Below are 143,583 nucleotides of genomic sequence, written 5' to 3'. Positions count from 1 at the left end.
ATTGATGTTCTAAAATCCTCTCTTGATAAAGCTTTCACCATCAAGGATTTGGGTTCTATGAAGTACTTCATAGGCATTGAAGTTTCTAGAAATTCCCATGGTACCTTCCTTAGTCAAAGGAAGTACATTTCAGATATTATTCATGACTTTCAGTTGCCCAATAATAAACCTGTTACTACTCCTTTGCCTAAGGGTCTAGGTTTATCTACTGAAGTTGGTGAAATTCTTGCTCAACCTGAAGAATATAGGCAGCTTATAGGTAGGCTGTTATATCTCAATATTACAAGGCCAGACTTGTCTTACACAACTCAACACTTGAGTCAGTTTCTTAGTTGCCCAAGGGAACCTCATATGCAAGCTGCTCTTCATGTTGTGAAATATCTTAAACACACTGTGGATTTGGGTCTCTACTATTCTGCTAAGTGTGACTTACATCTTCAAGGTTACAGTGATGCTGATTGGAGTTCTTGTGTGTTTAGTTGCAAGTCCTTAAGTGCTTATTGCATGTTTTTGGGCTCTCACTTGGTTTCTTGGAAAACCAAGAAGCAAAAGACTGTGAGCAAGTCTTCTGCAGAAGCTGAGTATAGGAGTATGTCTAGTGCTGCTTCTGAAATAGTGTGGCTAGAAGGCTTAATGCAAGATTTAAATCATCAAGTGCAGTTACCTATTAAGTTATTTTGTGATAATTCTGCTGCTGAACACATTGCGCAGAATCCTGTATTCCACGAGAGGACTAAGCATTTGAATCGAGACTGCCACTATGTGAGAGAACAGGTTGTTTCAGGTTTCATTCAGACTTCTCATGTCTCCAGTGCTCTTCAGCTTGCAGATATTCTTACAAAGCCTCTTTCAGGCCCTCAACATCAGCAACTCTCTTCCAAGCTTGGTTTGGTTCATTCTTCCCATATCCAGCTTGCGGGGGAATATGAGCTTATGTAATAATTAGCTGATGTATCTTTTATTTTCTGTTATTAGTAATAACTACCTGAGTTAGTTAGTTGTAACTAACTTCTCTATAAATACATTGTAAGAAGGCACTGCTGTAATAACAGAATAGAGGAGAATAATTTTCTCTCTCTTTCCTCTCTAACTTCTCTCTATTTCACATTACAATTCTGTCATCACACTATGGTTGAGTCAGTTTGCCCTCCTTCTTCTTTGATGGCACAATAGTTGATGTAATTGCTCCATTGTCTCCAATTGGTGTTGGTTCCAGTATTTTGGGTTGTTGTGAAGTTGCCCCACCCTTGTTGTTCTTGCTTTGCTTCATTTTACCTTTTTAAGAGACCAAGGAATTTGTTCAGATGCTTGATGTTGTGCATGTAATATGTTATGTTTTGATGATGAAAATTAATATAATATGTCATAGTATGAAAGTATGTAACAGTTGAAACAGATGCATGAAGAAAGGAATTAATAAATGAAGACTTTGAAGAAAAGAAGAATCAAGATTGAAGTCAAGTTTATATGTTCCTTTAGAATATTTACTTTGTGTAAAAATGTAATAGGCTTGAATTAGGTGATATACTATGTGCTAAATATAGAAATATAAAATTAGTATAATTATTATTTTCTTAGAGTTAAGAAAATAAATAATTGTATTAATATTATATGTCTATATAAAAAGGAAATTAGTTTATAAAATAAGATAAAAGATTTTCATAAAAAATGTTTTAGAAAAAGATTTTATAAAAAACGTGGTTTTAGAAAAATATTTTTAAAACGTGTTTTATGAAAATAATTTTATGAAAACGTGTTTTAGAAAAGAATTTTAGTAAACAACGTAATTTGGTTTTCAAAAAGGATTTGGAAAATATTTTTTGATAAAAACAGAATTTTAGTTGAAAAGAAAATCTAATAAGAAAAAACTTATCTTTTTGAGATTAAAGATAAAGATAGAAAAAGATAAAGTTTGTTTTTCTAAAAAGAGAGTTTTATCCCTTAAATTAAGGATTAAAAGATAAAGATATTTTTGAAGGATTTTCGTCCAAACCAAGTCTTATAAAAGGGATTCATAATTCACTTTTAGATCTCACGTTTTCAGAGAGAAAAATCGGAGATATTAAGAGCTGAAAACTATTTCCTTCGCACAGAGTATAGCACTGTTTGAGTCAGATTCAAGTAACGAATATACGAGTGTAATTGTCCTCTAAATTGCTTGACTAAGAAGCACACAATTGAGGGTCGTTTTCTTTCTGTAATTTCACCATTATAGAGAGTGTCAACACTTAGAGTTAAGTGTGGGGGTCGCTACTAGAGTTAGTAGTGAGGGAAATCTTATTGTATCAAGAGGTTGATATTTTAGGATTTAAAGAAATAAAAGAGTTTTTGTTTCTTGTGGACGTAGATCTCAGAGGTGAGATTGAACCACGTTAAATCTTGAGTTTGAGTATTGATTAATATAGTTTTAGTTTTAATTTTCGCAAAAACTCAAAACATAAATTTTCGAGTGTTTCACACAGTGTCTGGCACTGTGCGATAACAAAAGTTTTGCGAAAATCGATCAAATTTCGTCACTCAATTCAACCCCCCCTTCTTGAGTGTCACCTTGGGTTCTAACACTTGATGTGAACGTTGGGATTTAGAAAGACGAAGAGTTGACATGGGAGGGTGTTGAAATTTTGATGGTTGAAGTGTTGGTACTTAAGAATTACTCCTTCCGTCTCAAAATATAGTTCTAATTTCCATATTTGTTGTTCCAAAATATAGTTGCCATTTCCATATTTAGTTCCACATTTTCTCGTAATTTGTCTAGAAAAATCGTGTCCCATCATTTATTTGCTTCTTGAATTTTGTTTTTTCATTTGTTTATTCAACCAAAATATTACAATCTTTCACCAATCATATCCATTCTCTCACCTAAAATCATCTTTTTCCATACAACATTTATTTAAATAAACAATTTTTTTTACTATCCCTACTTGCATAAATTACCATGAAAAAAGGGAAATGAGAACTAAGGCTCTGTTTGGGGAAGCATTTAAGGCGACTTAAATGATAAGGTGCTACAATTTTAAGTCACCTTATATGATTAGTGGTGTTTGGTGGAGGAACTTAAATAAAATTTAAGTCCAAAATTTGACTGAAATTGAGTTGGAGAAAAATATAGCGTCTAAGATCAGGTGCTGAAATTTTTTTATTTTTTTATTTTCTTTTTATCTTTTTAAGCCTAAAAAGATATTTTCTTTTTATCTTTTTAATCCTAAAAAGATATTTCAGCTACAGCTATAAATAATTTTACCAAACAGGTTATGCAATCAGCTAACTTATCAGTTTCAGTACCTTAACAGTTTCAGCTACTACCTAATCAATTTCAATCACCTTATCAGTTTCAGCTTCATTTCAGCCAGTGTTGCCAAACATAGCCTAAATGTTTTTCTTGTAGATGCGGAGAGAGTTTTTCTTTTCTTTTACGGGGTAGTGGGATTTAGAAAACAAATTACTAAGTGCTACCATAGAGAACAAACAATAGTCGAGGGCTACTAGGGAGAATTTCTCTTTAATTTTCTATAATTTTCATGATTAGTAGAAGTCCATTGTATTTAAATGACAAAAATCTAACCAATATACCATCTAAACTGTCTCACATCCATAACAATACTACCTCCATTTTATATTAGATGCTATACTTTTTATAATAAGGTGTTACACATTAGATGCTACACTTTTTTTTTGGGAAATAAAAATTTAATTATTACCTAGAATTTTTTTCTCCATGATATACTTTCATCTAATTAATACTCCATCTGTCACATAACATAGTTATCCCTTCTCATTTTTCACGGAAATTAAGGAAAATGGAACGAGTAGTAAAATATCCAAAAAAAAATGTATTTAATAAAGTGCTTTTTGATACTTTTGTATTGAAACTAGTTCTTTATTTTCTTTTTCCTTTGAACAAAATCAAAAGATAACAAATATTTCTTGGAATGGTGTAAAGCAATAAATGAGATCATATGTTTTGAGAGAAAGTAGAGGTATTTTGAAAAGTTTATATAGAAATTAAGGGAAAATTTAGATAATTTAGTCCAAACAAATTGATAAAAGAGAAAATAGACACAATCTGTTGGACACCAAAAAAGAAATATAAGCACTATATTATGAGACTGAGGGAGTACCTTTGTTAGAAAGATGATACATATATACAAGGTGTATCATATATGTGAGGTGGTGTCAAAACAGGTTCTCAAACAGGTTTTGGATATACCCATAGTGAACCAGGTCAGAATTATGATAGTCAATACCCCATGTCATGATTGGTCAAGTTTTGTTCATCTGGGTCAATCACATTTGAATCATAGGATTGTCGGGTGCTAGACAGGTCTGAGCGTTACATTTACAAGTCGATCCATTCTCGGGTATGATCGCCCATGGATATTTTTAAACCGGGTTTGCAGTTGTCGTATTTGGATTTCATGTACACTTTGGTGAGTCAAGAGTACTCGGATCGAATCACTAATGACCTTTGTTCAATCATTATGAAACATCGGGTCCATTTGCTATTGACCGTCAATTCAACTTCGGTTAACTCTTGCTCGGGCCAATTTCATTTTGTTATGTGTTTTGTAAACAAATCATATTATTTAAAGTATTACAATCGACATATATTTACATATGTGTGTGTGCGATAAATATATAGATGATAACGAAAAACTAATAAAAATTTATATTGTTCACCGTGATGTTTAGTGCATTCTCTTAGTCAACTCTTATTTCGACTAATCATCTGCGTAAAACCACGCACTCAGATGACTAAAGTAGTAGAACGACTCTTCATATGTTCTAATATTATATATTGTAACGAACGACAGTAATAACGAGTTATACTATCAATTCCAAGGTTTATATAAATGATTTTTTTTATTATTATAAGCATTATGATTGATACTCCCTCCGTTTTCTAAAGATCTTCCTTGTTACTGTTCCTACAGATACCAAGGAGGATCCACTTGTGTTGGGTGTGGGGTGGGTAAACTAGGAGAGAGAAAGAGGTTAAGATAAATAAATAAATAAATAAAATAGGGTTAAAGTAGGAGAGAGAAAGGGAGTAAAATTGAATTAATAATGTAATGGTGGACCATATGATAGGGACATGAGAGGGTAAAAAGGGGAAAACAAATTCCAAATAAGGAATAAAGTAAAAGAGAGAAGATCTTTTGGAAACGCACTTAAACGGAAAGAGAGAATATCTTTAGGAAACGGAGGGAGTATATAAGTTTATAAATATATATTTATGATAATAATGAGAATAATAATAATAATAAACATAAAAGCGATGACGATGATGATGATGATGATGATAATAATAATAATAATAATAATAATAATAATACAAATAATAACAGTAATAGTAGCAATGCTAACAATAGCAATAGTAACACAAATAAGATCAGGAATACTAACGATAACAATAGCAATATAAATACTAATATACAGTAATACTAGCAACAATGCTAATAATAGCAATAACATAACAAACATAATGCGGTATATATGTATTATGTTGTGACTATATATGATAAAGTATAAACACACATTTTATCAATATGTTTAATCATTTTAGTAGAAAAGTTTTATGAAAATAATTGTTGATATATTATAATAGCGACTCTTGATATATTATAATATTACAACTAATGACAATCATACATTCATATGTTTATAATGACGGTCCATATGAGGCCTAAGTGATTATAACGAGGGTTCGTATGTGGCACAATAATAATAATAATAAATTATACCTCTAAATCATTCTCTCCTATACAAGCTAACCATAAATTATTAAAAAGTAAAATCAATAAGTTAACTATTAATAAGCTAGTAACAACTATAAGTAAATAAGTTAACAAATACTTACTAGTTACTATAGATAGTACTTGTTAACAACCATATGGTAGATTAATACTTAGTCAGTTACTCTTCTCTTTATAAGTTATAAGATTATCTAAGTTAATCGTCTTTATGTTATACTATAGTTTGATACTAGTATAATGTTTATGATATATTTTGTCAAAATTTTTATTACTACTATAATTAATTATAATTACTATTTGAAAATGGGATTATGGGGTATGAGATTTTTGATTTAGGGATATGGAGCATGAGATTTAGTTGCTTTGGATAATAATTTGGTAGGATTAGTTTTTAAGGCAAAATCCAAAATCATCTAATAAACAATATCTAAACCGTCAGATCATTATAATCAAAGGCACACAAGAAAATAACACAAAGCACACGGATCATAAATATTAGCTGTTGGTAGAAGCCACAAAATAAACTGAACCGTTAGATCGTCCTTAATCTATCACCTTCTTCCTTCTCTCTCTCCTCCAAACCCATCTTGTGAGCAACCTTGATTTATATTCACCGGAAATCTCACTCGTTGGAAATTTTCTACTCCTCGGAAAATTATTATCATCTCTACTTTTTTTCCATGGGAAAAACTATTTTTAGTTCTCCCCAACTTATTTTCAGTTTAGTTCAGTTCAATTCAGTTTAGTTCAATACTTTACTCTCACATATCACTATTCACTTCAGTTCAATTCAGTTCAGTCGGTTCAATTGAGTTCAATTCAAACTGTTTTATACAGAGAGAAACCAGCAAGAATTGGTTCAAGTCATAAGCAGCTTGATGTCACTTACAATGTGTTTGGTATTTTTTTTTAGTAAAGGAAGAGAATGGAAAGGAAGGGAAGAGATGAGAAAGGAAGGAAAAGGAAAAAAACTAAACTTTCTGATGTTTGGTTAATAAGTAGGTGTGAGCAGAAATTCCGGGTACCCAGACCCAGACCCAGACCCGGACCCGATATGGACCCGCCGGACTCGGTCCCGGACCAACTGGGTCCGGGTCTGGGTCCAAAAAAGTTGGACCCAGTTGCATCCGGTTCCAATTCTGGGTAGAATTTTTTCGGACCCAGTACCTGGTGGGTACCCAGTTTGATCGGTTCCAGCTCTGGGTACTCGGTTGAGCGGGTGTAGGTCCGGGTACCCGGTACTAAGAATTGGTTTTTTTTTCATATACTCATATAGAATTGGTAATAGGATAATAGTTGTTAAATAAAAAGTTAGTACTTAGTAGGCCTTTAGGCCCATTTAATTTTTTTTAAAAATGTTATAGCTCAATTTGCCCATCTTAGTATGTTGTTAAACTTACAACTGGATATTACCCAGTTTTGGACCTGGTACCCACCGGGTCCGGGTCCAAAAATTTAGGACCCGGTTTGACCAATTCCAGATTTTTAATACCCACTAGGTCTGGGTCTATGAAATTCTACTGGGTAACCGGTTGTGCTCACCCCTATTAATAAGAAGGAAAGGAAAGAAATCTTATGTTTGGAAGAACAGGAAGGAAAAGAACAACAATTTATATACTGATTTATATACTCGGTAAAGACATGAAAGAAAAGAAGGTGGCATTACTCAAACCAAGAAAGCCAAAGGCACCAGTCCAGTTCTCATTTATGTTGTATGACAACAAAAATAGAGTGAGAGTATTACAACCTCTATATCTTAACTAAAATAAAATTATTGAAAGCGAAATGTGCGACCCCGAGTTGGACTCGAATGTAGTCGGAGCAAAGCTTCGGTAAACCGATGGGCGACGACAAAAATATACAGAGAGAAATCTACATGACTGCAGATAGTATATTGCTGTCCATAATAACGACTACAAAGGGACAAAATAGGAACTTGAAATGGTTAAATATTTTCTCAAGAACACATCAGTTTTGGAAGAAATTAGTTGTTGACCCGGGAGATTTTTCAGATCATCTATCACTATGAATTTAAAGTGTTAAATCAAACACTTGACGTAATTGAAAAAAAATATAGGATTTGGATAGTGCTCGTAAAATGATCTTCCGGTTCCTTTTAAATATCTACATAGTAAAGTATAATATGAATTATTGATCAGCATAACTCTCAAGTTCAAGAGAGTACGTATATTAAATATAAAATGAATTACAAAGACTATAATACAACCTCATTTTGAAATTTAGGTTAATGTGTAAGAATATAATCAGATCCAATAAAATAATATAATGGGGTTAATTAGGAAGGTTATAAAATTTTTAAGAGTTTAATTACCATTAGATTAATGAGTGTTGATATATACATTTGTACTTAATTGTTTTAAAAAGAGAATTATTATGTTGTCTTTAAACAATTTCGTTTCCTACAAAGTCCATGTAGCCTGTAGGTAGCAAATTCAAAAGAAATTTAAACTGTCCATATATGCGATTTTAAGAAAGAAAAAGAACGTAAAAAAATATGTCCTTCCCCTCTATGAAGGGAAGAGTAGCACTTGTATTTGTACTTCTTACTTCTATGAGAATGTTGAGTTTTATGAGTCACCTGAATGTGTATTAGATGTTTGGTCTGGATCTTTGATGTCTATGGAGCAAACAAATGAAGGAGGGACTATTAGCAGTAGCAATATTGCACTTTCGATGTTGGTAGGCCACATGAGCTACCAAGTATATGGGCCATAACTTTTGAGATAATTGGATGTAAATGATGGGTCTCCTTAATGATTGTGGGAATATTGTGGGATGTAAGTAATTATATGTTAAAATGTTTTTCTTAGATGTATGTTATATATATATATTTCCCCCCTATAAAAACCAAATAGTGATGGTAAAATAGTTGGTTAGAGTGTTCATATTTCAAATGGGAGGTTGCATGTTAGAGTTTTCGCATATAATTTTTGTTGATTACTTTCTATCATTTATTTGTGAGGGGGAGGGGTACATTGGGTTTTAAAATATATATATATATATATATTGGCTGTAAGTATGTAACTTGTCAATAATATTGGGTCCAAAATCTTTGTAATAAAGGTATTAGTTAGCGGAGAAAGTCTTTTTTGTCTAGGTAATGATTCAATTGACTTCTGCATGGTTGCTTCATTAATATTTTGAGCAAGGTTTAGGAGACTCCTAAACTTCTACTTCCTTGGAAGTTGGAAACACAAGAAAACTTTGTTCTTGGAAACGAGAGACGGTTAAAAATCCAACAATAATGTTTAGTACACTGTATTCACTATATTTAGCAGCGCTTGACTTTCACACTTTTTATTATACCAATCATTTCTCCCTATAAAAATCCAACAATGTTTAATTTCTCGTCTCAGTACAAAGCATAGTTGCAATACGCTCAACATCAAAACTTTTTGTCAATCAGTAAGGCTTTAACATTGTACCCATCTGTTCTTACTTCCTTGTTTATTGCCTTTAATCATGTTTGCTAATTCTTTGAACATTAGTACTAGTTATTTAATGTGCTAATTTTGTTTGTGTTGTTTCATAGAAGATCCACAATGACGGAGATTGAAGATGTAGACAGGATTAGTAGCTTACCGGATGAGATTCTCACTCATATCCTCTCTTTCATGCATACGAAAGAAGCTGTTGCAACAAGTGTATTGTCCAAAAGATGGGAGTTTATTTGGACAAGAGTCCCTGTTATCGACTTGTTTGAATATAAAATAATGCAATCGTCATTAAGTTTCAAAGCTTTTGTTGACAGGGTTCTGATCCTTAATGATGCACCTTTCTTACGACTCTTTCGACTTCACTTCAGGAATGATATTGATATCTTGCATTTCTGTTCATGGATGAGGAATGTTATGAGACGTAACATCTTTGAAATTGAGGTTGGGTGCATGCCATTACCAAAAAAGATTACAAGACCATTAAAGGGGAATCTTGTGAGTGAGAATCTCAAGGTGCTAAAGTTGTATGGCTAAGTTGCACGGACACGGGACACTGACACGGACACGGGGACACGTAGATACGGGGAAACGTAAATTCTAAAAGTGAAAAAACGCGGGGGAAACATTAGAGAACACGATATTTTGCAGTTTTGATAGTAGATTAGGCTATATTTTGCAAGATTTAGAGATATTGAAAGGAAAAAGTAAGGTTGAGAGGGAAAACATTTCTTCTAGTAACAAAAAACTACGTCGGTCTCGTTTCAATTCACTAGTTATCTTCAAAAGAAAATTTAGAGTGTCTGAAAGTGTCCTAAAGTGTCGGAAACGTTTAAAGTGTCGGAAACGCGACACGTTGACCTGTAGAGAGTGTCCGTGCATCAGAGTTGTATGGCTATGGAATATGTCTAGCTCCAGCTCCCTGCTGGTTTTCCTTATCAAATCTCTTCCTACCAAAGCTCCTGATTCTCCATCTTGTAAATTTTAAATTCATTGATGACGATGTTTGTTTAGATGACATCTTCTGGTCGGGTTTACCATGTCTTGAAGAATTTGTTATTAATTATTGTCAGAATTTGGGGAGTGTTTGTTTCCGTTCTTCTTCATTAAGGAGATTGGAGATGCAAGATATTGTGACCCGATTGCAGAACCCAACTGTAATAATTGATGCTCCAAGTCTTGAATATCTGTTTAATTATAATCATGTTTCAGACATTAAGGCTCTGTTTGGAGAACCATTTCAGGTGACTTAAATGATAAGGTGCTATAATTTGAAGTCACCTTATATGACTAGTGGTGTTTGGTGAAGGAACTTAAATAAAATTTAAGTCCAAAATTTGGCTGAAATTGAGTTGGAGTAAAATATAGCTTCTGAGATCAGGTGCTAAAATTTAATTTTTTATTATTTCTTTTTATCTTTTTGAGTCTAATAAGATATTTTCTTTGTTTTTTTTAAGGCTAAAAAGATATTTCAGCTACCGTCATAAATAATATTACCAAACAGGTTATGCAATCAGCCAGCTTATCAGTTTCAGTACCTTAACAGTTTCAGCTGCTACCTAATCAGTTTCAGTTACCTTATCAGTTTTAGCTCCATTTCAGTCGGTGTTGCCAAACATAGCCTAAGTTGAAGATTAACGCCCCGTCATTAGCTGAAGCTCAGTTTCGTATACGGGGTTATGGACTGGTGGAAATGTTGAAGCAAATTCCCAGCTTGAAAACTTTAGATATAGTCACTACAGAATGGGTAAAAAGCATGCTCTCTCATGCACATAATAATTTCTATGTATTATGTTGATTTTACGTCTTACTATCTTTCCCCTCTTTTTGCAGTTCCATGATTTTGCTGGGGAACTACGAGCTGTGAATCAACTTCCCATATTTCCTAAATTAACATGTTTAGATGTCGGTTCTTGGTTGTCTAATAAGCATCCTTCACATTTAATGATGCTCGTTCTGCTATGTGAACATGCACCCAACCTTGTGTCACTTAAATATGGGGTAAGTACCAATGGATTGCCTATCTTTCTCTGATCTTCAGAGTTTCTTTTGAGCAAAAGAATGATATTAAGTAGACGGATTCATGTGTTGTTCCATAATATTATTAGTTGCAACTTTATTTAATTATGCTTAGTCTGTTAGTCATAGCTCTAAAGCTACATATGATGTTTTTTTTTTGAAAATGAATGTGAACCATGTTTCTTTTTTATTTGGGGTGTAATGTTAGGTTAAGCGTCTGATGTTAGATCGTAAAAGGGAGGAGCCGTCTGATCTGCCTCCAACTGTGGTGCCCAAGTGTTTGTCATCAACGCTTAAAGTCATTGACATTTACAGCTATCAAATGATTGATCATGTTGTGACAAGGTACTTGTTACAATATGCAACGGTATTACAAATCATCAGGATCCATTTGAAGAGGTCCTCAATGAAGGAGATCGATGCAATTTCAAAGTTAATGGAGATTCCTATTGCTTCATCTGTTTGCAAAATTGTAATTTGTAGAGATCCTTCAAACCTCTAGACTATGTTGTGTTGAGTTAGCCTATCTGTTGTTTAAAGGGTATGCGTTAAGCGTTATGACTTGAAAAACTAAATCTAAAATGCTGAATTTGCTCATGTTCTGCAATGTTGATCAACGGTGCAATTCCATCCTTAGCAAATTTGAGTTGTACCTTATTCATTTATTTCTAAGTTGTTGAACATATCACATATCACATATCACATATCACATATCACAATCTGCTCTACTTGCTGCCATATTTACGATTCTTGAAATATCTAACCTATATAATTGAATGAAATTTTGAAGAGTGAATGCACAAACAACAATATTCAATTGATATGGGATGTCCATGTTCGGCATTGTTCGACAATATTTTCCATCTCTTTTTAAATATTCCAAAACATCTTCCCATTGTAGTACAAAGAGATGAGTAATGATAATTAAGTTTCAAACATGTCTTCTGATGGAGGCATCACTTTCAAATTTTCTCTACAAGGAATTTCAACTTACCTTTAAAAAAAAGTTTATATAAAACATGAGAATCATATAACAATTTATCCAAGATCATAGACTCTATATTGTTTATAGCTTTATTTATAATTAAAAAAGAATAATTGATTGATATAAAAAAAGGACATGTTGCTAGTTAAATCCGAACATGTCATCAACATAAAAGTAACATCTATATGTTATTTTGTTGTTGTTATTATTATTATTATTATTATTATTATTATTATTATTATTATCTTATTATTATTATTATCTTATTATTATTATTATTATTATTATTATTATTATTATTATTATTATTATTATTTTCATTACTACCTAAGTTCTTATTATAAATGGACCTTAAACATAAATAATATGTTTTGTTTCATGAACAATGTTATTATTACCTAATATACGTGTTTTTTAATTTTTTAATTATATGTTCATAACTATGTGTTCCTTTAAAAAAAAGTGCTATTATAATAATAATACTTTCTCGTTATTTTACTTGCTACACTTTTTTTCCATCAATTCCAATGAAAAATTTGGGTAGGAGAGAGGTAGAGAGGAAAAAAGTAGAGGGCCCCCATGTGATTGGAGAGAGTTAGAGATAAAGGTAAAGGTAGGTAAAGGTAAAGGTAAAGGAAAAGCAAAAGTAGAAAGTGTTGCAAGTAAAAAAAAAAAAGGAGGAAGTAATAGCTATTATTATTATTATTATTTTATTACTAACTGTTGTGATAGTAATAAAATGATAGTAGTAATAGTAATACTAGTAACGATATACATTGTATTAATATGTTTTGTAAAATACAAGTTTAGATCAGATCAGAAAAAATAAGTTCAAATCATACCATATCAGTGAAAATCAGGTAAAATAAGTATAGCTTAGTTAAAACTTTAGTAATGAAAAAAAGGTTGTGTTTGGTAATTGGTAGATAATGTAATAGCTTCTGATTTTTGCCTATTGAATAAAGATCTCTAGTAGTCAGGGTTTTTCGTATAAGAAAAAAAAACAATAAGGAGGTCTATTGTTTGTTAAAATTAGGATTCAGACCACCACCTCGCCATTTTCTCCCTCCTCTACTAGAAACTACCCCCTCCCTACCACTACACATCGGAAACCACCCATCGGCCCTCCCTCTTCCTCTCAAACAACCTAAGAATCCCATGCTGGAAGTGCTTCCGAAATTATAGGAGCATTTCTTAGTTAAGAGTAGTTGAGTAGTTCGCAAGATTTAGTAATATGTTAGTGGGTTGTTTATTAAACAATTTCGCATGTGTTAGTTTAATCTTGTTATATAGTATAGGAGTGGGTCTTATCCATTAGGTCACTACCTAGTCATGTGCCTATATTTTAGATTTGTTGGTTTATTCCTAAGCCTATTTAAGGACTCATGTAGTTTCATTAGTTGAAATATAATGAGCAAGCAGTAATACTTAACTCTCTCATTTTTAACTCTACTTTTAAGTTTTACATGGTATCAGAGTATCAAGTTAGATCTAATGAAGAAGAAAAGGAACAAGAAAGGAGAGAAAGAGAGATAAAAAAAAAGTTTTGAGAGAAAATTATAGAAACAAAAAAAAAATTGTGAGTGTCAGTGATCAACCATGGCAAGTAATGGTTTTTTTTTTCGATGTGTGCATTTAGTCTATGAAATTATTTTTGGTTACTATAAAAAAGAGGGAGACAATATTTAGGGTGATGGGGCAGCCTTTACAAGAAAATCAGATAATTGACAATCTGGTCATGGTGGAAGTCAAAGTCAACGCAGACACAATTTTCGAAATTTTAGTAGTAGATGTGGTCAAATTCGGAAGACTATATCGAATAGACTTATAGAGAGAAGTGCTCCATTCATTGAAGGTTGATGAGAAGTTCACCAACAAATTTGAAGATGGTAGTGAGAAGTGCATTACATTAGGAAGAGAAGTGCTTCCATGTTAATGAAAAGAAAAGTTTCGTGAAGATTAAAAAAAATAAAGGTCCATCATGCGAGAAGAATTATCAAGAAGGATAATTGTGACCAGTGTTTAATGTTGGCTCCTACATATTTCGAGGCAAGGGGATATGTTAGAAGTGCTCTCGAAATTATAGGGAACATTTCTTAGTTAAGAGTAGTTAAGTAGTTCCTAAGGTTTAACAATATATTAGTGGGTTGTTTATTAAATAATTTAGCATGTGTTAGTTTAGTCTTGTTATGTAGTATAGGAATGGTCTCATCCATTAGGCCACTACCTAGTCATGTGTCTATATTTTAAATTTGTTGGTTCACTAGTTTTAGGTACGAGGTATGGGTTTGGAATGAACAAAACCCATATCTAGTGTTTGTTTAACTTATTTCTAAATTTTAAACCCATACCTCAAACCCAGAAGGTATAGGGTTTAGAAACCCATGGAGGGAGGTGGGTATGGCTCATACCTTAATTCTAGGTATCAAATAAAAGAAGATTTCTCTTTCCTAAATGAACCAAACACAAGGTATTAAGGGGGCGTTTGGTTCGTAGGTTGGTATGGGTTTGGAATCAGGAATCAGATAAGAGTGGTATGGGGTTGGAACTTGATTCCTAATACCATGTGTTTGGTTCAGTTCTGGAATCAAATTTATCCCCATACCTAGTGTTTGGTTTAAAATGTCTCTGGAATCAGGAATGAAATTAATATTATTTTATTTTGTCTTATGTCTTATTTTAAATAATTCAACCGTGATACTATAAAGCAATTCTAATGATTTTTTCTGTATTTCATCACATAAATACATAATTATAAGTAGTTGTAAGTATTAACTTTAATGAATTAACGAGGATAAGAATAAATCTGAAATTCTACAAGACTAATAGTCATATATTACTAAATCATCTACTTAGAATTGCCACATAATATATATGCACTTATTATTCTGTCAAAAAAAAAACATAACACTATTATCACCAACAAATAATATAGAGCACTTATTATTCTGTCAAAAAAAAAACATAGCACTATTATCACCAACAAATAATATAAATCACTTACTATTCTGTAAAAAAAAAATAACACCAATATTAAGAACCTAACACACAAGAACTTCAATATATTGTGGAGTAATACACGCAAACTTTCTTTAGATAGAAGCTCATGATTAATCTAGCAGGAGAATCAATGAGCATACAAAAAATACAGAACAAGATGCTAAAGGGCTAAAGGAAAATTTATTGACAAAAACATGCACAAAGCACAATATGACAAAATTAACAAACGTGAGAGCGATTATCTTGTTGTATCAAAATTAATGAAGAAGGAAGTATCGATATGTTTAGGGTGGGTTAAAACAAATATCTTGGTGTAATTGACACACAAGCAAATTAAGAACTAAAAGACAAAAAAAAAAATTGCAGTAGAAGAAAGTAGAGAAAAACATGGAGTACCTGGCTTCGGCACGCAGTAGTATCACAAGGAAGAAGATGAGCGTTTTTTATTTTTGTGCAACAAGATGTTTTATCTTAAATAATTTGATACCTAGGGTTGGAATGAGCCAAACCCACCTCCCCCATGGGTTTCTCAACCCCATACCTCATGGGTTTAAGGTATTGGTTTTAAAATCAAAATTTTACTAACCAAACACTAGGTATGGGTTTAGCCCATTCCAACCCCATACCTCATACCTATATTTTGTGAACCAAACGCCCCCTAAGTATCAAGTTCCAAACCCATACCACCTTGATTTCATTCATGATTCCAAACTCATACCATTATATGAACCAAACGCCCCCGTAGTTTCATTAATTGAAATATAATGAGCAAGCAGTAATACTTAATTCTCTCATTTTTACCTCTACTTTGAATTCTAAAGTCCGCACCAAAATATTTAGTTCAATTGTCCAACAATTGATTTAGAGGAAACCCTCATTCCTCATCTTTCCCCTGTCTCTTTTTGTTTCCTCGCACGTCCCTCTTCCCCTCCTACTAGTTCACCGCCATTTTGCCGCCATTGCTCGCCAGAGTTTCGTTTCCCTTCTTATGTTTGTGCTTGTTGTTGTCACCTTGAAGAGTCAGCTCTAATGTCACTATTTCTTTACTGTATTGTTGATATGCTCAGAGCCCTCAGTGAACCAGATTGTAGAGGTGTCTGATTGAGTGAGCTTATGATAGTGAATAAGTGATTGAGTTGAAGCTCGTGGCTTCTGCCAATTTGCTTGTGTATCACTTTTCAGTTGTCAACTTAAGGATACTGCGATAATTCTCATAGTATTCGAAGTCATGATGTATACACCTGTTTTCTGTAAAATTGCAGCAATTGTTTCTTGAAAAATTGCAACACTTGTTGTAATAAAAATTTCGAATGATCGATACTTTGAAAAAGAAAAAAGTAAAACGGATTGGTCAGTAATCATCTAAAAATCAAGTGTTCTAACACTAGTAGAAAGGTTCATCCGATCAGGTTAAAATCGGACATACAGATCCATTTTAGTACAGATATAGCCGGCAAAATTGACCCGCACCCGTTGACCCGATCTGAATGCTCGACCCGAAACCCGTTTTTCACCCGAAACTAACGACCCGAATATGACCCGAAACCCGAAATAACCCGACCCGACCCAAACCTGACCCGAATTAAAATAGATCCGAATATGACCCGAACCCGAATCCACCCAAACGCGAATCTACCCGACCCGAAAATGACCCGAAAATGATGACCACAACCCGAACCCGACCCGAAAAGTTGTCATATTAGTTACTTTTTAAACAAATTTAAGGAAAATATTGTATTGAAATATTTTATATAATTTAGCCACTGTCCATGAATTATTTAATCTACTCTCATTAGTTTTATATGTATTTTATTTATTTGGGAGATGGAAACCCGATCTAACCCGATCTGTTCTAACCCGACCCGATATGACCCGAAATCTCATTGACCCGATATTAACCCGTACCCGAACAAATTCGACCCGACCAGAACAAAAAGTTGACCCGATTATGACCTGACCCGTTTTAACCCAACCCGTACCCGACCCGTTTGACCCGTTTACCACCTCTAAGTCTGTACAGAGCGGATAACAGTAATCAACTGATCCGATTATGATCGGATCAGTTGACTACTAACTGATCCGGTTTTGCAGGGAAACCGCATCAGTTAAGTTGATTAATCGATGCGTTTTTCTTACAATACTGCATCAGATTTGGGGGGTCATGAATAAAAAAAATGTTGGCTTGCACTGCAGGTCTGCAGAAGCCGAAAATCATGGTGAACAACCAAAACCATTCACTTTTACGAAATTAATAAATAAAAAAAGGATGAAATTACAGCAACTAAACACTAACAAATTATGTTTACTCTTATTTGGGGTTTTCCCAACTCATGTATCTCTAGTATTAGCTGTATTTACAGGATTTGAGGGGGGGTTGACAAGGGAAAAAACTAGGTTGTTATTAGCCTCCTAAAATCAAACAAACCTAACTAAATCACTAAACTAGGTAAAGTGATAAGTAAGGGTCGAAATCTACAGGGACTAAGGAACACCAAAATGTATTGATAAAACAATAAGCTAGGCCGGAATCAAGTCGGAAATTGTCAATAACCAACTAAGAACTACGAAAAAGCTAAATATCAAAGATAACTAAAGTTAGGAGATGGGATTAAACACCAACTAATCATGAAATAGACATAAGAATATCAAACATAGAGATAATACATGAACACTACTTGAATTAGCTATTGACCCAACACACAACTCCCATCCTACTCTCATAGGCGGAGAAATCCTCAAAGACATCAAATAAGGACTCTCATCCATTACTAACATATCCCGAGGTTCAAGGTAACCCAAGTCAATAATAGAAATCAATAGGTCACACTCTCATGCCAACCTAAATCAATCAACTCCATCTAATACGACGTTCAAGTGATCAAAGAGAATGCAACATAGATTAGAAGAGCTAAACAAGCAATAATTTAATCACAAAAATCTCTAAATCCAATTTCAAATGCCCAATTCAATCATGGTTGGGTTTTCACCAAACCCTAACCAACAAACTACTCCTAAATACAAAAATGAGGACTTTAGAGAAATTAAACTTTAATAACATGCTAATAATCATTAATCTAACATTAAACTAAATAAAATAAATCATAAATAATTAAACTAATCATGAACAACTAATCTAAGAAAAACAATTAAAGTAAAACAATAAAAGAGGGAAAGAGTAAGAAATGCTCATTGATAATGGTTGAAGTTTCGATACAAATGTCACCCTTGAATCTACAATCTTCCATCTTTCTTTGAGTTTTCTCCATTTTCTTCCTAAACTAATCTATGGAGGCTAAACCTCCTTAAAACCCTAAAAAGTCTAAAACTAAGAGTGGTGAAAAAATAAAACTAGGCTAATGAAAAAAACTCTCCCTAAAAAAAGATGACTTAAGATATTTATACTCCTAATAATAAAAAGGAAAGAAAGAAAGAAAAATGGAAAAAGGAAAGTAAAAAAAAGGGAACAAAAACGTGGAGATTGAAGTACAGTTAACAAAGGGGTAAAGAAAAGAATAAAAGAGGAACGGAAGGAAAAGAAAAAGGGAAAATAATATTGGAAATTGAAAATAAAAACCCATCAAACTTCCTTCTGTTTTCTTCTTCGTCGCTCCAAGTCTCTGTTCTCTACATCATCAGCGACATCGACGCATCATCATCGTCCATCATAATCGTGGATCTTCATCAATGCCATCATCATCATTCATCTAGGCATCTGATTATTTTTCGAAATCAATTTGTTCTGTTGTAAAATCTCCTCTCAACCATAGATTTAGCTTCAATCAGTCACAGCCATTGATGTATTTAATGAATTTTTTTACACGTTTTGCTTTGAGCGCCCGCTCCAAGGTCGCTCATGGGTCGCTCATACATTCTGCCCATCTTCTGTTTTGTGGCAATTTCAAACGGAGCGACCGCTCCGTTTAACATAGGAGCGCCCGCTCCCTTTTGGCTTGGACAGATTGCGGAGGTGATGTTGGTGGTGCTGCAGGCCATGGTGATGGTGGTGCTGCGGTGTTTGGGGATAAGGAAAATGGTGGTGGATTGGTGTGATGTATTGGGGAAGATGGTGGTGTTGTATTGTGGTATAGCAAAGGCTTAGTGTGGAGATATGAATAGTTGGTGGAGGATAATTCTGCATTATAATTTCAAATCACACCATAGCTCCAATATGCTCACCTACAAGCAACATCAAAACATGGAGGGAGAAACGAGACATGTACAAATAATAATAACTAAAAAGAAAGAATAATAGAAAATTAAACTAAACAATCTATAAATTACTTAAACAAAGAAAATACATAAATTATGAAATTAAGAGCTAAAAGCTAGGTAAAAATAACTAAAAACTCTAATTAAGCTAAAAATAAAAAGAAGAAATAAAGACTAAAATAGGTAGAAATTAATGAAAATAACTATGAAAAGAATGTAAAAACTACTCCTAGAAGTGACATAAATGTCACTTATCAAGGGAGGTTACTGTTAGTTATTATTTTTCATATTAAAGTTGCATAGAACTTCACAAGAAATGGGTTAGAATTAGGTTATACAACTTTCATTGCTGAGAATGGTTACTTTCCTTCACTGGGAATAATGGTTGTAGCACTACATAGAGTCTTCTGTTTCTATGTTGCTAATTCTTTTAATGATTTCACTTATATTTCCATCTTCATTTTAATGTCCTGTGATTTGTGATCATTCACTCATACATCTACCCCCATATCTTAAGTAAACTATTGTTATTACAGTATATCTACTCAAGATGTTTTTTCATGTGATCATGTGAATATACAATGTTACATTATGAAAGTTTGTGTTGTTATGTGTTCCAAAACCATATGAAGATGACTAATATATACTCAGAAACTGTCAGACTTAAAGATGACAAATACAAATTGCAGCAATGAGGATTTTAATGACGATAGTCTTGCACTATCGTGATGCAGAATACAGATCAAAATTTACCTATATGCAGCAAATTTTTACATGTTTTGCGTAACTTGATATGTTTTTGTGTAAACTAATACTTGATTTTGCAAGGTATAACAATGGAGATATTATATGGCCTACGCTTCCAACTTGCAAGTGACATAATGTGTTCTGCCACATGTTTTCTTTCCTCCATACCTTGTTTATATTTTACTAAGAAGGTTCTTCATGTCTAGTATAACAAATAACCAAAATGAGCCTTGAAGGCAAGCCTAGATATTTACTCTAATTCTGTCAGATCTAAAGAAATTAGTTGAAACGTCGTACATTTTGGATTGAATTGTAGTTTTGCAACATACCAAAATTCAGGAAGACAAGAGATAAATACAAGTAATATCTGACAAAGGCTTCATGCTTGACCATACTTAACTAATTTCCAGAGTTGATTTTAGTTCTCATTATGCTTTGTGTTAAGAGGGTTTACCAAAGTAAAAGCAACAAAAATATTTAACCACATACATCAACTTGCCGATGTGTTATGTCTAGCTGAACAACTAAACCAAAACTAAAGCAATTCACTAGCTCTTTTAAAAACTAAGTACTATTAGAAAGGGTAATGATCGACTAAAACCAATTTTTTCCAGGAGTGCAAATAGTAAATTCACACATCCTTGAGACCCTGGGAACGTTTAACAGCCTTATCAAGGCCCTCATTTCTTCCTCAGCATCTCGATGAGCTGTGTGGATCTTCAGCACCCTCAACCTTGCGGCAGTTCTCAAGAAATATTCTCCCATACTCACTTGTTCTTCGAACCCACAAAAGTCGTAGAATTTGATAACCTTGAGAGCGTATGATAAGCATTTCGGTGTAGAATATGGGAGGGGATTCCAGTAATCCATCCACTTCTCCTGAAAACTCATACCACAAACTAGTGAATTAAGCATCACTGGAAAAAGTTATACTATTATAGTAAATTAGTTTTGATAGACTGCTAATATTATTTGAACTAGTAATGTCAAATGTGACAACTAAATTCACACAGAGGTTGCACAATTCATACGATAAGCAAATTAAAAGAGCCAAGAAACTAACAGAGTAATTTTGCTTGTGCACGGTCAAAGATGCCAGGTTTGGCGTATGATCTAGCATATGAAGAATAAAGGATCGGGTACCGTCTGCTAGCTCCAAATTGGTCAAGTTATGGAACACTGGCAACTGATGAGGGTACAGATTTTCAAAGGATTGCTGCAAACTCATTAAGAAGAGCACATTAGATATAAATGTTAACTGAATGTATTGAAAAGAGCATGTGCATTAGTACTAAAAAACATCCGTATGGTACTACTAGTCTGTTTTACTAGTACAATGTTAGTAGCTTCAGGAGGACTTAATAGTACAGTTTTGACTTTCGAATGCCATAATAAGATTTAGGCTCTGTTTGGGGAAGCATTTCAGGTAATTAGTGGTATTTGGTGGAGGGTTAAATAAAATTTAAGTCCAAAATTTAACTGAAATTGAATTGGAGTAAAATATAGCATCTGAGATCAGGTGTTGAAATTTTTTTATTTTTTTATTTTCTTTTATCTTTTTAAGCCTAAAAAGATATTTTCTTTTCTTTCTTTTTAAGCCTAAAAAGATATTTCAGCTATGCCGTCATAAATAATTTTACCAAACAAGTTATGCAATCAGCTAGCTTATCAGTTTCAACACCTTAACAGTTTCAGCTGCTACTTAATAAGTTTTAAACACCTTATCAGTTTCAGCTCCATTTCAGCCAAATATAGCCTTAATAGTATTGATCGACTTACATGTATGGTTACTATTGATAGTCGCAAACTCCTCAAACCTGAAATTTGGTGAAGAAGCTCACGCATTGCACAACTTTGTTTGCAAACATTAATCTTAGCTTCGATCAACGATCGAGCACCCCTTATATCATAGACCGAAACATTATCTGAAAGAAATAAGTATTCCAAGTTCGGTGCTTCGATGACTATATCTTGTACTTTTCCAGTATGAAGCACGAAGTTCCTGATTTTCAGCATTCTTAAAGAGCATGAATGAATGTTTAGTATCTTAATACCAGACCAATTATAGAGCACAAGTTCTCCTAGTAAAGGGAAAACTGAATTGATATCATACAGACTATCTTTAAGTATCACACCAGAAAGGTGAAGAATCTTAAGATTTGGAAGCTTAAAATTAAGAACAGAGAAAATAAACTTCCCACTCAACTTCAATACCCTGAGTTTCTCACTGGAAAAGATCCCTTCAGCTATCTTTGTTTCTATACCGAAAGAACAAAGTTCGACTTCTACGACACCACGTCTCATAATAGACCAAATCCATGATTGAACATGAAAGTCTTCAAAGATATCGACACTACTCAATCGGAAGATTTTCAGTTCCGGTGCATGATTGAAGGCTAAGGCCTTGTACACGAACGATATGAAAGAGGATTTGCTTGGTGCATAATCCAACGGAGCAAAGTCGAAAACTGGAACTTTAGTCCAAACATATTTCCATCTTTTGGATAACACACAGGTTCTAACAGTCTCTTTTGTTTGCATAAAAGATAGGATAATGGAAAGAAGTGTGTTTGATAGAGCACTAATCCTATCTTTCCCTTCATTTTGTAACATGGTTTTTAAAGATGGATATGTGATAATACAAAGAGATTGGAATTGGAATGAAATATATGTAGAAATGAAAGTTTAATTTGATCAATAATCTTTCATTTGGAAAGCAAGGAAGTACTACAAGTTAAATGTATGTGGGATCTTAAATTTCCTCGTGTGTTGTGATTTATAGACTAGTAACTGAATGGTTTTTATTTCTAATGTAGAAATTAAATACTCCTTTATCCGTTGGTTTGACTCTATAAATTCTGTAAATTGATTAGTTTGCCTCGGATTAAATTTCTGATTAGAAGTGTTGAAGCCTGAAGTGTTGAATGAATTAATTGAAGCCAAAAGGAAAATTTTGATCTTATGAATTACAAGTGTTGAATGAAGGCAAATGCTACATTTAAGCATTAATAACTCTTATATATCCTTATATTTTCAATACAAGGTATAATCTCAGAAGTAAAAAAGAAAGTTAGGCTATGTTCAGTTCATCTTATTTTTGCTTATTTTAGATCAGATCAGAAAAAATAAGTTCAGATCAGACCATGCTTATATTTAAAAATCATTATACTATTAAATATTTTTCATTACATATTAGTAAAAATTATAATAATTGAATATTAATAAAGTACTCATTGAGACGAATCAAACAAGACCCCACATGACTATGTTTTTTCTTATATATTGAGAAAAATTTAAAAGATAAGATCTTGTAATCAGATCAGATCAGATCAGTTCAGATCTGATCAGATCAGAAAAAATAAGTTCCGATCAGATCAGATAAGTTCAGATCAGAAAATTTCAGGTGAACTAAACATAGCTTTGGTCGCTGGAGTATATTAGTTAGTCGCTGGAGTATGTTAGTTAATCGCTGGAGTATATTAGTTAAACGCTGAAATATATTAGTTGTATCATAAAAATCAAATTATAATGCATTTTATTGGCCATAACTTCAATATCACGCATAAATAATTATGTCTTTCTAAAAAACACGAATGCACTAATTCTATCATAAATCCTCCAAAACAAACCAATCATGCTCTTCTTCAATAAGTCAGACAACAAAGAATTGCAACAAACCAAACTAGGGCAAAAATCACCATATTTAACACACAAAAACATATTAGCAGCTTCAATCAAGAAACCCTTTTCCTTACGAACATTGATCACTATATCAAAGAAGAACAACCAAAATTGAGAAAGAAAACAAATATTGATGAATATCCAATTGAGAATGTGACCAGTTGAAGACACCTAGAAGTTTAGTTGGATTAAAAAACTAATTATGATGAAGAACAAATTGAATAATATATGGATTTAGCTATTTAGTGATGTTTGAAGAACCCATTAAAATTTCGCAATTGTTGTGTTTGAGAAGTGTTGAAATTTCTTCAACATTTTCGCCATTGGAGAGATTCAAGGTGGCGAAATTGCAGGAAATAATTTGAGTTTTGTGCGTTTTTTGTGTAAAAAACAATAATATATAACTAATAAATACCCAAAAATCATAACTATTTATCAGAAAACGGTAACTAATAGCCAGAATCACAATTATCAACCATAAAACCATAAATGAAGGCCGAGGCTAAGACTTGGAGGAAAAACAGACTCGTCTCACGTTAGTGTTAACGTGAGACGGTCTTTTATAAGACTTTGTGTTCATAATTGAGTCTACTCATATAAGCATGTTCAAGTCGGCTTTAGTTAGATTCTTTTTAATCACAACCTTTAAGACTGTAGTTATCGGAACCCTTGAATGAATTATGTAACAAAGGACATACTAACATTTTCTTATAGATACAAAAGTCCAAGTATTTTATTAGAGATACTTCCTGCGTTTTTTAATAAGTGACACAGAGAGAAAGTGAAAGAATACAAAAGAGCTTAGAGGGAGAAAGTTGGGACTACTAATATAACCAATCAAATTTGAGTATTGGTTAGACTGAGTAGGTGAAACGATTAAGGATATGTTTGGGAACACAAGTTGAAATAGAGTTGCAACGGATAAGGTAGTTGAAAGGAGCTGAACTGATAAGGTAGCTGTTTTTTTTTAAAACTAATTTAAGCTATGTGTCACTTATTGTAAATCAAACATTAGTAAAAGAGATGGTCTAATTTTAATATAAAAGTAAACCTAATAACTAAATGGATTAAACTAGTCACTGGAAGAAATTAATCTAGTCATTATTGGGCTAATTCTCTTTTTAATATTGGGCTTACCATTGCCTAATTTTAAGTTAAAAGTAGGGTCTCTTACAAGACAAACTCATTGTAAGATGTAATAAATGAGAAGTATTGTTTTACCAATTTAGGCTATGTTTAGTTCACCTGAAATTTTCTGATATGAACTTATCTTATATGATCTGAACTTATTTTTTCTGATCTGATCTGAACTTATTTTTTCTGAACTGATCTGATTACAAGATCTTATCTTTTAGATTTCTCTCAATATATAAGAAAAAATATAGTCATGTGGGTCTTGTTTGATTCGTATCAATGAGTACTTTATTAATATTCAATTATTATAATTTTTACTAATATGTAATAAAAGATATTTAATAGTAAAAATGAGTTTTTAAAACTGACTGATCTGATCTGATATGAACTTATTTTTTCTGATCTGATCTGATCTGATCTGATTAGATCTGAAATAAGCAAAAATAAGATGAACTGAACATAGCCTAAATGTGTCACTTATTACGACATTTCCTTAAAAAGAAAACGTGTCACTTGTTAAAAAAAGGGAGGAAATATATAAATATTACCCTGCCAAAAAGGAGATTAAGATGATCTTTAAACAACAAAAAATCAATTGTAAACTAATTTCTCTAGTTACTGAAGTAACAAATTTATCTAATAGACTAATATTATTTGACTATTACATAATTTGAGTATAGTAGTGTGATGCACGTACAATACAAAACCGCAGGCTGACAATAATAAATAATAAGTCTACGTCCATCAAGCAATTGACAAAATCAAAATCACACAATTAAAGTTTTTCTCTTCCCTCCTCATTTCAATTTCCTCTAGCTTAGATACAGAAGGAAGACCACAAAGAAAAAATAATGTCGATGTATTCAAAGAAGCGTATACAAACTCCATGGAATTTCATCAACTTATTTCATTCTTCAGCAGCAATAATCTTCATGACTCTCTTCCTTGGCCTTCCTTCAGCTTCTGCTTATTCTTCAGGTTTCGTTTTATTTTATCGTCATATTCTAACTAGAATGTCTTTTTTAATCATTTTTGTTAATCATATAGGGATACACTATAAAAGGTTCCATATACGAAATACATTATACATGCATGTTATTGGCAACTAATATCTTTTTGTCCCTAGATGGCTAGATCGATCAACGGTTGAGTTAGAGATCATTTTCTACATATTTGACTTATTATTAATTTTCGGTATATAATTTTTTAATTGGAATAATATGAATATATATATATATATATACACACAATATAAACAAATTAAATGTAACATAATTTGAAACACATCTGATCTCTTGCTAGACCATATACTAGACGTATTCAAGATCAAGATTGGCCTAGTGGTTGTGAGAACCTCATTATTCTTTCCACCTTGTGATAGGGGTTCGATTCTCACCACTTACAAAAAAGATTCTTAATTTCTCCCTTTTTTAATTTGTAAGGGAATCTTCCTTACAAAAAAAAAGTACTAAACATATTAGGTAAGATTATATTAAGATACATATGAACTTGTATATACATATAAACGTCTCTCTTAACTTGTATTAAATCTGAAACAGATCGATTGCAACTCCCTCAACTTTCCGTTGGCCGAAATCTTCTTCAGGCTAAAAAAGGTAAATCACCAAATTAATACTTTATCTATATGGCTTTTTCAATCACCTTTTACTTTTACTGTTGTAATATACCCCTTTAGTTTTTAACTTTTTATTAGTTTATCGGTTTCTTTTGCACAAAGTAGTTGGGAATGCACCCCTCAAAAGTCAAATACATTTTCCTTTGACTTGTACGCCATAGAATACGTTGACATTTTCTTTTCCTGTGGTTGCTGGCTTGCCGCCTTTGTCCAATCTTTGTACGTGGTCTGACTACTCCCCTAGCAAACAAATGATTTTATATGCCTAAAAAACTTAGTTGGCCACTTGATATTTTTAAAATATAGATTAATAGATGTATATTATTATATAGTTCTTTGCATGAAAAGTTTGGGTGAAGAAATTAAAGAGGAAAGAAAAAGAATGGATAGGAGGAAAATATATAGTACTATATTTTTCTTTTTCTAAGAAGTAAAATGTTTTCCACTATAGAGAAAACTATTTTAACACTTAACAAAAGAAAATAACAAAAAGAACCAACTTTTCCTAAGGGTTTCATACCCAACTACCTAAGTACCCAACCGAATACACTCTTGTTCTAAGTGTATTTTCAGATTTCCTAGTAAAGAATATTACACTCAACTAAACACTATTGGTGTTCATAAAAAATCGAAAATTTATATTGAAATATCGAAAAATCGGTCTAAATGGGTGGTTACCGTAACGATAAAAAAGTTTCGATGGTACGTTACCGAACCGATTAAATTAACGGTTAAACGATATGGTTACGGTTATGAATTTTGAGTGAATGGTTAACCGAAATACCAAAAAAATAATTTTCTCTATTTAATTATTATGAGACATTTTCAAACAATTACATTAATTGTAATATGTGTTCCTAAGTTATAACAATTAGGGAAAGTATGTAATTACTTGGAAACTCTAGTACTAATATAATTACTATGATTAGGAAATGAAGTGAATTGTTAGTGTTAGTTATATTTTTCAATGGATTTATTATTCACTTTATAATACATTTTATATTAGAGTATATATAATATTAAAATATATGCAAAAAAATATTGAAAATATATAGTACATTAAGTAAAAAAAATTAGTATAAATTAAATAACGGTTAATGCTTAACCGAAAAACCGTACCGAAAAAACGGTTAACCGTTTAAGCAGTAACCGATCTAAACGGTTACGGATTGAAAAAGATCGAACCGAAACTTACGATTACTGAACCAAAATGTTGTTTCAAGAGGTTGAACCACCCATGAACACCCCTACTAAACACTATTAATTTAGTGATTTTATTTTAAAGGAACAATACACAATACCATGGTTGTTACAATTCAATTCTAACATGATGGAGGGTAGATCTAGCTAATATACGTATAAGTTTTAGAGTTGCACAAATCAACATTATGGAGCAAAACAATTGTATTATGATATAATATCAACTTTGATTGATATCGCAGATTGCCCAATTGATATTCAGGGTTGGAACTACACAGTCATAACAAGCCAATGCAGAGGACCAAAATATCCTGCTGAGATATGTTGTGAGGCTTTCAAGGAATTGGCATGCCCTTATGCAAGAGACTTGAACGACTTAACTAACAATTGTGCTACCACTATGTTCAGCTACATTAACCTCTACGGCAGCTACCCGCCTGGCCTTTTCGCAAACATCTGCCGCGACAGCCACCGAGGTCTTGAGTGCACTGATGCTCAGAAGTCCAACCCCTCTCATACCGCTTCTAGTAGTACTAGTACTACTGCACCCATTCTAACTACCATGGTTCTCTTCTTTCTTCCAATCTTGTACTTCTTCCTTATTTAATCTTATTGATTGGCTCCTTTTCCTTTTGTGTGACTTTGTAAGTAAAATTTTGTCTTGTATTTCTATGACCTTGAGGTGTAACTGAAAAAAACTATATATACCATTCTTTTATTTGCAATACTTTGAAGTTTGAAAGACTTAGCTTGTTCATATATATTAGGAATGGCAATTGGGCGTAGGGGTGAAAGTTCGGTGTGCGGTTTGGATTAGGGCCTAATCCAATCCGATTCGAATAAAATTTGGATTTTAATTTTTCAATCCGAATCCAAACCAATTAGGGTTTGAATCTGATCCAATCCAATCCGAAATTTTATACTCTAGATTGGATCCGATCCGAAAATCCTATTTTTTTAAGACTCTAGTTTTTCGATGAAATAAATTAAGCACAACAGCAGCCTAGTAGATTTAGGAAATGAGGAATTAGGTGCAATTAGTGCTTCAAAAGAATGATTGAAGTGCTATGTGTATTGGGTTATAGAGTAGTTTTTTTATAATAAAAAATCAGTTAACCACTTAAGTCCAATCCAGAGACATAATACAAGGCATATTACTATTCGGTTATATTGGACTTTTTGATCCAATAACCTCAATCCAATCCGATCCGAAAATCCAATTTTTCAAAAAATCTCAATCCGAATCCAATCCGAACACAGTTTGAATCCGATCCGAATTACTACTTCGGATTGGATTGGATTGGATTTTGGATCTTATCCGAATAACTTTCACCCCTAATTGGGTGGGGCGGGTGCGGAGGATGGTACCCCCACATCCGCACCCGCATTAAATTCTCATCCCCATCCCCGCCCCACCATCCATTGCGGGGGAAGATTCCATCCCCATCCTCACCCCACCACCCATTGCGGGGGTATTTCTAGATCCACCCCCGCACCCGCGTCGTACCCGCATTATACCCACTTCATCCCCGCGAAATATCCACCGAAAATTCTGCCATAAGCCCACTATAGTTGTCTACTTCACAAAATCACAATATAATATAGTAAAAGAAAAGTTAAAATACATTAACAAAGGCAAATGTTTTATTACATTTCAAAAGTGTCTTCAAATACATTAGTAATATATATATATATATATAAATAGAATTTTAATAATAAATATGCGGGGAGGGCTGGGATGGGACGGGTATAACATAAAATCTACACCCGCTCCACTACCCATTACGGGTATAATTTTAATCCCCATCCCCGCCCCATCCCTGCCAAACCTAGACCCATCCCCATCCCAATTGGGCGGAGATGAGACGGGTCTCCTACTTGACCAGCCCCACTGCATTATATATTGTACTTGACTATTGAACTGTATATGCTAGCTTGGCTAATGCATGCAAAGTAGTCTTTTTCATTCTTGCTCTCCAATTAAGCAATCATGCATGTGGTTGTACAGTTGTACTAGGCCCTCTAAGATACTCTCATAGGTAATCACATAAGTGTCCAATTAGAGTTCTACGGTTTTGGCTTTGGAACGGGTTATCCTAAAATTTCATTAATAAATATCTGCATTTTGCTATTTTTAGCTAGCACTTTGACTATTACAATTAGTGAGGAGCTATTTTTAGCTAGCACTGAGACGAGTTATTTCTAGAGAAGGAAACTTTTGCGTTAACCCTCTAAGATTTAGATAGTGGCCTGTTTGACAATTAGTGGATAGTTGTTAGTTGATTGTATTAACTGATAGATGATAGTTAATTGTATTAGTTAAACTTTCTAGTTGATTATATTAGTTGTTTGTGTAAAAATATTTGGTAAGTAGCTGATAGTTAATTGCTATATAATTGTATAAAACGACCAATAAGGACATGTGCCTAATCATTATTGTTTTTTATATTCTATTAATGTAATTGTCAAAAACTATAGGACATATTTGTAGGTCATTTTTGGTAAAGAGAGGTTTGGGGTAATATAAGATGTTTGAACTCATATTAAAAGATTTGACTAATCAATCTTCTAATTTAGATGTTTGGTAACGAGATGTTTGAAATAGCTTTTTGGTCTCAAAAAACTATTTTTGAAAATATTGGGGACATGTATTTAGAGGTTCGAGAATGAGTGGAGAAATTACATTTATGTCCTAAAGCTCTTTAAAATTACTACCCTTACCAAGCTAAGGTATCCCTAAACCTATAATGAGTCTATTTTTATTTTATTTTTTCCTCTGATTTTTCTTATTCTTGTAAATTTTTTTGTTAATCTTGTATTAGTCTTGCATGTCTTTCTATGATTTTTTTACTTGTATGTCTTATTCCCAATATATATTTTCCAAACTTATTTACTTTATAAACAATAAAAGTACAATAATAGATTATGTCTAAGTCCTTATTAATATATTTACAAATTATATATCAACTCAAAGATTTGAATATTTAAAAATTTTAGATAATGATTAATATTGAATTTTATAGATGTGGTCAAAATTATTATTTATTAGTATGTCTTATCCCCAATATATATTCACCAAATATATTTATTCTATAAACAATAAAAAGTACAAGACTAACAATTATGCGCTGATATGTCACAATTATATATAGTTTTTAGATGCATTTCATTGCATTTGGAACTCTCTTTAGAGCATTTAGGTGCATAATGGAATGAATTACGTAAATTGTGCTCTACTACTCCCCGTTTGCGTGTTTTGATCATTTTCAGGTTACTTTGATGCAAATTGATTATGATTATTTAAGATCAAGCCTATTAATCATTGAAGATGAAGATATCTTGCACAAGGATCACAATGCATCATTTCGGGACAATTTCGAGTTAGAATGAAGCAAAGAGTTGGTGAAAGAAGTGTCAAAACTGACACCTTTCACTATTTTGGCCATAACTTTTGATATACAATTGATAATCAAGAATTCCAGTTGGGTTGGAAACTAGACTTCAAGGGCTTTCCAATGATAGGTCACACGCCCCAATCCGACATCTGGTTCGAGAGATACAGCCTTCACAAGTTGACGCAAAATCACTGTTTCTCCGTCCGGTCGACCGGGCGAAATCAATTTTTCACAAAATGCAAGGAATGTTAGCCCGGTCAACCGGGCGAGAAAAGATCCAAAATTGCTTGCGCGCCCGACCGGGCGGATTTGCTTTTTTTGTCGTAAGTTGTGAATCACCGTCGCCCAACCGGGCGGTTTCTCGGGACGCGTTTTTTCGGGTTTTTTTAGCCGGTTTTGTAAAGAGTATAAATAGGTTTTTAATATTTTCGTTTAGACTATCTCATTTTCTACGTTTTTAGGGCCAAAATACTTAGTTTATGCTCTCTAGTTTTGTTGAGCCTTTACATTGGAAGATTATATAGATCGTCGATTTCCTTTTCTATCGTTCTTCAATCATTTGGTATTCTTCTCTACTTAGTTTAATTTTATGAATTCTTTTACTTTGATTATGTTTATTGCGTTTAATATCATCATGAGTGAGTAGTCTATTTCTAGGGTTTAGAGAGGGAAGCCATGTTTATACCTTTTTTATTGTGGTTTGATATTCTTCAATAATTGGATTGAATTAGAATAATTCCTATTGATTTGTTATACTTGTTTAATTCATGTAATTGCGCAATATCATGAGTTATGTTTAGCTAATAAGAATTAGAATCGAAAGATCATATTCATTAGAGGCTTATTACAATAGGTAGATTTGATTATGTTGAGCAACCGTACTGACATATGTTAATCTAGGAGTTGTTAATGCCTGACCAAGGATTAACGAAATACTTCATTTATTCGAATCTCAATCCAAGTGTTGTTGAATTATATTATATTGATTAAACTGGTATAAGCATGGTGGACCGATCGATTGCCCTAGGTTTTTAATTATTTGATAAAATCCCATTTTTCTGTGTTCTAGTTCATTCTAGCTTAGTTATTAATTCCTCAATTATTTTCCTCTCTGGAAGTAGTTAGATAATTGATATAAATCTGTAGAACTCCTCTCCCTGTGGATCGACCCGTATTTGCCAGTTTCTGCTAAACAGACACCGTGCACTTGCGGTATATTTTAAAACCCATCATGCGCATGTCCTTATTGGCCATATTATACAATTAAGTATTAATCAGCTATCATCTACTTATCAAACACTTTCCCTACTTACCAAACACTTTTATATAAACAGCTAATACAATATGCTAGTTAAATCATCTAATACGATCAGTTAACAGCTAACAGGTATTCGCTAATTGCCAAATAGGACTGTAATTTGACCCATGCATTCCCAAAACTTTACTGTCATAAGGCTCCTCCCCAATTTTTTCAAAATTTTTTTTTTTTAACTCAAGCAGCTAATTGAAACCTCACTTTACCAAACGTTCAAATTAGAGGATTGACTAGTCAAATTCCCTATATGAATTCAAACCTCTAATTTTACCGTAAACCTATCTTTAACAAACAAGGCCCCTATATTCTCCATCTTTTTGAGTCAGTTTGAATTGTTTCTAAATGAAACATCATGTACTTTGGTGCCAAAGTCAAAAGAGGTGACCCATGTTTTTATCAAGAATTCTCAATTATAAAACCTTATTATAGAATCTTGTTAGATTTGTCGCAATATATATATATTTTTCAAAAATTTAATTTTTCTCATTTTCCCAAATTACAAGATTAAAATATATGATAATAAATAAACAAAATATAAGAAGGTTTTGTCGAGTGTTTGAATTGTTTTGGTCTAGCATAGTAGCATGATAATAGGTGTAGACACATAATTGTGTCTCTCCATTTAAGGGCCCAAGGATGAAACATACCGCAGTCTTAATCGGTCCGACCCAAGAGCAAAGCAATTCGAAGAGCCGAAACTAATTTAAAAGCGTACTTTAATGATCCAAAATCGTGTTTCGAGTCCAACTCTTTAAAAAGCCCATTTAATTATTCATTGATAATTAATTGTTTTATTTCAATAAAATATATATTTTCAAAGAAATTTTTTATAATTAAAATCGGATTTTATTTCGTAAAATCAGATTTCCGGAGTTAAAAGATAAAAGAAAATCTTTAAAATGCGTTTTTATCAAAAAGTTGTCAAAACTTGTCAAAAGCAAGGCGGTGCGCTGGAGCGCACCAGACTGCGCTGAATGCACAGATGTGCACTGAGCGCACGTATCCTCCCATGTAAGCACGCTTGTAGGCGTGTTTTATTTCTCCTACGCGGTGTAAGCGCGTAATTGAATTCGACTACCCCATTCTAAAGGTTTTTTTGTATTGAAAATGTTTTCAAGTCTTCAACAAGTCTTTAAAGGAATACTCATAAACCTAATTGGATATTGAGAAACCGTAGGAACAAATCAGGGACTTAGCCAATGTAGATTTCACCATCAATAAGTCATTTGTAGATATTATCTTTTTATTGAAGGTAATCGACTTTTAATTGTTCAATACCGTGAATGAAAATTTGGTTTTTTTATTTAATAATTCCTTTTCAGTGGCTTTAATATAGTTCTTCAACTATTGTAAATGTTAATAAACCATATTATTTGGACTTTGTAAATACAAAGTATTGTTGTTAGGATATATCGCCAACTTTTTTTTTATTGAAGATTCTAATTAATTTCGTAAATTGATTGTGTCAATCTTTTTTTGTCAAATTTATTAATGGTGATTGCATATTCCATTTTTAACTTATTCCATGTGTCAAGTTGCATTGGTTCTCATTTTTTTTATATAAAGAAAACGTTGCCTTAAATTTTTAAAGGATATTCTCGTCATTTCAAAAAGGATACCATACCTCCTCTCTTGGTTTCTTCTATGAAACAGTAATCATATTAACCGCATCCAAAATGACCATAAAACCTTGCATCATTTCAATAACAAAATGGAACACCATGATTGTTCTAGCTTAGCGCAATTAACATTTAATTTGTAGTTTTTCCAAATTGAATAATCCAGCAAAAACACATAAATATGTTCCAAAAAAAAACAAGTGTTAATGTCTAAAACCACCGAAAGGATCATTGTTGATTTCATAGTTGGCTGAGATTGATTATTGCTTTGACTTAGAACATCGGGTGGGGCTTGGCGCTTGCTAACTTGTTGAAGCACCCTGACTTTTTACTTTTAATTTGTAGAGTCTGATCTCTAATGCATATCTTTGACAGTTAAATATTTTTAAATAGGTATTAATAAAACTTATGAAAAGTTGATTCGTAAACTAAATATTAAGATGAATTTAACAAGACCCTAAATAAATATGTTTTTTTCATATATAATAATAACACTTTTTGTTGGGCAAAACCTATTAAAATAACTATTTTGTTGGAAAAGACCTAATAAAACTTTTTTGTTGAAAAATACCTAATATAATACTTCTCTTTATTACTTAAGACCACCTCAACATTTTCCGAACAAAAAGTCAATTTTTTTTTTTTTGTAAATGAGTGGGTATATATCACCAAAAGCACCAATGTACAACCTTCATCCTCAAAGGACCGGAGCACTCACAAGGCCAAGCATGGCCAAACTTACCAGCTCTAATAATTACAAAGCTTCAATCCAATCTATATCCCTATGACTCCACTTTACAGATTTACAAAAAAATGTTCGTTGTTTTACAGTATATTGAATGCCTTTAACTATGCATTCTATTCTGGGAACTTTATCTAACCAGTAGGATTCATTACTTGCTTTCCATATATGGTATACAACAGCAACAATTATAGCAAACATGACTTGTTTCCTCATCTTAGTCCCAGAATAACAGCTTCTAATCCACCTTATCCACTGGCTTAAGTTCTTCCTTCTGTCAGCTATGTCGGCCTAACCACTGAAGCAATGCAGCCAGTAATCTCTTACTAAACAAGCAGTCAAAAAAGAGATGTTCTTGTGATTCAACTGCATTCCCACTTATACAACACATGTTATCTTGACTGATATGATATTGGAACAGTTTTTCCTTTGTTCTTAATCTATCCAGAATGCCAAACCAAGCAATAAATCTATGCCTGGGGAGAGACATTCTATTCCAGATTCCTGTTGCCCATGGCACCTGGGGAACAATATCAAGGAGCTTTTCATAAGCTTCGCTAATAGAGTAGGTACTATCGATCATTGCTCCATTGATGCATGCCTAGTAACTGTAACTCATTTTTGGTTTTGCATAAGACTCTTCATAATCCAACTAGCTCCAGATGGTGGTTGGAAGGACCACCAGTTAGCATTCTTAGTGTACACAGAGTGCACCCACCTTACCCACAGTTCATCCTTCTGTGCACCAATATGCCAAACTAGCTTCCTTACTGCTGCTATATTCCAGAGCTTGATATTTCTCATCCCCAGACCCCCATATTTTTTGGGAGAGCATACCTTGTCCCATCTGACATGCCCTATCCTCTCACTCATAGCTTTCCCACTCCACAAAAAGTGTCTGCAACATTCATTGATCTTGTTTAAAACTATCCCAGGCAACACAAAAATTTGAGCCTAGTAACTATGTATACTCATTAGAATTGAGTTTACCAGTTGAGCTCTTCCAGCAAAAGACAGGTTCCTAGTACTCCAAACTCTGATTCTTTGTGTCATTTTTTCAATCAAAGCATCACAATCTGCTGCTTTGATCTTCTTGGAGCTTATGGGAACTCCATATGAAAGGCAGACTTTCTTTTGCAAACCCAGAGAAATGGGAAATTCTTGTCGTCTCATCTTCTGCTATGGCAGTACTATACAGAGCTGATTTGCTTGTATTTGCTTGTAAACCAGAGGATTCAGTAAACAGCTTAATACCTTGTAATAGTAAGTAAGCTGATTTGGCTTCATCTTTGCAAAAGAGAAGCAAATCATCTGCAAAGCACAGATGATTCATCTTCATTGTTGAGCATCCAGTAAAAAACTTGAATTCCTGCAGCTCTCCTATATATGTCAAGATTCTAGTCAAATAATCCATACATAAGACAAAGAGCAAGGGGGGCATTGGATCCCCTTGTCTTAGCTCCCTCTTTGCAGCAGAGTAACCTTCAGGGCTTTCATTGATAAGAAGAGTGAATTTGGGAGTGGAAATACACTCCATTATGCATTGAATGAAGTGCTCAGAAGGCCACTAATAGATCTTTAACAAATTCCCACTCAATGGAGTCATAAGCTTTCCTCAAATCTACCTTCAACATGAGCCCTTTGACTTGGTTCCTTCTATTGCTGAATCTCGTCACCAGATCTTGACAAAGAAGTATGTTGCTAATAATGCTTCGAACATTAATAAAAGCCCCTTGGTTAGGAGATACTACCTCAGGGAGGACTCTGCTCAACTTTGTGCATATCAGCTTGGTGATTATTTTATACAACATAGAGCAACAAGCTATGGGTCAAAAATCACCCACTGCAGTTGGACACTTTATTTTAGGGATTAAAGTGATGGCAGTCACATTAATCTCTTTCAATAGCTTGCCAGTTCTAAAGAAATCATGCATAGCTTCTATAATATCTTGGCCTATATACTCCCAACTTTTCTTGAAGAAGTAGTTGGAGTAACCATCAAGTCCAGGAGATTTGTCATCAGGTATTGAGAATAGAGCACTCTTAATTTCTTCATTTGTGAATTTCAGAGTAAGATCAAATTGCTGCTGAGTAGATAGTACTCTTCCTTTTGCTATGATAGCTTGCTCAATCTTTCTCACTGCATTCCTACTGCCCAACAATGACTGATAGAATTCCACAAAGGCATCCACTACTTCAATCGATGTATTTGCCAAGGTTCCATCTTTCTTCCTTATCATGTTTATTCTATTATGAATGCGCCTGAGCTTTATACTCTGATGAAATAATTTTGTGTTGTCATCACCTTCTGTAAGCCATCTCACTTTGGCTTTTTGACTTAAGAAACTTGTATAGTTTCTATGAGCCAGATGATAAGCTTCCCTTGCCTCTTTTTCTTGACATCTCAATCTCAAATCTTTAGGATGATTGTGCATGTCTTTTTGTGCTTCAATCATGTTGTTATATGTCATAACATGTTGTTCTGACACATCACCAAACTGAGCCTTATTTAAGAGTTTTAAATCTTTCTTCAACTTTTTCATCTTGCTTACCACTTGGAACATTTTAGTTTCCTGAATTTGCTGCTGCCACACATTATTCACAATTGTAGAAAAATCATCAGCCAAGCACCACATATTAAAAAACCTAAATGGTTTTTTCTTACCACTGTCTAGAAATGATCTAATAACCAAAGGACAATGGTCATAATCTCCCTCTAGAAATATTATGACTTCTGATAGGGGGCAATCTGTGATCCAGGCTTCATTTCCCATAGCCTTATCAAGTTTACAAAAGACCCTATTCACATCTTCTTGTTTATTATTCCATGTAAAATACTGCCCCACAAGACTTCACTTCCACCATTCTACATCTATCCATACACTCCTTAATTCATGTCTGCAATTTCCCTTGCTCTAACAAGAAGCCCAATTCTATCCTCTCTACTCATGATTGCATTAAAATCACCCATGATTATCCAAGGCTTATCAACTATATCAAGTGCCAATAAGTCCTTCCATAGACTTTCTCTTCCCGGTCTATCATTCAAATAAACCATAAACAAATGTGCAAAAAAACTTTTTGCCACTATTTATGACTTGGACCTTAACATGAATCATCTTGCTTGAGCTAAGCAGAATGTTCACATTAACTGCAGTTGGATGCCAACCTAGTATTATTCTCCCATTACCATGCCACATGTTATTTGTGGTGATACACCATCCAGGACACACATTTGGATAAAAGTTACCCAGAGCAGGAGCTTTTATCTTTGTTTCTAGAAGGCTAAACAATCTGATATTGTGAGTAGCAATAAAATTTCTCACCTCTAATTGCTTTTTTCGATTGTTTATCCCTCTCACATTCCAACATAGGATGTTATCCATCCATGGTAGGGGGCTCTCCCTCCCCCTCACCATGTTCAACCCTTATTAAATCTTCTTCCTGTACCTCCTGCATCCTTCCGTCCTCTTTAGTGCTTAACACAGCAAAAGTATTGGCAACACTAACTGGTTCCACCACATGTGTGACTCTTGTGATATGCCCTGCAGCCTTTTGAAAGCCATCTACATTCTTCTGAATGATTTTTTCCTTTTGAACCCACACTTTATCCCCTGGCTTCTTCTGCTTCTTCTGTATACATTCCATAGCAGAATGTCCAATGCCAGAACATTTATCACATCTGATAGGCATCCATTCATAATGAACACATTGTTTCATCATCACCCCTTCTCATTTTCAAACACAATTTCATCTGGAGATGCATGTTCATCCTTGTTCTATCATAATTTGAGCAAATTGCAACCTATGCTTATTAATGGTGGATTGGTCCAATTTTATAGGTTTTCCAATACCATAGCTTAAATAAACATCTTTCACCCCAATATTTCAAATCTAGTGTTGGTAATTAAACCCATATCGGAACAGTTTTGAGGTCCTCTTTCTGAAAATTCATCTCTGAGTGCCATTGTTTAACAATGAGAGGTTTCTTGTCAAAAAATTGAAAGCCAGAATTCAGCACCACATCTCTTTGTTCTATATTGTGAAATCTCGCAATAAAGATCCCCTTATTAACAGCCACAATTTTCTCTATCCCTTTTTTCGCCCAAATTCTTCGAAGATAGGTTTCCATAACATGGAAGGGTGGATTTGCGCCCACAACATAGCATACTACAGCAGATTCCCAATATTCAATTTCCTCCTTAACATCATCAAATTCAATTTTAATTGCAGATTGTTCCATAATAATACCTAGATCATCTGATTGAACTTTCTCAAATTCATTTAACAAAGTTCGAGCTTGAGGCTTACCTCCATTAATGGCATCCAGCCAACCTTGAGTCTTCTTCATGATAGTAAGCCATTCTGACAGTGTTGCCTTCTCCTTTGATTGATTTTGCAACTCCTTCAATGAACTTTCAGGCATTTCAATTTTGGGGGTTTGAATCATCAAAGTTTCAATTCCGTGCAATTCAGCCACCGATTGTGTTTTTGTCCTGTGATTGGGCTTACAGAACCCTTCATATTCTCTTTATTACTGTTCTTACCTCTTGATTTCTTCGCTTTTGCCTTTGATCGTCTTGCCATGGCGGACGGTGTAGGATAAGAGAGGATTCTTATCGTGCACCGCGAGAGAATCGTTTTGCGTGAAAAAATTATATATATTAGTCAATTTTCCGGCATTGGCTTTTCTTGCCATCCCTTTCTCATTAAATGAGACCAACCTTTTTTTTTCTATCCCCCTAAAATGAGAAGCAAGGTGAAAGAGTTTGGTTAGGTTAAGGGATTAAGAAAGAAAAAAAAAGGTTGATCTCATTTAATGAGGAAGGAAGGGAAGAAAAGTTAATGCGAAAAAATTACTTTTTGGCCGAAAAACGTTGAGGTGGTCTTAAGTACCAAAAGAAAATATAATAATAGGTCTTTTTCAACAAAAGAGTTTTATTAGATCTTTCTCAACAAAATAGCTATTTTAATAGGTCTTTCCTAACAAAAAGTTCATAATAATAACTACACATGATCAAGGTTTTCTAACTTTGACTAAAATATTCCATGTGAGAAATATAAAAAAATTATAGAAAGATTACATATAATTATAAGGAAAAATTGTGAAATAGTACCTTTTATAGCACTGACTTTGTGAACTAGTACCTTTATTGTTTTTTTTTGTCAACTAGTACCTTTAAGTTGTGAAAGCTTTTATTTTCAGTACCTTTACTAGATTTTCCGGGCAAAACAGTCAACATTCCGACGTTGACTCCTGATTTCCACCAAATTGTGCGCGTGAGTTACACATCTAATGTTTGAACCCCTCTCCCCACTCGCCTAAAATATAACTCCCATTTAACTCAATCTCTTTCCCCAAAAACAAAACCTTGACCCTAAACTCAAAACTCTCCATTCTTACCCTAAATTTCACCTTGTCAAAGAGAATTCAACTCTTGGGCTAATTTCAGTCTTCTTCAATTTCAAAGGTATGTTAATTAATTCCTTTTCGTTTTATTTTCGGAAAATTAGGGCTAATTTTTTTTTTTTAATCTTATAGAAGAATGTCTTCTTCAAAGTCTGGATCTTCCTCAGCCAAACGTACTAGGAAGTGTGGATGTGGAGTCCCAGTTGCTGAAAAAAGATCATGGACTGTTGATAATCCAGGGAGGAAATTTATAGCATGCAAATTTTATGACAAGGAGAGTGGGCACAGGGGATGTGAGTTTTTGATTGGGTGGACCAAGGTTCGACTGAATGGCAGAAGGACACCATCAATCAATTGGTGTTGGAGAAGCAAATTCTGAAATCTCAGAATACACTACTGAAGAGGGAAATTAGTAGGCATCAGGAGGATAAATTGATGATGATTAGTGAAATTGAAGAGCTAAGGTCAGGGGTATGAATGATGGACCTAAGCATGGTATTAGGGGCTCCAAAATCTAAGGCATTTGTAATTGTTGTTGTTATACTAGTTATTTCACTCTTTTGTATGAAGTATTAGATGAAGATTGACATTCTACTTAGTACCATGTTAGTGTTTGATGTTGTAGGTGTTGCTTTGTATGTGGCAGTAGAAAAAAGTCCACAAATTTTCACTACTTTGTTGTATGTGGCAGTAGAAACAAGCCTAACAATGATCAATGAAAATGGTTTTTGAACATTCTCCATAAAAGATTGTTGTAAGATTTCAGTTGTTGAACTTTGTATTGCAATTGAAATAAGAAGCACACATGATTGTTCAAAAAGATTTCTTTTGCATTCTAATAAGAACAATGAGGATCAACAGTCATTACAATCATGGGACCATTACAATGCAAAAAAAAACATACTAATTGTTCAACATAATGAGTTTAGAGCAAACAAAAAAAAAACCAATTGAAACATCTCAGATTTGTGCACTTCCATCAAGGTTGTGAGAGAGGTGGTCCTTCTGTTTCAGGGACTTGTTGGCTCTCCTGATCCTCTGCTACTTGTGCACCCCTCTTAGGCTGCTTCTTCTTCATCCTGAAAGAACCGGTTTTGGCAGGCCTTCCAGTCTTCTAGGTGGGGGGGGGGGTGCAGGATCATTAGTGCATTTCTTCTTGTTATGGCCATAGTTCCTACAGTTGGAGCACTGGACTGGTTTTTTTTCTTCACAACCAGTTGTGAAACTTTCTCAGGCTCCCCTTCCCCTGCCTCCTTCACTCTCTTCTTCTTAGAAGGCCTTCCAGGTAGCTTCCTAAATGGGGGTGGCTCTGGTCTGACATGAGGTGTCTTCTCCCACTGCCTCATCCCAGGCATAGGGTTGAATGTAGGAGCATAGGTGAGCCTAAATGCCTCCTTGCTGTAGGCTTGATGGACATAGTCCTCTGGATCAGCCCTATTTCTCATGATGCACCTAAAGGCATGGCAACATGGAATGCCACTAACATCCATCTAAAGCAACCACAAGTTCTCTCCTTAAGATCCACCACATATATATCATCACCATGCTTAACCTCAAACTTGTCAACATGGGACTTAGTCTCAAAACAGTTCCTTGCAATGTGTTGTGCAACTTCTAGTTGCTTCAAAGCAGCAGGCATGATCTTACCTTCATACTTCTCCAATCCATCCCTTTTCTCACAACACCTCTTCATTACATATCGTCTTATCCACTCCATCATAGTTAGGATAGGTTGTGCTCTTGCATCCCTAATCACATTATTGAATGACTCACAACAATTATTGAGGATCATGGCTGACTTGGTCTTGGTTGAAAAGGCATGTCTGCTCCAATGCTTGGGTGGGATCTTGCTCAAATAATTAAATGCATCCTTGGATAGCATCTTGATTGACTCCATTTGAGCCTCAAACACTTCCTGCACAAATGTAACAAACACCACACCCACATCAGACCTTATGAACATCAAATGCACATACTAATTAGGAAAAGATCCACTACCCTAAATATACCTTACTGGAAGCCCTAGCTGCTTTCCAAAAGCATAGCCTAAATGCCTCTCCTGGATGGGCCAATTTAAAATTGGCCCATATATGCCTACAGCAATACCTGACTTCAGCATCAGGAATGACCTTTGAGAAGGCATTAAGCAAACCCTACATCAAGTAGTATAAGTTAGTGAAGTATACACAGTAGAAGAACAAAATAATAAGATTTGAAGATGTACACTCACCTTCTGCTTATCTGACATGAAAGCCAGATCATCCTTCTCATGCAACCAGGTTACATGCTCTGTAACAGAGCCAAGATCTTTCACCAAGAGCTCCAGAAACCACTGCCAAGTGTCCTTATTCTCTGCCTCCACTATAGCCCAGGCCACTGGGAACAAATTGTTGTTCCCATCCTTACCCACAGCAGCCAAACAAATCCCTGGAAAAGTCCCTCTCAAATGACATCCATCTACACCCAAAATATGCCTACACCCTTGTATGAATCCCTCTTTGCAAGGTTGTAAACAGATGTACAACCTCTCAAACATAACAGGTGGCCTCTCTATGTTACTTACACAAACATAAGCAGAAGAACCAGGGTTGTACTTTTGGATAGCAGCTGCATAATCCCAAACCCTATGGTATTGGTCAGCTGCACTTCCATGTATGTGCTCCAAAGCCATTTGCCTAGCATAATATGCTTTATAGTACTGCACATCAACCCCTAGTTCCCTTTGAATTCTAAGTATGAAAGCTTGAATACTCATTTTAGGATCATCCCTAAATGCATCTATAAAGTGCTCAGCTATAAAAGCACAAGTTGCTTTACTGTTAGCATTCTGAAAACCACAACATGCTTAGCCTTAAACTCCTAATCTGAAATGTCTCCTCACCCCTCATTTTTCTTGCATGAATTTTAAAAGTACACTTTCTTTTTAATGTACAAGTGCACATCACTCTCTTAGAAGCTTTCCATTCACAGTTACATCTATACTTGCAATACAAAGTGATTCTATCCTTGTTATTATGCAAAAAGTAATAATCATACCCATGTTTCACAGCATGATACCTGATTGCTTTCCTCAGAACATTGTTTGAAGGAAACTTCAAGCCAAGCTTTAACTCCACTGGTTTCTTGAAATCAACCTCTGGGTTGAATGTTCCATAGTCATCAGCTTCTTCATCACTTCCTCTCAAGCTCCCCTCCTCTGCTGAGTCTTCATTTAAATCATCATCAGTTGGGATAATGAACTGCTCCTCCCCTTCTGGTTCAGGTCTTCCCACCTGGGATGGCTGCTCAGTTGTTGCTCTTTGCTGCTCACTAGCTTCACCAATTACACCATCATCATGCCTAATATTTTCAGTATTTATCCTCTGGGATACATTTTCAGAGAACAGATCTGGGCTTGGTCTATCCTCATCAACTTCCTCAGTATACAGAACATCATCTTCTGTATTGTCTTTGCTTTTTGAAGACTTTGAGGCCCCCCCACCTGCTATATTCCTTCTGACTTGAAGTTTAGGTCTTCTAGGTTTTTTTTGGGCTTTATGTGAGGGTTCAGCAATGGGCCCATTAACTCCAACTAGGATATCATTCTCATCCCAACCAAAGTCCATGTCCAAACTATATCCTTCTTGGTGGCCCAAAGTGTCAGCAACATCCATGTCCATATCCCTCCTATCCACCACAAAACTTGGGTCATCAGCACTGTCATCATCATCACTTTCATCTCTCTCCCCCCCACCATCCCCACCATCTGCATTATTCCCTGAGTCCTCATTTTCATCACTACCATGGTACTCATCATCACCATTCCCTGATCCTCATCTCCACTACTATCATCATCATCAGGCCAATGTTCAACCCAAATTGTGACCATATTATTCTGATCCCTTGTCTCCAATAATTCAGCAAGGCAAGCATCATTCTTGTATTGTTTAAGCCCTTTCTCTAAACTTAACCCCTTCCTCCTATACCAAATGACACCCACATTTGGGAACCCCAAATCATTCCTTATGATATGTGAGAATGTCCGGTAACAAATATTATCTTCCCTTTCCTTAATATATATTGAAACCCCATCACCATCATATATATCAGTTTCTTACCCCTTTTAGTTTCCACAAAAAAACCCCCATACCAAATTTTCAAGTTAGCAGGCCTACCAAGGTTAGGTCTTTGTCTAATAGACTCCAATTTTGTCCTCATTCTGTGACAAATTAAGTATTTTCATAATTTAATAAACATCAAATATAGTATTTGCACATCATTAATTTAGGGCATTAAGATAATACACAAAGTTCAGTTTTTTTATACTACATTGTTTAATTATTCATCAACACACTAATCAATGTAATTTAACTAGTTAAATAAAGAATGAATTACAGATAAAGATGCACAAAAGGGAAAACAAGTACCTTTGTTTAGATTCGCTGTTTTTGTGGTCCACAAAGACCAAATGCAGTAACTTTTCACAGAAGGACGATGACTCAGCTTACCAGAACAATCCAAAGGAAGAAAGAGACAGAGAGGAGAGAGAATGTGATAAGAGAGAGAGAGAATTTACTGAAAATGAATAGAGGTTGGTGAGAAAGTAAAGATGGGAGATGAAAGAGTGGGAAATTGGTGGGAAAATGGAGTTAAAAGAGGAGAGTGAGAACACGCTCCTTCAGAAGCAAAAAAAAATCGCACAATTTGGTGGGAAATCAGGAGTCAACGTCGGAATGTTGACTGTTTTGCCCGGAAAATCTAGTAAAGGTACTGAAAATAAAAGCTTTCACAACTTAAAGGTACTAGTTGACAAAAAAAAACAATAAAGGTACTAGTTCACAAAGTCAGTGCTATAAAAGGTACTATTTCACAATTTTTCCTAATTATAACTTAAAACATGATACAAAATTACAAATAGAATAGAATGAAACTCTGCACAAATCTAGTCCACTACAAAACTTCTCAAATTTAAGCTATGTCTAGAAACTTTCTTTGACTGGAGGACTGCCTGTGTCCCACTTTACTGGTCTACCCGCTAAGACAGCAAGCTGGCAATGATACTGAAATTCACAAAATCTAAATCAAGTCCACCCCCTCACCCCCTACCCATGCATTTCCTAAATCATTATCACTTTGTTTTACATTCTCATACTCGTACCATAATTCCATAAATACAAGTATATCTCTTTGTTTTCTCTCAAGTAACTGCAGAAGCTTTCAAAAGAGAGACACAAAAAGAGGGAGGGGAGGTTTATTTATTACTCAATGGAATTGAAGAAAAATATGTATAGTCAATGTAATTTAATCTTGTACAACTCTTCTAGTACTGGAATTACTACATTAATAACATCAGTTATGTGCATGGTTCTATTGTCTGGCTTTTCTTCAGCTTCTGCCTATTCTTCAGGTTCATATAATATTCTTCTTATTTTTTCTCTTCTCTTTTCCTTGTTTTTGTTTGCTTTCTAGCAACAAATTTCCACTACTTAAAATCACATGAGTCATGATCAATAGTCACGAATGCTCCCCCGTCTATCAAGGATGTCTTGATCTAGTAGTTAAGATTGAGAGTGTTGTGAACGATAAGTCACATGTTCGAATCTCCCCTCCACTTCTTTATATTTTAAGACGAACTAGGAGCTCAGAAAGTCAGAACTCCCACCTTCGAGTTATGAGGTTAAAGATTCGATTCTCTTCATCCTCAAGTTGGAAAAATGTGAAATACTTGCTTAGTTTCTAAAATAAAGTCATCCACATCTTGAATTATAGTTAATATAATATATTTTACGTTAGACAAAATTTTCACTAAAGTTGAGACGTACCCTTATTATTGATCATCCACTTTGTTTTTCCGTTGTGTTTTCTTTTCCTCCAATCTCTATAGACAAAAGAAGATGTTAAGTAGATTGTAAGAGTACATGTTTTTACATAGTTTATGAAGATCAAGTGTAGTCTTTATATGATATAGATGTCTTTTTTTAATTGAAACAGATCAATTGCAACACCCTCGAATTTCTGTTGGACGAAATCTCCTCCAGGTGTTAAAAGGTAAATTCAACAATTTTCAAACTATCCTTTGGTTATAAATGTCTTGCTTTACTTGTAATGAAATAAGCTGGTTACCCCAAATTATTATTACTATTATAATAATAATAATAATAATAATAATAATAATAATAATAATAATAATATTATTATTATTATTATTATTATTATTATTATTATTATTATTGAAAAAATCCATAAGAATATAGGATGTACAGTCCATTACTATAGCCTGTAGGAGTGAAGACTAACGTTACATACTTAGATAGTTATTCATCAACATGGAGTAGAGGGAGGACAAAACTACGTAGACCTCTAGATTTGAAAATGTCATGTCTCATATGCATGCTTATTTTCTTTTTTATTAGTTGGTAAGATAAAAAGACAGCTAACTTTTTTGGATTTTTGGTCCAATATATATAGGTCATACACTTGATAATATTAGGGAAAAAAGACAGCTAACTTTCTTAGTTCTTATGTAGTAGAAGTATTTTTTCAAGTTGATGGAATTGCATATGACGCAATTGATGTTCGAAGCATCAACTACTCCCTATTCGATTTCTTATTTTTTGCTTTGAAGTGTCCTACTCATTTTTTTTCTTTTATTAAGATAGAATTAGGGTCATTTATTAGGGCGTACAAAAAGACCAATAACATAAGACTTCTCGTTTTAGGTCTCAAAATTTTAAATTTATTGTTTACTTTTAGTCACATGATCATAATACTCATGTTTTAAGTACTCTCTTTTTTTGTAAAATTTAATATATGATAAATTTTATAAATAATAAATACTTATTCCATGAAGTATTTCATAATCATGCACAATAATTTGTGTTTAAGGAATTAATGTCAATTATTAGCAGAAGGCCTTCATCCTTTTGAAGACAGCCCTGGATAGAATCATATACAAATCTATCTATACAAATATATTAAAAGGCGTGCATAAACAATAAATTGTGCCATATGGCGCTCTCTCTAGGGAGTGAGTTTTAGTTCATGTAATCCACGTACAATAAAAAATTTAGAAATTACATAGTATAGGGTTTGATCTCAAGACTTCAAGTACATATGCTAAAGTCTTAACCACTAGACAAAGTTGTATTTAGTGTTATTACATAAAGTATCATATTAATAAATGAAATTTTTTCTTACCCGGGGCCTAGCCCGGGCTTAGCCCGGGCCTAATAACTACTCCCTCCGTCCCATAATATAGTGCTTGTTTCTTTTTTCACGGTCTCCAAAACGTAACTTTGACCTTTAATATCTTCAATTCTTTATTAATAAAAATATAAAAAGTTGATATTATGAAACAACACATTGAGACGAATCTAACAAGATCCTACATGAATATGTTTTTTTATATATACAAATGAGAATATTCGGTCAAAGATTTTAAAGTTTGACCATCAAAAATGAAATAGGCACTATATTATGGGACGGAGGGAGTAGTAATTATGGAATAGAAGCACAATTATTTAACTTCATTTAATGATATGGCAGATTGCCCAATCGATGTTGAGAACTTGAACTACACCGTCATAACAAGCAAATGCAAAGGACCCAGATATCCTCCCAACCTATGTTGTGAGGCCTACAGGGAATTGGCGTGCCCTTACAGTGTCGAAGTTAACGACTTGACCAACAATTGTGCAACCACCATGTTCAGCTACATCAACCTCTACGGCAGATACCCGCCTGGCCTTTTCGCCAATGTGTGCCGCGATAGTCGCCGAGGTCTTGAATGCACTGATGCTCAGATGTCCACGTTCTCTCACGCCACTCCCAGTAATTCTACTGCTGCACCCAGTCCTACCATAGTTCTCAGCTTCTTTCTTCCAATGTTGTATTACATGCTCCTATAATTTCTTGCTTCTTTTGGAATATTACAACCTTGACATGTTGTAAAACTATGTTTCCTATATGGTGAGGAGTGTGTATCGATTATATTATACTTCTTCCGTTTCACAATAAGTGAAACATAGAAAAAGTACACAGATACCAAGGAATATAGAGAAAGAAAGTTGGGAACACAATAAAGTAGAGTGATCAAACAATAGGTTGTCGTCCCCTCTTACTTTTTGGTGGCATATTTGTAATAAAAGTGAAATTTTTTTTACCATGTAGAGCTTTGTATCACTTAGTGTAAATATGCAAATAAGGAAAGTGTTTCACTTATTGTGAAACGGATGAAGTATTATACTTGGTCTTGGAGTACATAAAATACACGCAAATAAAGTATACAAATACACTAACCTCTATATTGGTTTTATTTACTCACTTGCCTCTTGAGGAGAACTTTGACAGTAAATTCCACTGTTATAAGTATATATTATGACATTTTCATGTAAAATCTTGTTAAATTCCTTCAAGTGTATAATGAGTATTTATAGTATATACTAATATTCAAAAGTACGCATTGATTACTAAAGTGAAGCATATCACTGATGTGTTAAGGAATGATATATTTCTAAATATGCTAAAAGGGTACAAACAATATGGAATTCAACAGAAATTTTTACACTATTCAAATGCAATCACATAGGCATATGCCAAACCAAGCAAATGACATTGAATTTCTTTGCAAAGCACGAACGATGCTTGTTAGATGACTCGAGAGCTCATCGTTGCAAACTTGCAACATCTCACAATTACTACATGTGAATTGTTCTTCTCTTTTACAAATCCATAGCCCCTATAGATACCCACATGTGTGCCAAGGTCATTAATAGCAAGCTATGTCACAATAACCGTCAATGTCACTGTGCCATACCTCAATGAAAGAGAGAACTTACTAAAGAAATTTAAGTCTAGACCCTAAACTTATCTGCTTAATCGTAGTCTTTACTCAATAACTACGGGGTTATTGCTTGAACCATGTTCTCTGTCCAGTAAAACAGATGGAAAATCACCTCGAAGAACCTGAACCTTGAACTTTAAGGATGTATCACTGCGTTCCATGATTTCGAAAACACAGGCATCTCCAACCTTGAGCCTATTATCAATAACAAATTCTTTCCACGAGGAAGAGTCGATTCTTTTAAGATGTGCGCCATTGCCCATATAAGTCAACTTCCAACTTCTTTTGCCTCGAGTGAAAGTCAATGGGACTGATTTTGTGGGAAGTAATCGAGTACTTTCTGAAGGAACTGCCTGAATGGCATCAATGGGGGTAGAAAAGATCAGTGCATTACTCTTTTAAAGCTCTCATAGATGTACTGCTAATCTAAGTGGTTGCTTTACACGTATGGTTAAATATAGGAAGTTATATATCCTAGGAAATAATTTTACCATGTGGTTGCATTCCTAAGAAGTGCAAGGTTTTGTTTGGTTGATCCTGGGAATTTGTACTTATCTAGGAGACCCAGGTAACCGACTTCCTCATTTCCTGGGAAGTACAATTTCCTGACTTCCTAGGAAGTGCAATTTCCTACGTTTTTCTCAACCAAACAACTCCATATATAATCTTCCGCTTTCCAGAAAAATCTACTTCCTATGTCTATGTATGCAACCAAACAAGGACTACGCATGCCAGATAGCTATGTCCATGACATTAGACAACAAGACAGTTCAACTGTGCTCAGGGAAAAGCCCATTAAGAGGATGACAGTTCAACTGTTACCAAAAGCTTAATATAAAAATCTAACAAGAATAATTTCATGGAGATGAGCATGCATTCATATCACACAGAAACGATGGTAATAGTCATTTAGCAACAATGATAAGTACACTCATGCGCTAAATGACGTGAGCACTTTGGTCGAAAAATTAAACCAACATCTTTCCTGAAAAACAGAATTAAACCAACATCCAGAAGATGAGAATGATAACTCAAATCATTGCTTCATTCTCCTAATATACACCAGTGAAGCATAAAGAGTTAAGAGGAAAGCCTTACAATATGATACGAAGGGAAGACATGGGATTTGCAAAGGACAAAATCAAAGAAGGGCTTCCCCGTAAGTGGCTCAATTTCATCATCGGAACAGGTTTTTTCTGACACGGGTTCAGATGTTTGCTCCTCTTTCATCATTCTCAATCTGTTTATATCTAACACAAAACGGTCCATAAGTATGAAGATTTAATGTGTGTACAGAAGATAGAAACTTGAAGTCTTGAAGCATGACAAAATCATCAAGAATTCCCACGAAACAGTTAATAGGTGAACCAACAATATCAAACCAACAAGCATCAAGCAAGCAGAATTGCCTATGTACAGTAAAATGTCCAGCTTGAAATGGAGGGTTTTTAACACACACACACACCCCCCCCCCCCCCCAAGCCCCACACAGGAAAAAAAAAAGTATAAAAGAGCAATTAAGGGATGGAATTACAGCTACATGAGATGTTGCACATCTTATTCTAATCAAAGACTCTGATCTCCTCACCTTATTTTTCTTATTTTAGGACAAATAAGTTCAAATACTTGAATTAAGATGATATAAGTTCTATACAATATGGCTGCCTAAGTTCAAATGACAATTACGATATTTTTTTTCAAGGACAACTACAACCATATGTTAGAGAGACACAAATACATTAAAATTCAGGGCCAATAAGTTACAAGTTCATATAAAAAATGTTAAAAGAAAGTAATCTAAGCTATTTAGGGTGTGTTTGGTTGGACAGAAAACATTTCCAACGGGAAGTGATTTTCCATGAAAAACATTTTCTAGAGGAAAACTCATTTCTAAATTGATATTCCTCTATTTAGGAAAGTGTGGCTTCCCTTACCTCTCTAGGAAAGTAATTTTCCATCCTTGGGAATTGAAGTTCAACTAACATTTTCCCTCTTTGATCTGGACCAACCCAAAGAGAGGAAAATGAGAAAAAATAGTTTTCCCACAAACATTTTCCTCCCAACAAAACACACCCTTAGAACAATCATTATTTGTAGATCTTAATAGCAAATATCTCCTTCAAACAAAGGACAAACCAAAACGACGTCTGGATTATGCCAGTGATAATAGAAGTGTTCAATCTTTTTAATGGTTGTCTTGTCTTCTAACGAACTCGAGCACCATGTCCATGAAGTAGTAGGCTTTTTGGCCAAAATACTTAATTTAACTTAATGTTATCCTTTGTTCACCAAAAAAAAAAAAAAAATCTTTTTAATGGTAACAGTTTCCACCAAATTACATATTAGCAAAATTGCTGTTGCAATATCTTAAGGATTACTTTCGACGCAAAGCGAAATTAACTTAATGGCATAAGCAAGGTTGCTTAGAGTCACTATTCTACACTACTTGTTAGCCTCAAACCAACACATTGCAAACTCCTACTTCACCCTACTAGTAATTTAGTTTACGCATAAACTCTAAACTTTGATCAACTGGCCAATATTGAAGATAATTTGTCAGGTTTTTCATATGTTTTCTCAGTTCTATATATCATCCAAAAAAATCATCTTTTCTACTATAATCAACAAATTAAGATGTTTTAAAATCTTATTAACGATAACTTGAATCACACCCACAAAAAGCTCAGCAATTTGAGCATGAGAAAATGCCTATCAAATTTATATTGAACTGTATGACATGAACATGAAGCATAGAATTTATTTCTCAAAAGGTCCAATCAACAGAAAAACAAGATACCCAGAAAATCGTAATTATGTTTACCTCAAACATGAACAATTGGTAAAATTCAAAGGTAATAAATGTAAGATTGTCTCATAAAAACCGAAATTTACCTGAAAGAAAGGGGTAGAATGCAGAATATGGCCGTGTGAGAGTGAGCCCACCACCGAGTAAGCCCCCCAAGAATTGTGTTGCTTGTTTTTGTTCCGGTAGAAGTCGAACGCATTAAACTCAGGTGTCGTTATCAAAAAATATGATGTGATAGGACAATCCCATGACTTTCAGGCTCAGTTTAGTAAGGTGTAAGATATATTTTACGAAAACGAGTTCTTCTTTTTCCTTTTATTTTGTGTTGTTTGGTTTGGTGAGGGAAGTCCGATAAGTTTTTTTTTTATCGAGGAGTTTGAGGTGAAAATCATTTTCCTTTCAAGGAGGAAAAATACATTTTCTTTAAGTAATTTTTTACTAGAGCTTATAGGTGATTATGGGCCGGGACGGGATATCTTTGGCCAAAAAAAGTGGCCCGTTTCGGACTAAAGTTGCGGGCCGGGCCAAAAAATCCGCACCAAAGCCCGTTATTTCGAACCAGCCTAGCGGGCTTTTCGGACCATTTTCGAATCGGGTTGAAAATTAGCCTATCTTTCCAAATTTAAGTTCCTCGTAGCTCGAAATTTTTGCCCAAAAAATCGGGTCGGGTCGAGGCCAGCCGTAGGCCAAAAAAGTTGTGTCTAAAATCCACCCATTTTCGGGTCGGCCGGGCTCACCTTGTTTACCTCTACCTTTTACAATCTTCTTATCCATCTTCTCCATCTTCTCCCTTCTCCTTCCATTTTTCTCTTTTCCATAACTTTTTTTTATATTGAACCAAACAAAAGAAAATTAGTTTTGCACTTGAATTTTCCATTGTAAAATGTTTTACATGAAAAGTCATTATATATTTAAAAATGTTTTACATCCAATCAAATGTAGCCTCAATTTTTCTTCTAGCGTGGACAGTTTGAGAGGAACTACTTCGTGTAAGGTCGTAGGTAGGAGAAATTCTAAGGTGGTCATAGTGCAATAATGGTCATGAAAGATGTGGGATATGAATGAATGTAAGCCACAAGTTTATAAAAATGGATTCAAGACCAACTTGAAACTTGGGCCTTTGAACAAAATTCTGCAATTTAAACCCAATTTTACACGAACCGAAGAGTAAAATAAAAAGAAATAATTGTATTTGTACCCACTCCAATCTCCGGTACATTTCCTTAGTGGAAGGTTTTCGAGTGGTTCGTTGATTGATCGATCGGTAACATTGGTGATTGAAAAAGATTTGAAAGAAAAACTCTTGTTTCATACAAAGAAGGAGGCACTGATAATTCTAGGCTCTCAAAAGACCTAGTAACATCCCTTTGTCATATATATACTAGAAGAGATACAATCACAAGGTGACAGCACACCAAGAGAATAACAACAAAATACATGATCATAAGAAGACAAAAAAACGATCACAAAATAACTGCCAACATAGCAGTACTGGCAACAGACACCAGACCCATTAACCTACTGTTTACAGATACCAGAGATATTTTAGAGCAGCAGTAAGGCAGCAGTAAGGAACCCATGATTAGTAATGATCACATGGTTCTATATCCCCTCCGCAAGTTGGACTTGGTTTAAGCATACAAGTCCTAACTTGGAAGCTAAGAAGAAATGTTGAACAGCTGATAAAGATTTTGTAAGAATATCAGCCAATTGGAGTGAGGACTTCACATGAGCTGTAGTAAGAAGCCCTGCTTCAATATTTTCACGAATGTAATAGCAATCAAGTTTAAGGTGTTTTGTGCGTTCATGAAACACATCATTGTGAGCAATGTGTTCAGCTGAGATGTTGTCACAGAAGAGAGTGACAGGAAGAGAGAGGGGTTGATGCAAGTCTTCAAAGAGACCAGTGAGCCAAGCAAGTTCTGCTGTAGTCATGGACATGCTTCTGAGTTCAGCTTCACAGGAGGATTTAGAGATGACCTTTTGTTTTTTAGTTTTCCAGGAGACTAAACATCCTCCTAAAAAAATGCAGTATCCAGTCAAGGATCTACCACTGAATGGACAGGTACCCCAGTCTGCATCTGAATAAGCTAGGAAGCTCTCTCCTCCTTCTTTAGGATAATAGAGACCATAGTTGACTGTGCCCTTGATGTACCTTAGAACATGAAAAGCTGCTTGAAGGTGAGGTTTCCTAGGAGTAACCATAAATTGACTCAGTTGTTGAACAGAAAAGGTAATGTCAGGTCTAGATAAATTAAGGTAGAGTAATCTACCAATGAGGCTTCTATAGGATTCAGGATCTTCCAAGAGTTCTCCCTGATCAGTACTTAGCTTAATTCCTTTAGGAAAAGGAAAATTTGTGGGGTTACAGTTATGAAACCCAGTGTCATGAAGGAGGTCTTGAGTATACTTTCTTTGATTAATGACAGTCCCTTGACCATTTCTAGCAACTTCTATGCCAAGGAAATATCTCAGCTCTCCCAGGTCCTTAATAGTGAAGGTACTATCAAGCTTATGCTTGAGCTGAGTGATTCCTGCTTCATCATCACCAGTTAGTAACAAGTCATCTACATAGACTAAAGCTATGCATATGTGAGGACCTGTTTTCTTAAAGAAAACTGAACCATCTCTAGCACATTGAGTATACCCAAGTTGTTTGAGGAACTTCCTCAATTCTATATTCCATTGCCTAGATGCCTGTTTAAGGCCATAGAGGCTTTTCTTCAATCTACAAACTTGCCCTTGAGTGTAGGGACCAGTGTAGCCATTTGGAACCTTCAAATAAACTTCTTCTTCTAAGTGCCCATGAAGGAAAGCATTGTTTATATCCAATTGATGCAATTTCCAATCGCGTTTAGTAGCAAGAGCAATCATGGTCCTTACTGTTGCAAATTTTGCAACAGGTGAAAAAGTAGCCTTATAATCTTTCCCTTTCACTTGTTTATCTCCTCTTGCCACTAGTCTTGCTTTATACCTCTCTATGTCACCATTGGGTTTGAATTTTATTTTGTAAACCCATTTACTGTCTAGAGCTTTATGACCTTCTGGAAGTGTAGTCAATTCCCAGGTGCCATTTCTTTCCAAAGCTTCTAATTCTTCTTGCATAGCCTTCTTCCATTTTGAATCTTGTGAGGCTTCTTTAAAAGAACTGGGCTCCTTTGTTTTAAGAACATTATTGAGAGACACTATATAGTCATCAGAATAATAGTCCTTGTTCTGTAAAGTTGTTATGACAAAATTTGCTCCTGAGTTTTGTGTAGCTTGATCTGCCTCAATGCCTTTACTTGGTTGCTGAAGATTGGTTACAAAGTCATCAAATCTAGCTGGAACCTTTTTTTCTCTGACAGATCTTCTCAGGGTAGGTTCAGGTTCATTAAGTTGCACCTGGTCAGTGTGATTCAGATCATCAGTAGATGTGGAAGAATGATCTGCAGCTATATTACCTGATGCTTCTGGAGCATGAAGAAGAGGTTCAGTAAAACCTTGAACTTCTTCATCAATTGAATCGAAGTTGTCTGGATCTGTAACCTGAAAAAAAGGAGAAGCAACAAGAGAATTTTGTGGTGTTTGCTGTGAGAGTGTTTTAAAAGGGAAATGGTCTTCCTTGAAGACAACATCTCTGGATATCAGAATTTTGTGAGCCTCTAAGTCATACACTCTATATGCCTTCTGACCACTTGGATACCCTAGCATGACACACCTTCTACCTTTGGGAGCAAATTTATCCCCCTTTGTGTGAGAATTGGTGGCATAGCATAAGCATCCTATAGTTCTTAGGAAAGTGTAGTCAGGAGATCTCTTCATGAGTCTTTGGAAAGGAGTTTCCCAATTAATAACAGAGCTGGGAAGCAAGTTTATAATATAAGTAGCAGCTAGGATGCATTCACCCCAAAATTTGTTAGGGAGATGAGCATGAATTTTCATGGCCCTAGCCGTCTCAGCTAAATGCCTATGCTTCCTTTCAACTCTTCCATTTTGTTGAGGAGTTCTAGGAGCACTTTTTTGATGGAAGATACCCTTTTCAGCTAGAAGTTTTCCACATTCACCTTGAACAATCTCAGTTCCATTGTCAGTTCTAATGGTTTTAATGTTAACCTTGAAATGATTTTCTACATAAGCAATGAAATTATGCAGAATAACTCTTACTTGTTCTTTGTTATTTATCAAGTATGTCCATGTTACCCTAGAATGATCATCAAGAATAGTGAGGAAATATCTTCCTCCTGTGATAGCTTTGACCCTATAAGGTCCCCACAAATCAATGTGAACCAAATCAAAATTATTATCAGCAATGTTTTTACTTATAGGAAAGGGAAGTCTGTGATGTTTAGCCAAACAACAAGTATCACAAAACAAATCATTTAAACCACTACAATCACATTCAGATATGTGTTTTAGTTTAGACAAAGATGTATGTCCTAATCTTTGATGAAGCAAGAGAATGTTCTCCCTATTTTTCTTACTCAGAACAACATTATTACAATCCTTGGAATAGCTAACAACTTCATCTTTAGTGCAATTTTCTTCAGATAACTTCATGTGGTATATTCCACCATATCTCGTTCCTTTTCCTACCACTTCATCACTAGAAGGGTCCTGAAAAATACAATTTTCATCAGAAAATATCACCTTCAAATTGTTCTGTTGTATCAACCTAGCTACAGATAGCAAATTGTGTTTAAACTCAGGTATGTATAAAACATTTTTGAGTATGAGTTTAGGCCCTAAGTAAATAGAACCAGATTCCTTTACCTCCCTGAGAGTTCCATCTGGCATTCCTACATGAACAGCCTTATCTATTTTTCTTTTTTCAAAGAACAAGCTGTTATTGTTAACCATATGTTCAGAGGCACCTGAATCAATGATCCAGGTGTCTTTACCAGACAATTTATAATAATATTGAGCACTATTGGAGGAAAACATACCTGCAAAGTTGCTTAGATGTGAATTATTGACAGAGCTGCTGCTTCCCTCACCTTGCTTGATGGATAAAGCCTTAAGAACTTGTTCAACCAGGTTGTTCATCATGCTGTTGTCTCTTTGATTCCCAAAGTCCAAAGGTTCTTCTTGATCTTTGTTGTGTTCATTGCTTTCAATATTGGCAGCATAGGTAATGTTCCTTTTCCCTTTCTGAACCATGCCTTTAGATCTATCTGGATACCCATGTATCTTGAAGCACCCATCTTTAGTATGACCCTTCATGTTGCAATGCTCACAATAAGGATATCCATTCAACTTAAAACATCCCTCTCTGGTATGTCCCTTCATTTTGCAATGATCACAGTAATACTTCCTCATCTTCTCTTCCTTACTTTCTTTTCTAGAAAAAATTCCTTTAGTATTCTGAAAATTCCCTCTACTTTGCTGGTTTCCAGTAAACCCACCTTTGTTAGCAAAGAGAGCACTTGCATCAAACCCAGACTCAATATTTTCTGTTACTTCCTTCTGTTTTTCAGCTTGCTGCACAAGTTGAAAAGCCTTGTTTATAGTAGGAATAGGCTCCATAGCAAGGATGCTTCCTCTTAAACTATCATACTTGCTGTTGTTTAGACCCATCAAAAAATCAATTAACCTACTCTGTGACTCTCTTTCAATAACCCTCTTAAGATATTTGCATTCACATTTTTGCAAGGCACCACAACTACACTCTGGGAACCCATCTAAACAGTTCAGCTCATCCCAAGATCTCTTTAACTTACCATAATACTCAGCAACACTCATTTCATTTTGCATTAACCCTGTAATTTCCTTTTTGATAGAATATAGTTGAGGAGCACTTGGTTGTCCATATCTCTCAACTAAGTCATCCCAGAAACCTTTTGCAGATTCACTTAGAATCAAAACATCAGCTATTTCAGGAGTTACAGATGCAAACAACCAACACCTGAGCATATAGTCATTTCTTGTCCATTTACTGTAATCTTCAGAACTAGCATCAGGTTTTTTGATACTTCCATCAATGAAACCTAGCTTGTTCTTAGCACCTAAAGCCATTCTAACACTCCTACTCCATGGAAGATAATTTCTTCCATTAAAAATGGTGGTGGAAAGAGGAGTAACTGAGTTGTCCGAGTTTCCTAGGTAATATGGGTCAGAATATGGAATGATTTGTTGTTTCTCACTCATTTTGAATAGGTTTCTTAGCTCAAGGCTAATGTCTACAACGTTTCCTTCTATTTCCAGATTTAAAGACAAGATAGAAAGGAAAGATTTTTCAAGAAAAGAAGAAAATTTGTTTTCTGGATCAGCACCTAGTGTGCTCTGATACCATGAAAAAGATTTGAAAGAAAAACTCTTGTTTCATACAAAGAAGGAGGCACTGATAATTCTAGGCTCTCAAAAGACCTAGTAACATCCCTTTGTCATATATATACTAGAAGAGATACAATCACAAGGTGACAGCACACCAAGAGAATAACAACAAAATACATGATCATAAGAAGACAAAAAAACGATCACAAAATAACTGCCAACATAGCAGTACTGGCAACAGACACCAGACCCATTAACCTACTGTTTACAGATACCAGAGATATTTTAGAGCAGCAGTAAGGCAGCAGTAAGGAACCCATGATTAGTAATGATCACATGGTTCTATAGTGATTGTTTCCTCTACTTGTTTGTGTGGGGTGCTTATCTCGTAAATTTTCTACAATGTGTAGTTTTCACAATATGAATTTCTAGTGAATAAACCACAAAAGTAGTTTATCTTTTATTTTGTGCGTACTTTCGTACTTGAACATATGAGCATTACACCCAACTCAAACTATGTAATATTCACAAGTTCATCTGGCATTAATTTTTAGGTTATCAGGAAAGTTCGAACATATAGGCATATAATTATAGCTGGAACATCCTCCGGTCACTCACAAAAGGATGAGTAAACCACTTGCTATGCGCTAATAAACAACACTAGATGATGCAACACCCTCTCTAGTTTCTGCCTCTTACATAATTGATCTAAAGTCATTACAACAATAACATTCTACAAATCTGGTCACTGAGAAATTTAAATTGCCAAAAGTTCTCATTCGTTACAAAAGATGAACATCTAAACTACATGCAAGTGTTAGACTAGTCAAAAAATTTACATGCAGTATTGATATCAACGAGTTAGAAGAACCTTCCCCACCCTCCCCAGCCAAAATAACGAAAGTATTTGCTCCTCGTCTCACTCAACAACTATGGGATTATCGATTGTACCATCTTGATCGCCCAGTAAAATAGACGGAAAGTCACCTCGAAGAACCTGAACCTTAAACTTGAGGGAAGTATCACTGCATTCCATGAGTTCAAAAACACAGGCATCTCCAACTTTGAGCATATTGTCCTCTGCAAATGCTCTCCATCTTTGGTCGAACTTCTTTTGATAAGCTGCATTATCACCCAAATAAGTCGTCTCCCAACTCCTTCCACCACAAGTGAGGATAACTGGGACAGTTTTGTTGGGAAGTAGTCGAGTAAATGGTTGAGGCAATATCTGATAAAAAAAATATACATTTAGAGTCCAAAAAATCATATTCATCATTCTATATCTACACAAACTATTTTCTACTGTTTTAACATGACGGCTAATAATGCCCATGACATTTGACAATGAGTGAATGAGTTTAGTTGAAGAAAAGCTCATACAGGAGTACTTCTTAAAACAATACTGCATCCGTTGTGAGATGAACATGCATGCATTATATTTCACATATATAAGCAAGTTGTGATCCAAATTTAATTGAGACATTACACATTAGGCTAAAGAATGAAAACACTATCAGTAAGCTAATATAAATAAGTAAAAACAAAGCTAAAACTGTTCATTCAAAATATTCAGCAATAATGTATCCATGCATGTTGAGAAGATAACCTACCAGCTGATATTTATACGTATCACCGACATTGGATCTCGTAAGAATTAAATCAAAGTAAGGTTTTCCTGAAAGCGGTTCAATATCATCATCATCCTGGCACGAATCAGAAGGTACAGATGCAGATTCAAGAGCACATACTTGCTCATTCTTCTGCACTAATTCCAGTCCTTCACTCATTTCTCTAGCAGAGAAAATCACACAGATTATATGAACAGTCAAAATATCAATATTAGATAGGAACAGAAGCAAAAAAACTAGCTGCAATATATTCACAACAATGAACCAAACAAGTGAGCTCATTTTCAGTAGCTCATGTAAAGGACTGGAAAGATCATTTCTTTAAACAAGTTGTCATGTTAGACTCAAACTGGATCCGGACTGGATTGTCATTGAAGACAACAATAAATAAGAGTTTGACAAAGAATATAGTACATGTAGATTATTTTTAACAATGCAAACATACTTTTTCGCTGCAATAATTCTGTTTATTAGTTGATACGGTGTACAGATGAATTAGATCCGGGTCTGATCTTATGTTGGATCCATCTCCAATTGGATTCTAGTCTAGATTCAAATTTTTTTTTTTTTGTTATCTAAAGTGGATTCTCATATATTTAGAAGTTTCTTTTTCATGCAATTAAGATCTCGACTAAATGTCATCCCTAACACCAACAATCAATATAAACTAGCAAGAGCGCGAGACATCTATCAAACTTGAAACAAGATACAAATAGACATCAATAAAAACAACCGTGTAGAGAGAAAAAGCCCTTTTCATAGTGGAACAACAAGGGTGATTGAATTGGTTTAGGACATTCCACAACAGATGAAAGACATATTCTTTATGAGCAAATATAACTATATAAGTTGATAATAACTATATTGTACATATTCTGTGTGATACTTCTTCCACCTTTTATTAATTTACCCACTTCTTTGAGCACGAAGTTTTATAAGAGAAATAGGTATGTACTCCCTTTGTCCCTAAATAGAGTGTCCATTCTTCTGGGCACAAATATTAAGAAGAAATCATGTGTAGTACCTTAGTTGTATTAAATCATAATTAAATATACTTCCTCCGTTTCTTTTTACTCGCTACACTTCTCATTTCACGGACTCCTAGGAAATTTTTGGAGAAGAGAGAGGTAGAGAGTAAAAAGAAAAGGGACCCATGTGAGAGGAGAGAGATAGAGAGAGTTTATTGCCCAAAAAAGAAGTGTAGCAAGTAATGTAAAACTTCCCATAATGGAAAGTGTAGCGAGCAAAAAGAAACGGAGGAAGTAGAAGTTAATACACTTTTTATGAATTGTTTATTAAGGAGAGAGAATGTGGGTCATATGAGAAAGTGAGTGATATTATAAAAACTGAAAGCAAAGTAATATTTTAATTGGTGTACCTATACCAAATAAGGAAATGGGAAATCTATTTGGGACAAACATAAATAGAAAAATGGACACTCTATTTAGAGACGAAGGGAGTAGGTCATAGAAGGAAAGAAAAGTATTAGTTTATTGCATATTGTATTGAAGTTAATGTTATGGGCCAAAAGGAGGTAGAGACTGAGGAGGTAATGATAATTATATAAAATTGGTATGATCATAAAAGTAGGTAAACTAATAAATAACAACAACCTAAACAAGAAAGTGGGTAAACTAATAAAGTCAGATGAAGTAGTATATATATGAAACACTTGTAATACTATTTGAAAAATTGGGTCCTACTCTCGTACATACTCCCTCCGTTTCCTAAAGATCTTCCCACTTACTGTTCCTACAGATACCAAGGAAAATCAAGTTGTGTGGGGCATGGTGTGAGTAAAGTAGGAGAGAGAAAGGGGTTAAGAAAAATAAACAAATATAAAGGGGTTAAAATAGAAGAGAGAAAGGGAGTAAAATTGAATTAATAATGTAATGGTGGACCATATGATAGTGACATGAGAGGGTAAATAGGGAAATTTGTTTTGCCAAATAAGGAATAAAGCAAAAGAGAGAAGATCTTTTGGAAACACCCTTAAACGGAAAGAGGGAAGATCTTTAGGAAACGGAGGGAGTACTTCTGTATACTATCTACAAGTTTAAAACTCCACTAAAAACAAAAAAGAGCTAACTATGTAATATTCATTATTGATCTATTATCTTTCAATTTTTCTACTATCTTTTTAAATAAGAAAGAGATACATCTTACATTCTTACTCCAATTTTTAATGCTTGTTTGGTAGGACTGGAAAACATGGAATGTAGTTTTTTCATGTGAATTTGCTTTTCCTTTGTATTATGTATTGCCTTTTCCCATGAAATGAGAGAGGTGAATGTCGTAGCAGATGTCGTTCACTAATTTAAATTTATCATTTCATTTTACCTCAAAAAAAAAACACAACATATAACAAGGCATTTGGTTGATTATGGGAAGTTCTACCTACATAAAAAATGACGTAAATAAGCAAGTTCCTCCATTTTGTGCAATCTACACATTCCTAAGAAGTGTAACTCCTTACATTAGTTTCAATTAAACATTAAACAACCTCACACATTCTTACTTCGAACTTGTACTCGTTTTTTTTTAGGTTACTCAAATTAACACTTAGCCTTATAAGCAAAAAAAAAGAACAAGATCATTATCTGTATATCTCAAAGTCAAACAATACCAAGATTCTCATATTCCAGAAGAAAAACAAACCCCAACAACATCTAACTATGAACTAATATTTCTCCCAAAAAAAGAAACATTTAACTATCTAAGTAATGAAGGTCAGAGAACATGCAACATTGAGATGGGACTGTGAGAATCTGAACTTAACTTAGAGAAACTGAACTACACACAGAAACTGAAGTGAACTAAACTAAACTGCAATTAACTGAAAATAAGCCTAAAAAAACGAGGCCTAGTGTAAAATGTTGTATAAGCTACAGGTTTACTAGTAACAATAATACTTAATATTTTCTCCGTTTCGTTTTAAATACAACAAAAGAGTATTCTTTGTAAAATGTAAAATATTCATTTGTTGCATTTAGAACGAAACGGAGGGTAGTTCAAACTATCAAACTTCAAGCTGGCACAACGCTCATTAATTATATGGATATGGAAAGTATGTGAAATCATGTAGAATTTACTGACATGCAGCACAGTGTTTTTTCTGAAAATGTTCAAGTTTATGCCTTTACTTTTCTTCAGTATAAGAAGAAAGACTACACAAATGTGAATGATGATGGAAACCAAAAATTAAAAGGAAATTTTCAATGAATTGATGGAAAGCAGAGGAACTGAGGAACTATAATTATTTTCTGAAAATAGGTAAAATAAAAAAGTGATTATAAAGCAGGAAACTCAAGACAACAATAGTACCTGGAAGTGGAAGTAAAGCTATAGATTGCAGAAAAGAACTAACTCCTACTACATCAAGTTTCAACCTCTATAACTTCCGGTACATCAATGCTACATCAATGCCAAAAAGAATATGACAATTCGGAGAAGGTGAGTCTGTGAGGTCAAGTCACGTCACGCTCTTCTATACTGAATTTGACGTAACTGAATTAAATGAGGCTGAACTAAATTGGAGTTAATTAAAATTTAGTTGAATTAACTTGAATTCAACTTGTTAGAAGTAGGGATGGCAATCCAGTCTGAATCCGACCTAGTCCGCTCCGACCCGAAGGAAAAAATTCGAGTTGACTCCGACAAAAAAGTAATCCGACTCCGTTTAAAAAATCCGACTCCGAGTCGGAGGAGGGTTGGAGTCGGATCTCATAAAATAATCAGACATCAGAATTCGACTCCGACTTTGAGTCAATCAATTCATTTTTCTTATTTATGTAATGCATTATTTATGTATAAATTGACTTCGACTTTCAGCCAATTGTATTATATAGGATTTTCCCATAGAAAAAATTATTGTTAAAAATAATAGTAATAATTAGATTATTTGTACTATATAAGATTTCCATATGATGATTAGAATAAATTGTAATGATTAAATTATTGTATTATAGAAGACTATTCTATTATAAAAAATTGGAAGAAAAATAAGTCGGATCAGGTTCGGAGTCGGATGTTCGGATTTTAAGTCGGATGTCCGGATTTTAAGTCGGATCGGATCTCGGAGTAGGATGTTCGGATTTTACGTCGGGTCGGATTCGGATTTTCAAAGTCGGGTGTCGGAGTCGGACTCAGATTTAAAATCCGACTTTCTGTAGGGTAGTCGAAGTCGGATTATGCATAATCCGGTCCAAGTCCGACCCGTTGCCATTCCTAGTTAGAAGAAATTGACTGAACATAATGGATATTATCGTATCAAGTACTCCCTCCGTCCTATAATATAGTGTTTGTTTCCTTTTTACACGGTCTTCAAGATGTAACTTTGACCTTTAATATCTTCAATTTTGTATCAATAAAAAAAAAAGTTGATATTATGAAAGGAGCGTGCTATATACAGCAAAAAAATGGCTAAATACAGCAAAATATATTAAAAGACTAACTTACCCTTTTGGGGGTCATCTATGACAAATGACCCCCCTACTACGACAAATGACCCCTTTTTGGAGGGTCATTTATGACAAATGACCCCCTTATACGGGGTCATCCATGACAAATGACCCCCCTATAGGGGGTCGTCTAAGATAAATAATCTCATTACCATCATACCCCTGCCACGTCAAACATATAATATAACCTGACATGAAAACTTTAGGCGCCGGCTGTTATGTTAGGGGGATGCAATATACCCATTTCAGAATTTTTTCCAACTCTAACGCATCCAATTTTATAAATAAATGTGACATGTTGGCTTGTGTGTACAAGTACTTATGGTAACGTATTTTGCTGCTACTGCACCCTTGCGTATGAGATTTTTTTATTAAAAAAAAAAAATTAACCATGGTTAAATTAGGCATAATTTTAGATGTTGTATTTAGCTTTTTTTTGTTGTATATAGCACTTATGTTATGAAACTACACATTGAGACGAATCTAACAAGATCCCACATGAATACATGTTTTTATATATACAAATGAGAATATTCAGTCAAAAATTTTAAAGTTTGACCCACCAAAAATGAAGTAAGCAATATATTATGGGACGGAGGGAGTAGCTTAGTTGGTAGTCTTAGAAGGTGGTTTTGGTTCCCAATATTTGAGATCAAATTATATTTATGGCATTTACTTTTATACTTCTCTCTACACCCAAAAAAAAATGAAGTTGAAGTGAGCGGTTAAATTAAATTGAACCTAAAAATTCATTTGGGTGAGTGATCCTATGCAAGTGCAGCACAAAGGAAATTTATCTTACCACGAGGCATCTGTAATTACTGTAAAGAAGCCAAAAAAAACCAAAAGTAAGAAATGAAATGGTAAGGCAATGAAGGAAGTTAGCGAAAAATAAATACAAAATTGGTGGCAGAGATAGGCAAGCCCCAAAGATAAAGAAAAACACACAATGAAAGAGAGACGAAAAACAGGGAGAAAATATAAAGCAAAAAGAAACTTAACTAAACCACTAGCTAAGATACTAAAAGTTAATAGTGCAAGAATTGTAAGATCATAGTGCCTTGAATCTGGTGAAAATGTGGCGAAAAAGACGAGTTCGGGAGTCGCCCGATCGGGCAGTTTGGCCCGGGTGACCGGGCAAGATGTTCATAAGATTCGTGCCGATTTCGCTTGCGCGCCCCGACCCGACGGATGTTATTTTGACGCGAGTTTGGCGGTTTCGAGTCGGGTTATATTTAAACTTTTAACCTTATTCTTTTGTTCGTCGATTAAGTCATTAATCACAACTGTAATCTAGAATTTCTAAATATCAATAAAACTTTTCTCTCTCTATGCCCGTGGACGTAGCCAACACTCCGGTGAACCACGTTCAATCTGTGTGTTCTTTATTGTTTTCTGTGTTTATTATTTGTTCTTTCTCACATTCGTTATAACAAATTGGTATCAAGAGTTTTGGGTTTCGATCTAAATGAGAAAGATGTATGGGATGAATGTGATAATTGATAAATTTACTGGGAGAAACAGTTTCAGTTTGTGGTAAATCAAGATGCGGGCTTTACCGAAGCAACAAGGGTTGTGGGCACTGTTGGCAAAGATGTCAACGGATTCACTTACCACTAAGATGACCATTCTGGAGGAGAAGACACATTCAACTATTATGTTGTGTCTTGCTGACGACATAATTACTGAAGTCACGGTGGAGAAAACCGTGTCTGGTCCGTGGTTGAAGTTGGAGAGTTGTATATGACAAGATCTTTAACCAACAAGTTGCTTTTGAAGCAACATCTATTCAGTATGTGCATGAATGAAGGTACACCTCTTAGAGATCACCTATATCAATTAAATATAATTTTGTTAAAATTGCATAATATTGATATTAAGGTGGAGGATGAGTATGCTGTTTTAATTCTGCTTGTTTCTTTACCATTATCATATGAAAATTTTGTGTAATCTTTCATTAATGGTAAAGATTATGTGTTCCTATAAGAGGTTAGATCATCTTTGCATACTAGAAAATTGCGCCATAAGGCATCTGGTAGTATAGGTACAATCAGGCTTCTGGATTAGTAGTCAGTAGTAATAAGGGACATGGGAATTCTGGGAAAAAGAATTTCAAAAAATTCAGAAATTTTAGAGGGGATCCTAAACCTAATGATATATGTAATTAGTGTAAGGAGAAAGGGCATTGGAAAAAGGAATTTCCTAAGAAGAAGCATCTGAAAAATAAATATGGATCGGGTTCTGTTGTTGCAGCAAAAAATTCGAATTCTGAACATGGTCTTGCTTTAGTTGCTAATGAACAAACGCATTGCAGCTGTGATGTGTGGGTTATTGATTCAAGAGCGTTGTATTATATGAGTCCTCGTACAGAGTGGTTCACTACTTATGAGCAGGTAGATGGAGGTGATATTTCAATGGCTAATAGTGCAGTGGGCAAGACAGTTGGATAGGCTCTATCAAGATCCGGACACATGATGGTACATTCTACACTTTGAATAATGTTTGGCATGTTCCAAAGATGACTAAAAAATTGATTTCACTTAGTTTGTTAGACAGTAAGGGGTTTGGTTTCAGATGTGGGGTGGAGGTTTCAGATGTGGGGTGGAGATATGTATGTTTGCAAGGGTTCAAGATGTGTTAAAGGGGTCAACTGTGGCACTTTGTATGTTGTGCAAGGTTCTACTCTGTCAGGTTCAGTTGTTGTTGCTTATCTCTGAAATTCAGAAGGAGGATATGACCAAGTTATGACACATGAGACTTGGGCATATAAGTGAGAGATGGATGCAGATCCTCTCCAAGACAGATCTTCTATGTGACAATAAGGTCACAAATCTTGAATTTTGTGAGCACTGTGTTTTTGGGAAACTACATCGTACCAAGTTTTCTAAGGGCATTCATTAAATAAAGGTACTATAGATTATATCCACTATGATTATTGGGGTCATTCACGTGTGGAATCATTAGGAGGTCACATGTATTTTGTATCTTTCATAGATGATTTTTCAAGAATGACTTGGTTGATTGTTGTGAAGTCAAAAGATGAAGCTTTCGAAATTTTCAAGCAGTGGAAGGCATTGTTTAAAAATCAAAGTGGAAAGAAGATCAAAAGGCTACAAAATGATAATGGTCTAGAGTTCTGTTTGTTGAGTTTGATGAGTTCTGTAAGAATGAAGGGATCACTAGGCATCATACTGTCAGGGATACACCACAACAGAATGTGTAGCTGAACGAATGAGTCAGACACTTCCGGAGAGAGCTCGGTGCATGCTCTCTAATGCTGGGATGACAAGAAGGTTTTGGGGAGAAGCTGTTAGTACATCATGTTATTTGATTAAATGTGGAACTCACTCTGGAATCAATCTCAAAACACAGTATGAGATGTGGTCAGGTAAACCTGCAAATTACTCAAATATGCGAGTTTTTGGTTGTAATATTCACTATCATGTAAATGAAGGTAAGTTGGAGCCAAGAGCTAAAAGGGGAGTGTTTGTAGGATATGAGGATAGGGTGAAAGGTTATAGAATTTGATCCTCGTCTGAGGATAGGGTTATATACCGAGTAGAAATGTTGTCTTTGATAACAATTATATATTTAATCCTACTATGAAGTCCATTGTTGTAGAAATAGTGGTAGTGTTTAATCCCATGGTTTGGTATTAATTCCTAGTGAAAAGTTTTTCCTCCCATTTACATTTTGTTTTTTTGATCAAGACTTCCTATAGTATTAACTTCCATTTTTATATTTTATCCTACTTTATCAATATGGTCATAAAGTCTAATTCAGATTTGAGTTAATAATGATAATCATGCCAAATGAATCAACTAAGAGTCATCTGACACTGATTATAAAATTATTGCGATATAAAATGAGATATTAAAAAAGTAGCAATACTCCCTCCGTTTCCTAAAGATCTTCCCACTTACTGTTCCTACAGATACCAAGGAAAATCAAGTTGTGTGGGGCATGGTGTGAGTAAAGTAGGAGATAGAAAGGGGTTAAGATAAATAAACAAATAAAAAGGGGTTAAAGTAGGAGAGAGAAAGAGAGTAAAATTGAATTAATAATGTAATGGTGGACCATATGATAGTGACATGAGAGGGTAAATAGGGAAATTTGTTTTGCCAAATAAGGAATAAAGCAAAAGAGGGAAAATCTTTTGGAAACACCCTTAAACGGAAAGAGAGAAGATCTTTAGGAAACGGAGGGAGTATGTGATTATGGCAAAAATAAATTCATAACTATATACCGGTCAAGAATTATATTACCGGCTACCGCTAGGAAGAACTGTGATATTAATGTTGCATTGAATACCTTATAAGTGAATCAAAAAAGATAATCAAAATTTTCAAGTGTTTATATAGAATGATTTATACTGGACCATTGATTTTGTATATGTTAAGATTATTCCATATTTGTTAAGCAATCCTCGTTCTGGTAAGCCTACAAATCAACATTATGCCATCATGCCAAATTGCTAAAATCTTTCACAACATCAACAAATCAGAACACAGTCCTTTCATCCCATGAATTTGCTCTGAAATTGAACCAATTGAGGGAGTAGAAGATTTATAACATAAGTGATACAAAACCGTACTTGCTCTGAAATTGAACCAACTGAGAGATTCAAGCTTGTCCAAGGCTTTTTCGCATACAAGATGAAGGAAAAAAATTGGCAAATAAACAAAGCACACTCTGAATACATACTAAAAAACAGAATACAGCAGATAACTAGAGAGTGCGATTTCAATCTATCCATAATGACTATAGCATTAGTTGGGAAATTTTGCTAAATTTTCGTAAGCAGCAGCATCTAAAGTCATGATAATTTCTCATCCTACCTCATCCAATACAAAACAGCAGTCACTGCATACCTGTACTAAATCCTAATCCAATCCTCAGACTTGGCCCAGTATAAGAGCACGATCTCCAATTCAACTTAATCTGCCACATCTATAAAGTTTCCCACGGAAAAATCAAGTTTCATGCTAGTGTACAACTAATTGAACTAGTCTTGTGAGTGATGGATGGATGAACCTGAAAGACGAAAGCGCTTACACAATTGACATTAATGCTGAATGTGTTGCTATCAGAAAGTAATAACAGTCTACAACTCCCCAAGGTATATCTGCTTGTCACTACTGCAAGATCCGATGATAGGCTCTCTTGGGTGGAAAACACATTCATTAACAGAGCCAGTATGTCCAGGGAGCTTGTACAAAATGCGACGAGAAGTTGTATCCCATATATAAACCATCCGATCTGCACTTCCAGAAGTGACCTTGCTACCATCCGGAGACCAACCACATTTCAACAAGTTCTTTTCAAAGTTGTGTTGATGACCTTCTAAGACCTTCACACAACGATTTTGAGGAGCATACGGGCGCATATCCCAGATACAAAGCTTGCAGTCCATACCATTGGTAAGGAGATACGATCCATCAGCACTCAAAGACATCCCAGTGATCATATCCTGGTGGCCTTGGAGAGTCATTGTGACCTCATTTTTGCGGACATCCCACACTTTGATATCATTGTCTATCCCACCAGTGTAGATTTTATCAGAAGCATCAGAGAAGCAGACAGCCGTGATTTGGTATTTGTCAGGGAATGTCTGAATGGCACCCCTATGACGCATATCCCAAAGTTTAGCAGTTCCATCATCTGACCCGCTGACTATAAGAGGTGGACCCCTCCGAGCAGGACAGCATGAATTAACAAAGGAGGAATGCTCAGCCATCTTTTTAATCTGTTTCCCTGTTTCCACATCCCATGCTCTGACTGTCTTATCAGGACTAGCTGAAACTATCTGGGTTCCATCAGTGGTCCAATGAAGGTCAAGGACAGCATTCTTGTGACCCTTCAAAACCAAGAAATTTTTGCAGTCACCATGAACATTCCATAAGAAAATTTCTCTATCGTGTGAGCCTGATGCAACGACTGTTCCTTCTGGATTGAACTTCATGGTATATATTGCACTCTGGTGACCAGCCAACAACATAATTGGTGATTCCAAACTTGAAGTGCGCTGTCTTCCATTCGGCCCAGGGGCCTGAGGAGCATTGTACGGCATAGTAGACCACTCCATTCCTGGCCTAGGGCCAGCCACAGATAAAGCACTTTCACTGTTGTTAAAAGTAGCCAACATCTTGCCTTCTGTTTCACTAAATGACACAGGAATTCTGACTGCACCTGCCCTGATAATCAGGAAACACTACTCTCACAATCAAAATAAAGAAACAAGAAATACTACAAGACACTGATCATAAATCCAAAGAATTGTAGCTAATCATATTAGAGACAACCAAAAACTAGTGTAACTAATTTATTAGAGACGACGAAAAAAGACACCTTTAGTCTTATAGTATTCCATGGGACCATAGTACACCAGCTTAAAAACATTAAAGAAAATTAGATTAAAAAAAATCTAGACTAAAAAAAAAAAGTTACTTGGCACAAGCAATTGCTTCACAAAAGAATATCCTCAAACAAGTCAACGTCTTGCAGTTCATTCAAATAAACACAACTTACAACTAATATAATAGGATGGCAACCCCTTAGTAGACCTAGAAGTCCAAGGAAAGATACCTTAACCATGTTTGAAGTTTATGCATAAACAACACAGCAGGAACAGACAGCAGCATAGGAGTACAAAAGTTCTGAAGTTATAGTCATTTACATAAATCATATTCACAACTCGTAAAAGTACAGAGTAAAGTGAAACCAGAAGATAGTAAAACACCACTTGAATTTTTAACTCTAATCCACATAGACCAAACTTTGTAGTTCAATTGAAATTTTCATAAGACTTCATACACTGCAAGTCTAAAACAGTTCATCTGTCTCGGAGAACTGAACAAAAATCACCCCTGGTTACCCTAAAAATGAAACCAGAAGATGAAACTTGCAAAGTAGAGTTCAACATCTTAGAGAAAAAGAAGAGAGAATCCTGAAAATCTTTCCAAAATCCATACTTTCTGTTAAGGAATTACTTTTGCAAACTATATGTTCTTTTTCTTTCTCCAGTGGCTCTTAAGTTCCTCACCATAAACTACACTTAACGACTAAAGTTACGTTAAACTGGACTAAAACTGAACATCACGTATGCATTTGGTATGAGGCCTAGACCACCATCTAGGTTATTCAAGTTCTTTCTCTCTTCAAGTTATTCTCAATCTTTCTCCCTCTACAGCCAAACCCCAAAAAAGAACGATATCCACATTTCTAATGGTAACTAGTTGCAGATTCTGACAACAACATCTTCTGTGTTAACCACATTTCTACAAAACCTCACAGAGCCCCATTTCTTCATCTGTTAACTCTTCAAACTTATTGGCAGGAGGCTCCTCCAAATTCTAGAACCACAAACTTTCCGCCAACTCTTCAAGTACAACGGGCAAAAAAATTCTAAGCAATAATGATTTTTCAGCAAACACATCCAATTTCTTATTGAAACGTGGATGCATGCTTCCCTTGACTTCACATAGTTTTTCTCATTCACCTCCGCCAACTCTTCAATTTTTCCCTCTCAAAATTTTCGAACTCTAACCAACCTGAACAAAATTTAAGGTCTACTTCGCGGCCAAACTATTAAAAAGTATCTCTCTCATACAAATTACAATTGCACTATCCAGCAAGGGTCTACCTACTAAGATACATTCTCCTTTTCCCACTTGTAATCCCAATTCACCAACTTCAATCCTTAATTTCAGTCATTCTAAAGAGCTAAACCAACATTGTTTGCGACACGAAATTGCAATCATAACTCGCAAATAATCATAGCATAAATCTCATTCCTAAAACCTTATAGTATTTTAAAACAAACATAGCTTCCTACATTACTAAAACCTAATTTTTAATATTCCTGTATATCATTCAATCCTTCCGCGTTTTTGATTTTCCTGTAATAATAATCAACCCTAAATTCTCGATTTTCAAATTCATATTGCATCATCTCACTAAATTATCGATTAAAATCTAAGAAATTACAATCATAATCAGAAAAACTCAAATCAAGTACGCCTTAATTTCAAGTTTTACACTCAAGCACAAGATTCTTGAATATACAAAAATCAAACATTTGAACAAAAATGAGAAACACGAAAGAGAAGATAAGGACTGAGAGAGAAAGAGTACCTCGTCGGAAAGTGGAATAAAGAGAGAGAAAGTCGAGAAGTTTCTGCTTCTTTTTTCAAGTCTTTAGCGAGCCTAAAATCAATTTGGGGGTCTAGACTCTAGTACTACGTTAAGCGCATTTTTGCGTAAGTTCTGTTTGCGGCCCAAAACCAAAAGTCAATAATGTGATAATGAGTCGGGCATGTTCAAGAACAGTCAAAATTTGATTTCGTCAAATTTCAATGAAAGTTCGGCTTGGATTCGGGCTTGATTCGAGAGCTTAACGAAACGAACCTAACTAGGTCAAGCTCGGTTAGAAAAGTTCGTGAACAAGATCGATAATTATTTTATATAAAAAAGTTATTGTAACCTAAAGCACTTAAGAAACTTATTATAGGCTAGATCACTTAAAAGAAACTTATTATACGTATCCTTTTATACAAGTTTTTGCATAGAAAAAATCATGTCTTTGTTGGAACGTTTATAGTGTAATGGGTTTTATAAGCTCATATGGTCCTATACTAGAAGAGGATGAAGTCTAGTATGCTAAGATTAGAAAACGCAAAAAACACGCGAAACAATCAAGCAAAACAGGAGGTCCGTCGCGGGTTGCGACCAGCGCACTGTCGCGACTCGCGATCTGTATCACGGGTCGCGACGAGTGTTCTATTTTGGAGCGTGAGATTTTAAGTGAACGGTTTATAACCGTTGTATTGTGTACGTTATCCTTTTAATGACGATTGGGATTCTTAATAAGAGGATTAAAGGGATATTATGGCAATAACAACTCTAATCTATGAAGGGAATATTTATATATGACCTTTGTCATTCATATGAGGGTGAGAAGAGAAAAAATCGGTTTTTCATATTCTAAAAGGGCTTGCTTTGCTTGAAAGAAACCTTGCTATTTTCTCTCTAGTGTCCTTCACAAACAACAAACACAAAAGTTCTTGTTCATTCACATAGAAGATCATCTTGTGAATTGTTTTCTCCATTGTATCTCATTAGTTATTTCGTGTTAACCCGGTGATCATAGAGGGGCGAAATTAAAATAATAGGAAAGCGTAGTTTATGTGCCTTGGAGTGGTATATTTGGTTCCCTTGTTGATCACACATCTAAGAATCTTTTCTTTTTGTATCCTTTTAGATCTAGTTTATTCGATTTTTTATGTATATTTGTAAGTAATTGATTTGGTTAGCATGTAATTTATTCATGTTACTTTTCGAATTAATCTATAACTGTACAATATTTGTCGACAATTTTTTAAAATGTCGAATGTGAATTTTTTGCTTGATTTAATGATGTGTTGGTTTATTTTTAATTTGTCTCAAATTGAGCTCGAGGTCGAGCCGAGCTCAGTACAGTTCGGGCTCACAACTCGTGCGGTAAGCATCCCTATTCATCACTTATAATCATCCTACATGATCTGAAATTTCAGTTTAAGTATTGAACACCCTTGTATTAATAGCATGGTTTCTAATATGCTCTTGCATAATTTTTGATGTATTTGTATCATTCTTGTTCTTGACAGAGTGTCATTGATGTATAGTATTCAAAGTGATAATATTTTATCTAGATAGCAAAATTGTAAGATGGATCCTTAATCTGCATCTCTAAAACAATAAACTTCCAGATCTACAAATTTGTACAACGAATCTTTCAAATTAGTATCACTGCACACACACCCACACACACACACAAAAACTAAGAATCTCATTCTAACTAGCATGAGGGAAATAATTAAACTCTATGTAAGGGTCACTACTAACCTCTATACAAGGGGGTTGACTATGTTCACCACACTGATAATAAAAATCATATTGACACCACACTGATATATAATAGATTTTTATTGAATAGAAAACTAAAATAGAAAAAGAAATTAGGGCTTACTATTGACAAATTTATAATTAATAGCAGTTTTTGGTTTATTTATGGTGGCTATGATTCTAAAGAGACATAGAGTTTGTTCAATAGAAATCTCTTCTAGATAAGTTGAATCTATCTCATCAATTCAAATATATTTAATTGTCTATCTATTAATATATCATTATATTATATAAAATTAGAAAAAAATTGCTTATGTGTCGTTCAGGTAAGGTAATGAAATCCTATATATTGTCAATCGAATATCAATATTTTTGCTTATGTGTACAAGACCTAAGTAATAGACAAGTGACACTAAGCAATTCAAATTGGGAGAGATTTGCACAAAATCGGTCAAGATTAGGGTTAAATTCGTGATTTATGGTGATTTATATATTGTTCTAATAATTAGACAATTAGTACCCTAAAATCTTTATGTACATAATCAACACTTAATCATTGCCTTTTATTTTTGATTGATATCAAAAACTTAACTTATGGTAACTGTAAGGATTTGAAATTCTCAATCAACCTTAATTTTGAGAATCTTAATTGTCAATATGCATATTTTCAGATTAAAAAAATCAATGTTATGTACAATATTGCAAGTATAAATAGGGTGTGCTACAACTTACCACCACTCCAATCCTTGAACTAATATTTCTAAAGCTATATCTTTTTCTTCTCAATATAATAGCATCATGGCAACATCATCTATCTCAAGAGAAACATCATCTCCCTCACAAGAGATTACACAAAACACCAGTGAGCAAAAAAAAAATGTGGCCTCCTAAGGTGGATAACTCAAATTCTCTTGATGTTGATGCTATGGCCTGGTTTTAACCCTTTTTCATGCAGGTCATCTTATGTTCCATAATATTTTCAATAGCTTACACCATCCTACAATATGATGTTATACGACCTCCAACACAATCCTACAAGGGCTTATAAAGGTGTGCTACGATTATTCTGAAGATATTGATTTGAACGATGTGGATTTTCTTCGGCTTAAAAATATTGTTTTGCTTCATTATCTAGCAAGTGATGATTAGGAAGCAAGCTCATTATTTTGTTATCAAGCAATTTTGATTTGTTAGATAATAGGTTGTAGCACACTCTATGTTATGCATTTAAAAATAAATAAATGTTCGAGATACAAGTCCATTGTTAATTTGTTTCATTTTTATAATTGATCTTTATAGTTACCTATTTTGCCGGGTGTACAAGCCTAAGTAGTGGAAAAGTGGCACACAAAAATTCGAAATGAGAGAGAATCACACAAGATCTGCCAATATTATGGTTAATTAGCGTGAGTTTAGGTGATTGATGATTCTAATTAGGCAATTAGTATCTTCAAATTTTTATGTACATAAATCACAAGTAAATCATTGCCTTTTTTATTTATTTGATTGATATGTAATACGTAACTCGTCTTTCGATGAAGTTTATAAGAATTTATATTGATATGAGACGTCCTTTTTAACCAAACATTATGTGATTTGCATACACTAAAAGTTTGTATAAGTACTTATATAAAATTATCTTATTCAAATTGTCGCATATATCAATAAGTACACATATATCAAACTTTCATACACGTTTTTTGGGAAGCACAATCGGCTTATTTCGAGGCAAGTGCTGAATTACAGTTATTTGTCACGTTAATTTTAACTGTTGTAAACTGAACTGTTATGAACTGAATTGTTTGGATATAACCATAACTGAACTGTTAAACTGACACCTCTAGAGGGAGCATCTTCTCGAGAAGGTCCAATTCTTATTGAATTTTTTTGTTCCGTCTTTAACTACGAGTAGTGATATAAAACATTAATCATGAGCAGTTATCACGCCCACTCACAACCATATATTATTAAAAAAAGTTGATGTGACACCTCTGTCAGAAAAATAGACTCATGTTTTTGTATTTGAAACCCTTGTTATTGATAAACCAACCCGTGTTAAACCAATCCGTGTTTGTGTGCTTGAAGCCCATGTTTTTTGTTAAATCAACCCTGTTTGTGACAAAGTAAACATGTGATCTCTGTCATAAAGCAAAAGGTTGCATTGATTTGTGTGTCACATTCAGTTTCCCCCCCCCCCAAAAAAGTACATTTGATTATTGATACGAACCCATATTTGTGTATTTGAAACGCTTGTTATTGTTAAATCAACCTTGTTTGTGCGTTTGAAATCCATGTTTTTGTTAACTCAACCCCTATTTGTGTAATTGTTAAATTTTTTAATATTATATTGACTTCATTTAGCTGTTACCATTTTACCATTTTTATAATTATATTGTTAAACTACGCATTTACCTCTGTGAGTGGACAGTGGTAACCGCTCATGATGAGCGTTTTATCACTCTTCCTTTAACTACACAGAGCCAAAATCCGTGAAAGGCCAAAAGATAGGTCAAGATCTCATATTGCTGCAGACCACAGCAGATGTGAGTTGTTATGACTTATTACTCATGTAGTTTTTGTGATGTTTAAAAGATGTCTGACATGGAGATGGAATCAAGATGCAAGAAAAGGACATGCAAATCCAATAAACACCATGATCTCAAGTTGCAATTGTTTATAATGGTCACATAATGCAAGAAGAAGACAAATCTAATAAACATTAAGATCTCAAGTTGCACGGATCACATTTGTTTAACAAACTTAGAATGGTCATTTTCGTATGGTTTTGCTTTGCTTAACAAAAAAACTTATTTGTTTCAAAATTATTTGTTAATCACTTTATTTTTCCGACGAAATAATTCTTTTCTTAAAATTACCATTTTATAGTTGAATTCGGCTAAAAGGTCAATTTTTCAGCCATTAATCCTGATTTCGTCCTCCCTCTTTGCACATGAGGCAGAATGATAATATAGTATATTCGTAGAAATGACATATTTCGTAGATATGGGGAAAGAGGAGAACGAAGGGATGAGGGAATCACGCAAGGACAACTAAGAAGGCCACATAGGGAAGAAAGGATAGAACATTAGAAACTAAGGGGAAGTCTTGACTTTTACTACCTTCGTTTTTGTTGTTCGCCCTTGCCCTTATTTAAAAGGAAAATTATTTCAAATAAGTTAAATTTTGCGCGGTCTTCCATTTTAAGTCTATCTTTTGATTATCCTTGATTGAGTTAGGCTTGTATGTATGTTTTCTTCTATTGAGTTTTAGCATGTTTGTGACTTGTTTAGTAGGTTACTTATGATATGTGTTACAATAAAGATGCATTGGTTTAGTTGGGAGAATCTATGCAAACCAAAATGTATGGGAGGATTGGGTTTCAAGGACCTAAGGGTGTTTAATGATGCTTTGTTGGATAAACAAGTATGGGGCCTATTACATTACAAAAACTCTTTGTTGAGTCGTGTTATGAGTGCCAAATATTATCCATATATGGTGATGTTTTTCAGGCACGTTTAGGGTACTCGAATAGCTATTCCTGACATAGTATTTGGAGTGCAAATAGTTTGCTGAAAGAAGGCATAATTTGGAGGGTGGGAGATGGAAAATCGATTAACTTGTGGAGTGACCCATGGGTTGGTGATGAAGATGGAAGATTTATTATAAATGAGCGTGTTGCGGGTTTGGAGGTCGTGGGTGACTTGATTGATGATGAAACAAAAGGAGTAGAGAATTGATACGATTAAAACTCATTTCGATGAGAGAGATCAACGGACAACGGTGCATCTTAGCAATTCCCTTGAGTTTAAAAAGCATTCCAGATGAGTTAACATGGGCATATTCTAAAGATGGGCTATACTCGGTGAAAATCGCTTACATGCTAGGTAAAAGGGGCAATTTAGATGATTTTCATAGAGCGTGGGGTATTATATGGAGCTTGGAGGTTTCACCCAAAGTTCGGCATTTCTTGTGGAGGATATGTACCAACTCTCTTCCTGTGAGAGCAGCTCTTAAAAGGCGGCATGTGACGGATGATGATCGCTGTCCAAGATGTTCGTGTGAGGAGGAATATGCCCAGCATGCATTCTTTGATTATACTCACGCTATTCAGCTCTACGACTCGGTGGGGTGCAAAGAGATAGCGAGGTATGATGTAGGTGAGGAGATGGTCAACTTGATAGTGAGATGGAAAGATCTTGACAAAAAGATGGTGAAAAAAAGTAGTTATCTGATGTGAAATTTGTGGACATAAAGAAACAAACTTGTGTTTGAGAATTGCTCACTACCCCTTGTTGTAGTTGCACTACGTGTGGGGAGGCAGGTTGATGAATTCATCGAGTATACAACTAATAACTATGGTGGTGAGCAACAACGAGTGATGGCAAGTTCATCTCGTTGGTTGGCGCCTCCAAATGGAATTGTCAAGCTGAATTCAGATGTAAGCATTGGTGAAGATGGATGGATCGGGCTTGGGGTCGTGGCTCGTGACTCACGTGGCAAGATCCTATTTTCGGTTGTGAGAAGGATTAAAGCATATTGGCCTTCAGAGGTAGCTGAGTGTAAAGTCGTTCATATGGCAATTCGGCTTGCAAAGTCACGGGATGCAGAGTGTAGTTATTGGATCTGACTCACAAATTGCGACTACAAGATTGTCAAGAGCGACCCTTTTCTTTTCAGATTTAGACTCAATACTTGGTGATGTTCTTGCTATGTGTAGGAATTTTGTTTTTTTTAACTTTATGCATGTTAAGAGAAATGAAAATATTGTTGTCCACAATCTTGCTAAAGTAGTGCCTTTCAGTGTTGACAATGTTAGGAGAATCACTGTCCTAGAGTACTAGCTCTGTATGTACTCATGGACGCTTTATCTCTTAACCTTTCCCCTAAAAAAAGGACACATCAATATCTCGTTAATAAAAATTTGTTTGAACTAATTGTGAAATACTCGTTAAGCAATATACACTCTTTTACTAAAATATCCATAATCTTTTTTGCTGAATATTTTAGATAATCTACCTAAATTATCTTGATAAATTGAGTTTGTTAAGATTTTAACTCAGTTATGAAGTTTTAAATTTTAAGTATGCAAATTTTACTTAGAAACGAATTAAAACAAGATTGATATATATATATATATATATATATATATATATATATATATATATATTATAATATATATATATATATATATATATATATATATATATATATATATATATATATATATATATATATATATATATATATATATATATATATATTTCGCACTAAATTCGCGCCAATTTTTTTTTAATAACTAAAGACATAAGTGACTAGATATATATTATAAATTTAAGAAGATAATCTAAAATTTTCCGTTAAAAATAGTATTTTTATATATTTCCTCCATTTGAAATATTGACACATTTTTCTCTTCTATGTGAAAGTCTTTTGAAAGAAGTGTTTCACTTATTTTAGAACGGAGGAAGTTGAAGTCTTGAAGATTTCATCTCCTATATATGATATCTTATAAATGATGTAGCATACTATAACCATTAAGTCTTATATGTGATCGACTACACCTATAATTAACTATGCGGATAGTCCCGTGTATAAAGTTAACTACTCCTTCCGTCCCAGCATACTCTTGATAATTATCGAGGCACGTAGTTTTAGATGTTAAGTTGTTGTTTGGTTATCAAATGTTATTTTATTGAAAAGTAGATGTGATACGAATTAGTAGTTAGTAAAAGTAGTACTCCTATTATTTTATTTTAATGAGAGATAATATGGGTCACATGGGTAGAGTTGGTATGTACTCCCTCTTTTTTTATCTTTCTCACTTTCCTGTGCACATCTCCTAATACACATCTTTGAACTTAAATATCTTTCAATATGTATTAGTAAAAATAATAACGATTGAATATTAATAATGTACTAATTGAGACGAATCAAATAAGATCCCACATAACTATATTTTTTCTTATAAATTGAAAAAAATTGAGAAGATTCTCTCTAAGTATGAATAGTGTCAAGATTCTAAGTAAGAACGATAAAAAAAAACAGAGGGAGTAATAAGAATGGTATTATTTTATTTGGAGGAGAGAGTGTGCGTCAATAGTTAAAAGGTAGAATGATTAAAATAATAGTGGGTCATATCCCAAAATAGAAGTAGTGTAAAGATTATTCTGGGACAAATGGAAAATAAAAATGTAAAGAGTATTATGGGACAGAGGAAGTACTATAGTTTGAGGTTACTAATTAATATATTAGGGGATACTTTATAATTGTTGGGGTAATTCATTAGTACAATAGGGGTTTTTGATAATGTTTGGTGTTACTAATTACCCTGACTGGGGTTGCATATCCTAGGGATTGTTGATTAACATAAAAGGGGTTATTTATATTTCTTTGGGGTTACCTATCATTATTACAGTTTATCTCTATTATATAAGTGAAGGAGGAAGATATGGTGTCACTTTATTAAATGATTATAATATCCTTATTATTTTAATTACATCAATTTTATTTAAAATTTTAAAATAATAATGGAGTCAATCAATCAAAATATTTGCCATTAAAATTAGAATAAATTAATATTTTATGTTTAAAAAAGAAAAGAAAGACTAAACAAGTTCATAAAAAAACAAAAATAGCAAATTTATTTAAGAATATCAAAATCTTCCATCAAAAGGAAAAATCGTCAAAATAAAAAATCAGCAATATATACTTCCACAACATTAAATTCATGTAAAGAGATTATAGTTTTAATGGGTCTAAATAATTTCAATTTGTGTAAGTCAATTACATAGAGGATAATAATGTCAGATCAAGACAACGTATTACATTTGAAGTTTTAGCTACACTATCAATGCTAGATAAATAAGAGTTGGAATTGAAAATAGTTCACAACTAAATCAAAATTCAAAAGCAGATAAAAGAAAAGCACAAGGATATGAAGGTAATCTTTGCAATTATGAATAAAATAAATTTGAATCAAAATTGAGATTAAAAAAGTAAAAAAAATAAAAATAAAAAGAAAGATTCTTTTTTTATTTGATTTTCACGGATAAATATATTTATAATTATGAACTAATTTGCTAATAAAATTAGAAAACTTGACAAAAGAAGTGATTATGTAATATTCTTATAAACATTTTTTATACTATGTTTAAAATATTAACTAGAAGTGCATACTTTCTTTAACTATTTTGGTTTCATTCTAGTCAACTTATCTCTATTATACTCCCTCAGTTTCCTAAAGATCTTCCCTCTTTTAGTTTAAGTGCGTTTCAAAAAGATCTTCCCTCTTTTACTTTATTTCTTATTTGGAATTTTTTCCCCTTTTTACCCTCTCATATGGTCCACCATTACATTATTAATTTAATTTTACTCCATTTCTCTCTCCTACTTTAACCTCTTTTTATTTGTTTATTTATCTTAAACCCTTTCTCTCTCCTACTTTACCCACCCCACATCCCACATAACTTGATTCTCATTAGTATTTATAGTAATAGTAACAAGGAAGATCTTTAGGAAACGGATGTAGTATAAGCCAAGGGATGAGGCCAGGTGTGGTGTCCCCCTTTGAAATGACTAGAATAACCTCTAATAATTTAAAACAACGTTTTCTTTTAATAAAAAAAATAAAAAAACGAGAATCAATGTAACTTGCCATATAAAATAAGTCAAAAACGAAATGTGCAATCACCATTAATAACTTGACAAAATAGATTAACACAATCCATTCACGAAATTCATTAAAATAAACTTCAATAAAAAAGAGTTAGTGATATATTCTGAAAACATAATAATTCGTATTTACAAAGTTCAACCAATATCGTTTTAACATTATTTATAATCGCTAAAGAACTATAATAAACCGTTGACAAGGAATTATTGAATCATTGACCAAATTTTTCTATGACGGTATTAAACAATTAAAAATCGGTCAACTTCAATTTTAAAAAATAATAAATTCTATAAAGAACCTCAATAATTGAAATTACTACCAATATAATTTTAGATTGAAAAACATGCGCATTCGTACATATAACTACATAAGGTTGTTGACGCACGCATTGCGTGCATATAAAACTAGTTTTTGCTTATATAAACTTATCTGAACTTATTTTTGCTAAAAATAACTTCTAATAAGTTGTATAAGACACTATTGTCTTTATTGAAAAAAATTGTCAACTTAAACTACTATAATGAGTTGTCGTTACATGTATTGCGTGCATGTAAAATTATCTACTCGACATTACGAAATACGACAATAAAAAAAATTATCATCGCATGCATGGTGTGCATAAAAAGCTAATATATATATATTGAAGTTATGTCTTATATAATTATTTTATCTTTTATGCATGAGGCACATGGTTCGAATTGCGCGACCAGACATACAGAAGACTGCTTCCTGTATCCGTGTATCGTGGTAGATTGTTTTATCTTCTACCTTTTCTCTTACAAAAATTTTCCATGTGATTCTAATAAATAACCATAAGTCCATAACCTCATCTGCCACAAATAAATTACTTAGAGATTTTTTTTTCTTTATAAAACGATAGAGTCGAAGATGGTGAGACCTACTCCAAATTAAATAATTTCTTCCCTCGGATGATGAATCTTTGGTCTACGCACTTCAATTCTTCAAATTTGTTATCCTCTCAGTTACAGGCACCAAAATAATGGCTGAAAATCACACACAAAATAAGGGCGAAGTACTAGTCTATGAAGAAGAAGAAGAAGCTGAACAGCTAAAGCAATGCCTTCCAAATGCAGATTTCATGGGAAATAAAAAGATTGATTTGGTAAAATATCAGAATTTCTGGTTTCTTGGGATTCATTTCCTGAAGCACACCCTTAGATTTCAAAAACATTTTCATGCTCGAGACACTGATCTCATAGTAACTAGCCACCCAAAAACTGGTACAACTTAATTGAATACTCTACTCTTTGTTGTTATCAACCGCATCCACCACCCAACAAATGAAAGCCCTCTTCTTTCTCATCACCCACATCATCTCGTATATCGCCTCGAAAATGGCGTTTATGGTGAGGAAGATCTTAATTATCTTCGACCATCTCAACTTATCGACCTACCATCTCCGAGGCTCCTTATGACACACTTCCCCTACACGTCGCTTCCTGAATCAATCAAGAATTCTGAGTGTCGGATTTTGTACATCGCTAGAAATCCTTTGGACACTATTGTGTCACAGTGGCATTTTTATACTAAGGTAGCTAAGATGCTATCGAAGGAAGAGAATAACTTGGAGCCTTATAGTATGGAAGATCACTTCGAGGATTTTTTACAAGGGAAAATATTGTTTGGGCCCTTTTTCGAACATGTAGTTGAGTACTGGAAGCAGAGCTTGGAGCGGCCACATAAGGTGTTATTTCTTAAGTACGAGGATTTGAAGGATAATACAACTTTAAGAATATGCCATTTTCTCTTGAAGAAGAAAATGGAGGTGTTATAACAGAAATAACAAATATGTGCAACATTAAGAATATGAAAGAGTTAGATGCTAACAAGGATGGTTTATGTTACAACGGTCTGGAGAAAGAATCCTTCTTTAGGAAAGGAGAGGTCGGAGATTGGACTAATTATTTCACTACTCCTATGGTGGAGAGGATGAACAAATTGATGCAAGAAAAACTTGAGGGTACTGGTCTCACCTTTAAATTTCTCCCTTAGTAGTTTAGGGCTCTTTCGGTATTACTGTAGTTTTCTGTTTTTTGGTTTTTTGATTTTCAAAATCATATGATATATGTTTTATAATGAATAAAAAATTAGTCAAATTTATTGGGAACATGATGATTTTGAAAACTGACAACTGAAAAGTGAAAACCACTTTTTCTAGTTTTCAGTTTTTGGTTTTTAGTTTTAAAAAAACTGAAAATTGAAAAAAAAAACGATAATGAATGAGGCCTTAATTATGTGTGTTTAATATCTAATTGAATGCTTTTTTTTTTAAGGTACGTTGAATTTATCTGTGCATAATATTACTTCTTTTCACTAAAGAAGTCATCTTGTTCACTTTTTGGATCTGTTTTACAAACTCCAAACATCTATATTGTTTGAATGAGCTAATCTTTAATTTACATACTATTTTCTAATGCAAAGGAATAACTCAACCAAAAATTTAAACTAATGGTTAGAGTCATAAAAATAGTTTTATATTCTATCATGTCCCCACGCTAGAATCCATTGAGCTTGAAGTGAGGATGTGGTTATGCCTTCCTCATACCTCGTGCCTAATTATTCCACTTCTCCTCTCGCACTCTCTTACCCACCATTAGTCCTCCACCGTGGTTTCTTCGCCACTCTCACCCACGCACGAACCAACTCTTTTGACTGCACCTGCCATGAAAATCAACAAATAATACCACTCCCATAACCAAAACAAAAAAACAAGAAAAACTACTACAAGACACTGATCATAAAACCAAATTAAAGAAGTGTGGCTAACCAAAAACTAAGTGTAACTAATTTATTATAGATGATTAAAAAAAATTAGACGCCTTTAGTCTTAGAGCATTCCATGGGACCATAGTTGACGCAATCGGAAAATATGGAGATTAGCAAACGCTAATCTTGATCAAGAACGTACCAATTTACAAGCGATAAATCTGTAGAAAATCCGGAATCCACCAGAAAAGAGTAGGAACTCTGTGATAGTATTAAAAATCAAAAACTGCCTCCCAATAATGACCTAATACGAAACCCTAATACGAAATTAAGGAAATAGTAAAATTCGAAAATAATTAAAATGCTGATTTCGGGCCTTAAACGAACTCGGATGGCTTAAAAAGCCTATAGGTCACAGCATAGCGGTGAGTTTGACTCGTTGGCCCGTTCCGCTTCCATAAAGGTATCACAATAAGCAATCAGACTCCGAAAGCCCGATTAGTAGAAATCATTTCAGGCTTTTTTGTCGAACTTCGTTATCGATCTTATCCGCTGACCTTCCTACGTCAATAGTGCACCAACTTAAAAACCATTAAAGAAAAGAAGAATTACACCTAGACTAATAAAATACTTACTTCGCAGAAGCAATTGTTTCAAATAGCCAAGTAGCCAACAAGTCAATGTCTTGCGATCCATTACTAATCTCTATTATATAAGTCAAGGGGCTATAGTGTCCCCTCTTGAAAATACTTATATACTCTTAATCTCACAAAAAATATAAAGAAAAAGGGTGGTAAAGAAAGTTTTATATTACCAAAAAATATATAAAAATGTCTAAAAAGAGAAAACTTACAATTAAAAATATAAATTAGTGACTAAATCAATTTTCAAACAATTATAAAAACAAAGATTCACAAGATTCTTACTATCTAAACTCTAAGTTGCAATAATAATTCAAATAACATGCATTAATAAACCATAAAAGAATTAAAAAAAAGTAATTAGAGAATATTCATTTTTTAAATTTTTTGGGGAGCACAATTAGTTGGGATAATAAATAATTAAGGATATAAATATACATCATCAGATAATATCAATTTATAATTTTTTTTATACCAGAGTATACCTAAAAAGTAAAAACTGTAGGATTTATAAGTACTATAAGCGGAATTTCATGAATCTAATTCATAAGCACTTAGAACAGGATCAAATGCATATACAATCAAGGGTCACATATAAGTTTAGAATTAACCTTTATAGCGTGAATTCCACAAAGCTTGAATAACCCGGATAAAGAATCCCAGATGTGATTCCTCTACTTGGTCCACCAACCCGGATCAACACTCCACCAATGCTAGTTGGAAGGAAGAAAACTTCTTCAAGTTTATGGAGTATTACGTGACTTTTGAGAGAATAGGAGAGAGAAGAATAATAAGAGATATCTGATCTCTTTTCTTTACTACCTAACCCAATATATAAATATATTTTAGGTTAGCAATAACCCCTCTCCTTTTACCTCTTGGCCGGCCACCCCTAGGGCCCTTATGGGCTCTAGGCTTCTTTTGTTGATCCTAGTATAATGTGTGACCTTATAAGATTCATTATATTGGGCTTCGGGTTTATTATTTACTAATAACCCGAAATTCTATAGCATTCTCTAGCAAGACGTATAGACAACCCAATAGAACGAATTTATTATCTCCATAATACGATCCATAATATAATTAGTAATTGCCTTTAAGTCGAGGACATAAATCCTTCAATGTCCCACTTGTCCGAGACGAGTGTGCAATGTTTTAATTCCCCAAGTCTCTTATGTCTTAATTGTTTGTATATATTCACACCCAACATTTCGACCATATAAATATTGCGATACATATATATTATGAAAGTTCTCATCAAGACGAATCAAATAAGATTACACTTGACTATATTTTTTCTTAACATTTGTTAAATACTACATCTGTTTTTTTTTTTAATCATTCTCACTTTTCTGTGCGTATCTCTCAATACATGCCTTTGAATTTAAATATCTTCATTTTATATTAGTAAAAAATTATAACGATTGAATATTAATAATAATGTACTAATTGAGACGAATCAAACAAGACCCCACATGACTATATTATTTCTTATAATTTGAGAAAAAATGAGAAGATTTCTTCTAATTATGAATATTGTCAAGATTTGAAGTGAGAAAGATAAAAAACAGAGGGGGTATATATGAGATAAGGTTAGTAGATGAATATTGGTTAACATGAAAATATTGCATATGTTTAAAAAATAGAATAAGTACTCCATTTGTTGTTTTTATCATTCTCACTCTACGCGTCTTTTAATACACATCTTTGAACTTAAATATATTTCATTATATATTACTAAAAATTATAACGATTGAATATTTATAAATTTTTGGGAGCTTATCCAGGATCATAGGGAATGGAGTTTGGGAAATGGGCTTGATATAAATTTTTGGGATGATAATAGACTTCTAAATGGGCCTATCAGAGGGTTCATTTATGGCCCCTTGGCTCATGAGGAGGGGAGTCTTAAAGTTGCCGACTTATGTGTGGAAGGGGAATGCAAGCTTCAAAACCTCTCTCTGAGTCTTCCTTTAAGTATTGTGGATAGGATATTGAATATTCCACCTCCTTATAGGTCGCATCAAAAAGATATTCAGGTTCCTAAATTTGTCACTTCGAATGGCTTTTCTCTCACTCAAGCGTATAACGCTCAACTCCCTAATAAGCATGAACACTTGAACATGTCATAGATCTGGAGAGGCTTTATGGAACCAAAAATTAAATTCTTCTTGTGGCTAGCTTGGAGGGACTGCCTTCCACATATGAGCCTACTAGCTGTCAGACAAATTGTTCCCCACCCACCCTTTGTGTTCCCGATGCAAGTCTAGGGTCGAAAATGTTACGCATATTCTCCAAGAATGCAGGTATTCTGTTGAGATCTGGGACAAGACTGAAGTCCATACTTCGCTTGATCTCCCCTTCACTTCGTGGCTCTATCACAATCTTACTAGTAAACATACATGAGTTTGCCACGCTTAAGTAGAGAGATACTTTCCCCTATATTTGTCACGAAATTCGGAAAGATAAAAATGAACATGTGTTTAGGAATTTCCCTCTCGTGTCTCCCCGCAAATAATTTACTGGGCCAATCGTTGTGCTATAGACTCTGCGAAAGCTTGCATTAGGAATCCGTCCTAGTGTCAATCTGGGTATGGGTCATAATACTCCTATGTTTGCCAACTTTTTATGGGATTTTGTTGTTCATGCGTGGATGCTTTTTCTTAAATATTCAAACATGTGTGGGATTGGGGGGGAGGGGGGGGGGGTCTCTGGCACTCACGGGGGAATCTGGATCTGGGGGTTTATAAAGAAAAGTTATGCTATTGATGCCACTGTCGCTGAACTCCTCACTATACAAGAGGGGTTAATAATGGTGAAAAGTACTCACGCAAGGAAGGGGGTGGTGTTTTCGGATTGTAGTAATGCGGTCCAACTTATCCATTGTGAAACTAATAATGAAAAATATCATGTTGTGGTTAATATATACAGGGGATTGATGAAGGAGCTCCATGATGTTAAGCTTCAATTCTGCGTGAGAAAATGTAATCAGTTCGCAGATGGATTAGCCAAGATATGTAGAACTACGGATATGGCTTGTAATGTAGTTATGTAGTGAGGGTTTTCCACACCCCCTCCCTAGTTATTGTAGAACTCAATTTATTGAGGATTATAATGAACTATTCTAACTTATGATCCTTTGTTTACCAAAAAAAATAAATATTAATAAAGTAATATTAATTAAATGAATCAAATAAGATCCCACATGATTATATTTTTTCTTGTAAAATGAAAAACCTTCGAAAGATTTTCTCTAAATATAAATAGTGTCAAGATGGCAAGTGAGAAAGACAAAAAAATTTAACTTACTCTGTTTTTTTAGTTGTAATAATTTTAATTTATATGACTTGATTCATATTTTGGGTCATCTGATGTCCAAACATGAATTGGGTCATTCTATGATCCAACTTAAAACATGAAAAAGTCATGAATGGAAGGCTATGTTTTTTTAACCTTCATACTTCCACCGTTTCAAAATACTCGCTACACTTTCCATTGTGGGAAGTTTCACATTACATGCTACACTTTCTTTTTGGGCAATAAACTCTTTCTATCTCTCTCCTCTCACATGGGTCCCTTTTCTTTTTACTCTCTACCTCTCTCTTCTCCAAAAATTGCCTAAGAGTCCGTGAATTGAGAAGTGTAGCGAGTAATCTGAAACAGAGGAAGTAAAGAATGGAGATGCTCTTAGAGCATCTACAATGGGGTGGGTTGGTCTTACTTGGTCTTAGAGTTTTTTTTTCTCTCTCCTTTCCTCCTTCTTCCTCACATCCCACTAAAACTCCCACCAACTCATTTTTTTTTTTGTCACAATGATGTGGTTGGTCTTACTTGGTTTTTCTATTTCTCTCTCCTACTTTTACCAAATCCCACCATATTCTCTCTCCTACTTTTACCAAACCCCACCATATACAATGTTTATTTTTTTATATAAAATAGATGATTTAAATTAATAAAAGCTATTTTTTGTGTACGCCATCCCATGCTCATATGGTCTGGATTTCTAGACCAACCAAGCCAAAGAATCAAAGTTCCACAACAACAAAACCAAGTAAAACTAGTTTTACTATTTGCTAGATCAAGCTAAACCCACCCCATTGTAGATGCTTTTAGAAATCACTGCTTGAAATCGCGATTATGTAAGAAGTATTTCACCAAAATTGTAATGGTTGTAATTTAATCAAATTGGCCAAAACAGAAAAAATAAGAACAAATCTGTACTCTAGTCAACCCAGTGACTTTACATTTAGAAAACCCTTAAAGAAGCAAAAGATACGGGATAAATGGGTTAAAGGCACGTGTACCGATGCCTGTAATTTTCATCATTTGGGCTACTGTCCTATACTAGTAGGGCGGCATTACCCTGCAAAAACACTTCTTCTCCTTAAATAATTTTTATTTTTACCGCCAATAGGCCGTCAAAAAAGAGTTTATAACATCACTTCATCTAAACAAATGTTTAAATGTTTGTCTTTTCAGCTTCAATAATTCAATTGCCAGAGAAAAGGTATATTTTCTCAAGAAACTTTATCTTTCAGTTAATTAACAAAAAAAAAAAAAAAGAAACTTTATCTTCCTTCCAAATTTAGCAAATTCTTACTCTACAACATCTACCATTTCAATTTTTAACATTATTTTCCCATTTTTCTTGAAACCCAAATGTAGTGGAAAATGATTGAGAATTATAATTCTCTTCGTGGGATTTTTGGCAAAAACAAAAAAAAAAAGTGTGAAGAATCTAACATGTTTTTATGCTATTTTACTTTTTTTTTATAAAAAAAGACGTAGTTGAAGAATTTTTAAATGTTGTAAGTTGTGCTTAAAATTCTTCTCTTTTTCATATAATTTTTTTTTTCATATGGTTGAAAAAAATGCTAGCTTTGTTCTTGTTCTTCACTTTGTATATCTCTTATAAAAATATATTGTGAATTGTGATCGTTACAATATTTGCCAAAACCCTTTAAATGTATTTTACCATTTACGAAATTAGTTATGTTGGCTAAATTTCTTGCTTGATTTGAAGTGTCAATATGCTGTTAGTTGATTTTGCTTGATTTGGATGTAATCATGTACTAATAGATATGCATATAAAATCCATGTTTGTTTTTTTGACATTAACCCATGTTTTAATAGTGTCTAGAGTTTGATGTAATGGATATGCATATAAATTTATAACCCATGTTTCGAAACTAGTTAAGTTGGCTAAAGTTCTTGCGTAATTTGAAGTGCCAATGTGTTGCAATAGTTAAATTTGCTTGATTTGGATGTAATGGGTAATTGGGTATGCATATAAAATTGTAATCCTTGTTTCAAAATATTATTAGTACTGTTTAGTTTGATGTAATGGATATGCATATAAATTAGTAACCCATTTTCAATAGATTATTAGTACTTTCTATGAGTTTAATTCTTACAATACAATATTCCTTGTTGTCAGGAATAAGAACTGATGAATATTGCTTAAAGAAAACATGGGTTCAACTCCTAGAAAGCATAAGAATTTGGGGGCCTTGGAAAACAAAGACTTGATCAGTAGTTTACCAGATGATGTATTAGGTCGAATTCTATCTTGGCTTCCTACCAAGTATGCTGTGGCTACTACTATTCTTTCATCTAGGTGGAAGAACCTTTACAAACTTGCTAGTACTCTTGATTTTGATGATTCGATATCTTTTAATCCTCGAGTTCGTTTGGGAATAGGAAGAAGGAATAATACTTGTTTTAAGGAGATCGTAAATTTGATGTTGGCACGATGCAAGACATCGCAAATTAGTAAGTTCCGGATGAAATGTAAGAACAATTATATGCCTTCTCTGCTACATGAATGTATGGAAGCTGTTGTATCTCATAAGGTTGCTGAACTTGAATTATCATTTCATATGAGTATGTCTTGTTTGCTAAAATTTTCTCAATTAACTTGTGAAAATCTGGTGTTGTTGAAGTTGGATGGCATATTTACACTTTGTGTTCCGAAGTCAGTAACATTTCCAAGACTTAAAGTCCTTTTCATGAAAGGAATTACATTCTATGGTAGAAGCTGGAGGAGCTTGATTGTGAATGATGAACCTATTTGGGATCATTATCACAGTCTTAACGGGATTTTGTCCGGGTGTCCACTACTAGAAGAATTGGTAATAGATGGGTGCACTTGGCATGGTGGTGATCTATACTTTACTAATCCCTTGCTTAGAAAGTTGACACTTGATCCTGGTCTTAACGGGCCTCTTGATCAACTTAATGATGCAACAATTTACATTGATTTGCCAAGTTTGGTCTACTTTGATTACTCTGAATGCTTAGCACAGCAGTACGAAATCAGGAATCTGAACTCTATCATTGAGGCTCATATAATCACTGGTTTTAATGATGATGAATACGAGGATGGACAAGATCTTTGCAACACTATGCTTGATTTTATCACAGGGCTACGTGATTGTCAATTCTTGGACTTGTCCAGGCAATGCTTGGAGGTATGCATTCTATACTTGTAATTTGGCTAAGTTACTAAGTCACAGTGCGCATTGCTCAAAGTTAACTTTGTTTCTCTTGTTTTGAAGGCTCTCACAAGTGGCTATTTTGAACTGCCTGTCTTTCGTTATTTGACTCGTTTAGACCTCGCCCTTGGGCATGATGTTAGCTGGAATGATGTGCTGTTGGACTTTCTAATTAGCTCGCGTTGTCTCAAATCTCTCACATTGGTGCAGGTTGTGCAATAAATTGATCTCTTTATCCATCCTGCACATATATATCTGTCATGCTTTCTATGTAGCTCTGATTTGTCTAATTTTGTAATGTTTGAACAAGAGCTTGCAAATCAAGAAACTTGGGTGTATTGTATACAACTGAGTCTAGTTTGCTTTTATGGATTTTGACTGATTAAGCTTCTTCGTATACACCTCATGTACGCAAGACCTACCTTGCTTTTATCAATGTGGTGCATTATTTTCTAAGTGATTTACTCAGCAGAGATTCTGATTTATATCCTTCTTATTTGCCTTTTCTTGGTGGATATCTAGGACTCCAGTCAACAAGATGCAACGTTCTCACTAAAAAATGAAGCAGTGCCTGCTTGTGTCGAATCTTGGTTAAAGTTGATCAACATCAAAGATTTTAAAGGATTTAAAGGAGAGATAAAAATGCTAAAGTATTTCCTTGAGAATGCTCATGTTTTGGAGAAGATGGTAATACAATGGGACCGAAGCAACAGGGTGGCGGCCTTTGTTGCTAAAGAAAAGGATATATTGAAGCTGCCCAAGTCCTCTGTATCGTGCTCAATTGAATTCAAGTGATGCGAAGTACTAGATTTTTTAGGCCGGGCTAGTTTTTTTTGCTGTTTTTGCTGTGATTCTAATTTGACTGGTGCAAGTGGTTACAATGTTTTGTCACAAAAAAACAGTGCATAAACATTTTAACAACTTTTCCATGTTCATTTTGTGTGTATACTTGTTGGGGCCTATTAATGGCAAGTATGGCTCAATATGTTGATGGCTACAGCTTTTGAATGTTATGTAAGAATTGTATGTGAAGTATATCTTTGAGGATATACATTGGTATGAATCCGAGCTAATATTCCAAGTATTTCATAATAATTGGCTATTAAGTATCCCAAAGCTGGAATCTAAAAAATAACATAATCTTCTTAATTGTTATGAGAGGAAGGTTTGGTTTTGGCCTCGGAGAGGAAGGTGGTAAGGGATGACAATTGGACTGATCGGATGTGGATACTCCTTTCTCTGTAGTTCATTTCCATGCCTACATACGATTATCATGGCTGCTTCTGTATAACCCTGAATAACCCCACTCCCTCTCTCATCTCTTTCTTTTGTGCAAATCTTTGAGAAAGTTTTTAGAATTTAATGTTTGCAGTACAAAGTAGTGCCTGTTAAATTCAAGTTACATGCTTGAAAATTGCATACTTTGACAAAAGACGAGATCTATTTTTGCTGCGAGAAAAAAATAACACGTCCACAAACTCAGTATATTCACTCGTACAATTAGCATCTCTTGTTAGTTAACTAGTATGGTCTAGTCAGGTCGTCCTCTCAAGTCTCGACAACCACTACCGTCTACTAAGGGTGAGTGTATCTCTCATATTCAACTTCAAATTAAACTTCAGTTTTGTGCCACGCCAGCTTTTCACTATTTTTTAATTCTACATACTTACTTCATACTCGTATTTTTTACTGACCAAAAAAATATCCTTTGCATGGCAAGAGTCTTGAGAGGAGTCTTGAATATCAAAACCCGACTCAAGACTTTGTCTAAAACTTCACCCAAATATGGCTAAGTCTTGTTCAATCTTGCCATAAGACTTCCCTCAAGACTCCTAATATTCTCACCCTAAGAGTTGAGAAGGTAGCTTTGAATTTGTTAGATTCTTAAATTGACTTCTGGATGATTATTGTCGGTAAAAATCTGGTTATGTGAAACAGATTTGATTATTTGTATCTTATTTTCCGATTTTCTTTTCTCTTTTGTATCTTGATTTAGACTATTCTAGGTGTTTGTTTTGCAAGAACTACACCCCTTTTCTTGGCTACTTAGCTCTTGGTTCTTGGCCTGTTATACTACTTATTTGCTCGGGAATACAACTCTAGACTACTTTCGTTGTTGATTAGAGAAGCTCTCTGATCTTCTCAAAATCTCCATTTACGGGGTGTTTGTGTAACGCCCCGAAAATTCATAACCTTAATAAAATGCAATTGCTCATACTTAGCAGTGGAAATGAGACTTAAGCCTGTGAGATATGGCCCACCAATACAATGCAACCTTAAATAGTCCTTAATAATTATACATAAATACTTGACTCAAATAATAATAATAATTTCTCTAACACAAGATAATGCACAATTTTCCTTGAACACGTTCCTTATTAACAACGCTCTTGCAATGGCTATGCTCATACCTAAAACAGAAAACAAAACATCATGAGCCGAAGCTCAGTAACATACTACCCTAACAGCGTAAATTCATTTCAATTCATTTTATTTGCAAACAGGGAGAAGAGAATATAGTAAAACATATTTCAAATTCGTAATGAAATAATAGCAAAGTAAACAATTATGAATAGCATCTTGATACCTCAAAAGTTCCCATTATCTTTTCATCTTTTAGCTTGGTAACTGGCGAGTATAGACATGTGGGACGTCTCCCACCATATGATGACCCTCAAGGAGCCCAGCTCCCTTTTTGGGTACACCACCATGCGATGATCCTCAAGGTGCCCAGCTCCCTTTTCGGATACACCACCATGCGCTGATCCTCAAGGAGCCCCGCTCCCTATTTGGATACACCGCTCGCACCAACATAGCATGCAGTACCCCTCAAGGAGCCCGATTCGCTTTTCGGGTGTACGACGGGTGCGAAGGTACGTGCACAACCATAAAGTAGATAAGCGTAACATTATATTGTCAGAACCTCTTTCACTTTTATTTATCATGTTTCGTTTCTTTTGCATTCATCGGCATAAGCCATAGATCTTTCATGAATCATACTTGAGCATCAATGACTCATAATAAGATCATCATTTACGAAAATCATTCGAAGGCAATTTAATCCCACAATCCATATAAGAATCACATTGCAAAATCCTTTAACATAATTATAAACATCATTTCATAAACACATTTCGAAGGGGATCGTGGGTGTTAGCAATAGATGTTACCTGGATTCCTGCTTAATAACCTTGAAAGTCGGGGGAGGCTGTAATATCCTTTCCTTTTAATCTAACCATGAAATGACGCAACAAAAATATAAATATTCGATTTCTTTTAACAATTGACCTTTAGTTATTAGTATTACTTTTATTATGGAGTATCGTTGGTGACGTTACAAAGATTCATTATTTCAACATTTATAATTAACTTTACTTACGTTACTATAATTAATGGAATTATAATTTAACTTATCATTTGTTTATACTACTAGGTACCTTATTCAATTTAATAAGTAAATTAGCTTCAACAAGTTTTATAATAATTTAAGTTATCGTAGCCCAACTAATCATAAATTACTAATATTCATTTATTATTTTCAAATTACAAGAGTAAATTGATAATTATTAAGTGACGTTATTGCTAAGTTTTCTTGTCAATTCGTAATATTTTACGTTTATTATAAATAGTTGTCGTAAATTTATAATTTAATATACTAACTTAAGTAAGTCTAACAAATTTCATATTACAAAAATAAGGTGAAACATTGGTGATAATTATTAACTAAATTAGTTTAGGTCTTGTTGCTTGATTAGAACAACTAATTAAAGAAGTAACCTAATTAACTAGCCCATTAAATCTAACAAATTAAGTACATGGATCTTGTTAGTGGGTTTAATTAAAATTAAAAATCAGATTTTAAGCCCATGTTATAATTAGCTAACAATGAGTTATGCTTGGGCTTAAACTACAAAAAGAACCCAAAGTTTTAAAACAGAAGACGTGAAGAGGTATTTTCATACCTCTGCTCATTTGAGCAGGCACGAAAACAGGGCAGAGGAGGGAGAATGGCCGGCGGTGGGGTCAGGGCTCCGACAGCAGCGGCACGATGGTGTTCGTCGGCTTCCGTCAAACAACGACGTCTGGTGCAACAGTGGCTGCAGCTTGAAGACGACAAAGGTGGGGAGCGAGAGAGAGAATAAAGAGAAAGAAGGGGCGAGCGAGTGAGGGCGAAGCTGGCGATGAGGTGGTGCGTGTAGGGGAGCGGTGATGGTCTGGTGTGGCTGAATGCGGCGGCGCTGCGTCCTACGAGGGTGGCGGGCAGGGGTTTTGGTTCGAAACAGGAAAGAGAGAGAGAGAGAGGTGGTATGGGGCGAAAATAGAAGAGGTTTTGGGGTGGTTTTGGAGGTGTTTTTCCGGCAGAAATTGGATCAATTTTTCGGTGAGTGAAGTAGTGAATGGTGAGGGGTGGTTTGAGGAGATGAACATGGCTATTTATAGCCATGGTTGAGCTCAAATTTTACCCAATTAGATTGATGAAATTGAATGAGAAAAATGGGTTATTGGGTGATTTGGTTTGATTAATGAATTTAGTTTGAAAATGAGTTTGATTATGTGCAAGAAATCCATTTTGAGTTAGAAGTTTTTTTTTTTTTTTTTTTTTTTTTTTTTTTTTTTTTTTTTTTGGACATCAGTAAAACGTACATTAAGAAAGAAAAGCAATTAAATACGTAGTAACGGTAGATGGCCCTTCCTGACATGTGTTGCTAGATCGTGAGCCTTTTGAACCTGGATCCGAGAGACCTTGGTAATCCTACACCATACAAATTCCTGGGCAATCAAAAATATCACGGAGTGTCCAAGTAATCGAAATGGGAGAGCCAGTGGTTTTAATAAACTTCGGACAATAATTTCGGAGTCCGTGTACAGGGATTTGTCGAAACCTTGACCTTGTGCCCAAAGCAAGGCCTGAAGACATGCCTTAGCTTCTGTGAGGAGCGCAGAATCTGCATGAATACAAGATGCTTCTCCTGTCTGAATCTGAATTAGCAATCTCAGCCACCCAAGCAATACCTGCCAAGGTCGACGTAGAAATCCACGACCCATCCACTTGAATTTGTAGTTGCGGAACCCCTCGAAAGGAGGAACCAAAATGTACCATAAGAAACCCTGGTGGTCCAGGACCTTCTTCGATCATTTGAGGAGAAAACATCGGCCTAGCCATAAATGTTATTGTTGCTGTCTGACCTGTTGTGTAAGGATATGTAAACTATCTCCATCAGGCGTGACGTTATTAAAAACCAAATTATTCCTACACTGCCAAATGTCCACAGTGTGGCAATGAAAACCGGAATACGATCCCCCAAATACCCATCCGTACGATAGAAATATAAAATCCATCAAGAAGCCATTCTCTAAAGGGAACGTAAGTAACTAAGTTCGAAATAATACCCAACTGACTGGTCCGCCAGCATAGTAGCTAGGGGGCACATTCTGAATAGATGTTGGCAGGTCTCGGTTCCATCGCACAACAAGGACAGTCACTCGGAACTGACAGCCCCCGAGCTGACAGATTAGCAACTGTTGCTAAACTGTTATGCCAAAGTTTCCATAGAAAAATCTTCCATTAGGCATGATGCGAACCCCATAAAATCCGAAAAAATTCGAATTTAGAGGAGGTGTCATGCTCAGATGTCAATTTGTCGAGAAAGTAAATAGTAGCCAGACTTAGTGGTGTATTTACCCAAGGCTGTGTGAGGCCAATACGGAAGTCACACTGAGTTGCCAGACTTGGCAATTCTACCCTCGGATAGCCCCTATCGTTTCTGTAGTGAATAGAGAAGTAATTCTGGGAATATTCCAACTTGCTGAGAGGTAAAATGAGGACCCAACAGTGACAGCAGCTGCTGTTCGCAGTGTTATCCGATCACGGAATATCGGTATTTGACCATTGACCCATCGATTCTGACCAGCCCGTAGGTTGAATTAGCCCAATTTTCCAAGCATAATTATCAGTAAGATCCTTTCAGCCTGATTTAAACTCGCGCGCCCCAAGACTCTGTCCTTTTAAGGAATGTAACATAGAAATATGCGAAGTAGATGTAGGGAATTTGATGCAAAGACTTGGCTGACTAGTAATTCGAATTCCGATGAATACGCCAAATTTTTTCATCAGCAATGCCGGTTATGAATCGTAACACTACGTAGTCCGAGTCCCCCAGCCCTTTAGGCATATGCAAAATCTTTCCGTCGCCAAGCAATTCCTTTCCCTGAAGGTTTGCCCAAAAAAATCTCGATACCATGGCATCCACCTTTTAGCAATGGTTGTTGGAAGCAAAAAACAGAGATATGTGAGCAATTGAAGCAATGAGAACCGAGTTGATAGAATAGTTGCCAGCTTGTGATAAGGGGTATGACCCATGCAGTAATACGTTGTGAGATTTTATCCAGTAAATAAGTAAATGCTGAGTCTTTTTCCCCTGAATATCCACTGGTGTACCAAGATATGTTCCCAGAGAACTTGTAGCCTCCAATTGAGAATACTTTTATACTCAGTGAGCACCCTTGAGGAATATTGGCTAAATTTCAATATGACTTGGTGAGACTTATCATTTGACCCGATATCAGCAGAAACGTGCAGTCTTGAAACTTTCGTACAAGAACAGTAGTAGCCTTAAAGAAAAGAAGAGCATCATCAGCAAAAAAAAGATGGGAAATAGGAGGTGCATACCTGTGTGCTTTAATACCATCAAAGTGCCGAATATCTGTGGCTTGTGTTAGCATACGGGACAAGATATCCATACAGAACAAAAACAAATATGGGGAAATAGGATCCCCCTGCCTTAGCCACATTGAGGAGTGAAGGCCTCGAAACCTGTCCATTGACTAGAATTCGATATGTGACAGTAGAGATGCATTGTTGAATCAATCGTAACCAATGTTCAGGAAACCCATATGCTCTGAGAACTCTTAAAAGAAACACCCAGTTAACACGATCATAGGCCTTATTCATGTCTAGTTTAATCCCCAAGATGTACATTCCCACGACGATGTTTATTGATGACTGAGTGAGCTCATGACTAATAAAATGTTGTCGTCCATATCCGTCCCGGAATAAAGGCACTTTGATATTCACTGATCAGTCCTGTAACAAGGCCGTAACGTTTACCAACATTTTGACGCACATTTGTAAATGATTGCATAAACTAATCGGCCGAAATTGAGTAACCTCTTCGGATTAGGACCTTTAGGTAGTAAGACAATAAGCGATTGGTTCCATTCCCCAAAATGAATCCCGTGGTAAGAAACGACTAACCGCCTGGAATACCGGTACCCCTAGCAGTCCCAATGCGTTTTAAAAATTCTGCTGTAGAACCGTCTAACCCTGGAGACTTAGCTTCCCAATTCCAAACATGGCATCATGAATTTCTAATTCTGAAAAAGGAATAAGGAGTTGTTGTTGCTGGATAGCAGAAAGTTGTGGAAGATTTAGTTCCCGAAGCAACAATCCAATATTTTCATCATACGCTGGATCAGCTCCGTAAAAGGAGAGGTAGTAAGCTTTTTAAAATGTCGCAGATTTCATGAGAAATAGCATGAACATCTCAGTCCAATCACCCTCCGCAGTTTTGAGGAGATAAATGTAAGCCGAACGTTGTTTCTGTTTCAATTTATTAAAAAAGAACTTAGTAGAAGTTCACCATCCTGAAAAACTTATCCTTAGACGTTGCGACCAGTAAGTATGAGCCAAATTAGCCTGGCGCAGTAACTGTTGTCTTTGACTCATAAAACATTTCCTTGCTGAATATTACAATAGGCCAGCGCTAAGTAGTTAATTGTTCAGAAATATCCTTCCAATCAATACCCCATACTACCTTGTGATCCAAACACCATCTCTTTAGATCTTGACGTAATAATGAAAGATGTTTGGTAAAACAGTACATAGAAGATCCTGCAATGGCTTTTCCAAACAGAGTGATAATATTCGGAATATCTGAATGTGTAAGGCACCAATTTTCAAACTGGTAGGGTCGCCGCCGAGGAATAATGGTGGCGCTGACTGGTAAAATATTGCGAGTGATCAGAATGAGGATTGGAAAATGTTTCAGTAACTAAGCGGATATTTTATCCATGCTGCGACCCATATGTACGATCAAGACGCTCAGAATCAACCTGACCCTTCTCGGTTATTTGTCCAAGTAAACCGAGGTCCCACAAAGGAATATCTTGTAATTCTAAATCATGTTTCCAATTAGTAAAATCCTCCCATCCCCTAATAGTCATCCCACCTAATTTGTCCTCATAATGATCTAATTGGTTTATATCACCAATAATGAGAAAATCGGATAGGAAGATAATAATTGGAACAGGTGAGCCCAACATTGGGCGTAGTTGATGACTCGGTTCCCCGTACAAGAACAAAACGTACCATTCATTCCATTATTACCAGAGATTTTACAAAAAACTAGTTACACATAGAACTAAGTACAGTCACATCATAAGGAGCCCAACAAAAAACAACCACTCCTCCACTAGCACCTACAGCATCAACCCACTACACTACGTGGCCTAGTACTATGAAGCAAACCCTGTACATGATGTACTGTAGATTTTGTTTCCTGCAAAAACAAAAACATTGGACGTACGTAGATGTAACCAGAGTATATACGGAATTATCGGAGCGTCCCTGGACGTCAAACCCCGACAATTGAGCGAGAGGATATTCATGGATAAGGTGGTGACGTCTGGGTCAGTCACTACCCTAGGAGATCATCTGACAATTTTACCATCTGAAAAACGACGATCATCTTATCAGCTTCAGTGTGATGAATGGAGCTCATCATCATTACCTTTAATGCGCTTGAAAATCCATTTCCCGCTGGAAGTGGTGGAGAAGTTGCTGCATTGCGCTTTTCGAAGCTTTGAAGTAACTTCATCACCAGGTTCAACTCCCATTGATCGTGCCATGGACACATCAGTCAATGCCTTAGTCTGAATCCCAGTTGGATGCAAATCCACCTTTAGTTTCCCATTGTGCAAACGTTGTCTTTTACTACTTTGGCTTGCTGAACTGAGTCCCCAGCATCATCCACCCCGTCAATAGAGTAGCTGCGAATATGGCGTTTCCGACCACATATTCACCCTCTTGGCGGACGAACGCGGTGGTCGATAGTGCGCATTCACTAGGTCCAGCCTCATTTGGTGCGGTGGTGGATTCCATGTCCATCCTTGTTCTACCAGAGCCTCAAGAGTCCATTCCCATGTAAATCATCCAAGCACCAGTAGGACTAGTAACAAAATGCTGAGGTTTCCCCCATCCACACCATACCCTACCCGTATCTGGATAGGATCCTTGCTAACAACAGCTGCACGAAAGGTGGTTGGGAGTCTTGTGGTAATACCCAGGTGTCTACGAAAAGGTCGTGGCCCCGAACTGAACCCTCGGCCGCTGCATGGCCACTCGACGGATCCCCCTACCCTCGTCGAAGCCTCGTCACTTTGTTTTATTTCCGCCTTGAACCGTCCCACAAGTAATATCATCCACACCAACACGCCTCCCCGACAACGCCACCACTTCTTGTGGTTCATTTCCCTGTTAACACTGTCGACAGAACCGTGGAAAAAGTCATGGGTGGATTTGTATGTGCTAGATTCACGGCCTGAAGGATTATTTGGTTGCGAAGGAATGTTAGGTGGTTCAGGCGAATGCTCGTGTAAACTCGGTGAATCAATATTGCGTGGTTCCTCCTCGGAACTCGAATCAACCATATGAATTTCAACATGCCTCTCGTCAAACATAAAGGGATCGTTTTCCGGAACAAACCTTGCCAAATTTACACGAGCATTGCGATAAATAAAACGATCAGGTAGTCCTTTGAGAATATTTGTGTAAAGCGGAGTCTCAATGGGCCAAACATTAAAGTCAATCCGTCATGCTCAAACTCCGAAAACCTTCGATGAATAATATGATGAGCATCATAGGCAGACATAGGACACCTAGCAGTATGATGGCCTACACACCCACATTGCTTACAAAATTTAAAAACACCTTCATACCTAAAGTACACCCACACCACTTCACCATCATCTAAAGGCAAGAAACAACCTGGGACAAGTGGACGAGAAAGATCAACTAGTAGTTTCGCACGAAGAAACGCTTCCTTAGTTAACCCAGGCCCGGTATCCTCCACACATTCCACCACACCCACATGTGATAGTACACGGCAAGTCCAGTCATGCTCGAGAAATCGCCATGGCAAGTTATGAACTCTCACCCAGATAGTGGCTAAATTAAAATTGATGGTAGAAGGCACCTGATTAGCTGAACTAGAACGAAAGGTAAGTAATTTACCATCAATAACAGTGGTGTGACACTCAAGTAATGCATCACGGTCGCGTTGGTCTTGGCACTCGAAGATATAGTAATCACCAGTTCTAAGCACCCTAATAGAACCGCGAGTGACCCAGTGATTATTCACTATATTAGTGATGAAGCTTGTAGAAGGTGGCGCATGGTCAAAAAACCGCCCAACAACTGAGTGAGTCCACTCAATGTTTGGTAATCGCGGTGGTTGGAACGATGGTTGTGGAACGAAAACACCCATGCGATTGTGTATGGAGCGAATGGGGAGGTTTTCAGTTTGCGTGGTTTGGGTTCCAGTACTCATTGTAGTTATATAGGTTTGCAAGGAAAAAAAACAACAGTAAAGAAAGCAGTGAATTTTTTTCGGATTTGGGTGAGTAATAATACACGAACAGTGATTAAAATGAAGTAAGAACAAAGCAAACCTGGAAGAAATTACTATTCACCGCCACGAATCCACACATGATTCTTGCATGCTGCCAGGTGTTGATCAGGAAGGCAAGAAAAGCGGCTGAAGATTGATGAAAGGAAAGGCGGCTGATAATTCCACCGAATAAAAACATCCAGCTGGCTCACAATTGTTAGTGAGATAGGCTCTCAAGTTTTAGTGAGAGAAAGTTCTAAAATCTTTTCATGTGTAGTAAGATGACTGAGTTAGAAGTTCATGGGTGGGTTTTGAAGAAAACCGAGATGGAGAAGAATACTCTGCTACAGTGCTACTGTTTCTCTAGTTTTATTTTTATTTTTATTTTATTTTTCTTTTGTTTTTATTTTCATTAATCTTTATTTCTTTTTCCTTTTCTTTTCTTTTCTTTTCCTTTTTACTAACAACACCAATTTGACCCAACTTTGTAAAGTTCAAGTAATGGTTTTGTTTATTATCTTGTTTTCTTACTAATGTAATTATTTAATCTAACAAAACTTGTTATTATTTGTAACATATATTTATTTAACGAATTAATTGTTACTTTACTTGGGTATAGAGTAACAAAATTTAGTTATACCTTATAATTAAAGGAAAATTTTAATCACTAATTATTATTAATTTATTTAGAAAAGTTTAAATTTTCGGGATATTACAGTTTGGTATAGAAAAATTTGAAGTAAGAAACGGATTTAAAGAAGTGTTTCCATTTCTAATTGTTTGGTATGAGTTATAAATAACAAATACCGTTTCCGAAAGATAAGACACTCCCCCGTTTGTTACCCTTGTCAAACTAGCGGAAACAAATTATGTAGGATTCAAATACATGAACTTTGAAATGAAAATGTGAAAGTTTAACCACTAATCCACTACAATTTGAATACCTTTTGACCTCTAACACTTTTATTAAGTAATAATCTTTTCTTACCCCAATTCCATTGGAAATGTTGTTTTTTTTATATCCATTCCCTTAAAATGTTTTGTCTATAATTGATCATGACTTGGGCTATGTTCTGTTCAACTTATTTTAACTTATTTCAGTAAAAAATAAGATAAATTCAGATAAGATAATGGTTCAACTTATCTTCACTCATTTCGGAAAAAATAAGATAAGATAAGTTCAGATAAGTTGAATCAAACGGACCCTTAGTGTCCCTTTCCAATCTTGCACTTGACAAAATATTACGAAAAGTTAATAAAATCAATTATGAAATTTATGAATAATAATATATTTGATAATTGTAACTGATTCGAGGCATCACAATTTTGATAGGTAGATCTTAAAAGAGTTCCGACACGATTCAAGGCTATGCTAGATTTTGAAAGCGTATTTCGCCACCACTGGTTCGTAGTTTCCAAGTGACGAACACCCCTAAGGTGATGCAACTATCTCCAATTGTTATAGGAGATTGTAACTATGGTAAGAATTGCTCAAGTTTTAGTTGAAGGTTTGGGTCTGGGGTTATTCTGAATGAAAGATATGCAAAATAGAAAGGAGCATTATATGGAACGAAAAAACATGCCCGAAGAAAAAAGAAATCATCCTCAACCTCAAATGTACGTGCACACTACACAATTTAGTGCGGGAGCACGAAAGTTCCCGCCTAGCTTCGCGTTTAGAATTTCGGCAAACTGGTGCGAGCACATTATAGGATCAGGTGCGACAGAATCAAAGAAAACAAATTGCCCGTGTCCCCGTGTAACTAGAATTACTAATGGAGATTGTTTGAAATTTTCCCAAAACGTTTCCCCGACGTTTTCTCACTGTTAGAATTAGCGTTTCCCCGTGTCTGTTTAATTACGTGTCGCGTTTTCGTGTAACTTAGTCGCTAGGCATCAAGGCATTGGGGTACCATGTGTTGCTAGGCCAACACTCCCCTATAGAGACTTATTCTTCCGTAGCCTTAAATAACCAGTGAACACCCACATCGCAGTAACACAGTAATAAGACATCATGGGACCAAATGAACTATGTTGCATGCGACGAAACTTCGGGTCTGTCATTTTTCGGGCCAACGAAGACAATGGTCTAGACGGTTTCCCAAGACGAGGTCCTGAAGTTCCCAAATGTGCACAGGCAGTAGTGCCAATGTATTTTAAAGACTTTGTTTATATAAAATCTATACAAATATATCAAAAGGCGTTCTTATCAAAGGAATGGTGCCACGTGACACTCCTCTCAAGCTTCTAATACACATGGTTATAATCTCATGTAAAAAATATTAACAATGTGTAGTTATTAGGATTCGAACACATGACCTTTGAAATGAAAATGTGAAAGTTTAACCATTAATCCACTACAATTTAAAAACTTAATGTATCAAAGTAAAACATAATAAAGTCTTATAATTGTATGTATTTATAAAGAATAGACAAGTCTTTTGATACCTCCAACGCTTTTATTAAGTAATAATCTTATTTTACCCCAATTCCATTGAAAATATTTTTTTTTAATCTCCATTCCCTTCAAATGTTTTGTCTATAACTGATCATGACTTGGACTATATTCTGTTCAACTTATTTTAACTTATTTTAGAAAAAATAAGGTAAGTTCATATAAGATAATGGTTCAACTTATCTTCACTCATTTTAGAAAAATTAAGATAAGATAAGATAAGTTCATATAAGATAAGTTCAGATACGATAAGATAAGATAATTGAATCAAACAGACACTTAACGTCCATTTTCAATTTTGCACTAGACAAAATATTACGAAAAGTTAATAAAATCAATTATGAAATTTATGAATAATAATATATTTGATAATTGTAACTGACTCGAGGCATCACGGTTTTGGTATATAGATCTTAAAAGAGTTGCGACACGATTTAAGGCTATGCTAGATTTTTGAAAACGTATTTTGCCACCACTGGTTCGTAGTTTCCAAGTGATGAACACCCCTAAGGTAATGCAACTATCTTCGATTGTTATCGGAAATTGGAACTATGGTAAGAATTGCTCAAGTTTTTAGTTGAAGGTTGGAGCCTGGGGTTATTCTGAATGAAAGATACGCAAAACAAAAAAAAGCATTTATATGGAACGAAAAAACATGCCCGAAGAAAAAAGAAATCATCTGCAAACTCAAATGTACGTGCACACTACACAATTTAGTGCGGGAGCACGAAAGTTCCCGCCTAGCTTCCCCTTTAGAATTTCGACAAAGTGGTGCGAGCACATTATAGGAACAGGTGCGAGAGGATCAAACAAAACAAACTGGCTGAACCAAGTAAGTGTTAGCCCAGTGGTGTGGGGACTGGCTTTGGTAGGACGGACCCGTGTTCGAATCCCCCAACACTCTTGGGAGAGGAATGGAACCTAACCACCCTGAACTTGTCCTCGATCCGGATGTATCCCGAAGGGTGAACCAGGTGCAAATAAACACACAACAACAAAAAAAAAAAACTGGCCGTACACATTAGGAAAACATATAGGAAGGTTCTCCAAAGCACTAACACATGAGATTTATGAGAATATCATGATACACCTTGTATATAAGCATATTGTATAAGCATAGAGGTTGTATAGAGACCAGGGTCAGAGTCAAATTCGGACTTGGACTGTATCAGAATTTGAACCAAATTGGACCAATCAAAGATTCTAGTCCAGTCCTCAGTCCATTGAGAATCATGATTCCGGGTTCCCAGTCCGGTCCTCGGTCCACATAAAACCACGATTTTTGGTTTACAATTCCATCCTGTCCATACCCGAAAAATTTCGGTCTTGACTGTTGGATCAATTTTTCTATTGTTATTAGTAAAAAAAAGTTAAAAGCTACTAACCTACAATTTATTGCCTTCAGGATTATTGTTGTTAGAATTATTAAATTTTAATGTATCTAATTTACAAATTCGTTTAAATCTAAACAAAAAAACATTATTTTCAAAAAAAATACCGATGAAGGTATTTTCAAAAAAAAAAATACAGATAAAGGTGCAACAGGTGCAAAGCTGGTCCAGACCAGGGTAATTCTGGCACAGATCGGACCCGGTCCTAGTGCACAAAATTTCTAGATTCAAATCTGATCATCCAATTAGTCCCGATCTGATCCCATCCTGGGCTGGTGCACACCCATAGAATTAATAAGCACGCACTCCCTCTATCTCATAATCCTTCTCACGTTTCTTCTCCTTTTCTTTTTGATGAGTTATTGGCTTATCTTTTATTAATTGAGTCAAAAGCCTTAATTGGCAGTCAATACAAACTACCAAATATTAATAGAGACTAAAAGGAAAAGAAAGGTACAATTTAGGAACAAAGGGAGACCCATTAACACCATGCAAGAAATTCATTTTCACAACGAAGGCCCTACTTCGCTAAAGCGTCGGCCATACCATTTGCTTCTCTACCTTTGTGAGTGATGCTTATGTTAAGCCAAGCTTTTCAGGAAATTCTGATGAAGTTGAGAGCAAAACCTAGATTCCATGGTTCTCCGGACTCTTGGTTACACCATTGAACTGCATTGCAAGAGTCTGACTCTACAATAATGGGAGAGCGATTGATTCGATCACTGGCTAGAGTTATTTTAAGGCTAGAGTTATTTTAATTGCTCCGAGAATTGCAAATACTTCCGCCAAGTTTATCTCTATGACAGGAATTGGGCTTGAGAAGATACAAAAAATAATACTCGCGTCATTACGAAGAACACCTCCAATCGCAGCTTGAGAGAGAGAGAGGGGTCAAAGGAGGCATCAACATTCCATTTTAATGATCCCATGGTGGAGGAGACCAAAAGGTAAGGTCTTTACGTGAGTTAGCCATAATATGCAAGAGTTGGAGGAGATCTGATCCCATCCTGGGCTGGTGCACACCCATAGAATAAGCATGTACTCCCTCTATCTCATAATCCTTCTCACGTTTCTTCTCCTTATCCAATTTATTTTCACTATCTTATTCTATCTATGATCAATCTTTACGTTATATACTCTACTTCTTTTCACTATCCCAAATAAAATTATTCTAAATAAAATACTCCCTCTGTTACAAAAAGATGTTATCATTTCTCATTTATTATGTTTCTTATGCACATTTCGTATCATTACACACATAAGAAAATATGTATCAAAAAAGATTCCATATAAATATGCTTTTTATACATTGGAAGAATTTTTAGAAGATTTAAATAGCGCCAAGATTATAAATATATTTATAATGGAAACATTTTTTCAAAAAAGGAGTAATGGGAACATATTTCAATAGAAGGAGTAGAAACTCATGAAGACGGATTAAAAAGCCAACGCAATGCACCAATTTACATGAAGTAACCAAACATCATTTGAACTTATGGAATATAAAAGGTTAGTTATTAAAGCGACAAACTTTGCATGCAACTCATCAGATTTACCTTTTCTCGCAATTCCCCGATCCTCGAGCTCCTTTCAATCCTTCCAATTACCAATATCCAATCAATAGATTACCCAAAAAATCCACTTCCTTGATTTGAAGGGCAACCCAGTAGTTAGCCTTAAATGCGCATGCCAAGTACTTTTTTTTTCATATAAAGGCAGCCAAGAACAACATATATGAAGCAGATTAGATTTTCCCTTAGTAGAAACTAGGATGTGTTCTTAGCTTTGCTATAATATAGAAAATGGGTCAAAAATTGTCCAACTTATGGAAATTTCTGTGTCCAAAAGCAAGAAAAAACCAAGAGATGATCACAAAGCCAATTACGTAATAATTCCTTTCAATGATACTGAGGAGAATCAACTAGAAAGCCACTGCATCGACATATATGATCATCATGCTGAGCCAATATCAAGTTCGAGCACCGTCGAAACCATTGAAAGTCATTACAACAACTTGGATGTTCTAATTACTCCTCACATTGTGATTGATCTCAAAAGTGGTGAATGGTGATGAAGAAGATGCTACGACGACGACGAAGAAGAAAAGCAAGAATACAAAGAAAAAGAACAAAAATGGGAAGAAATTAGTCATAGAACATGGTGATAAGCAAGTAATACCAGAAATTGTCTTGGAAAAAAATGTTACTAATACTGTTATTAATCGTTTGCCTAGTGTTCCAAAAGAAATAGTAAGGAAAATAGGATCGTACACTAGCGCACAGAGAATACTACTCGTTGGTGAGGGTGACTTCTCTTTCTCCTCTTGTTTGGCTGTTGCTTTCGGTACTTCGCATAATATAACTGCCACTTCTCTAAACTCCGAAGGTAAACTACTGTAACATAGTAGAATGTTATCTTATTTCCTAATTCCTTACATAAGTACTGTAACATGGTAGAAAGTTTCTAATAGTTTGTTGTTGTTGAATTTGACAGACTTTCTGATCAATAACTACGCAAAATTCTTGACCAACAAAGCACAGCTTGAGACTCGAGGCAGCATGGTCCTTCACGACGTTGATTCCAGGATTATGCTGAAACATCCAATTATTGGCAGCATGGTATTTGGTCGTATCATCTTCAATTTTCCACATGCTGGAAAATTTGGTAAAACTGATACTGAACTGCGGTAAGCGTTATTTGTCGTTCCAACCGCTAGTCCAGTCCATAGAGTAGTAGTGACTCATTGTACGTGGAGTCTGAGATTGATACATCAACTTACTAAGTAAAGTATTCACTAGAAATAAACAATTAAAAAATAATTAACATTGTTGATTTGGACTTTACCAATTAATGATGTTTATCTCTAGTGGATAGATTACTCATTAAGTGTTCGAAAACAAGCCAAGTAAATGGAGAATGCAGAAATAAGGCAAAAAATACACATTTTTGTATGGAGTGCAAATGATAAATACACTAAATTTGCAGCACGTTGAACATAGATTGTGCAGTTTTTTCGTTGGAGTCTAATTGACATTATAACATCATTGTTAATTTTGGCAGTTTACATCAAAAGCTGGTGAGGGGTTTCTTGAAGAACGCAAAGAAGATGATCGGAGAAGATGGTGAGATACACATCACCTCGAAATCGAATGGATTTTTTCTTGAGTGGGATATCCCAAAAATTGGAAGTGATCACTGTTAAATATAGTGTTACAAGCTGTCCAGAAGTGACAGATCATCAGCAACAGCCAAAGCCACCCGATGATACAGCCACCTCAGCATAAGTTTGTTAGAGAGTTTGTTAAGTCTGTTAGTCCTTTCTTTTACTTTCTGTTATTCTCTTTCTTTCTTTAGTAAGTTTCTTTTCTCTCCTGTAAAGATATAAATAGATTGTCTTGTATCTTCTTTCATTCATTTCAGAAAATTAGCATATCTCAGTGTTGTAATAATTCAGTCAATAATGAATTAGTTCTAAGCCTGAGCTCCCAATGTAGAGCAATGATGGAGAAAATTCTGCTTGTCTTCTACTGATTACTTCTCCTATTATATTTCTTCATTCCTGCTGCAACACTGAGATTTATAACATGGTATCAGAGCACCAGGACTCAATTTTTGAAAACAAAGATCATTCATATTTGATCTGAATCAGAATTTGAAGGTAAAATCTTCCGATTATCTCAAAATTTCTTCTGATTAGTTTCCAGCTGAAAAATATTGCAAATTCTTGAAATTCTTTGCATAATTAGTAATCAAATGCGAAATTGATGAATTGATTACTTTCTACAAAGTGAAATCTGTCATTTGACGAATCTCAAAATCTTCTTTTCTCTCTTCTTTCCTTCTGATTCTTTTGATCTATCTTTCTGAAATCAAATTGATAATCTGCAATGTCTTCTTCTTCTTCTCCATCTACTAATTCCACTGAAATAGAAAATATACAAAGTCCTATTTCACCTTATTACATACATCCATCAGATAATCCAGGAATGAAACTGATTTCTTTGCAATTTGATGGAAGATGTTACACTGACTGGAAGCGTTCAATGTTGATTAGCTTATCTGCTAAAAATAAACTAGGTTTTGTAGATGGAACAATTACTAAACCTAAACCTGATGATCCTGTGTTTAACGCTTGGGATAGACGCAATAATATGTTAATTTCTTGGTTGCTTGGAGTGTTAGATCAGAATATTGCCAGAAGTGTGCTGTATTTTAGAACTGCTCATGAAATTTGGACCAATCTTGAAGAAAGATATGGTCAGTCCTCTGGAACTCAGTTATTTTCACTCAAACAATCTTTGAGTGATCTTAAACAAGGACAAGATGATATCTCAACCTATTACACTAAACTGAAGATGCTGTGGGATCAATTGGATTCAATTGATCCAATACCTGTTTGTGATTGCAAGAATTGCACATGTGCAATCACAAGAAAACTTCTCAAATCTCAACAAGACAGGAGGTTAATTGAGTTCATGATGAAACTGAATGAAGGATATGAAGTTATCAGGGGTAGTATACTGATGATGTCACCTCTACCTATGATATCCCAAGCTTATAGACTGTTGATGCAAGAAGAGAAACACAGGCAGTTGTCACACCATTACAATGGTACTGAGGATAACATGGCTTTTGCTGTGTACAAAAAGAGGTTTGGAGACAATGGAGATAGAAATAAGAATTATAATGGTTCTTACAACAACAATTTTTCAGACAGATTTAGAGAAAATGGAGATAAACAAAGAAGTTACAGTGGTTCCTACAACACTACAGACAGGCAGAAATTTGGTAATGAACCTAGGAGGTGGAGTAATCTTTACTGTGATCATTGTCACATGAATGGACATACTAAGCAGACATGTTACAAGATTGTTGGCTATCCAACTAACCATTTCAAGAAGAAAGCTGCTGTAGCTTATAATGATGATAAGGAAGAGGTGAAGACTGCAATGTCTTATACACCAAATCAGTGTGATATGTTTATGCAGATGATGAACCAGCATCAATCAAATGCAACAGAAGTTCAATCTACAGCTTCAGCACATGTAGCAGGTACATATTGTCTCACTTCTCTTTCCAATACACTATGGATAGTAGATAGTGGTGCAAGTGACCATATGTGCTATGATTTGTCTATGTTCACATCTTACAAACATGCATCTAAGGAGCAGTTTATCACAATTCCAAATGGTAATAAAGTACAAGTAACACATATAGGGAATATAGACTTGCAGAATGGTCTAAAGCTATCTAATGTGTTATTTGTTCCAGAATTCAAGTTTAATCTTGTTTCTATACCTAGGATCTGTAAGGATTTACAGTGCTCTGCTATTTTTGATCACAATGCTTGCTATATACAGGGCCTTTCAACGAGGCCACAACTTCTTGGTAGGCTACAGAATGGGTTATACTACTTGGAAGCTTCATTGACACCTTCCAGTTCAGACTCAGGTCATTCACTTGCTTTGATGAATGTACATACTGTCAATAAGGCCAAACTTTGGCATCTTAGAATGGGACATTTGCCTGTTGGTCAACTACATCATGTTTTACCTATGTTTGACAATAAGACAACATTAGAATGTTTCTGTCAAATATGCCCTACTGCTAAACAAACCAGAATTTGTTTTCCTTCTAGCAGTATAAAAACCTCTATTGCTTTCCAGCTGTTGCATATAGATGTGTGGGGAGCTTACAGAATTTCTACAAGTCATGGCTGTAAATTTTTTCTCACAATAGTGGATGACTTTACAAGAATGACATGGGTGTTTTTGCTTCATCATAAATCTGTCATATTCTATTCTGTCCTCAGTTTATACAATATGCAGAGACACATTTCAAAGCTACTATACAATATGTTAGAACTGATAATGCACCTGAATTGTGTGAAGGAGTTTTGAAGCAATATTATTTGAGTAAAGGGGTTATTAATCAAAGAAGTTGCCCTGATACACCTCAACAAAATGGAGTTGTTGAGAGGAAACATAGGCATATATTGGAGATTGCTCGAGCTTTATTTTTTCAAGCCAAACTTCCTGCTCAATATTGGGGAGAGAGTGTCTTATGTGCAGTACACCTTATGAATAGAATGCCATTATCTGTTTTGAACAATGTTAGCCCCTATGAAAAGTTACATGGTTCAGTTCCTAATCTAGACCATCTAAGGGTCTTTGGTTGCCTATGTTTTGTTTCTACACCAAGATCTAATAGGTCAAAATTCCATCCTAAAGCTGTCCCTCATGTTTTTCTTGGCTATCCTAGTAACCACAAAGCTTACAAGGTTCTTAATCTACAAACTTTTCAAATAACAATTTCTAGAGATGTTGTCTTTCATGAGCAACATTTTCCTTTCCACTATAAACAATCTTCTTCCTCTACTCAATCTTCTTCTGTTTTTCAATTTTTCTTACCTATATCCACTGACTATACTCCTCTTTCCTATGATGATTTACCAGATATTTTTCAATCTCTCAATGATTCAGCACCTATACCTATATCTTCACCTTCTAATACCATCCACTCTCCTCCTTCCTCTCCTACTCCTATACAAACTCACACTTCACCTGTTTCTATTCCCAATACTGACAATTTGGTTGATATTAGCTCACCTTTACCTATTAGAAAAAGTTCCAGAACGATTGTTCCTCCTGCTCATCTATCTGATTTTATATGCAATACTACCATATCTTCTCCTACTTGGTGTGCTCTTATTGCACACACATCTTTGCCTCCTGCTCATCAGGCTCTTATTTCTTCTAATGAACTTCTCATTGAGCCTGTTTCTTATAAAGAAGCAATTTCTGATCCTAGATGGATTGAAGCTATGACAAAAGAGCTTTCTGCTTTGCAACATAACAACACATGGTTGTTAGTTGATCTTCCACATGGTAAAAAGCCTATAGGCTGTAAGTGGGTGTACAAGATTAAGCAGAAATCAGATGGTAGCATTGAAAGATTCAAGGCTAGGTTGGTAGCCAAAGGTTATAATCAAAAGTGGGGCATTGATTATGAAGAAACATTTTCTCCAGTGATTAAGATGACAACAGTGAGGTGTTTAATTGCTTTAGCAGCTAGCAAGGGTTGGACTTTGTTCCAACTTGATGTGAACAATGCGTTTCTACATGGGGACTTGAAAGAAGAAGTGTACATGCATGTTCCAGAAGGGCTGCCTAATCCTCACAACAAGGTTTGCAAGCTTGTCAAATCATTGTATGGTCTTAAACAAGCTAGTAGGCAATGGTTTGCCAAGCTTGTGGGGGAGCTGTTACTCAAAGGTTTTCATCAGTCTAAAAATGATTATTCATTGTTCATCAAACACACTCATGGCCATATCACAATTTTGGCTGTATATGTAGATGATATAATCATCACAGGTGATGATTTGGAGGTCATACATGATATTAAATCACACTTGGATGCTGTGTTCAGTATTAAAGATCTTGGCAAGCTGAGTTTTTTCTTAGGCATTGAAATAGGTTATCTGGAGTCTGGTATTTGTCTCACTCAAAAGAAATTCACAAAAGAATTACTTCATACTGCTGGTATACAAGATACAAAAGCAGTAGCTACTCCTCTTCCTCTCAATCTAAAGTTGTCTGCTGATCAAGGTGCCCTTTTTGAGGATCCTAGTACCTACAGATGCTTAGTAGGGAAATTAAATTTCCTTACACACACACGACCAGATCTAGCCTATACAGTTCAACACCTCAGCCAATTTCTTCAGGCACCAAGGGTTCCACATTATGAGGCTCTTGTTCATGCTCTTAAATATGTTGCCTCTACAATAGGGCAAGGAATATTGTTGAATGCTTCTGACCAGCTTACCTTACAAGCATATTCAGATTCAGATTGGGGTGCTTGCATAGACTCAAGAAGGTCCATTTCAGGGTATATTCTTCTCCTGGGCAAGTCACCAGTTAGTTGGAAATCTAAGAAGCAAGGCATAGTCTCTAAGAGTTCCTCTGAAGCAGAATACAGAGCTATGTCTGCTGCTGCCAGTGAAGTTACTTGGCTTGTCAGGCTTCTTGAAGAATTGGGGATTACTAAGCTGAAGCCAGTGACTTTGCATTGTGATAATCAAAGTTCCATTCACATTGCTAAAAATCCTGTACATCATGAACGAACCAAGCATATAGAGATTGATGTACATTTCACCAGAGACAAGGTCTTGGAAGGGTTATTGCAGCTTACATATTTGCCAACTACTTCCCAACTTGCAGATGTGTTCACAAAGGTTTTGCCTTCTCAACAGTTCACATATTTGCTGTCCAAACTTGGCATGGTTAACACCTTGCCTAGTTTGAGGGGGGGGTGTTAAATATAGTGTTACAAGCTGTCCAGAAGTGACAGATCATCAGCAACAGCCAAAGCCACCTGATGATACAACCACCTCAGCATAAGTTTGTTAGAGAGTTTGTTAAGTCTGTTAGTCCTTTCTTTTACTTTCTGTTATTCTCTTTCTTTCTTTAGTAAGTTTCTTTTCTCTCCTGTAAAGATATAAATAGATTGTCTTGTATCTTCTTTCATTCATTTCAGAAAATTAGCATATCTCAGTGTTGTAATAATTCAGTCAATAATGAATTAGTTCTAAGCCTGAGCTCCTAATGTAGAGCAATGATGGAGAAAATTCTGCTTGTCTTCTACTGATTACTTCTCCTATTATATTTCTTCATTCCTGTTGCAACACTGAGATTTATAACATGGTATCAGAGCACCAGGACTCAATTTTTGAAAACAAAGATCATTCATATTTGATCTGAATCAGAATTTGAAGGTAAAATCTTCCGATTATCTCAAAATTTCTTCTGATTAGTTTCCAGCTGAAAAATATTGCAAATTCTTGAAATTCTTTGCATAATTAGTAATCAAATGCGAAATTGATGAATTGATTACTTTCTACAAAGTGAAATCTGTCATTTGACGAATCTCAAAATCTTCTTTGGATTAAATTTACTCCAAGAAGTAAAGTTTAAACGTAGCAAGTATCCTGGCTATAATACCAAGTATGGGTTTGGAGGGGACAAGGACTTCGATTGTAGTAACAGCAAAACCTACAAGTTTGGTCTTTCACTTAAATGAAAATTCTGGCATCTTATATGAAAACAAGGCTAATGTACTCTAGCAACTTATTGAGTATGGAGTGGGTGAAGTTTTTGTTGTTCTTTCAGCATCAACTAAGGTCCTTTTTGGCAAATAGAGTTTATTAGCTATTAGAGTTTCGAGTTTGATGTTAGAGTTTTAACTTTTTATAATTGTGTTTGGTAACAATTAACTAATTGCTAAAAGCTTATTGTCATGTGTTTGTGTGAACTGACATTTTTAGACATTTTAATACACATGGTAGTACTGTAGTATTATTATTAGAGGCATGAAAGTCATTGAATATATTTTTACCTAATTCTCTTTTTCATCTTGAGAGTTTTTATTCCAAAACTCTCCCTAAAACTCTCTTTTACCAAACACCCTTTTTAGAGTTTTTCAATAATCAACTCTAAAAGTGGTCCAAGACTCTCGTTTTACTCTAAAACTCTAATTGCCAAACACCCCCTTATATGTAATAGGGGTAATATGTCTTTTACTTTGGTTGTTGAACCTTTTTTTAAAAGTATAATGACATTGTTCAAAGTGTATCTAGCTAATTGCAGTTCATGATATTTTATATTACTTTTATTTTATATTAGCTGCTACACTTTTTACAATGGGGTGTTTTATATTAGATGATACACTTTCTTTTTTGGGAAACAAATATTCTCTAATCTCTATCTCTCTCCAATCACATAGGTCCCCATTTCTCTCTCTATCTCTGTCCTCTTCAAAATTGCCTATAAATCCGTATTTTGAAAAATATAACAACTAATATGAAACGGAAGTAGTATATTTTTACATCCAAAAATACATACACATTATCTCACTAAACTTTGTTTGTGATGCTATTTTGAAGTTTTGTATGCATTATTATTCCAAGAAACCTAAAAAATCTATATATGACCCTACCCTCGTGAAGAAAGCAAAGACAGACAAGGGGGGGGGGGGGGGGAAGGCCGGACGTGGGTACTTAAATTTTCTATACAAATATATTAAAAAGGCGTGTGAAAGAAAGTTTATGTGCCACGCGACACTCTCCTTAAATTTTTAATGCAAATGTTCATGTGTACTAAGTGCAATGTATCGAACACATGACCTTTGAAATGAAAAGTAAGAGGTTAACCATCAATAATACACCATGATGACTTTGTTCTTTAATGTTTCAAATAAAATATGATAAAGTCTTGTTATAATAATACTTAGCTAAAAAGACTTAACAAGTATATACTCCTTTCATTTTTTTTATTGCTACATTGTTATATGCACAATAAATTATACAATGTCACTTTCAAGCTTTTTGGAGTGTACTTTTTGATTCATAATGTTAAATAATGAGAAAAAGTGAGAAAGTAGTATTTTTGGGTGGAAAAGTGAAAAACAAATATAAAAGTATTACTTTATAGTGGGCCAAGTACCCCAAATAAGGAAAATATGGCCATGTTTGGCAAATATAGTTTAGAGTTTAGAGTTTTAACTTTTTAATCAACAGATTTAACTGCTGATTTGATAACTTTTTTTTATAAATGTCTTTGGTAAAAATTAACTAATTACTAAAAGCTTATTGCCATTTATTTGTGTAAAATGACATTTAATTTATAGACATTTTAATACATATGTGTACATCTTTAGCACTCTTATTACGTAACTTACAAGAGAATATTGATGTCATATTCTCTTACCACAATTCCTTTTAAGGTATTGTTTTCAAACTCAAAGCTTTTTTAAAAAAATTTACTTATCACGTCGTGACGTGAATTTTTCAATTTCTTAATGGACAAAAAATATGAAAAGTAGCAAAATAAATTATGAAATAAAAAAATAGTAACATATTTGTTTATTGTAATTGATCCGAGGCATCGCCCGAGAAAGAAAACTAGGTTACACCCTAATGATAGAATAACCTAACTCATCCTTGTGAGTGATAAGAGGGAGACCTGGGGAGAGAGCCGGAAAAGAGCTGTCGTTGTTCAAGGTTTTTGCCTCGATTCGCTAGCAAGCATGTCGCCTGATTAACTTCCCTGTAACAAATTAACAATATGGGCGGAAAATGAATTCAGCTTCTTGGCGTCCTGCTCTACGGGAGGTGGATGCTTATTGCTCATTCTTAGTCATCTATATTAGAATGAAATTCTATTGGAATGTCTTGCATATGTTACTAGACACTTCAGACGATCCATAAGGGGTCTAACTATATTAATTTTCTATGAAAAGTGGAAAAATTGAGCATAAGAGGGCCAATCATATCACATTTGAACATGCAATTTTGAATGGAAAATGATCTTGGGGATGACAATCACGTCTTGTTGGGTCAGACACCTGTTTGGATCAATAATGAATTGGTAAAATATCCCTCAACCTAAAACTAACCTATTGAATAAACAGGTTTGAAAAACTCAACTTATAACCATAATATCATAAAAGAATAATGAGAAAAAAAAAACAAAATAACATGAAAAAAAGAAACGAAAAATTAGAGATAAATTCTACTGGAGTAAATTCGCAGCCGAAAACATGAGTTTTCAACGCCTCTCCATAGTCGAAGAAAACCAACCATTGAGATAAAAAACTATAACATTAACTTTAAGTGAAAGTATTGGGTCAGACTGTCTGACGTATTGTTTACTATCAAACGGGCTCAGCCCAATACATCTTCTCTCTCGCAACAACACCACTCCTTGCTTCACTTTCCTCACTCCCTTTTTCTTTTTCACACAAGTGGTCTGCAACTCAAGCAATTACATAATTTCAGAGGAAAATAACTATCAATAACTCCTCAATCAATGAGAACTAAATCACGAAAAAGGAGCAACAAATTAGTGCATAATTCAAAAAAAAAAATCATAGAAAAAACCTGATTGCCGAGAAAATCGAGAGGATGAACGGAATCGCAGTGAGTACCAAGCACGATCATACGGTTGGAAACAGCAATACAAGTAGCAGCGTCAGTGGACAACAAAGAAGATAAGCTTCCTCCTATTCTCTGATACTTGAGCTTCGGCTCATCTTCTTCTTCTTCCTGCTGTTCTTCTTCTGATAAACCGTCTTCTTCTTCTGAGTTTTTTTTTGTTTTTTTTATTTTAGTTAGTTGTTAAATGAAAGAATAAGAAAACTAACTGAAACGATACTATAAGTAACTGAAAACTAAGTTGCTTTCATTTATAACTTATTTTATTTCATTTACTTAAGGTTTGTTTTCAGTTAGAATAAAACACGTAAATGAAACAATAAGATAAGTAACTGAACTTAAAAGACATCCAACTGAAATAAAAAAGATCAACTGAAAAAATTGAAACTAACTGAACAAAAATTGAAACCAACTGAAAAAAATTTGAAACCAACTGAACAAAAATTGAAACCAACTGAAAAAAATTGAAACCAACTGAAAAAAATTGAAACCAACTAAAAGTCGTCCGACCAAATATTATGGTCAGACGCGTCTGACCCAATACCTTCTCTAACTTTAAAAGGTTCAAAATCACTCAATTAATAACAAAAGCCCCAATCTTTAAATAAAGTAAATTTGTTATTTTCATCCCAGTATAAAACAGATTAAGATTGAAAGTTGCTCTACTATATATGCAATTCAGTACAACTTGTCGAGATTTGTTTTCAGGCCCTGTTCACTTTTAGCCAAAATGAATCAACTTTTTTTTGATAATTTTGGGTTCATTCATACATTAAAAGTACCCGAAGGTAGGAATATACAACCTAGTTCAAGACATAAAAGGCCCAACCCAAAATACATCCACTAGACCTTCACAAACCATTTTTTTTGGTAAACATAGCAAATCTTTCATTAACTAATAATGTTAAAACTATTACAATCCGAAATTGGTTGTTTCATACAATAACTATTCACAAAACATTTACTGCAGCAAAACTTGTCAAAAAATTACCACCGAGAAGACCTCAAGCTCAAGTTACAAATATGGCAGAAGAAAGCCTTCATCAGGCACTTATCTTATAACAATGCACTGAGTTCATCAGTTTTTGGCTTCTTGTTTGACCTTGTTTTGCCAAAATGAGTCACTTTTGAATCAAAATTGGTCATTTTTAACAAAAGCCAAAACTTCTAACTTTAAATGAGTCACATCTTTATAGATAAAAGTTATCACTAAGGGACGAATTAAAGTTATCTAAAAAATCTTCTCGGGGACTCTCAGTTTTCCTCTAAACCCTAGATTTCCCTAGCTTCCCCTGCGACATCACTGTCCGCGTCTCTCTCTTCTAGCGTGCGTGGTCGTAGGGTCAACCTCCATGTCAAAGGACCAACTCAACCAAAAGTTTAAGCTGATGGTTGGAGTCCCAAGAATAGTTTTATGCTCTATCACGACCCCTTAAGCAAGAGCCCATTGGGCTTTAAGTGTGGATGCAACACATGTTTTTCCTCATACTTGGCGCTAAATATTCCACTTATGTAATAGGGGTGGTTGAGATTTGAACCCGGCCCATGACCTTTATGTCAGGCTGGCTCTGATACAATGTCAAAGGACCAACTCAACCAAAAGATTAAGTTGATGGTTGGAATCCCGTGAATAGTTTTATGCTCTATCACTTCCTTTTCCCTCCTTCCATAGTTTTCACATAATATATATATGATCCTACCCTCATGAAGAAGCAAAGACATCCAAGAAGGGGGAGGGGTTGGTTGAGCTGACTGTTAGCTTAGTCATCCACATTTGAAAGAAATTATGTTGAACCAAAGTTATTAAAACCGCGATTCAAATATTAAAATCTTACGATTTTACAATTCATATATAGTAGTCAATTCGATTCACAATCCTATACATTTCTTTTAACTAGCGAAAACCTCGCAAATCTAAATCATGCTGACAAAGCAAAGATAGATATTGTTAGTTATTGCCAATATGGTGGGTGAACAACTATTTTTTCCAATTTTTAGGTTTTTTAACTTATAATTTTAGCACATTCAATGAAGATTGAGTGCAATATCTTGATTCTACGATTTGTTTTTTGCCATATTTCTAATTTTAGGTGAAACGAAATAGTATTTGATAAACCTTCTAATTATTTTCTGCTTCCATATCCTAGTTTATGTACTCTTGCTTAAAGATATTAGATTTGTTTCTCCCTAGCTTGTTAGAGTATATGTACCTCAAAATAATCGAAGAACAAGACAATTGCTGGAAACCAGCGTTCCTACATTCTTTAGTTGATCTGCCAACATCTTGACTCGTTGACAATATGCAAAGATAGGCCAGGCCCTGAGCCTTGTTTGAAGGGGCATTGGCCCAGGGCCCAAGCTTAAAAGGGGCCCAATCGTAAGAAAAAAATAAAAAGTTTAGCTAGCAATAATTTTGGAAAGGGGCGTGAATTACAGAAGAAAGAGAAACTGTTTAACCTTCCCAAACGCTTTTTCATCTTCTTCATTTATTCTCTCTCCTTCCAACTTCCAAGACCCAAATTTATTGTTCTTTTAATTTCTATAATTTTCTCTAACCACCATTAAAACCATGAAAAATTTTCATATTTCCCAAAATATAGTTGTTAACCTCCTCTTAAATATAGCTGTGAGAATTTGTTCTCTACAATTTAAATAGAGGAAAATTGCATTTGTTTGATGCATTACTCATAAATTTTACTCTCAATCAATTGAAATTATTAAGAAATTTTCGATTTTTTTTGGAAATCTTGGCTGACTGTCGATTGAAAGATTGCGTACAGAATCTCAGAAAGTCAAGAACAGTCGAATGCAGTTTCGATTTCTCTGCTTCATCGACTGAATTTCAATTTGTTTGCTACTATTTTGACTTTTATCTTTTGTTTGTTTGATTATTTAAAGTGTGAAATCCTAACTTTTGAAGTCTTGGAAGGGTAGTGTAAGGAAGTCTTGGAAGGTTAGTGTGAGGAGTTGGCAAGGAGAAGTACTTCTTGATATTCATGAGTTTTTCACAAGGACAGCAAGAATTTGCCTGGTTGCAAAGGTTTTTTTCCAACTTTTGTATTGTTTACTTAGAATTGTTTGTTTTATTTTAAGATTTGTCATTATTATGGTGATATTTTGAGTGTTAATTGTTTTAGGGGAAGTTTGAAGAATTTGTTGTTACAATTAAGTTTATTTTTGCTTTTGAAGGAATTGTAAATGGAGTTATTGGGTTTATGAATTTTTGTTTATCTTGTGGATGTTTTAGTTATTTTCTTTGAATAGGAGGATTTTATTTGTAAAATTGCATTCGTTATAACAACAGGTTTATTTTGATTGAAGTACCATCATATATTCATATGTTTTTAATTTGTTCTATTATAAATTGCATTTTTTAAGGGGGCCCAATCTACTATTTTGCCTAGGGGCCCAAAAAGATCAGGACCGGGCCTGTGCGAAGACATTTGGGAAACTATCCATAATGGTGTTTGAAAACTCTTGCTCATAAGTCATAACACTGAAGTTTTTACTATCTTGGAATGTCCCACAAATGATTCTACTTCTCCATGGTCATGGAATCAGGTTATAGGTCGGGTTCGTGTTCGGGTCAAGTAAAATCGGGTTGAGAACCCCTAACATGAACCTGATCTGTTTTAATTTTAGGGTCAATATCATCAACCCTAACCTAATCTGAAAGTTATCGTAGATAGATAGTAGTTGCATAAATCCATTGGAAGACTGTTGCATCAAGGAATAATTTCTTGTCATCGTTCGTCAGGACCTTTCTTTTTCCTCTTCCGATGTGATAATGTGATCAGTGATTTTGCGAGAACGAGATTGAATCTTGAATAGTTCTGCCCAAATAATTTGGATATTGGGGAGAATATATGTGATCTTACCATTAAACTATGACACGTGCATGTGACAAAATATTAATTCCAAACTATATTTTACATTTTTTCTTTAATTATACAGTATTACAAATTATAAAAGTTTAATTTTTGTAATGTACTAATTCAAATGAAATAAAGAAGATCACACATGACTATGTTTTTTTATACATTGGAAAATGATCTTTTAGAATGGAAATTTTGACAGAGGGAGTAAGACCTTGTTCTTTTGGACTGAATTAAACTTAATTCGTACAAACTGATCTGAATTGAAATTATAAGAAGAAAATAACTAAATTAAACTTGTTTGAACGAAACTAGAATGAACTGATTTGTCTAAATTAAACCGAATTTTCATTAATTCAGTCCAAAAGAACAAAGACTACTTCCTGGAGACCGATTACAAAGCCAATGCAATGCACCAATTTACATGAAATAACTAATAAACATCATTTGACCTATGGAATATAAAAGGTTAGTTACTGATAGACAAACTTTGCATGCAACTCATTAAATTCACATTCTCGTAATTCTCTTACTCTTATTTTCCCCATGAAAACGAGGGTGTGGTGCACCCTCCGATCCTCGAGCTCCTTTCAATTGTGTCTCTTCGTCAACTTTAACCCGAAAAATAAAATAAAAATCCTTTCGATTACCAACAGCCACTTGATACATTATCCATTCCCTTAATTTGGAGGGTAACCTAGTAGTTAGCCTTAAATGCGCATGCTAAGTACTCTTTTTCCATAAGAAGGCAACCAAGAACAACATATTAGAAACAGATAACATTTATCCTTAGTAGAAACTAGGATGTTCTCTTAGCTTTGTTATATTCTATAAAATGGGTCAAATATTGTCCAACTTATGCAAATTTTTGCGTCCAAAAGCAAGAACGGAAATACCAAGAGATGATCATCAAACCAATCACTTAAAAATTCCTTTCAACAATACTGATGAGAAGCAACCAGAAACCCACTGCATTGACATATATGATCATCATGGTGAGCCAACATCGGGGTCGAACACCGTCGACACCAATGAAAGGCATTACAACAACTTGGATGTTTCAATTACTCCTCACGTTGTGGTTGATTTGAAGAGTGGTAATGAAGAAGATGCGACGACGACGACGAACAAGAAAAGAAAGGAATTAGTCATAGATGATGGTGATGAGCAAGTAATACCAGAAATTGTCTTGGAAAAAAATGTTACTACTACCGTTGTTAATCGTTTGCCTAGTGTTCCAAAAGAAATATTAAGGAAAATAGGACCGTACACTAGCGCACAGAGAATACTACTCGTTGGTGAGGGTGACTTCTCTTTCTCCTCTTGTTTGGCTGTTGCTTTTGGTACTTCGCATAATATAACTGCCACTTCTCTCAACTCTGAAGGTACACTACTCGACCTCACTAACATCATCTACCATTTATTTCATTTTTCTTTCGTCTCCAATTTTCTTGTGAAGAAACAAATAACTTAAAAACGTACGTTTCCCTTAAAGAAAAAAGCGTACGTTTTCAGTTCGACTAAACAAAGTTAATGTTACACTAGTATTTTCTATTATAAGTTTTAAGCCATTAATTTATTTCTTAAACAATAGAATAACTATCATTTCTCTAAAATGTGCAAATATCTTAATTCCTACATAAGTACATGGACGATGACAAATTTTTGCATCTTTCTAATACTTTGTTAGTGTTAATTTTAGCAGACTTTCTGATCAGTAACTACGCAAAATTCTTGACCAACAAAGCAAAGCTTGAGACTCGAGGCAGCATGGTCCTTCATGAAGTTGACGCCACGATTATGGTGAAACATCCCATTATTGGCAGCATGGTATTCGATCGTATCATCTACAATTTTCCACATACTGGCCAATTTGGTATGACTGACGCTGAACGGCGGTAAGCGATATTTTTTTGGTTTTAAACAGCTAGAATCTAGAACAGTAGTATAGTGACTAATGTAGTGACTGGTTTTCGAGTCCGAAATTGATATATCTCCCGTTACGCGGATAACCCAATAGAATAAAATAATTAAAACCTAATTAACTTTGCCGAGCTGAACTAACTTCACGCGTTATTAATGTTTATCAGTTCTATTTCTAGTGGATAGATTATTCATTGTGCGTTGGGAAAGAATTAAGTATACTTTTGAGTATTGAACTTTAGATGTATTTGCAGTTTACTCACCTAAACTTTAAAAATTGCAGTTTGTTGAAACTTTGTTCACTCAAAGTACTTTAGGACTAATCAACTCTAATTTTGGAGTATTTTTTTTGAACAATGGGTCGGCAGTTTTCCGAGTTGAGTCTAATGGACATCATAACATCATTGTTAATTTTTGACAGTTCAAATCAAAATTTGGTGAGGGGTTTTTTGAAGAACGCAAAGAAGATGATCGGAGAATATGGTCAAATACACATCACCTCGAAATCGAATGGATTTTTTCTTCGATGGGATATACCAAAGATTGGAAGAGATGAAGGATTAAAACTTATCCTCGAAGTGAACTTTAAACGTAGCGACTATCCTGGCTATAGCACCAAGTATGGGTTTGGAGGAGACAAGAACTTCAATTGTAATCCCAGCAAAACCTATAAGTTTGGTCTTTCACTTTCATGAAAATTCTGATATCTCAAAATAAAACAAAAAAGACTAATGCAACAACTTATTTGGCATGATCTAAGTGAAGCTTTTTCTTGGTTTTTCAGAATCAATTATCTATATGTCCTTCGATTTGTTTTTTTAGAGGGAGTAAGACTTTGTTCTTTTGGACTAAACTAAACTTAATTCGTCCAAACTTATCTAAATTGAAATTGTGTAAGAGGAAAATAATTAAACTGAACTTGTTTGAAGGAAACTAGATTGAACTAATAATGTCTAAATTGAACTGAATTTCCATTAGTTTAGTCCCAAAAAAACAGAGACAAGCTCATGGACACCGATTACAAAGCCAATACAATGCACCAATTTACATGAAACTAGTTATCAGTCCAGGACTATGCCCTTGGTAAGAAAAAAATTTATTTATTGATATTGTACTTTAAAATGTTAAAACTAAATAATACAACTTGGTTTAGTGGTTGAAAATTTAGTATATGTGAACTTGAGGTCACGGGATCAAATCCTACATTATGCAATTTCTAATATTTTTAATGTACATGCATGGATTACATAAAGTTAAACGCCCCCAAGAAGAGCGCCATATGGCACCATTCCTTGTTTAGGAACGCCTTTTGATATATATACTAGATATTAGGCCTGGGCAAATTCCCGGGTAAGAAAAAAAATTCATTTATTAATATAATACTTTATGATAATAACAATAAATACAACTTAGCCTAGTGGTTAAGACTTTAGTATATGTACTTGAGGTCTCGGGATCAAATCCTATACTACATAATTTCTAAATTTTTTTATTAATCATAAAACACTGCTCTTCAAATGGTATCATGCATACATAATTAATTTTGATGAACATGCAAATTTATTTATTTTTAAGGATGCAAGGGATATGTTTATCAACATTAACTAATTACAACACATATGATAGGCGTGTCGCGCACCTAACAAAAGTAATTTCCTAACTAACCTCCTAACTATGTAGCATGGCAAGTCAAGGTCGAATCCACAGAGACAAACAGTATCAAACATTAGAAATCTTGACTCAATTTAACTAAACAAGTGACAACAATGATGAAAAAGGTGTTGAACTAATTCTAATGCTAAGCTATGACGACGACTAGGAACACATAAGGTATAATCGATCAATAAAGACATCTAGAATTAAGCATCCCCCACTAGCATGAACAATACATGAATTATTTCCATCCCAATAAACATAATGATCAATTATTCAAAAGGAGTAATGCGCTCTATAACTACCAAAGATCTCTCCCAAGTATCAATGGTTACTCTAAACAAGCAACCAAACCTATTCCCATAGAATCATGCAAGAAAGAGACATTAAATATGGCATCACAAATAACTTCCTAATAATCCTATCTACTTATTCCCATAGAGATATTCATACTCTTGATCGAATCAACAAATCCATCTAAATTCAATTCCCATTGAAACTAAGACATAAGGAATCAATTCAAAATCATCTATCCCTAGTATGATAATAAAAATAAGAACAATTCAATCAAGCAAGAACAATTAATCACATCAACTTCGGATTAATGGAGGAATTCATGTATTAATCATTGCTAGGGTTCAACTTAGCCGTAGATTATAAAACTACTCACTCATAATTGAAATAACAAAGCAATTAATAAATAAATTGGAAGAGATAATAATAATAAAGAAAAAGAAGAGATTAGAAAAACTTAGTCTTATTTGAATGAATCAAACTTGTGGAATTCAAGGTTCAATAATGGAACGCCTCTCAAAAACTCTCTAAAAAGTAGTAACCTATTCTCTAATGATAAAACGTAGTCTTTTTAATTATGAAAAGATAAGTATTTATATGTCCATCAAAACTGGCGCAACACGCGCTCAAAAACCTTAAAAGTGCCCCACCCGACCAACCCGGGCGGAATCTGCCTGGTCGGGCGGTTGTCAGGTCATAAACCGTAGAATAGGAAATAGTGCCCCGCCCGGTCGGGCGAGATTCCTCCCGGTTGGGCCCGAAATAAAATATTTTCTTTTCATCAAAATCTTCTCCAAACGATGAAATTTGGCTAAGTAAGGGCGCCCGGGTAACCGGGGCGGATTCCGCCCGGCCGGGTGGTCGTCAGACTACACAAAATCTCAATCTTCAAAATGCCATAACTTCTTCGTTATTGGTCGGAATTATGCAAATGACCACTCGTTGCAAAGCTCTTAAAATGTAGAATCTAACACAATTGAAATCACTCTATTTAGATTTGTATAACTTGAGATATAATCAAAAGAGTGGACTGGAGTCATTTTTCTACTTCTTTTATTATTCGCTTTGCTTCAAAACTCTTCCAACGCAATGCTCGTGCTCTCGAAAGTACATCATCTCTTGTAGTTATATAAATGAGTAGGAAATGCACTAAAACGTGTAAATTCCTACAATGATCAATCTGAAAAATATAAACACACTACATGGAGCACATTAGTAGTGAAAATGGCTCCGAAGAGCGCAATTAAGACCAATAATGAATGAGAGACGGAGGTAAAATCTCTATATAAAATAGACATATCAAACTCCTCCAAGCTAAACTAATGCTTGTCCACAAACATTCCAACATGAAACATAGGGGAAAGTAAGATAAAAACTCTTCAAGCACACACACAACACGAGACCATGAAGGAAATAAACACAAAACTATTCAATCTAAATCCTAGATCTCATAGTGATGACTTGACAACCAATACTACCAATTTGCTCCCCCAAGCTTGTCTTGACCATACATGATAAACCCTCACTCTAGTCGTGCACACAACACTCATGTGTATAAAAAGGTCAAATAGTCGCTCAAAGCTCCATTCCGGCCATTGACTATATCCTACCATAAGCTTGCACATCTTCTCACTCTCCACCGCTTCGGGACTATGTTATATGCAAAGAATCATGAGGGATTTATATTGGTTGTAATGAAGGCTTAAGGTATGGGTGTGGAAAGTTCTAGAAAAGTGGTGCTCAAAGGGGAAAGTGAAGCTCTTTTTTTTTCATACACCCTTGACAACAATTATCAAACCTCACACACACATTTTAATTTCACTTCATTTTCTCTTTTTCATTGGCTACTTCATAACTCCTCAACTATATACTCCAATTTCCTTTTATTACGCACTAAAGACATAAATACAATTTTTTTTTCTTTTTTTTTTCAATAAAGGATTTAACAAATTCTCTACAAGAGAGAATCGATAGGAGTTTCAAAGAAAGCAACTATGAGGAGGTGAACTCAATACAATCAAACACCACAATATATCTCTAATGTCACGTTTAACCTCATCAACATGGCTTCACAATTCCCTAGGTAGGACAAGATAAAGGGCTAAAGATGTAGTTAATCAAGAAAAACAGGCTAGGCTCAGAGGGGTGACAAAAAGAGAGTAATCAATGTAGGTGGCAGTTGGTTATGTAGCTCAGAAATAACAGATGCCTCAATCATATTCAATGCAAAATAAGTCAATGCGGTCTCAAGGAGTATCAATGCAAGTTCTAGAGGATAATAATCAAGGAAGAGCATCACACATCACAAGAAAGACTAAAAAAATGTTAGTCCATTAGGCTCAAATAACCTTAATAGATAGATTTTTGGCTAACAAGCATAGTCAAGTCTCCCTTAAGAGGATCAAACCGTCTTACCACAAACCATTCAAATCACAACGAGCAAGGAGAGATCAAAAATAGTTCAGAGTTATTCAAATGATGCTTAGACTTCACATAGAGATGAGCATAAAACCAAGCTTAGTGTGTACTATCAGCAGTGATCGATCCTAAATGCAACCTAAAATGCAACTTAATGATGAAACTATATGCAAAATCGGAAAGTAAAAATGTCTAAATGATGAATATGTACAGATGATGTGGTAAATCCCTTCCCCAAGCTAGCATGTCACAATGTCCGTAATGTGACAAAGGTAAAGAGTAGACACAAAGAAAGGGGTAGGGTACTCATAAATACTCACTAAGGAGGGGAGAGCGAAGGGATCGAAAACCCTGGTGACTGCATCCAAGTATTGAGGTTTTCCAAGATTGTGAATATGGATGACAAGTTCTTCTTAATAATGCACTGCTCTGCCTTAATCTCAGCAACTGAATGTTGGATTTTTGCAAGTGATCTCTCAATCGACATAGAAGAAGGAGTGCTAGATATAACCGGGGTATCCTCATTGAAAACATCCACTCTATCAATAATTTCTCCAATAGATGGGGAAGCCCTGGAGTTTGTGAGTGTGTACTCCATCTTCTCATCACCTATTTCAAAGGTGATTTTTCCTTTTTTCATATAAATTATGGCTTCAGTAGTGGCCAAAAAGGGTCTCCCAATAGAATAATGGGAACGTTTGTATCTTCTTCCATTTCCATAACAACAAAATCACATGGAATGAAAAATTTTCCGACTTTAAGAGGAACATCTTCAAGGATGCCAAGGGGGAACTTGACTGTTCTATCTGCTAGTTGTAAGGAGTGACTCGTTGGGTTTATTGGAAGCATTTTCCATTAAGTGATCTATATGAATCATTAATCTTCCTTTTCTGGAGTTTCTACCTTATTCATAAGATTCCATATTTTTTAAAAAAAGAGAAAAATTCTTTAAGTGCAATAACTGCACCAAGTGCTGTTTTTACCCAAGGATTTGCTACGTCAGGTCTGTTAACTGAAATGCATCAATTCGCAATATTAGTACCTGCTCTCCAATCCCAGTGGTTAATGATGCATATAAGTATGACGGTATTGAGTTATGCAGCTCTTTTATGCGGATCATTATTATCAGTATCACTTCTAATCATTACAGGATCATTCAAGTCAGGTTTTTTTGTTATTAGGATAGGTGAATTTTTATAGATTCGATTCATCCCCCAAAGGAACCGGACATGATAATTTTTCATCATCCGGCTCGAGCAAGAATCATAAGAACTCATTTCTTACATCTTCCTTTCCAAAGGTGTAATTATCCATGGAAAGGAATTTCGCTCTTATAAATAAATTATCTCTCCACTTATGAAACGTCAAGGTGATACAATAGGCATTGCGATGCGAAGAGCGTTGCTTGGAGAAATAGAAGGAACATGTTTCACACGTGCAAAATCTGAGAAAATACCACACGAATACTCTGGTAGGCGTGTTGCGCACCTAACAAAAGTAAATTCCTAACTAACCTCCTAACTATGTAGCAGGGCAAGTCAGGGTCGAATCCACAGGGACAAACAGTATCAAACACTAGGTATCTTGACTCAATCTAACTAAACAAGTGACAAACGATGATGGAAATGATGTTGAACTAAGACTAATGCTAAACTATGACAATTACTAGAAACACACAAAGTATATCAATTAATTAAAACATCTAGAATTAAGCATCACCACTAGCATGACCAATACATGAATAATTTCCATCCCAAATAAACATAATCAACGATTCAAGAGGAGTAATGCACCCTATAACTACCAAAGACCTCTCCCGAGTACCAATGGCTACTCTAACCAAGCAATCAAACCTACTCCCGTGGAATCATGCAAGAAAGAGACATTAAGCATAGCATTACAATTAAATTCCTAGCAATCCTATCTACTTATTCCCATAGAGATATTCATACCATTGATTGAATAAACAAAACCATCTAGATTCAATTCCCATTGAAAACAAGATATATAGAGTCAAATCAAAATCATCTATCCCTAGTATGATAATGAACATAAGAACAATCCAATCAAACAAGAATAATTGATCACATAAAGATGGGATTAATGGAGGAATTCATGTATTAAATCATTGCTAGGGTTTAACTTAACCCTAGATTAATAGACTACTCACACATAATTGAATTAACAAAACAAATAATAAACAAATTGAAAGACATAATGATAATGAAGGAAAGGAAGAGATTAAGAAAACTTATTCTTTACTTGGAAAAATCAAAGCGTAGTAATCAATGTTCAACAATGGAGTCTTCTCCAAAGCTCTCTAAAAAGTAATAAAATGTATTCTCTAATAAAAAGGCGTAGTTTTTAACTCTAAGAAAATAAGTATTTATATGTCTTATAAATCTGGCACAACACGCGCTTAAAACGGCCCAAAGATCGTCTCGCCCGACCGGTCGGACGGTCGTCAGGTCTGATATTCCTTCTTCGCGCCTGACCGGGCTTCCTTCAGCAGAATTATCCTTCTCCCCGCCCGACCGCCCAGGCGGATTTCGTCCGGTCGGGCCCGCAAATGAAAATGGCTGGCAGCTTAACTTTTCTGAAATTTGACTAAGTAAAGTTCGCCCGACCCACCGGGGCGGATTTCGCCCGGTCTGGCGCGGGAGCAACTTCCTCTTGGACTTCACTTCTGATTTCTTGGCTAAGTAAAACTCGCCCGACCAGCCGGGGCAGATGTCGCCCGGTCGGGCGGTTACCAGGTTTTTGGGCTCTCAACGCGTCATGACTTCCCGTCTCTTGCAGTGGTTCCGAAGAGTAAGAAATGCACCAAAATATGCTTGTTCCTACTTTAATGAATTTGAAAGAAATAGTATTGAGAAGTAATCTATATGGAACTTGTGAGGCGTCTATTTTTGTTAGGGGCCCCGGGTGTGTAACTGCTCAAGATATCATCTTGCCACCTTATGTAGAAATAGTTGACAATACACAACATATAGCTAGCTTAGCGGAACCAATTGATTTGTGTATTGGATTACAACTCGAGAGAAATCGCAAATATCATATAAAAGCGCCAAATAACTTTCAAGACGGAAGTTATCCTATAGATGCTTTATTCATGCCTGTTCGAAACGTGAATCATAGTATTCATTCTTATGGAAATGGGAATGAAAAACAAGAGATACTTTTTCTCGAAATATGGACAAATGGCAGTTTAACTCCGAAAGAAGCACTTGAAGAAACCACCGGTTTCGCTTGGTGGGCCGGGAATGCTCGACTTATCAATTTATCCGGTAAACTACTTGGAGCTCATGTAGCCCATGCTGGATTAATCGTATTCTGGGCTGGAGCAATGAACCTATTTGAAGTGGCTCATTTCGTACCAGAGAAGCCGATGTATGAACAAGGATTAATTTTACTTCCCCACCTAGCTAGTCTAGGTTGGGGGGAAGTTATAGATACTTTTCCATACTTTGTATCTGGAGTACTTCAATTTATTTCATCGGCCGTATTGGGCTTTGGTGTTATTTATCATGCACTTCTGGGCCCTAAGACTCTTGAAGAATCTTTCCCATTCTTCGGTTATGTGTGGAAAGATAGAAATAAAACGACCACAATTTTGGGCATTCACTTAATCTTGTTAGGTATAGGCGCTTTTCTCACTAGTAGAATAAATGCTATTTGCTGCGGTTAAAAAGTGTCCTATTGTTGCGGTTTTGGGCACGCAGCAATTAAGGGGAGATAGATAATTATATTGCTGCGGTTTTTAACCGCAGCAATATCTACAAATATTGCTGCGGTTTTTAAACCAAACCGCAACAACATTATTATGTATTAGCTATTTAACATAGAGTATTGCTGCGGTTTTGGGCTAAAACCGCAGCAATATGTCAAACTATTGCTGCGGTTTTGGCCCAAAATCGCAGCAATAGGTCATGGTAACCAAAAAAAAAATTTTTTTTTTTTTGGCATTTTACAATCACATTTGTAAGATTAAAATCAGGCAACAATCCAATTCACTATTCACAAAATTCTCATATGAATTGAAAATGAAATGACATATAGATTTATTAATATATAACGATAAAAAGAACTAGTTACATAAATAATACAATAGATTAAAAAGTAAAATTAAAAACAACACTTACAACCAAAATAATGCATATAATAACAAACGATTACCAAACTCAAACTCGAAAAAACTGAAAAATTGTACATAATAATAGTATTATAATTTTTCATAATTGCAAACAATAACCAATCCTAACTAAAAAAAATCAAAACTAAGAAAAATAAGAACCAAACTTCTAATGGCAATAACAGTACAAATAAAATTAAAGGTTACAAAAACAAAAACAAAAAAAGATTCAGATATGGTGGTTTTTAACACTTCCAAGTTGCTTTAAGGGTTTACTGTAAGCATCCAAGTCCAACCATTTAACAACGAAGGAGAAAGATCCAAACAAAAAACGCAAGGATGTGAGATTTACTTCGAACCACAACGGCACAACCGTAACCACTTCGAACCAAAAGCAACTGGCCTGGGCACCACAACCGTAACCACTTCGAACCAAAAGTCGTAACCACTTTGAACCAAAAGCAAAAGCAACTGGCTCGTACAAAATTTCGAACCACAACCGTAAACATCGAACCACAACCGTAAACTGGCTCGGACGACAGAGGAAGCAAAAGCAACTGGCTCGTACAAAACTTCGAACCACAACCGTAACCACTTCGAACCAAAAGCCGGCTTCACGAGCGACGACTGTCGCGGTGTGTTTCCGGCGAAGAAACTGAGGCCGTTAATTTCTGGTTGTCTCCCGTGTATTTTCGGCGAAGAAAGAGGATAGAGAATGCAGGAGGGTGAAGGGTAAAGGGTGAAGGAGGGAGAAAGCAGGTGGGTGATGGAGAGAGAACGCACTGCGAAAATGAGAGAGAAAGGAGTAGGAGTGAGAGGGAGGGGGGGAGGAGGGAGGCGCTATTGTTAATTTAGGGTTTTCAGTTTTGTAACCTTTGAATGGAGGGGCGCGCGTGAGTTATATATATATATTAAGCGTTTATATTGCTGCGGTTTCCACGTAGGACCGCAGCAATATATTAAAAAAATGTTTTTTAATATATTGTTGCGGTCCTACGTGGAAACCGCAGCAATATTAGCTGGCCTGGGTACCACATTTTGTTCAAAATTATTCTGTTGGACAATATTGCTGCGGTTTTTGGCGGGAACCGCAGCAATATTGTCATTTCTATTTTTTTATTTATTTTTGCGTGTTATATTGCTGCGTATTGGTAAAATCGCAGCAAATAGCATTTATTCTACTAGTGTCTTCTAGTATTTAAGGCTCTTTATTTTGGGGGCATATATGATACCTGGGCTCCAGGAGGCGGAGATGTAAGAAAAATTACCAACGTTACCCTTAGTCCAAGTATTATATTTGGTTATTTACTAAAATCACCTTTTGGAGGAGAAGGGTGGATTGTTAGTGTGGACGATTTGGAAGATATAATCGGAGGGCATGTATGGATAGGTTCCATTTGTATACTTGGTGGAATCTGGCATATCTTAACTAAACCTTTTGCATGGGCTCGCCGCGCGCTTGTCTGGTCAGGAGAGGCTTATTTGTCTTATAGTTTGGCTGCTTTATCTGTCTTTGGTTTCATTGCTTGTTGCTTTGTCTGGTTCAATAATACTGCTTATCCTAGTGAGTTTTACGGGCCCACTGGACCAGAAGCTTCTCAAGCTCAAGCATTTACTTTTTTAGTTAGAGACCAACGTCTTGGGGCTAACGTGGGATCCGCTCAAGGACCTACCGGTTTAGGTAAGTACCTAATGCGTTCTCCGACTGGAGAAGTGATTTTTGGGGGAGAAACTATGCGTTTTTGGGATTTGCGCGCTCCCTGGTTAGAACCCCTAAGGGATCCAAATGGTTTGGACTTGAGTCGGTTGAAAAAAGACATACAACCTTGGCAAGAACGACGTTCAACAGAATATATGACTCATGCTCCTTTAGGTTCTTTAAATTCTGTGGGCGGGGTAGCTACCGAGATTAATGCAGTCAATTATGTTTCTCCTAGAAGTTGGTTAGCTACTTCTCATTTTGTTCTAGGATTCTTCCTATTCGTAGGTCATTTGTGGCATGCGGGAAGGGCTCGTGCAGCTGCAGCAGGATTTGAAAAAGGAATTGATCGTGATTTTGAACCTGTTCTTTCGATGACCCATAATAAAGGCATTTACTATCTGTTCTTGATTCAACACACTTCCACTAAAGTGTCCGAGTAGATACTCTTATTTTCTCTCGAACCATAGTAATATTTTACAAAATTGATCATATCTTTGAATCATTTATTTCTCTTGAATTCTCTTGAATTCTTATTTCTACACGCGTCTTTTTTTAGGAGGTCTGCAGCCATTATGTGGCATAGGGGTTACGTCTCGTACGAAACTTAATAGTATCCACTTCTACGAATAGCCCGTAATGCTGCATCCCTTCCGAGACCAGGACCTTTTATCATGACTTTGCTCGTTGCATACCTTGCTCCACCACTGTACGAATAGCATTTCCCGCGGCGGTTTGAGCCGCAAATGGTGTCCCTCTTTTTGTACCCCTGAATCCACAAGTACCGGCAGAAGCCCAAGAAACCACTCGACCTCTTACATCTGTAACAGTCACAATGGTATTATTGAAACTTGCTTGGAATGAATAACACCCTTTGGTATTTTACGTGACTTTTACGCGAACTAATACGTCCATTTCTACGTGAACCAATTTTTGGTATAGGTTTTGCCATATTTTATTATCTCATAAATATGAGTCAAAGATCTATGGATATATCCATTTCATGTCAAAACAAAGCCTTCCGTTTTTTTACATCAATTCAATCTTTTAGCACTTCTTTTCTTTTAGAAAATTCCTTTTAGTTTTTCGTATAGTAGGATGATTATCCTTGTCGTTGTTTATGTTTTGGGTTAGAACAAATTACTATAATTCGTTCCGTCTGCGGATCTATCGACATTTTTCACAAATTTTACGAACGGAAGCCCTTATTTTCATATTTGTTATTCCTTGTTTTAATTTTTAATTTATTTATTGGAAGAAAATAAGTTTCTTGATATTTTGAGTCTAGAATTGTATTCATGGAGAAAGGAGCATTGAAGTTGAAAAACTGCCTAATCCTTCGAATCCTTGTTGCGGAGTCTATAAATTATACGACCTCTGGTTGAATCATATTGAATAGAAAATAGAATAATTCAAAAAAGAAAACAATTGAATTGGATTCCTTTGGATGGTACCAACAAAATGGATTGCTAACTCCTATTTCTTATTTAATTAATCGATCAACTTGCTATCGCGTGTGGATTTCAATTCGCCCATGTTGAGCTTCTTGCAGATTGACAAGGGCATGAGTCCGACACTTGCCCCAAGATCACATAAGGCATTCTTGATCTCAATATCACCAAGCTTAATAGGAATAGAATAACTGCCTGGATCTCCTAGCTTTTTTGGAAACTTGTTTAGCAAAATAGCGATACACTCAGCTGTTACTGAAACAATGACATTCTCTTCAATATTTCTCTTGTTGGAAAGCATGTCTTTCAAAAACTTAGCATAAGAAGGCATCTCTGAGACAGCATCCAAGAAAGGGATGTTAATGTGTAACTTCTTCAAAATATCAAGGAACTTCTCATACTTCTTCTCTAGCTTTGCTTGTGCCAATCTTTGAGGGAATGGAACAGGTGGCTTGTATGGTGCAATAGGTATGACAACAGGTTCCTTTTTCTCAGTCTCCTTAGCTTCCTCTTCCAACACTTTTTCGCCTTGATCTTCTTCACTCGGCTTTTTGGACTCTTTTACACTCTTCCTTTGGTCATTCATCTTCCTATAGGGATCTTGCAATTCTCTACCACTTCTCAATGAGATAGCATGGATATACCCTTTTGGGTTTGGTTCGGTTTGCCGTGGAAGTTGGCCTGAAGGTTTTGAGAGATGACTGATTTGTTGAGCAACTTGGGTCATCTGATTTTCCATCATTTTATTATGAGCATGAATTTGTTGAAGGGAGTTGCTGAATAAGTCATTCTGCTTCGCTTGATATTGAATTTGCCTTGCTTGAGAAGAAGCTAAATTCTCTATGATGGTTTCAAGGTTAGATGTTGAGGATGAGGAGTAGAATGGTGACCTTTGTTGGAAATCGGGTGGTTGGGAGAAGTTTGTGTGTGAAGGTTGAGGTTGGTTATTTTGTAAGAGAAGTTTGGATGATTCTTCCAACCCGGTTTATATGTGTTTGAATATGGGTTATTTTGTGGTCTTGTGTTTGTGTTTAGGAGGGCATTAACTTGCTCAGTTACCGCTTCCATGGTGTTGTATTGACACTTATCAGATGAGTGACCTTGCACTTCACAAAGCTCACAAACAGGGGCTATTGATCCAGTACTCAACTGATCAACTTTAGCTGCCAAAACTTGCACAATGTTAGTTAAAGTAGCAATAACATCAACCTCATACTTACCTCCCTTTTTAGGGCTCCACGAGACACACTCCAGTCATTCAAGTAATTGTTGGCAGCCATATCATCCAACAATGTCTTCGCAGCTTCTCGGGGTCAAACCCTATACTACGCAATGTCTAAAAAAATTTATTGTACATAAAACACTGCTCTTCAAATGGTAACATGCCTATATAATTAATTTTAATGAACATGCAAATTTATTTATTTTTAAGAATGCAAGGGATATGTTTAATAACATTAACTAATTACAACACATATTTGTATTTTTGTGAAAACATGGATCGCTAAGAGATGTTAGATGAGATGGTGATTCTTTGAAAACCCTTACATAAGGTCAGGGGTTTATGAGCCTAGGCTTCAGCATATTTATTTTTTAAATAATGACCACTTGACTTTGTTGGTTAACAGACACGTGGCGAAATTCTGGTGGCATGAGGAGGGTGCGTGCCACGTGGTGCATCGCCGTTGTTACGCATACCTTTTAATATATTTTTATAAATAGATAGATTTATATATAGATATAGATAAGTAAACATCATTTGACCTATGGAATATAAAAGGTTAGTTAGAGACAAACTTTGCATGCAACTAATTAAATTCACATTTTCCCGTAATTCTCTTATTCTTATTTTCCCCATGAAAACGAGGGTGTGGTGCACCCTCCGATCCTCGAGCTCCTTTCAATTGTGTCTCTTCGGCAACTTAAACCCGAAAAATAAAATAAAAATACTTTCGATTACCAAAAGCCACTTGAAACATTATCCATTCCCTTAATTTGGAGGGTAACCTAGTAGTTAGCCTTAAATGCGCATGCTAAGTACTCTTTTTCCATAAGAAGGCAACCAAGAACAATATATTAGAAACAGATAACATTTATCCTTAGTAGAAAGTAGAAACTAGGATGTTCTCTTAGCTTTGTTATAGTCTACAAAATGGGTCAAATATTGTCCAACTTAACGAAGACGAACAAGAAAGGAAAGGAATTAGTCACAGATGATGGTGATGAGCAAGTAATACCAGAAATTGTCTTGGAAAAAAATGTTACTACTCCGGTTGTTAATCGTTTGCCTAGTGTTCCAAAAGAAATAGTGAGGAAAATAGGACCGTATACAAGCGCTCAGAGAATACTACTCGTTGGTGAGGGTGACTTCTCTTTCTCTTCTTGTTTGGCTGTTGCTTTTGGTACTTCGCATAATATAACTGCCACTTCTCTCAACTCCGAAGGTACACTACTCTAACATTACCAATTTTTAAATGTCATTTTTTTTAATGTTTAGGAACATTTTGCTTAGCTTATTATATTATTATATATGTTGATTATAATCACTAATCTTTCTTCTTATTGAGCTCTAATCTAACTGGTTTTTTTATGTTTTACCCACCTTCACTGTTTTTGTTTTAGCATTATTGGGTTAGCAGGGAAAAAAATGTATCCAAGGTTAGGCTTGGTTTGATAGGATGTAAAACATTTTCAATGTATACTGATTTTTCATGTAAAACATCTTATAATGCAAAATTCAATTATAAAGCTAATTTTTCTTTGTTTGATGTAATGTAAAAAAGGCTATGGAAAAAAAGAAATATGGAAAGGTAAGGTAGAGGATTGATAAGAGGAGAGTGAAAGGTTGCTAAGAAAGAAGGAGGAAAATTTGTTTTTCCATTTATTATAATTTATAAAGGAATATGATTTCACCTGTAGAAGAGCTCCTCCCCTTGACGGAAACCTTGTTTTCATTCTTTACCTAACCAAACAACAAAAAATAAGAGGAAAACGAAAATACACATAGGGCTTACCTTGGATAAAGTTAATACGAAAAGTGTGTATTTTCTAGATAAAGTATTTATGGAAAATTTTTAACACCCTATTAAACAAAACCTAATAAATTATTCCTCTTTAAAAAGAGAATTGGCACTTCTTTTTCGTTCCTTTGTTAAGTTTGACTTTATTTCTCTCCTCAACCTCACTAACATCATCTACCATTCATTTCATTTTCTTTCGTCTCCAATTTTCTTGTAAAGAAACAAATAATTTAAAACTAAAAGTGTAAATATTTTTTCCCTTAGAATAATTTTTATTTATGAAAAATCAATTTACTTTAAAAGCGTATGTTTTCAGTTCGACTAAACAAAGCCTAATGTTACACTAGTATTTTCTATTATTTCGTGAATTCACATTAAGTTTTAAGCCATTAATTTATTTCTTAAACAATAAATTATCTATCATTTCTCTAAAATGTGCAAATATCTTAATTCCTACATAAGTACATGGACATTGATAAATTTTTGCATCTTTCTAATACTTTGTTATTGTTAATTTTAGCAGACTTTTTGATCAATAACTACGCAGAATTCTTGACCAACAAAGCAATGCTTGAGACTCGAGGCAGCATGGTCCTTCATGAAGTTGACGCCAGGATTATGGTGAAACATCCCATTATTGGCAGCATGGTATTCGATCGTATCATCTACAATTTTCCACATGCTGGTCAATTTGGTATGACTGACGCTGAACGGCGGTAAGCGTTATTTTCTCGTTTTAAACAGCTAGAATCTGTAGTACAACAGTAGTGAGTATAATGACTAGTGTAGTAACTGGTTTTGGAGTCTGAAATTGATATTGTCTCCCGTTACGCGGATAACCCAATAGAATATAATAATTAATGGGAAAAAAAACCCTCCCCATATGGAGTCTCTCTCCTCAAATGGGGCTCCACATAAGTGGGGTTGGTTCCCCATTTAATGAGGATGCTGAAGTTTTAGGGGAGGTGCCCAAATGAAGAACAAATGGGGAGCTTACACCTGGCGGCAGAGAGAGAGAAAAAAAAGGACCAGCTAGCCCAGCCAGCCTGACGCACGGCAGAGAGAGAAAAAAAGAAGGGGAGAGCTGGCGTGGGATAGCCTGACGCGCGCCCAAAGGCCCAATCAGAAGCTGCCAAATGTCACCTTCCCCTTTAAAAGCAACGGTTATTTTTTAAAATAGCCGTTGCATAATTTTGCCATTTTAAAAAAAATCTGCTAATTAAAAAAAAAAAAAATTATACCAACGTTCATATTTTTTAATTGTCTATAAATAGAGACCAATTTTGCCATATTTTAGATACATTCAAATTTCTCTACCTTTTCCAATCTTTAATTTCTCTTATTTTTCTCATCTTAATTATATATTTTATTCCTCTACTCTTTAAATACTTCCAAACAAATTATCCATAATTATGAATCCTAATAATTCTAATTCTGGAAATAGGCCTCAAAAAACCCCAAATTATCAATTTAATCTCAACCACCCACAAAATCCAAATTTCCCACAAAATTCTAACTCCCCACAAAATTCTAATTTCCAATGTAATCCAAATTTCCAACAAAATTCAAATTCCCCACAAAATCCAAACTTCCATCAAAATTTCGAACAAAACCCAAATCGTCAAAATACTAATATTGCTTTTGATCCAAATATGCTCAATAACCCTCAAATCCAAGCCTTATTCCAAGCATTTGTACTCCAAAGTCATAATATTTTTTATCTATTGAGAATCTTATCTTCTGAAAAGTGGATTACAATCTTATCTATTGAGAATCTTATCTTCTGAAAAGTGGATTACAATCTTATCTTTTGAAAATCTTTTTTTTGGGATTGTGTAGTCCTTTCTTATCTTCAGAGATTGCACTCTTATCATCAAATGTCTATAAAAGATGAATTGGTTGAATGATAACATCACACCATAATCACCATCCTTCTTTCTACAAAAAATATCATTCTTCTTCCTTCAAACCACTTCATTCTTCTTCTCTTCTTGCAACAAAAGGAAACATGAGAACTTGGATTACAATTCTTCAAGTTCAAGTGATGACCAGTTTGATGATATGGTCAATAACATGATTTTATACAACGCGTATCTTGAAGAACAAGAAGACTACGTAATTCAACAAGCTGTTCAAACAATTGTCGCTCCAATCATAGAAGCCACTCAAAGAACATCTCCCAAAAAAAAAAAATTATTATTCCAAGAGACCGTGCTGATGCAAATCAAAGGTTAATGAACGATTACTTTGTTGATCGTCCTCTATATACCGAAGACATGTTCTGACACAGATTTCGTATGCGTCGTCCTCTTTTCTTTCGAATTGTGAACGCAGTCGCTACGAAAGACAAATTTTTTCAACAACTACCAGACGCAACTAGGAAGCTAGGTGCCTCCACTCATCAAAAAAAAGAACAGCAGCATTGAGGTGTCTAGCATATGGATCAGCATCTGACGCAGTCGACGAGTACATCAAAATTGCTGAATCAACAGCAAAGGAGTGCCTTGTGCACTTTGTGCAAGGAATTCGAAAAGTTTTTACACCGGAGTACTTAAGGAGGCCTACAGTAACCGACTTGCAACGCCTCTTACGTGACGGGGAAAGGCGGGTTTTCCTGGAATGATGGGCAGCATAGATTGCATGCATTGGCAATGGAAAAATTGCCCACGAGCATGGAAAGGGTTGTATCAAGGTAGGTCCAAATCTGCAACGGTAATTCTAGAAGCCGTGGCCTCCGGAGACTTGTGGATATGGCATGCATTTTTCGGAACACCGGGAACTTGCAATGATATCAATGTATTGGCACGCTCTTCGATGATCTTTATCAAGGAAGAGCTCCTGAGGTCACATTTAATGTGAATGGTAATACCTATAATAGGGGATATTACCTAACAGATGGGATCTACCCTAAATGGGCAGTGTTCATGCCAGCAATTCGACTCCCACTATCTCCGTCGATGAGTTGTTCACCAAACGTCAAGAATCAGTTCGGAAAGACGTCGAACGTGCGTTTGGGTTTTACAAGCACGCTTTGCAATAATACAAAGGCCATCACTCATTTGGGATGAACACTTAATGTGGGAAATAATGTGGCGTGTATCATTCTTCACAATATGATTGTCGAGGATGAACGGGATACATATCTAAATTATCAAGACGCATCAGACTTCGAGCAAGAAAATGCCTCGATTGCTAGTACTTCGTCTAGCCATAGGCTTGAAACATTCTCTGTTCAACCTGGTCGCTACAATGATATAGGGATGCAACAATATTTGCAAAATAGAGCTGATGCTGGGATAGAGATGTTCACAACTCCTTACAAAAGGACTTGGCTCAACACATTTGGCACAATTGTCGCCAATTAACCAATGATGAGTGAATTATTGTTTGTAATATTAAGTGTAGCCATTGTTGTAAGAAATCTCAATTAAAAGATGAGCATAAATTAACGATTTATCGTTTTAATAGCGTGATTACCAATTTACATAGCGTAATTAGCAACTACCGAATTTAATTAGTGTGTCAATTATTTATTGATTAATTATGAAATTAATGAGGATAATTACGATTTTTTTATTTAATTACAAAGAAATCATGTTAAATATGGAATATATAATCAATAGATAAAATATTGGTGGGGTATGGGAAAGTAGGAGAGAGAAAAGGTGGTGGGGTATAGGAAATAAGAGAGAGAAGATAAATGGGGAGGTAGATGAGTGGATGTATGTGTTTTAAATTTGAGTAAGGTAAAATGGGGAGGTAGTGGAAAATGAGGTGGACAAATAAGGTGAGGAGAGAGAAAAAATGAGGTGAAATCTAATTAACTTTGTCGAGCTTATGAGTTTTATCTCTAGTGGATAGATTATTCATTAAGCGTTGACCGTTGGGAAAACAAGTAAAGTAATGGAGAATAGAGAGCTAAGGCTTTATTGTCCTTAGCTAATTTTTGCTGAATTTAAATTATCTTTGTCATAACTCATTTTTGGTAAACTTAACTTGTTTTATGTGAATTTTACATAACTTCACTTTTTTTTTGAATTATTTTTTGTGAAACTTATTTAATAAGTTGAGAACAAAGGCTAAGGCTATGTTTAGTTCACCTGAAATTTTCTGATCTGAACTTATCTGATCTGATCTGAACTTATTTTTTCTGATCTGATCTGAACTTATTTTTTATGATTACAAGATCTTATCTTTTAGATTTTTCTCAATATATACGAAAAAATATAGTCATGTGGGGTCTTGTTTGATTCGTCTCAATGAGTACTTTATTAATATTCAATTATTATTATTTTTACTAATATGTAATGAAAGATATAATGATTTCTAAATATAAGCATGATCTGAACTGATCTGATCTGAACTTATTTTTTCTGATCTGATCTGATCTGATTAGATCTGAAATAAGCAAAAATAAGGTGAACTGAAAATAGTCTAAGTTAACTAGGAGCCTGTGTTCCTAAAACTGAGGTAAGTGTTGTCTAAAATGTGGGGGGCATTGTGCACTTACAAGATAACGGTAGTCGGTAGAGTCAAACATATTTGGATCATCTAGAGTTCTTAAATAATTTTACAAGGTAGAGTTTGAGCAATATCAACCATTTAATAAAAAATCAATGACGCATTATATATATATATATATATATATATATATATATATATATATATATATATATATATATATATATATATATATATATATATATATATCTTTCTAAAAACTTCCCTTATTTATTCTCATCCAAATACACCCCTTATTTTTCCCTTCCCACTAATATGACTCCTTGATTTTAAAATGCAAAGTTCAAATACAAATTTGCCTTGTAGAGTTTTACTAAAACTCTAGATGATCCAGACTCAGATTTAGTGCCTGGTTGGTTGCTATGGGAATTATTTTCCCATAGGAATTTAAAATTTATGCCAAGTTAATTCC

At 35.0% G+C, this 143,583-nt stretch overlaps 14 protein-coding genes, 1 long non-coding RNA gene and 2 pseudogenes across 20 annotated transcripts in view; 10 read left to right on the top strand and 7 right to left on the bottom strand.

The window, feature by feature from the left end:
- The first annotated feature begins 9,316 nt into the window (after positions 1–9,316).
- On the top strand, positions 9,317–11,729 carry LOC104907138 (F-box/FBD/LRR-repeat protein At4g26340-like). Its single transcript, XM_048641889.1, has 5 exons — positions 9,317–9,724; positions 10,282–10,452; positions 10,830–10,955; positions 11,042–11,209; positions 11,436–11,729. The coding sequence occupies exons 1-5, from the start codon at positions 9,317–9,319 to the stop codon at positions 11,727–11,729; spliced, it is 1,167 nt and encodes a 388-aa protein (XP_048497846.1).
- Positions 11,730–20,859: 9,130 nt separating this feature from the next.
- LOC104907137 (FBD-associated F-box protein At5g56370-like) lies at positions 20,860–22,781 on the bottom strand. Its single transcript, XM_010696024.2, has 3 exons — positions 21,948–22,781; positions 21,312–21,384; positions 20,860–21,047 (listed from the first exon to the last, which is right to left on the bottom strand). Exons 1-3 carry the CDS (start codon positions 22,779–22,781, stop codon positions 20,860–20,862), a joined length of 1,095 nt encoding a protein of 364 aa, XP_010694326.2.
- A 2,954-nt stretch (positions 22,782–25,735) lies between these two features.
- On the top strand, positions 25,736–28,540 carry LOC104907056 (GPI-anchored protein LLG1). Its single transcript, XM_010695915.4, has 3 exons — positions 25,736–25,961; positions 26,543–26,599; positions 28,062–28,540. Exons 1-3 carry the CDS (start codon positions 25,835–25,837, stop codon positions 28,424–28,426), a joined length of 549 nt encoding a protein of 182 aa, XP_010694217.2. The 5' UTR covers positions 25,736–25,834; the 3' UTR covers positions 28,427–28,540.
- Positions 28,541–35,505: 6,965 nt separating this feature from the next.
- LOC109136430 (uncharacterized) lies at positions 35,506–36,427 on the bottom strand. Its single transcript, XM_048641888.2, has 2 exons — positions 36,033–36,427; positions 35,506–35,788 (listed from the first exon to the last, which is right to left on the bottom strand). The coding sequence occupies exons 1-2, from the start codon at positions 36,425–36,427 to the stop codon at positions 35,506–35,508; spliced, it is 678 nt and encodes a 225-aa protein (XP_048497845.2).
- An 8,869-nt stretch (positions 36,428–45,296) lies between these two features.
- Positions 45,297–48,597, top strand: LOC104907055 (GPI-anchored protein LLG1). Of its 2 annotated transcripts, none has more exons than XM_048642680.2 (3): positions 45,297–45,575; positions 46,271–46,327; positions 47,825–48,597. In XM_048642680.2, the coding sequence occupies exons 1-3, from the start codon at positions 45,545–45,547 to the stop codon at positions 48,184–48,186; spliced, it is 450 nt and encodes a 149-aa protein (XP_048498637.1). In that variant the 5' UTR covers positions 45,297–45,544; the 3' UTR covers positions 48,187–48,597. The 2 variants fall into 2 exon arrangements, with proteins under 2 accessions (XP_048498637.1, XP_010694216.2); XM_010695914.4 differs by having other exon boundaries at positions 45,299–45,686.
- A 199-nt stretch (positions 48,598–48,796) lies between these two features.
- Positions 48,797–52,217, bottom strand: LOC104907053 (B3 domain-containing protein Os04g0386900). The gene is made up of 3 exons (XM_010695913.3): positions 52,014–52,217; positions 50,220–50,361; positions 48,797–49,474 (listed from the first exon to the last, which is right to left on the bottom strand). Exons 1-3 carry the CDS (start codon positions 52,124–52,126, stop codon positions 49,166–49,168), a joined length of 564 nt encoding a protein of 187 aa, XP_010694215.2. The 5' UTR covers positions 52,127–52,217; the 3' UTR covers positions 48,797–49,165.
- Positions 52,218–59,098: 6,881 nt separating this feature from the next.
- Positions 59,099–59,613, bottom strand: LOC104907052 (B3 domain-containing protein Os06g0112300). The gene is made up of 2 exons (XM_057393926.1): positions 59,560–59,613; positions 59,099–59,407 (listed from the first exon to the last, which is right to left on the bottom strand). The coding sequence occupies exons 1-2, from the start codon at positions 59,611–59,613 to the stop codon at positions 59,099–59,101; spliced, it is 363 nt and encodes a 120-aa protein (XP_057249909.1).
- A 9,232-nt stretch (positions 59,614–68,845) lies between these two features.
- Positions 68,846–72,557, bottom strand: LOC104907051 (uncharacterized). 2 transcript variants are annotated; one of them, XM_010695909.4, is made up of 2 exons: positions 72,401–72,557; positions 68,846–70,461 (listed from the first exon to the last, which is right to left on the bottom strand). In XM_010695909.4, the coding sequence occupies exon 2, from the start codon at positions 70,410–70,412 to the stop codon at positions 69,372–69,374; it is 1,041 nt and encodes a 346-aa protein (XP_010694211.1). In that variant the 5' UTR covers positions 70,413–70,461; positions 72,401–72,557; the 3' UTR covers positions 68,846–69,371. The 2 variants fall into 2 exon arrangements, with proteins under 2 accessions (XP_010694211.1, XP_010694212.1); XM_010695910.4 differs by having other exon boundaries at positions 68,846–70,478; positions 72,401–72,483.
- Positions 72,558–77,906: 5,349 nt separating this feature from the next.
- On the top strand, positions 77,907–78,776 carry LOC125496440 (uncharacterized). Its single transcript, XM_048641887.1, has 2 exons — positions 77,907–78,295; positions 78,404–78,776. The coding sequence occupies exons 1-2, from the start codon at positions 77,907–77,909 to the stop codon at positions 78,774–78,776; spliced, it is 762 nt and encodes a 253-aa protein (XP_048497844.1).
- Positions 78,777–82,668: 3,892 nt separating this feature from the next.
- Positions 82,669–83,949, top strand: LOC130590935 (cytosolic sulfotransferase 5-like; annotated as a pseudogene).
- A 5,477-nt stretch (positions 83,950–89,426) lies between these two features.
- LOC104907050 (F-box/LRR-repeat protein At4g14103) lies at positions 89,427–92,746 on the top strand. 4 transcript variants are annotated; one of them, XM_010695908.4, is made up of 4 exons: positions 89,427–89,696; positions 90,627–91,659; positions 91,747–91,893; positions 92,206–92,746. In XM_010695908.4, the coding sequence occupies exons 2-4, from the start codon at positions 90,661–90,663 to the stop codon at positions 92,476–92,478; spliced, it is 1,419 nt and encodes a 472-aa protein (XP_010694210.2). In that variant the 5' UTR covers positions 89,427–89,696; positions 90,627–90,660; the 3' UTR covers positions 92,479–92,746. The 4 variants fall into 4 exon arrangements, with proteins under 4 accessions (XP_010694210.2, XP_048498635.1, XP_048498636.1 ...); XM_048642678.2 differs by having other exon boundaries at positions 89,427–89,997; XM_048642679.2 differs by lacking the exon at positions 89,427–89,696 and having other exon boundaries at positions 90,023–91,659; positions 92,214–92,386.
- Positions 92,747–93,934: 1,188 nt separating this feature from the next.
- On the bottom strand, positions 93,935–96,488 carry LOC130590934 (uncharacterized). The gene is made up of 3 exons (XR_008968835.1): positions 95,646–96,488; positions 94,271–94,914; positions 93,935–94,094 (listed from the first exon to the last, which is right to left on the bottom strand). It is a non-coding gene; the product is annotated as an uncharacterized LOC130590934 (long non-coding RNA).
- An 11,533-nt stretch (positions 96,489–108,021) lies between these two features.
- Positions 108,022–109,398, top strand: LOC125496439 (uncharacterized protein At4g26485-like). Its single transcript, XM_048641886.1, has 4 exons — positions 108,022–108,169; positions 108,255–108,581; positions 108,690–108,882; positions 109,257–109,398. Exons 1-4 carry the CDS (start codon positions 108,022–108,024, stop codon positions 109,396–109,398), a joined length of 810 nt encoding a protein of 269 aa, XP_048497843.1.
- A 13,497-nt stretch (positions 109,399–122,895) lies between these two features.
- On the top strand, positions 122,896–124,737 carry LOC125496438 (uncharacterized protein At4g26485-like). Its single transcript, XM_048641885.2, has 3 exons — positions 122,896–123,445; positions 123,766–123,958; positions 124,405–124,737. The coding sequence occupies exons 1-3, from the start codon at positions 122,896–122,898 to the stop codon at positions 124,676–124,678; spliced, it is 1,017 nt and encodes a 338-aa protein (XP_048497842.1). The 3' UTR covers positions 124,679–124,737.
- A 4,691-nt stretch (positions 124,738–129,428) lies between these two features.
- Positions 129,429–134,622, top strand: LOC125496437 (photosystem II CP43 reaction center protein-like; annotated as a pseudogene).
- A 1,048-nt stretch (positions 134,623–135,670) lies between these two features.
- On the bottom strand, positions 135,671–136,372 carry LOC125496435 (uncharacterized). Its single transcript, XM_048641883.1, has one exon. It carries the CDS (start codon positions 136,370–136,372, stop codon positions 135,671–135,673), a length of 702 nt encoding a protein of 233 aa, XP_048497840.1.
- Positions 136,373–137,782: 1,410 nt separating this feature from the next.
- The window catches only part of LOC130591039 (uncharacterized protein At4g26485-like), a 6,443-nt gene continuing 642 nt past the window's right edge, over positions 137,783–143,583 (top strand). Inside the window, exons 1-2 of the mRNA XM_057393925.1 lie at positions 137,783–138,074; positions 139,174–139,366. Coding sequence (XP_057249908.1) covers positions 137,783–138,074; positions 139,174–139,366 — 485 coding nt within the window. The remainder of the gene's footprint in view (positions 138,075–139,173; positions 139,367–143,583) is intronic.

This window comes from Beta vulgaris, chromosome 4, assembly GCF_026745355.1.
Source record: "Beta vulgaris subsp. vulgaris cultivar EL10 chromosome 4, EL10.2, whole genome shotgun sequence".
NCBI lineage: Eukaryota > Viridiplantae > Streptophyta > Magnoliopsida > Caryophyllales > Amaranthaceae > Beta > Beta vulgaris.
This window is presented reverse-complemented; position numbering and strand designations above follow the sequence as displayed.

Bases quoted from the DNA above. Each gene is read 5' to 3' on its own strand.
- LOC104907138 (XM_048641889.1), top strand. From the start codon at position 9,317: ATGACGGAGATTGAAGATGTAGACAGGATTAGTAGCTTACCGGATGAG. The intron at 9,725-10,281 runs GTGCTAAAGTTG...AATTATTGTCAG, and splicing joins TTGTGAGTGAGAATCTCAAG to AATTTGGGGAGTGTTTGTTT. The intron at 10,453-10,829 runs GTGACTTAAATG...TGCCAAACATAG, and splicing joins TGTTTGGAGAACCATTTCAG to CCTAAGTTGAAGATTAACGC.
- LOC104907137 (XM_010696024.2), bottom strand. From the start codon at position 22,781: ATGTTACAAAATGAAGGGAAAGATAGGATTAGTGCTCTATCAAACACA. The intron at 21,385-21,947 runs GTAAGTCGATCA...ATGAGTTTGCAG, and splicing joins TATCAATAGTAACCATACAT to CAATCCTTTGAAAATCTGTA. The intron at 21,048-21,311 runs GTACCCGATCCT...ATGAGTTTTCAG, and splicing joins CAATTTGGAGCTAGCAGACG to GAGAAGTGGATGGATTACTG.
- LOC104907055 (XM_010695914.4), top strand. From the start codon at position 45,545: ATGGAATTGAAGAAAAATATGTATAGTCAATGTAATTTAATCTTGTAC. The intron at 45,687-46,270 runs GTTCATATAATA...TAATTGAAACAG, and splicing joins AGCTTCTGCCTATTCTTCAG to ATCAATTGCAACACCCTCGA. The intron at 46,328-47,824 runs GTAAATTCAACA...ATGATATGGCAG, and splicing joins TCTCCTCCAGGTGTTAAAAG to ATTGCCCAATCGATGTTGAG.
- LOC125496439 (XM_048641886.1), top strand. From the start codon at position 108,022: ATGGAAATTTCTGTGTCCAAAAGCAAGAAAAAACCAAGAGATGATCAC. The intron at 108,170-108,254 runs GTTCGAGCACCG...TGATCTCAAAAG, and splicing joins TCATGCTGAGCCAATATCAA to TGGTGAATGGTGATGAAGAA. The intron at 108,883-109,256 runs GTAAGCGTTATT...TAATTTTGGCAG, and splicing joins AAAACTGATACTGAACTGCG to TTTACATCAAAAGCTGGTGA.
- LOC104907053 (XM_010695913.3), bottom strand. From the start codon at position 52,126: ATGCGTTCGACTTCTACCGGAACAAAAACAAGCAACACAATTCTTGGG. The intron at 50,362-52,013 runs GTAAATTTCGGT...AGATATAAACAG, and splicing joins ATTCTACCCCTTTCTTTCAG to ATTGAGAATGATGAAAGAGG. The intron at 49,475-50,219 runs GTAAGGCTTTCC...GATGCCATTCAG, and splicing joins TCTTCCCTTCGTATCATATT to GCAGTTCCTTCAGAAAGTAC.
- LOC104907056 (XM_010695915.4), top strand. From the start codon at position 25,835: ATGTCGATGTATTCAAAGAAGCGTATACAAACTCCATGGAATTTCATC. The intron at 25,962-26,542 runs GTTTCGTTTTAT...AATCTGAAACAG, and splicing joins AGCTTCTGCTTATTCTTCAG to ATCGATTGCAACTCCCTCAA. The intron at 26,600-28,061 runs GTAAATCACCAA...TTGATATCGCAG, and splicing joins TCTTCTTCAGGCTAAAAAAG to ATTGCCCAATTGATATTCAG.
- LOC109136430 (XM_048641888.2), bottom strand. From the start codon at position 36,427: ATGGAGTGTATTTCCACTCCCAAATTCACTCTTCTTATCAATGAAAGC. The intron at 35,789-36,032 runs GTTTGCAAAAGA...TGAATGTTGCAG, and splicing joins AGAATTTCCCATTTCTCTGG to ACACTTTTTGTGGAGTGGGA.
- LOC104907051 (XM_010695909.4), bottom strand. From the start codon at position 70,412: ATGTTGGCTACTTTTAACAACAGTGAAAGTGCTTTATCTGTGGCTGGC.
- LOC125496435 (XM_048641883.1), bottom strand. From the start codon at position 136,372: ATGATGGAAAATCAGATGACCCAAGTTGCTCAACAAATCAGTCATCTC.
- LOC104907050 (XM_010695908.4), top strand. From the start codon at position 90,661: ATGGGTTCAACTCCTAGAAAGCATAAGAATTTGGGGGCCTTGGAAAAC. The intron at 91,660-91,746 runs GTATGCATTCTA...CTTGTTTTGAAG, and splicing joins TGTCCAGGCAATGCTTGGAG to GCTCTCACAAGTGGCTATTT. The intron at 91,894-92,205 runs GTTGTGCAATAA...GTGGATATCTAG, and splicing joins AATCTCTCACATTGGTGCAG to GACTCCAGTCAACAAGATGC.
- LOC104907052 (XM_057393926.1), bottom strand. From the start codon at position 59,613: ATGCATGCATGTTCATCTCACAACGGATGCAGTATTGTTTTAAGAAGT. The intron at 59,408-59,559 runs GTATGAGCTTTT...TTTTTTTATCAG, and splicing joins TTGTTTTAAGAAGTACTCCT to ATATTGCCTCAACCATTTAC.
- LOC125496438 (XM_048641885.2), top strand. From the start codon at position 122,896: ATGGGTCAAATATTGTCCAACTTATGCAAATTTTTGCGTCCAAAAGCA. The intron at 123,446-123,765 runs GTACACTACTCG...TAATTTTAGCAG, and splicing joins CACTTCTCTCAACTCTGAAG to ACTTTCTGATCAGTAACTAC. The intron at 123,959-124,404 runs GTAAGCGATATT...AATTTTTGACAG, and splicing joins ATGACTGACGCTGAACGGCG to TTCAAATCAAAATTTGGTGA.
- LOC125496440 (XM_048641887.1), top strand. From the start codon at position 77,907: ATGAGAGAGATCAACGGACAACGGTGCATCTTAGCAATTCCCTTGAGT. The intron at 78,296-78,403 runs GTATGATGTAGG...GTGGACATAAAG, and splicing joins GGGTGCAAAGAGATAGCGAG to AAACAAACTTGTGTTTGAGA.